General features: G+C 37.0%; 2 protein-coding genes, 1 non-coding gene and 1 pseudogene across 3 annotated transcripts; all 4 read left to right on the forward strand.

Annotated features, from left to right (window-relative positions):
• Positions 1-12,130: 12,130 nt before the first annotated feature.
• LOC118348364 lies at positions 12,131-12,236 on the forward strand. Its single transcript, XR_004801458.1, has one exon. It is a non-coding gene; the product is annotated as a small nucleolar RNA R71 (small nucleolar RNA).
• Positions 12,237-28,873: 16,637 nt separating this feature from the next.
• Positions 28,874-29,860, forward strand: LOC108997896. Its single transcript, XM_018974282.1, has one exon. It carries the CDS (start codon positions 28,874-28,876, stop codon positions 29,858-29,860), a length of 987 nt encoding a protein of 328 aa, XP_018829827.1.
• A 31,705-nt stretch (positions 29,861-61,565) lies between these two features.
• On the forward strand, positions 61,566-67,857 carry LOC108997930 (5-methyltetrahydropteroyltriglutamate--homocysteine methyltransferase). The gene is made up of 12 exons (XM_018974308.2): positions 61,566-61,683; positions 62,794-63,147; positions 63,251-63,338; positions 64,049-64,176; positions 64,275-64,666; positions 64,758-64,921; positions 65,458-65,538; positions 65,628-65,794; positions 65,882-65,987; positions 66,530-66,780; positions 66,918-67,119; positions 67,214-67,857. Exons 2-12 carry the CDS (start codon positions 62,798-62,800, stop codon positions 67,580-67,582), a joined length of 2,298 nt encoding a protein of 765 aa, XP_018829853.1. The 5' UTR covers positions 61,566-61,683; positions 62,794-62,797; the 3' UTR covers positions 67,583-67,857.
• Positions 67,858-103,261: 35,404 nt separating this feature from the next.
• LOC108997898 lies at positions 103,262-112,270 on the forward strand (annotated as a pseudogene).
• Positions 112,271-143,749: the final 31,479 nt, after the last annotated feature.

The following is a 143,749-nucleotide window of genomic DNA, read 5'->3' on the forward strand; positions in this document are numbered from 1 at the left end:
CTCCAGTCAATCATCTTCTGAAGCGCCTCTTGATCTTGGCACACGATCTACCATTCCAGGGGGAATGGTAGTTAGGACTACCACGGTGAGATTTGATTACAAATCTTAGCAAGTTAACATATAACTTAACATATAGTTTACAAATGCAGGCATGGCAATAAAGGCATGAATGCATAATCATAATTATAAATAAGCATGACGTGACTTGACATATAACATGGCATGAACTGACATGACTTGAACTTGAGCATAGACTGAACTAAAACTAAACTTGACATGACATGAACTTAACTGAGACTTGACTTGACATGACATGAACTTGAACGTGAACTGACTTGGTCATGAACGTGAACACAAACTGAACTTGAGCTGAAACTGAATATGAACTTAACGTGAATTAAAACTTGAACTAAGCATGCACTTAAAACATGAACTGAATGTGTACTTGAAACATGACCTAAACGTGAACTTGAAACATGAACTGAACGTGTACTTGAGCTTGAAATGTATTCTTGTCTCATGGAGTTACCATAATGATATTCTTGTCTCATAGGTTTACCATAATGATAGAGTAATCTTGTCTCATGGGGTTACCATAATAAAGTAATCATGTCTCATGAGGTTATCATAATAAAGTAATCTTGTATCATGGGGTTAGCACAATATTTAACAGCATTACAGTCTCGTAGTACAAGACTTTAGATTCTATTTTGGGATGTCTTTCAGTTAAGGATCTTCTTGAGAAATGGAGGCAAAGCGGATGTACACCTAATTTCACAGCAATGCCACAAGCCAATTCTACCCTTATAACTATATTAGTTAGACTTGACTTTATGTGTTCCCCTGGTCTTTCAGAATAACAATGAAATGAACAATAACTTAATTGTACATGGACGTAACACGACTAGACTTGAAAAATACTGTTTTGGAGACATATTTCATACTCAAGACATGACGTGACATGAAACGAAAGGACAGATAGGTTGGCGTAACGTAACATGACATGTACATGAGATGAATGAGTTGGCATAACATGAAACAGACAGACAAACAATACCTAACATGAAACAGACAACATTATGTGACATGGCCGAACATGTAAAAGATAACACTACGAGACATAGCATAACGTGTAACAGACAATATCGCCATAACATGTTCATAACACAAACCTAAGAACTAACATGTTTTGAATCAACACATACAAGTCACCAAAAATCACAAAATAGCACATGAAGCACTCAACACCTACCTTTCGCTAAAAATAGAAATTCTTTCGCAACTAGTTTTGATCAAACCCTTTCGCTAAAAATAGAAATTCTTTCGCAACTAGTTTTGATCAAACACTTAATCTAAGGCATTCTATGGTGAGATCTTCAAATCAAAACATCACATGGTTTAAAAATGTGTCTTAAAGTTCATCCAAGCATTAAATTTAAAATCACATGGCTAAAAATAACTCAAAACATGGATCTAACTAAAAACATCAAACTTTTGACCTAACCGTAATAATCTCTTGCTTTAAAATTCACATATTTGAAACCACCATAAAAAAGCATCAAACTAACATCCTAACATGTTGATAAAATTCTTAGGGTCATCAAATAAAAATATCAAAGACATTGGAGTAAGATTAAACCACAAAAGACTCAAACTTTATTAATCCTTTTCCTATTTCTAAGTTTCTAGATCTGAGAAAAGTTTTCAAAAAAAGCTTTAATCATGTAACTAGTCTCTAATAAACATTCATATATACATGTCAACAATACTCCATAAAAATTTCGGACCAAGTTTTGTCTATTTGTTTGGTCCAAAACACAACACACTATCCAGATTGTCGCCCAGATTGACCTTTCCACAGTTATAACAACTTTTGACCAATCAAAAGACCATGAAATCAAAGGAAAAATAACTTTCATGAAAGAATCATTGTGAGACGATACTTAAAAAGATTCCAAAAATGGAATGCAAAACGACACTGGAATCTACTTGAGAGAGCTTCTAAAGGGTTTCCAAGAATGAGTGAAAAGTGGTGAAGTGAGGGAAGTAGTCACCTACATGCCTCAAGTACTTCTAAAAAGGGAGGTATGACCTTGTATGAGACATTGAGGTTTGGTGGTTATGTCACAAAAAGGCAAGAATAGTGAGTGGTTTTTAGCCAAAGAAATATCCAAGAGAAGGGTGGTGGTGAGGTGGCCTCTGGCCTTCACATCATGCACGACTTTGGGCTTGTTTTGGTCAGAGGTTGGTCTGCCATGGGTGGTGGAAGATTTTCTCAAGAATCTTTGCCAAGTTGCCAAAATTCGTGGGCCTTAATGGGCTATAAACAAGTGGGCTTCATTTGGGGTTTAAAGAGGGTTTGGTTAGGGTTTGAGATGCTAACAAGGCCAAATCCAATTTTTTTTGGCCCAATCAAATTTCCAAGGTTTAAAGAGGTGGATAATGATTTCATAACATTAATTTGAAGAATTAATAGCATGTAAAACTGATTTAATCAAGTGACTAAACACAATACTAGAAATCGGATCGAATAGGGTTTGGCTTAGGTTAGATGGCATGATCTCGCACCTTGATTTTCTTCATAATCTGTCTCATGGTTCCTCTTGGTGACAAGTGTCCAATACTATTCACCAATTGTGTCTAAGATCTTGCCAAGTGTTCAAATAAAACTTCTTTAACCTAATTTGGACGTTCCACACAATGATTCTAAAAACACTGTGCTAGGTGCTACTATTGAGGTTACTATTCACTCTAGGAAAGTGAAGAATAAATTTTTCACTACAAAATCCTAAATATACATACTAAACTAACGGTGTAATTCATTTTTCAAAATTCACCTTGAAGTGCCTCGAAATAAACAAAACACATTTTCGAACAAGCGTTTCGTCTGAAAATTGAAAATGAGATTATTACACCATAAAATCCTAAATAACCAACTGAGTCTAATGGCGCAGACCATATCACATTCTAACACTTCTAACTATCTCAAATAAATAAAATTACGCTTCTGGTACCAAAGTGGGTGGCAACATTGACTATTCCGACAGGGTAAAACCTACGTGATTGGTCAATTCGTAAAAACTTACGGGATTTTCACGAGAGTCCTAAAGTCTAAAGAAATTTCACCATTGAATTTCTAGCCGACTGTTACATCCTTCCCTCCTAAAAAAAAAGATTTCGTCCTCGAAATCGACATAAGTACTAACCATCAATAATACTAAGGAGAAGATGATGCTTCAAACCTAATGTTCATCACAGGACATATCGCCGTTGGTCGGTGCCGGTGGTGGTGCGTTGATATCAATTGGCATGATGTGCTAGGGTTAGCAGTAGAATGTGTTGTTGTCCGAATCATACACCACTTTATGATGTGGGTCGGGGTTGCTACTCGACCTCTTCGTCTTCGCTATCTGGTACTTGACCCACTGCTAGCAAACGTCTATGGTGAGTTGACGATATAGATGATCCTAACGTTATGGGTTTAGGGTTGTCGGCTACGATGCGCTCCTCTGCTGCTCGGCTAGATTCAATTTCATCTCGTGCCATCCTAGCCTTGAAACTATTTATCCATCCACGTAGTCGGGTGAAGAGGCGGGTAACATTCTTCATGAGGCAAAGCCTTCTTCTCGTAGCCTACACAATTCCTATCTATATCCATAACATTGGTTCATATAATAACTAGCACCATTTAAGAGAAGAATATAACACTCACAAAAGGTTACTGCCTAAAATGAACAAGTTCTTGGCTAACCATCTAAGTCACTGAATCCTTGCTTAAGCGAAGTTACTACTTTCCTTGCTGCTCAAAGAGTTATTCACCACATATATTTCTACCACTGAGATTCTGCCAGTCCTTAACTCTCTCTCTTTCCAATCAAGAATTAGCATCGGAATCCTTCTGCAAAGTAGGTTGAGTTGTACCGGCATACTCTCTAAACCTAAAACTTCAAGTGTTTAAGCAATTCAATTTGGAAGAATTTAAACCATACAGAAGTAGGACAGAGTAATACCTTTGGTGATTTCCCATGGCTAGGCAAAGGTGGCGTAGGGTGGCTTTGTGGAGGATCTTGAAGTTGTACGGTGGAGGCGACTGCTACGTGGCGGTTGTTGCCGTGGGACGTGCGTGGAGAGTGACTGGTTCACAGAAATTGTGGGATGTGGAGGTATGTTTTTGCGGTGGCTTATGGTGGTGAGAGATGGCTGGGTAACATTGCATTTGGCAGTTTGTACATGGAGGAGGTTCTTCACTGAAGCTTTGCAGCTTGGAGTGGTGCTTGAAGAGGAGAGCAGCGTGCATGGAAGGGAAGGCATCAAAAGAGGTTTGCAGCTTGGAGTTTTCTTTTCATGCAAGAGGGATAAGCGTATCTATACATATAGGTTATTGAGAACCAAAAGAAAACCCTAGAGATGAGGGAAAGAGAGACGTGTATCGAGTAAGAAGGCTAGGCGTGATCTGCAAAATGAAACTTATGAATATTCATATGGTGTTGTTGATAACCTAGCAAGACAAATGTGCATGCAGAGGAAGCGGACTCGATGAAGCCTTGCTTGCAGTGACAAACAGACGTGAATCGTGATCAAAACTGTGCATGAAGAGAAGTCTGGCATGGTTCTCAAGGCTTGGGGTTTTTGGCCCATTTCATGTATTTGGGCTCACATCTGGTAGTGTATAAAGGAACTAAATAGGCTTTTTTTCCCAAGTTTTGGCCCTCGACTCAACCTGTACAAAAAAATAATCCAACTTGTCCAAAAAATTTCTCAGCCCACAAAAAGCTTTTTAACATAATTATCAACCCAAAGAGAAAAAAAAAATCATATTCCGCCAAAACAAAGATTTTAGGCCTAGAGTCTATACAAGAAAAAGTAATTGCTAACTCAATTAAACTTTTGATACGTATAATTGAAAAAATTTTAGAAAGCGGGCTTGGTGCTGGATCCGGGTGTTACATCCTCCCCCCTTAAAAATTTCTTCCTTGAAATTTGTGGCATCTAAAGTAAAGCCTAAAATACTTATCCCTCATAATCCATACCTATTTTAAACTTCAATTTTCATACACAACCCTGAGTTCAAATCCTAAATTTATGAACCTCAACAATGAAATTACAGACCAAATAATTCCTCTAATTTTTTTTTTTAACTAAACCTCACATATAATCATAAGGACTCTCAATATAACATTTTAACCTCCCTCCTAATAATAGTAAGACAAAACGCTCAATGGTTAAGTCCTAAGTGATCTCAATTCACTAATTCTTGAATCCTCATAAGGTCTACTATCAACCATCATATTTCCAAAATTCACGCTTCGATTATACACATTGACCACCCAAACACCTAAGGCTAGAGTCTCATGGATATGAATTATTGGATCTAATCCCTATTGACGCTTATAATTCTTACCAGGCTTGTAATTTTAGACTACGCACCCTTGTACATTCCTATGTGTTCTATGTCATCCTTTGCACTTGGTAAAATTCTATTAAAATGCAAAAATGATTTATCCCACTAAACTAAAACAATTGCTTTCCAGTAGAAATGGAATAGAGTAACTGTGACCACATCATTGTTGTCCTCAGCATCTCCAGTTGTCAGTGCAAACACTCGAGCCGGTCCCATTCTACGCTAATTACTTTCCTGTATCGTCTGTTGGGGATCTGGAGGTGGGTTGGGCTTCTTGTTGTCTCCCAATAGTAATGGGCTTCCCTGATGAGGTGCTCAGTCTTACCAAATAAAAATACAACCCCACCTCCCTTCTGCACTCTCTTGTATGTACATGATTACAAAACTTACAGAGGTCATTTGGTTGATTTCCTTGTGCTTGCCTTTGACCTAAGCTACTCCCTTCGTTTCTCTTCTTCCACGGCCTTTGATCCATACTAGAGGAAGATCCTTGATGGGTAGTTCTCTTCCTCTGATCTTGAAGTTTTGCACTTTTCTTGAGACTTCGTTCCAATATTGTTACCTTATTCACTAACTCTGAGCCTCGTACTGGTGTACCGTCATAGTTCCCTGCACCAAACTGGCAAACTCCATGGCCCTATCTTCTCTAACTGAGCTTGGAAAGAATCGATCAAGAAAAATCTGCTTGAAATTGGGCCAGTTGACTACTTCTGTGCCTTCAGATTCCCAAATGGTTCTCTCAGAAATTCCCATATTTTTGCCTCTCCTATCAGCTTGAAGGCAGAGTACAGTACTTTATGTTCATCAGTACAATTCAAGACATGAAGTACCCCCTCAAAATCCCAGATCCAATCCTCAGCCAAGGTTGGGTCTCCACGCCCATCAAAAGTGGGAGGGTGCATCCGTTTGAACTACTTTACGGTGCATCCATCCTCATCATTTCTCACGTTCAAGTCCCCAAGATTTCGAACACGACGACGAGCTACCATCCTGGAAGACTGATACTTGGTTAAATGCTTCAAAGGGAATATTAAAAAGTATAAACTAAGCGTAAATGTAACTACCAATTAATCTATATATCATGAAGCAACAATTTATTGTCTTACTCATTCTTTCTCTTATACTAAATTGGCTTAAAGTAAACATACTCAATAGTTATTCCATTTACACCAAACCATTTTGATTAAAGCCTATGTGCAAAATTTTACCTCAATTACTCTTCAACTTGACCTCAAGGAAAACTTTCCTACTAGATCGGAAGTTAATCGCTAAATCAGACCAGTTCTTAAAATCCACAAAATCTAAGACCTCAAATTTGTAAGAACATATTCCCAAAAGCCTGTCGGATTCTAAAACCTTAAATACCAATAGAATCATCTCTCACAATCCACAAATGTCTACACCTCAAAACTGAAAATTATTTCCTCAAACCCACATATATCAAAAACCTCCAATATTATAGTCTGCAGAATCTCAAACCTGGCTTTGATACTAACTTTAATGCCCTGTTTCCAGAGGTACGGAAAGTGAGCTCTTGTAACCTAAATCCATCTCCCACAACATATTTATATACTCCAAATTTTCCATAAAATATAAACACATTTATTCAAAACCAAAAATATATGTTCCTCCACCACGACACCAAAGAAATACCACAATGAAATAAATTAAGAATCTCCATAAAGACTCAGAAATATCCATGACTCAAGATACTAAAGCAACATAAAATAATAACACTACCAAATAAGACTCTCCAATAAGTCCTTGTACCCTATGACACTTATTCTTCTATGATCATCAAAACTCGCTAGTATTCCCTATTCTTGACTTCCAGTTGATGCATTAAAATTATCTAAAAAATATTGTGGAGATAAGGGATGAGTTATCAACAACTCAGTAAGCAAAGAAACCCTAATGTCTTCGTGATTCCCGCATTAAAACTTGCCTAAATTTTAGGATTTAGCTTGGCAGCCACATATGTGCTTCAAGAATTTGAATTTAGAAATTCTCATTCCAAACAAGTTTGTAGCCCTTTAAGATGGCTTTCCAACGCATTAAGAATCGCATCAATCATATGTGTGAGTAGAAAGTTAATTTCAAAATACCAAAGTATGTCCAAGCTATCTTCTAGCGAGTTTCGGACTTGGACTTATTGTGGTTTCCTTTTGCGATTTGTTTCTTTATCCAAATGGCTCTCAAACCCCATCATTATCCTTAGTTGAAAAGTCCTACATTCTTTGAAAGTTCTTAACTTGTTCCAACGTCTTGCCCACTTGAAAGTCCTCCTTTGAATTTGGCTGGATTTTAACTTGCTCTTTTATAAATTCTGAAATTAAACATAAAAATCTGCTTAGGAGTATCCCAAAGTAAATAGAAACTAAATTCAAGAATACACATTAATTTCTATTCACATTTTAGCATTTTAGTCCAATAATAAGGTATTTAGAGTGCACTTTCGTACACTTATCACACCCCCCAACTTGCTTATTGCTAGTCCCTAGCAATTTCAATGCTAAAGAGATGAGTATTACTAAAATAGGTCAACAATTCACATTTTCCAGATTCACATATCAAAACAAACTAACGAATCTAATAACCCCTCAAGATCAATCCACTTGTATCAATTGACAGAGTATAAGTGTGTTTTCCAAGCCATAACCATCTTACCACTAATCTTGACACATGCAACATCAAGAACATCTTAAGCAAAAGGTTCAATTCCATAACTCACAGGTATAATAGTATTTCGTGTAAGGGCTCTCTCTATAGAGTTGACAAGTGGTGTACACACATTCACATGAAGATTTAGGTAATTATGAACAAGCAACAAGCAAGCATTGATCTTATGATAGGAACACTAACAAATGAGATTTCAACCATTCTTTTCATAGGCTTACTTGCGATCAGAATGGTCAAAACAAAAGGTTGCAATATGTCTTAGGTTAGGCTATATGAAAAAAAAAAGGAATGAAAAAAAAGGATTCAAAAACTTCCAAGTACATACCTAAGGAATCTTATTGAACATATCAATAAACCATATTTCTCACTTGATGTACTCTTCAACCTTTCAAATCACCGAATAACGCCTTTTGTTTTCATTTGTTACTTTTTTATTTTCAGCTCAACAATTTGGTGAACAAGTATATGTCACCCTGATATTCAGCTATTTCTACCTAGCCTTGGTATTTTTACCTTTGAAGCTCACTCACTTGAACACCTTGTAACTCGTGTTCTTCCCTTTTTTTCTCTTTTTTTTTATTTCTTGCAAAAAAAAGAATTATGCATCTAGTACACACTTGAAAGTAACAAGGGTAGGGAGAATTAGTGTATAGGTTATACTCCAATGTGGAGAGGTATGGATAATGTAGGTATATGAAGACAAAAGGCTATATGTGTTTCTTGGCTCAAAGTTGGCTACTAGGGATTTATAATTTAAAGGGTTGGCTTGAAAGGCTCAAAAGTTAATCCTAAATTGACCTTCATCATATCCCAAGTATATCCGCCATCATACCACAAACTATATAATGATATTCTCACAAGAAGTGCCCAATTCAAAAAAATCAATAAACGCTTATCACAATTTTCAGCATTTGTTGGCTCTCAATCCTCTCCAAAACTCACAAATAAAGACTTAAGCAAAAGAGTTCTCTAGATACATATGTTAAACCACCATCTTACCACAAAACTTGATGAGTGCATTAGATATCTTGTGAATATTTCAGCATAACGATCAAGATGGATTTGTTGAATTCACTAAGATGGCTATGTATGAGAATGAGTACACATGTGAAAGGATATACATGTGATGCTCAAAAACCAATTCTGACACATGTAAACGTGCCACAGAGTTCCAACAAGCATTTGTGAATGCATAATTTGCACCACACCCCCAAAATTAAACAAAACATTGTCCTCAATGTTTAAGAATCAAAGCTGAATGGTTAGTAACTGAAGATGGTAGAATACACCTGATGTGTGACATGGGCAGCCAGGTAAGCATAAGAGATGGCAAACTAAAATGGTGAAATGACACTATCCTGCAAACAGAAAACAAACAAAACATCAACAAACAAAAAGAAAGAAAAGAAAAGAAAACAAATAATAATAGGAAAAACATACCTGCATGGTGTTGTTAAGGTTGATAGACCGGGTCTGCAAGTGGAATGTCTTCCACTTCAGGCACTTGCCTATCAATAAGGATTTTGAGGCGTTGACCATTTACTTTAAAGACCCGGCCATTCCTAGGGTCCTCTATTTCTACCACCCCATTTTCAAAAACATGCTTCACTATAAAGGGGCCGGTCCACCTAGACCGAAGTTTTCCTAGGTGCTTGTGAAGTCTAGAATCATATATGTATACTTGGTCATTAGGTTTAAACGTATTCCTAACAATATTTTTATCATGCAATGCTTTCATTTTAGCCTTATAGATTGTAGAGCTCTCGTAAGCATCATTTCTCAACTCCTCTAACTCACTCAACTGAAATTTCTTAAGCTTACCTGCATTCAAATTCGAAGAAATACTAACAGGAGAAGTGTCACCTAGGCCGAAAAATGCATGCCTTAAACATGAGATGAATCACTAATAGTATCAAACTCAGAATTAAAAAGGAAATATTCAAGGGGATCAGAATCATTAGTTGTATGAACTCCCTTGTCTATGAGTGCGTTAATCATGTATGTTTGGTAGCACTCATCAACCTCCCTAGGCTGCCTACAAATGTGGAATATGTTGACATCTATGGTCATATTTCCAAAATATAGTTTCATCAGTCCATTCCTGCAGTTTATAAGTGCATTAGCCATAGCAAGGAAAGGTATACCTAATATGAGAGGAATCATAGAGTCAGACTCAACAATCGACTGAGTATCCAAAATTAAAAAATCAATAGGGTAGTAAAACTTGTCAATTTAGATAAAAACATCATCAACTATCCCTCTCAATTTCTTAACTAAACGGTCAGCCAATTGAAGCACAATAAAAGTGGTCTTAATTTCAACTAAACCAAGCTGCAAATAAATGGAATAAGATATCAAATTTACACTAGCTCCTAAATCTAGCGAGGCTTGCCCAAACTCATGATTCTCAATATTACATGCAATGGTTGGACAAATAGGATCCTTGTACTTAGGAGAAATTCACTACTCAATTAAAGCACTAACTTGCTCTGCTAGAAATGTTGTATTCTAAATATGGTGCTTCCTTTTAATTGTACACAAATCTTTGAGAACTTTTGCATAAGTATGAACTTGTTTAATAACATGCAAAGGAGGAAGATTGATCTTTTTCTGCCTAAGGCAATATTTTGAATACCGCACCAGACGTCATACCGGTCAAGGCACTGGAACAAAATATTTTGGTACCAATACCATTTCATATACCGTTTTGAGATAGTCGATATATGAATAAATTATATATATATATATAAATATATATAAAAATAATATTCCAAAATACTAGTAAATATATGAATAAATTATATATAAATACATATATATATTATAAATAGTCTAGTTTGAATTGGGGGTCAAAAAATGAGTTTGTAGTTTGAAAAAATGAAAAAAAAAATTAAAGGCCAAAATATCGGCCGGTACAAGCCAAAATATAGGCCGGTACGACTGCTATTTGGGCCGGTATGAAATATATGCAATACCTGTACGAGACCAGTGGCCGATATGGCATATTTCGACCAGTACGGTACGGTACGGTATTTGAAACAATGGCCTAAGGTTCTCCAATATTTCATTGCTGTAATTCAAAGTTCGCGTACCAAATTTTAAAGCTTGAGGAAATTGTACCTCAATTAGGCTCTTGATTACCTTGGCTTCCTTGGGCAACTCGGCACTATTATTGCTTTGTTTCTCTTCAACATCCTATGGCTTATGAGTTGTTAGGATGTGTAAAGACTTACCACTTCATGTCACAATGGCATTGACCTCCTTCAAATTTTCTTGAGCTATATGTTGACCTTGGGGTATGGATTGAGCTTTAGAAGAGAACTTACCACGCTCATTCACACTCAATGAGCTCATCAACTTGGATACATGGCTCTTTATCACTTTGTTTCCTTCAACAACCTGCATAATCAAATATTCAAACTTTTGATTAGTTTTACCCTGTGCCTCAATAAAAGCATATAAAATATTTTCTAAAGGGTTCCTAGAAGAGGATGATGCATGATATGGTGCAGGGTAAGCTCTAGGTGGCTGCGCAGGTTGTTGGTTTTCAGATTTCTAGCTAAAATTGGGGTGATTACGCCACCCCAGATTGTAGGTATCAGAGAAAGGTGCAAAAAGCTTCGTGTACATACCTAAGGCATTAGATTGTTCCTCATACATTCCTCTCATGTCAGCAAATGTGGCGCTCTTGAGCTAGGTGATCTACACCACCACACACAAAACGCGGTCCAAAGGATTCAACACGAGTAGCCATGTGTGTTGGATTTAAATCTTTAGTTTTTAACACCTCTAACTCCCCAGTAAGCATCTCTACCTTAGCTTTTAGGTTATCCTCTTCCCTAAGATGGTAAATTCTACCACTATTTGGATTTCCAACAGGCTGTGACCTATTTGTACTCTCAATAGCACTAGGTCCGGTCCAAGTGTGAACTTTTTCACCAAGCTAATTGAGATATTCTATAGCCTCATCTAGATTTTTCTGCAAAAATTCACCATTACACATCATATGCATGAATTGATACTCTCTTGGTGTAACTCGCTCATAGAAATAACTAAGGTGAGGACACATACTCAACAGCTCCTTAAACCTCTCCCAAGCCTAATACAAAGTCTCACTATCCTTTTGTGCAAAGGTGGAGATCTGTCTCTTCAAAATATTGGTCTTATGTTGGAGAAAGTATTTGTTAAAGATGACATGTGTCATCTCATTCCATGATCCTATTGATCGTGGTCTTAGTGAGTACAACTAGCTCTATAATCTATCCTTCAAAGAAAAATGAAAGAACTTAAGTCTCACAACATCATCTGTAGCATTATGACTATGAAAAGTTGCAACTACTTCCTCAAACTCCCTCATGTGCAAATAAGGATTTTCATTCTCTAAACCATAAAAGGTGGGAAGTAGCTGTATCATCTCTGTTTTAAAATTAAGTTGACAAGTGTTGGTTGGAAATATGATGCATGATAGTGTGGTTGTGCGTGTAGGGTGGAGGTAATCTTGAAGAGTTCTAGTGGGTTCATTTTCATGTTCACTCATTTCTTTGGGACTACATGGATTGTCAAATAAATAATTTAAAAATTTTGATTCTGACTCTAGCACATGCCTACAAGCAAATCTACCCAAGGCATCTTTATATCTATGCATGCAAGGTAACAAAATACTAAAAACTAAAAATAATACGAAAGGAAAGAAAGAAAAAATGTAGCAGGTTAAAAGAGGGAACAAAGTTACCGCCTTTACAAACTACTGAAATAAATTATTTGTATCATTTCTTCCACCGTCTCCCCAGCAATGGTGCCAAAATTTGATTATGCCCAAACTAGTTCAAGGTGTCGATCCACAGGTAGTCGGAAGAAACACAACAAGACGCAACGTTAAAAGAACAGATCAAATTATAATATGACAAGAATCTGAAAATTCTACCTAAAGCACGTAATTAAAATGAGATTAGGGCATAGATAAGAAGGCAAGTAAAGCTTTGGGCTTCCATTATTCGGATCCAATACTCTAACTTTTACAATCCAAACTATATACACAATTAATAATTATAGCACCAAATTCCTAATTGGAATATATGACATTATATTCATTTACATTCTCAAATTTAATTCTAAAATCTATTCTCTCTTTACAAACCATAGTTTTCATATATAAAAATGAATATCAGATCTAAAGACGACACTATGTTCATAAACAATAATGCAGCAAAAGATCACATCAATGGCATGAAAAGCCTGTTTAAGTCACAATCATATATTCATAATTCTAGCTCAACAAAATCAAACCATAGCAAGATTTAATATAATTGTCTCAAACTTATAATATCCAAAACAAATAGAGAATTGAATCCTAGAATGTTAAACAATAAAGTTTAATCTATGAATTGAAATATAGTTAAAATATTTTCACCAATCAATTAACGCTCTAAGCTTTACCCAAGATTTTATTCTCCATAGAAGAACTAAAACAATAAAAATAGCATTTTTATCCTATCTTCAGAACTAAGCCATCTCTCCTCCAAAACTCCTCAATTTTCATGCTAATGATATGCTTATATAGGGTAGGAAAGAAACCCTAATGTCTTCATGATTCCTACATAAAAAATGGCCTAAATTTTAGGACTTAGCTTGATAGCCACGTACGAGCTTCAGGAATTCGAATGTGAAAATCCTTATTCAAAAAACTTTGTAGCCCTTTAAGATAGCTTTGCAACGCATCAAGAATCGCATCAAGCGGATGTGTGAGTGGAAAGTTACGTTCAAAATACCAAAGTATGTCCAGGTTATCTTCTAGCGAATTTCGGACTTGACTTCTTGCGGTTTCATTTTGTGATATTTTTCTTTTTTTTTTCTTTATCCAAATTGCTCTCAAACCCCATCATTATCCTTGGTTGAAGAGTCTTACACTTTTTGAAAGTTCTTAACTTGTTCCAACGTCTTGCCCACTTGAAAGTCTTCCTTTAAATTTGACAAGGGTTTTGACTTGCACTTTTATAGACTCTGAAATTAAACATAAAAATCTACTTAGGAGTATCCTAAAGTAAATAGAAACTCAATTCAAGAATACATATTAATTCCTATAATTTCTATTCACATTTTACCATTTTGTCCAATAATAGGGTATTTAGAGTGCACTTTCGTACACTCATCACGTCTCACAATGATTCCTTCATGAAAGTTGTTATTCTTTGAGTCTAGTTTTCTTGGGTATCTTGTTTATTTAATTTCATGGAATTTTGGTTGGTCAAAAGTTGTTGTAACCATGGAAAGGCCAATCTGGGTGACAATTTGGATAATGTATTGTGTTTTGGAGTTTTTGACCAAGCTAATGGACAAATCTTGGTCCAAAATATTTATGGAGTGTTGTTGACATGTATATATGAATGTTTGTAAGAGATTAGTTGCATGATTAAAGCTTTTGAGGAAAGCTTTTCCCAGATCTAAGACCTTAAAAATTAGAAGAGGAAAAATAGTTTCTGTTTTAAGAAAGTTTAAGTCTTTTGTGGTCTAGGCTTACTCTAATGGTTTTGATATTTATATTTGATGACCCTAAACCTTTTATCTACATGTTAGAATGTTAGTTTGAAGCTATTTGACATTGGTTGCAAAGATATGAATTTTATGCAAGAGATTATTACTGTTGGGGCAAAAGTTTGATTTTTTAGTTAGATACATGTTTTGAGTTATTTCTAGCCATGTGATTTTACTTTTAATGCTTGGTTCTACTTTAGGACACATTTTTAAACCATGTGATGTTTTGGTTTGAAGATCACACCATAGAATGCCTTCAATTGTTTGATCAAAGCTAGTTGAGAAAGAAATTCAATTTTTGGCTAAGGGTAGGAGCCGAGTGCTTCATGTGCTATTATGTGATTTTTGCTGACTTGTATGTGTTGATTCAAAGCATGTTAGTTCTTAGGTTCATGTTATGAGCATGTTTGAAGAAAGTTTAGATTTTTGGAGTTCTTGGAAATGTTTTTGAAATAGGTCAAACCTTGAGATTCAGTAGTTGTATTTTAGTTAAAAAGTTTGGATCATTTTACTAAAGAGTTTTGTGATTATGTGAAGTATAATCTTGTTGGGTGTTTTAAGCATGTTTTTAAACTTAGGATATGAGGATTTTTGTTGCAATATTTCAGTTTGATCATGAGTTTTGGAGTTGGATAAAATTGCAACAAAAATCAAAGAGAAAAAGCCGTTTATAGTTTCGGCCCTATAGTGGTTCTCATAGTTGTGTTTGAATTTTAAATTTTTCTAAGTTGATATTTGAGTTTAGGACAAAATTTACATGATGAATGTAAATTATGGTAATTTTTGGAGTTAGGATGTAAAATACTTAAAACAGGGATAATGTGATGCCCCCAGATTCTACTTGAGATCGGACGGACATCTGAAGCGTCGGGACATGCAACACAAGGTTACTTGCCCCCGTTCATACATATAAGATGCAATATTCCTAACATACATCTAGCATTATGCAATATTCGCAGCAGATAATAAATTTCTTTCTTTCTTTAGCAATACTATGCACCAAATTGAAATATCCCAAATACTTAAAATATACTTCATACTTAATGACATGTTAAATAACTAAGATCACAACAATAGTCCATATGGTTGTGATCAAAAGAGTGCTGGAGATTGAACTCCACAAATACAAGTAGTAATTTGAGGTAATTACTGTACTACCATCTACGTCGCACTGTCGCTTAGTCGACCGTTTCCAGTTGGTCGATTCCTGGTTCTCCTTCAGATCCTATAACAAAATCTACCATTCGGGAGGAATAGTAGTTGGGACTACCACAGTGAGATTTGATTACAAATCTCAGCAAATTAATAGAAAACTTCCACACAAGTTAATGATGCATGCATGGCAGTAAAAGCATGAATGCATAATCAAATCATAAGTAATCATAGCATAACTTGACATACAACATAACATAACTGGCATAACTTAAACTGAAACTGAAGCTTAGCATGTACGTGACTTGAAACATAACATGGACTTGAAACATAGCATGAACGTGAACTTAAAATATAACATGGATTTGAAACATAACATGAACGTGAACAAGCATAATTTGAACATGACCTTGAGCATGACATAATATAAATGTGAACTTGGAACATAACGTAAACATGAACATAACATAACATGAACTTGAAACATATTCTTGTATCATGGGATTACCATGATTACGTGAACGTAAACTTGAACATAACATAACGTGAACTTGAAACATGGCTTGAACGTAAAATACATGAACTTGAAATCTTATTCAATAGACTTAATCATTAAAGTGACCATATGGGTGCTACACAGGTCCCCTTGAGCCGTGTGTCCCTGCCGATTATCGCATCACATCACAGGTTTCTATACCAGCTGTGAGTGCGTTAATATGTACTCCACAGTTGTTGTGGCCCCACGTATTCTACGTATCGCAATTGTTGTGTCTCACGTAGTGTATGCTCGACAGTTGTTGTGGCTCCATACTTCATGCTCCACAGTTGTTGTGGCCCCATGACTTATTTGTTTGTGCCACACTTGCTGTGGACACACGTAACATAATGTGTGGCACCATCGGCGTTAGTGCCTGGCGCGCTCCGGTGACCAGCTAATTACGCCCCATTTGCAACCTATTGAATGTACTTCGTCAACCCAGGAAATTTCACACCTATTTAGACATTCCAGCGTGAACAAAGGAGTTCCACTAGGATATTACCCCATCCTAGCGCTTAGGGTCGTGATTGACATGAATAACTTAACTGGCATACATGAAATTTCATAACGTGACGTAACATGAACGTGACATAAAAGACAAAAGTCCTGACGTAGCATAACGTGACATGAACGTAAGATGACAGACATGACATACTTCAAGACATAAATGTAACAGAGTACATTTCATAACATGGCATACATGTAACATGCAACATTTCGTAACATGGCATACCATATAACAGACAACATTTCTTAACATGGTGTAACATCTGACAGTGAATATTAAGTGACATGAAATACATGTAACAGATGGTATACTTAACTTAACATGACATACTTGCAATGTATAGGAATACATGACAGAATATCTTTTGTAACAGATGAATAATTCATGACAGAATAAATTCCATGTAACAGATAAATATGTAATGACTTGGCATGGCACATATGATAACATGCATACATACAATTTAGTTCCTTTATTTATCACTCATACACATTAAACTGATAGTAAGTTAAAAGCTAACTTACCTCAATCGTCGCATTCTACTAGAATAAAGTGCGAAACACGAGGAACTGTAAGAGGGTATTCTAAAAGTTAGAAATTAATTACTAACAATTAGAAATGTGAAAAGAGTCAACTTAGAGTAAAATTACCATTTTACCCTCTACATGTGGGCAAATTATCATTTTACCTCTAACTTAAGGATTTGACATCCTAATTCCAAAATTTACCAAAATTTACATTCCTCATGTAAATTTTGTCCCAAACTCAAATATCAATTCAGAAAAATTTAAAACCAATCACAATTATGAAAAACTCACTATGGCCGAAACTTACATAGACCATTTCTCTTGATTTTGGTTGCAATTTCTTCCATATTCAAAAATCACAAAACAACACTTGGAGTTTTTGGTTTTAAACTTAGTCCAAAACAGAAACTGTTTTTCACAACTAACTTTGATCAATCTCTTGATCCATGGCTTAAAGACATGTGATCTTCAAACTAACACATCACATGGTTTAAAAATGTGTCCTAAAGAAGATCCAAACATCAAACTTAAAATCACATGGCTAAAATTTAATAAAACACGGATCTAACTTAAAAACATCAAATTTTAGGCCTAACCGCAATCCTTTTGCATAGAAAATCATATATTTAAAACTAATACTAAATATCTTTGAAATAACATCCTAACATGTATATAAGAGGCTTGGGATCATCATATAAAAATATCAAAACTTTTGGAATAAGATCAAACCACGAAATACTCCAACTTTCACAAAACAGAAACTGTTTTTCCACTTCCAGTTTTCAAGTTTCTAGCTCTAAGAAAATCTAACATCAAAATCTTTATTCATGCAACAAAACCTCAATGAAAATTCATAAACACATGTTAAAAACACTCCATAAAATTTTCGGACCAAGATAAGTCCATTAGCTTGGTCAAAAATTCCAAAACATATCATACTCTCCAGTTTCACGCCAAGAATGACCTTCCCATGGTTAAAAATACATTTGACCAACCAAATGATCATGTAATGAAACTAATAAGATATCCACAGAAACTAGACTCAAATATGAACAACTTATGTGAAGGAATTATCATGCGAAAATACTTACAAAGGGTCGTAAATGGATACCAAAAAAGAACCAGAAATCTACCTAAGAGAGCTCTTTTGGGTTTCTCTCTAAGAACGGGGGAAAGAAGTGATAAATGGAAAGAAGTGTGTCTTGCACGACTTTAGACTTCTGGAGGGGGAAGTTATGGGCTTGAATGACCCTTGATTGGAGGTGGCTATGTGACATAAAGTGGAGAATAGAGAGAGGCAAGGACTGCCTGCAGCAGCTGTGAGAGATGGAGGTTGATGGAGTGGACTTCTCTTCACATCAAGGCACTAATGGGTTCCAGCCAATGGCAGTGGATGGCCTGCCATGTGGGGGAGGAAACTTCTCCAAGAAGCTTTGCCAAGGTGGCCAATTTCGTGGGCCTTGGTGGGCCCCAATCAAGTGGGCTTCAATTTGGAGTTTAAATGGGGTTTGGTTAGGGTTTGAGATGCTATCAAGCCCAAAACTAATTTTTCTTGGCTCAATCAAATTTTCAAGGTTTAAAAGGTTGAATAATGATGTCATAACAAGGATTTGATTAATTATAGCAAGTGGAAGTGATTTAATCAAGTGATTAAACACAATACTAGAAATCGGATTAAAAAAGGTTTGGAGGCCAACTTTAGGGTTTGGGAAAACCGTTAAGGGTATTGGTTTCAACCAAGCTTTTGGGGTTTCAATTGGATTCCAATCATTTAGGGTTTTGCTAAGGTTGAAACCCTCTTTGGTCTGGCACAATTTGGTTGACCAGATGAAACAAAGATTTGCTTAGGTGACATGATCTCACACCTTGACTTCCTTCACAAATCCATCTAATGGTTCCTCTTTGTACCAAGTCTCTAATATTATTCACTATGTGTGGCTAAGATATTGCCAAGTATCCAAATAAAACTCCTCTAACCTAATTTGGACATTTCACACTGTGATTTTGAAAACACTGCACTGGGTGCGCTTATCGAGGTTACTATTCACTCCAAAAAAATGCATAACAAACTTAGTACTGAAAAATTCTAAATATTCATATTAACCTATAGTGAAAATTGTTTACCGAAATTCAACCCCGAAGTGCCTCTAAAAATAATTTCACAATTTCCAACAGACGTTTCATCCGGAATTATGAAAAATGGTTATTGCGCCATAAAATCCTAAATAATCCACTGAGTCTAATGGTGCAGACCATAATGCATTCTGACACTTCTAACTATCTCAAATAATTAAACTCACAAATCTAGCACCATAGTGAGTGATAACACTGATTATGACGACAAGCTAAAACCCGAGCGATTGGTCGATTCGTAAAAACTTATGGGTTTTTCAAAAGATTCCTAAAGTCAATAGAAATTCCACCAATGAATTTCTAGCGGGCTGTTACAGGTAAGATTATCATTTTCTCACATGTAGATGGTAAAATGATAATTTTACTCAAAGTTAGCATTTCTTCATGTTTATAATTTGTTAGTGATTAAGTTTCAAATATTTAGAACTCCTACTTATAGTTTCTCGTGTTTCGTGCTTTGTCTTGTAAAACGTGATGATCACTGTAGGTTAGCTCTTAACTTACTATCAGCTTACTGCGTATGCGTGATGGGTAATGAAACTACAGTTTATGTATGTATGTTATCATATATGCCATACTAGGCCATGTCACTTCATGATTATCTGTTATACAATTTATTCTGTCACGTATTTCTATATGTTATAAGTATATCATGTTATGTAATGCTATCTATTACACGTATGTCATGTTACGTAATATTTTCTATCACATGTTGTGCAATGTTATAAAATGTTGTATGTTACATGTTATGGCATGTTATGAAATGTTATCTGTTACATGTTATGCCATGTCACGTAGTGTTATCTGTTACATATTCGGCCATGTCATGTAATGTTGTCTTTTTCATGTTATGTTGTGTTATGTATTGTTTGTCTTTTTCATTTTATGCCAACTCATTCATCTCACATACATGTCCTTAGGAAATGTACCAAATATTAGGCTTGAATTTCTTGAAGTATAAGAGTTAGTACATGTATCTGATACGTGTACACATGTGTTTTAGGAAGTAGCACATGACAAGTGGTAGATTACCTAGGAACTCTCGTGGAGATAACAACCATGAAGATCATAATCCTCCAATGGACGGCAAGGATTCATTGAAGCAATACATCTACTGACTGACATGCTTAGACATTAGCAACAGTAGCAAGTGCACGCACATAGACCCAAAGTTAGGAGTTGTTCGTATGGGAAGTTCCTGATCCACTGTTACCTGAACTTTTCTGGTAATGAAGGACATCTGAAAGCAGAAAAATGGATTATCAATCTCGAAATGACATATGAGATCGGGGGATGCATGGAGGAACATAAGGTACTATATGCTGGGTATCTTTTCAAGGAGAAGCTAGCATTTGGTGGGATACTTGGAGACAACTTCTAGTGAGGTAGCTAGGAACTCTAGCCGCTTTGACTTGGGGAAGATTCAAGGGGGAATTTGACAACCGATTCTTCCTAGATTCAGTTAAACAACAGAAGGCGCAAGAGTTTGCATCTCTATCCCAAGGTAGTTTAACTATGGAAGAGTACGCTGCCAAGTTTATGGCATTAAGAAGGTTTGCTCCTCACCTAAGGTAGTTTAATTGTGGAAGAGTACGCTGCCAAGTCTACGTAGAAGATGCAAGCACAAAAGTTCCAGGGAGGACTTCAGTCAAAAATCCACAACTAAGTGGCTTGTCAAAGGATTGATAACTATCAGGAGTTGGTAAATGTCGCTACCATAGCAAAGGCAGAACATAAGGGTGTTAACTGCCCAGATCATTTCGGAAAGAAAGAGGACTTCACCGTATGCTACTGAAGATAGTTCGAAAAGGAAGCAGATGTTTAATGGACCCGATAATGGAAAAGACATCGAGACTGGGAGCTCAATGCCGATCATATTTTCACTTTGTGGAGAGTGCGCTAAACACCATGGAGGCAAGTGCAGAATCGCATTGGGGACTTGTTTCAGGTGTGGCCGACAAGGGCATATGATCAAAGACTGCCCCAGTATTTCTTTGAGGAAGGAAGGAAAGGGGGTTTCCCTCAACGGTGACTACAAACCAAAGCCAAGGCAACACGTACCCGTTAGAGTGTAAGCTGTCACTCAAGGAGACGCATATGCTAACGCCACATGAATTGAAGAAGCTGACTTCGTCACTGGTATTTTTCTAAGACCTATGTATTGTTAAGCTTAGTTAAGATTGATTTGATTGCAATTGATGTTATTATTGCATTATTGTTATTTTGGGTAATGTCAAGTCATTGAGGTTTGTAACTTGTACGTTGTATGATTCAAGCGAGCCCTTGTTTTTAGTGATTGTGGTACTGCACAAAAGTTCAGTTCATACTCCGAATTGTTACCAAGTGATAAGAGTAACAACTCTCATTAGGAGTATTACTATTCATACCAATGTAGATATAGAATGCCTTTTAGTAATACAAGGAAGGATATTGAAGGTTGACAAATTAGTATTCTGCGTATTTGGAGTTTGTTTTTATTTTGAGGATTCCATGGAATTTTTGTTCAAAAGAGTAAAGTGTGTGGGAGAAGCTTTGAGTAGGATTCACTTATGATAGTAGTTTTATCCAGCTGCCATTAAATGGCTTTTGGTGAAGCATTGTGTTTGTGGAAAACGTAGATCACCCTTCTATTGGAGACAAATATGTGGGGAGTAAAATTTTGGTCTTAAGGATTTAAGTGAACAGTATAAATAGATCCTTTTTATTAGAGTCAGAATAAGAGACAACTCCTGAAGGATAGAAGAGCTATGTCAATCATAAGAGATAAAGTCTTGAGATTAAATTAATACCCGAACGATTATCTAGGTACTACCTAGGAGGAGGAGCGATTCGTTTTGATTATGAAGGAGTAAGCTAGCCCTAGGTGGATAGGATTCCTTGAGGAAATAAATCAAGCGAATTCAGTTTTGAACACAGAGTACCCCACAACTGGAACCCGCCACCACTACATCTCGGGAAAGCCATCGTACGTCGCCAGCTCCCACACCTACGCTGCCACCTGCATAGAAAGTGTTGTTGGGCACCTTACGCCACCCCAAGCCACTGCTATCTCTCGATAACATCCCACTCCTCCCTCACGCCGTGATCACCCTCTCTCTCTGTTCTCTCCCTCTCGCTCATCTCTATTTCTCTCTTAGTGTTCCATCGTCGGGTCAGCCATCTCCCACTCGCTCTACTCCGTCGCAACTCATTCTCTCACAATGAGTCTCCGTCGCACAACCCCTATTTTTTTTTCTCAATGAATGTTTATCAGTTACAAATCCAAAGAGCTGGCTTTTGCGTAAAGCACATGCATGCCGTTAAGTTGTTATGATAAAAACAAAATGTCCTTAGTTACGTTTATATCCTTAGTGTTATCCATGGCAAAGATCATATTTTGAACTTACAAAGTTTATCCTCTGCCATAGTATTGGACTTGATTTTAATAGGCTTGGTTGTACCTTATTGCAAAAACTATTGGATCATTTTAAGTGGGCTCCGGCTTACTTTAAATTAGCCAAAAATTTGTCTAGCAGAAAATGTTTAAGGTTTTAAATTATATTAGTTGGTAACAAATTTCAAAGAATTTAGAGTTTATATCTTGGTCAGAGAAATTAAGTAGATATTAATGAATTTGAGAAATAATAATGTTTGAGGATTACGTGAATATTAGATTTTTAGGGGAAAAAAATAGGTTATTTTAGTATTTTAGGTTTAAGTATCGAAATACGTGTTTAATTAAAAATTTATTGAAGTTACGTGACTATTTTATAGGTGACGGTTAATATTCGTTTAACACTGTTGTGGGGAAACTCTGAAAAGCTAAAAAGTCAAGGTAAGCGGGGTTCCTATGCTAGATTTTGCATAAAATAAAATGAACCGAGTGACTATTTTACGGTTAATATTCGTTCAGCACTGTTGTAGGAAAACTCTAAAAATCTAAAAAGGCCAAGTAAGCGCGGTTCATATGCTGGACTTTGCATAAAACAAAATCAATTGAGATCGATTTTGGAAAAATATGCATGTTTTGTTATGAAAAGAAATTTTAAACAATCTCAGTTATTTGTTTGGAATTATTCATGAAAATTTGTATAAGAATAAAGTATTTTATGTCATGACTGGTGTAGACAATAGCTATTTTGACATTTTTTTGAACTGTGCAAAAGAAAGCGAATATGAAAATTTGTGCATAAATCATATTTTTGTGATCTTATTCTGTTCTATTCTGAAAATGTTATATACTCTGATATGATATGATGTGATTTCTAAAACCTCTGACATAACATTCTGTTTCTGTTTTGTTCTAACCTTACCACAGGTGTAAAATTGTGGCCTCTATTTGGGTTGGTACCAACTTTTCTGTTTCCAGTGCACCCATTTTGATAGCCAAAGTGATTTTCTGCATGATTTTTTCTGTGTGCACACTCAGAGCTCCAAGAATAATAAGGGAAAGATTTCACATTCTGTTTCTACTCGATTGGCTGTCGGTGCCCTACCACAGGGGTTAAATATAAAATTATGTTCTGATGTGATGTTTCAGTTATGATATGCCAAAGGAAATTATAATAAGAATATTTTTGAATTTTCGCTTTGATATTTTGTATAATATGTTCTGGCTCTGCATTTTGTAAGTATAATATTTTGTTTAGCATTCTTAACTCTGTAAATGCTCATGTTTATATACTAGTATATGTTCTTTGCTTATTGAGTTGTTGATAACTCATCCCTTATCTCCACAATATTTTTTAGATAATTTTGATGCATTAGCTGGAAGTCAAGAATAGGGACTACTAGCAAGTTTTGATGATCGTAGAAGAATAAGTGCCACATGATACAAGGGCTTATTGGAGAGTCTTATTTGGTAGTGTTATTATTTTATGTTGCTTTAGTATTTTGAGTCATGGATATTTCTGAGTCTTTGTGGAGATTTTTAATTTATTTTGTTGAGATATTTCTTTGGTATCGTGGTGGAGGAACATATATTTTTAGTTTTGAATAAATGAGTTTATATGTTATGGGTAAACTTGAAGTATATAAATATGATATGATACGATACGATACGATATGATACAATAAGAAGAAGATGTTCAGTTATGTTATGCCAAAGCGTTTTCTTATTATGAGCTGTTGATTTTTGAAATATGAAAAAGACTGAAATATCGCTCTGAAATGTTTATTATGTTTTGAGATCTGCATATGAAAATTAAATGTTTTTGTTTCCTGCATATTGAACTTTATGAAAAAGGCTCATGTTGTACACACTAGTATATGTGTTTTGCTATTGTGATGCCCCATATGATAAGGATAAGGGTAGGTGGTGAATGAGATCTCACATTGTAAGATTCTAATGGGGCTCTAATTGTATCATTGACTATTCCTTTTGGAGTATAAGCCATGTGATTTGGGCCTTCCATTGGGGCATTATAAATGGTATCAAAGCCTATCCCAACCAAAAATGTGGGACTTGAGCCTTGCCACCTACAACGGACAAGCTCGACGAGGATGTAGAAAATTTAAGAGGGGGAGATTGTGATACCCCATATGATAAGGATAAGGATAGGTGGTGAATGGGATCCCCCATTGATTGGGAAGAAAAAATTATTATTTTTTATAAGGTTCCAATGGGGCTCCAACTGTATCATTGACTAGTCCTTCTAGAGTATAGGCCACGTGGTTTGGGCCTTCTAATAGGGCGTTACATTATCACTTAAGCCAATCCCTGGAGGCTAAATTCTTGGGAAGATTGATTTGGGATTTTGGCCTTCAATCATGCATGTCCTCCCTTCTAAAAAACACAACAAAAAGTTCTCTCTTATTCTGCCTCTCTGCAGCAATTGCATTTACCCTATGATCCTAAACTGCAACTAAAGTTTAGGTGGTCTCGAATCCATGCCATGAGTTACGGTTTACTTGGGATGCATAGGACTATTTGAGAATTAATGTTAGTACCTGTAAGAAAGGGGCACCCATAGTGGGCACCCCTTTCTTGGAGGGTATGAAGTAGTTCTTAAACCACTTCATGAGGCTTGATGGCTGGTCATTAAGGGCCAGCCTGGGGGTTACGCTTAGAGGGACTTACTTGCATCAAAAACAAAAAATATCTCCCTCAAATGGTTCTCTCTAGTCCCGACATTTAGGCTGTGAAATTTGTGAGTGTTGCTCTGGTTTTACACGTAGCACACTCCACCATCGATGTGAAGATCATGGACAAACAACGACGCTGGAGAACCCGTGGAACAACCGCACTAGATCTATAATTTACCAACGAGGTAATATCACTTCCACTACATATTCTAATCTAGTATTTCTAACATTGGTATCAGAGCCCAATCAGTTGTTCTCGATTTGTTTTTTGACGTGCATGTTGTATTTCATTTATGTGAAAAGCTTTTTTTTCATGCACAATGTTATGTAACATGGCCAACGAGATGGCTACCGTTATGGTGGTAGCGCTACTATGAAATGGCTGCAACCACCCACTCGCCCCAAAGCTACGCACTATGGAAGATTTGGAAGTCAGATGGAAACAACTATGCCTCTCTTCGGAGGAGGAGGTAGTTCTCGAGTTTCCTGTTGAGGAAGAAGAGGAAGTACAACGTAAAGGTGAACGTAGTCTCATTGGGAAAGTATGCAGCGATCATGTCATTGGGAAAGATCTTATTTCAAATACGATGGCTAAAATTTGGAGGATTAGCAAAAGAGTTGTGTTCCAAGAGGTGGAGAAGAATATCTTCGTAGTAATTTTTGAAACACATGCAGATAAGAACAGAATTTTAGAAGGAAGGCCATGGATTTTTGATAATATGTTGTTTCCCCTTCGTCCTTGCGATGGTAAGCTGCAACCTACTCAGATTAAGTTCGAATCTGAGATATTCTGGTTACAATTGCATAACCTACCTTTAGGGAAGATGACAAAGGAATATGGAGAGTAGATAGGTGCCTCTGTTGGCAAGGTTTTAGAGGTGGATGCAGCGGATGATGGTGTAGGGTGGGGAAGATTTCTTCGAGTGAAAATTGATATGCCTCTTTTTAAACCTATTGCTCGTGGGAGATTTATTCACTTGACCGATGGGAAGCTATGGGTGCCTTTTCAATGAGAAACTTCCAAAGATATGTTTCAGGTGTGGTGGCTGGTTCATGATGATGCTGGTTGTTCTAAAAATGGACCAGGGTTTGTAATGGATGATAACTCATCCATGCAGTTTGGTGCATGGCTTCGTGCGGAGGGGGGTACTCGTCGTAAATTAACTCCCTTATCTCTTGTTAACAGTTCTACTGCTAAGGAGGGCAATAAGGAGGGAGATGGTGGTGTGGTGACGGAGGAGTCTGGTCATCCGCCTACGGGGGTGGAGGAGGTGTAGTTGTGCAGGATGAGGGGGAAGGTGGTCATGGAAGTGGCAATTTTCCAAGCATGAGTCTCGGAGAGGGGTCAATTGCCGTTCAGCAATTGGCTAGTGGGGGAAAGGATGAGCAGGTGCTCAAAGAACGTGGATTCTGTTTTGGTAGTAGCAAGTTTTTAGGAATGAAATTCGGGAAAGGGCCAACTTTACCTCAGGCACCTGAAAGTGAGGGTATTTCAAAACAGCTGATAAATGAGATTAATAGCAATGTGAATGCCACTCCTTTTAATCCTCAAAATTCTATTGATGACATGACACAAAAGAAAGGCCTTGATGGGCTTTCGAGCCTTGTCAAACTAGCTTCATTGGATTTGGTTAAGAAGCCCAACAGGTTACAACAAAAAGGAGTCTCAAAGGACTTAACGGCTTCTCTGTTAGCTACCTCAACCAATTTGCAGGTGGTACAGGTGGATGAAAGTGATTATATTCAGTGCTTACAAACTAGGGGAGGTAAGTTGAAGAGACGAGCCCGTCTCCAAGGCAAGTCTACTTCACTACCTACTTCTCAATTTGGTAGGAAAAGATTGGTTGATGAAGATGAAGACCTGTTCCCAGTCACAGTATGTTCGAAGAAAGGGAGAATTGAGGGGGTTTCACAAAATGATTTGGCGGAGGTTGTGTGTCAACCTCGCCAAGCATTATGAAAATACTAAGTTGGAACTGTCTGGGGCTTGGGAAACCCCGAACAGTTCAAAGCCTTTGCTCCATAATGAAGGCTAAAGTGCCCGAGGTGGTATTTGTTATGGAGACTAAGCTATCAGTTCAGCGTGCAAGATTAATAGCAACAAAAGCAAGGTATGACAATTGCGTGGGGGTGGATGCTATTGGCAGGAGTGGCGGTCTTATACTTATGTGGAAACATGATCAAAATATTGAATTGCTTAATTACTCTAGTAGGCATATTAATGTTGTTGTCTCAGATGCTTGTGGTGAGAATAAATGGCTACTTACTTGTTTTTATGGTCACCCAGAAGTTAGTCAGAGGAGAAGATCTTGGGATTTATTAAAATCCTTTAAACTTGTTCTATCAAGCTGGTGTGTCATTGGAGATTTCAATGAGATTCTCTCCAATGATGAGAGGGTGGGAGGCAATGTGCGCAGTGAGAGTCAAATGGAGTTGTTTAGACAAGTCTTAGGGCAGGGACAATTATATGATTTGGGCTGGAGAGGGGAGAAGTATACGTGGAGTAATCGTCATGAAGATGCCACCTACACCAAAGAGAGACTCGATAGAGTTCTGGCTACTCAGAATTGGATAGACAGTAATAGCCAGTATAAGGTTGAATCTATGGCAGCTATTTGTTCTGATCATCGCCCTATTCTACTTGAATGGGGTTCAAGTAGTGAAGTTCAGAGATGGGGTTCTAGCAGTTTCAAGTATGAACATAATTGGGGCAGAGAAGCTGGTTGTAGTGCTTTAGTTGCATCAGAATGGCAAAATGGAACTGTGGGGACCAATTTGTTAGAAACTGTGCAGTCCAAGCTAAAGTATTGCAGTAAAGGCCTCAAGAAATGGAGCAAGAACTTGGATGGTGAGAGAACTAAAGTCATAAAGGAAAAATCAAACTTTGTTGGATCAGCTTCAACTTAATGAAGACCCGTGTTCTATGACTACTTAGAAACAGTTGCAGAAGGATATAGACTTTCTTCTGGATCAAGAGGATATCAAATGGAAGCAAAGGGCAAAGAAACATTGGCTAGAAAAGGGGGATCGTAACACTAAGTTTTATCATGCATGTGTCAATTAGAGGAGGAAGAAAAATTCAATCAAAAAAGTTGTTAATGCTGAGAGGGGTGCTTTTGACAGAACCTGGAGAAATTATGCATGGCTTTTGGCAGCACTTTTCTCAGGTATTTCTTTCTACTCATCCTACTAGAGATAGCATTTTGCAGTGTTTAGCAGGAGTGGATATGGGTCAGAAATGCAAAGGGTGTTTTCTCTGTGAAGAGTGCTTATTTTCTGGATTACCTTATGAAAAAATAGTCTATTGGTGAAGCTTCGAATGGAGTGGCTGTAGAAGAGCTATGGAGGAATCTATGGCAGTTACATGTTCCAGGGAAGATCAAACACTTTCTATGGAGGCACTTATTGACATTCTACCTACAAAACATGTGTTACTGAAAAAACAAATTGTGGAAGATGGCTTGTGTCCTATCTGTCAAGGAAATGAGGAGAATGTTATTCATGTTCTTTGGAATTGTTTTGCTACTATGGATGTTTGGGGAGAGAGAGATAGCCCTCTCAACAAATGGAGTTCTAATTATAAGGATTTCATATTGTTATGGTTGGACATGGTTAACAGGTTGGATGTTGTACAGCTAGATCAAGTGGCTATTATTCTTTACAAGATCTGGGCTAGAAGGACTTGTTTTGTCTTTAAAAACATTTTTAATAGTCCACTTGTTTTAGTTAAATCAGCATTGAATGATGTAGAAGTTTTTCATGAATCTCATTTGAGATTAACTTATGATGCAGCCAGCCTACCTCAACAGATCACTAAAGTGGAATGGAGGCCACCAACAAATCCCTTCTATAAGTTAAATTTTGATGCGGCCTTTGACTCTGAGAAGAGGCTGATGGGTATTGGCATAGTGGTAAGGAACAGCAGAGGTGAGGTGCTAGCTGTGGTTTCTGCTCCCAAAAGTCATATTTGTTCTGCTTTTTCTGCAGAATGCTATGCACTTCTAAGAAGCATCAAGTTGTGCCAAGCGTTGTGTTTATACCAGGTGGTGTTCGAGGTAGATGCTAAGGCAGTAGTGAATAGTATTAATAGTTATAACAACAGCCATTCCTGGCAAGGGCTTTTGATTGATGACATACAATTCTTAATAAAAGGACATGCAAATTGGAACCTGATTTTTACTAAGAGAACTGGAAATAAAGCTACTCATATTGCAGCAAAGTTAGGCATGTATTTAGATAGTGAATCAGTGTGGATAGAAGAGGGTCCCCCGGAATTTTTGTCCGTAACTTTACTTGAAAGTCATGTACTTGCACAAAAGAGCATTTAAAGTAATTCTAATAAGCACGGTCCGAAATATCTCTTGGCCCATCAACCTCCTGTCACTTGAAGCTCGTACCCTTTATTTCCTTAAGGCCCATCTGAGCCCACTCTCCATAATTAGTCTTCAAGGTTTTCATCTCTTTGCCATCAACACTTTCACTTTCACAAAGCACTGAACGCCTTCACTGCCCTTCACCTCCAGATGTTCCGTCACGTCGGCGTGTAACAGTATATATCCTTCCCAAGATCTTCCAAGTTCTCTTCTCGCTTCTCAACTTTAGATAAAGCAATTAAATGTGGCGACTGCTCACGTTTGAGGATCTCTGCATTTCAGCCAGAGCTTGCCCCAGTTCTTCATACTTCATAGACCAGTCGCAATTCTCAATCAAGAGAAGCCCAATGTTGTACTGGTAGTCATAAAGCTTGTTCTGAAGCTTCTTCATCTTATCCAAAAGCGCCTCAAGTAATTCCTTCTCCTTCATCTCAAGGAAGCTTCTCAGAGAGTTGGCCTTTTTCTCATTTACCATTACGTCTTCCAGTCTGATATCATCCTCCTCTTTTAATGTTGAGTTGCATAAATCCATCTTCTTTTGAGCCTCTTCGAGGTCCCTCTCTTTCTGTTAAAAGAGTTGCATCAAGTTCATTCGTTGTCTGCTCTCTTTCATTAAAGATTCTCCTACTACTCTTGAGTAGCCTCTCCTCCCCTTCCTGCAGTTTCCTACTCTTGACGATGGCTGGGAGATTTCGATTCGAAAGGTGGGGCTGCCCGGGTGGGTGCGTGGGGGGCGGAGTAGAGATGGGTACCTCGGGAACTAGGGTCGCTTGGGGGTAGAGGGATAGCTCGGGGACAATGATGATTTCCTTTCAGGGCCATTGGAATTTTTGAACACGCGTCCACCACGTATCCTATGCCACATCAAGCGGTAAGAAGAGCGTTAGTATTAAGCGCGGCCGAGTAGCATTCTCGTTATCTTTAATGCACAAAATCTGGCCAGTTCACCTAACTCATCCAAAACCAACCACCACCAGTCATATTGGCACGAATGAAAGGGTATTTTAGGCAGTTACTTAAAATTAAATAAACGGGATATAGTCGTGCAAAAATTAGTGCGTCTCCACCACCAATCCCCCTCCCACCAACTTCGGCCACCAACTTTCTACTTTAGAATTTGACTCTTCGAAACAATATCTCAAAATGCATCGGAATCTGGCTCAGTTTTTGCATTTTCAATAATATCATGCCCAAGCGTTTCCAGAACGCGTGAGTATCACGCGGTAGTATCCCACAGTGTCAAATCATACTGCACCGTCCATTCCTAGTGTTCTGATCACGTGAATTAATGGAAAATTTATAAATAATAATAAGATAATTTAAGAGTAAAAGTAAAATAAGTTTTTAATAAATTAAAACCTTCCCTTTCTTTAAAATTATCTTATTAGATATGGCTACACCTGGTACCCATTTTTGTTTTTTTTTTAATGTTTTGATGTTTCTTTTTTTTTTTATTTCTTTCTAACAACGAAATGGACAGAAACTCAAATATGTCCAATGAATCATCAATTTTATATTTTTTTTACTCTCTAAATAGAGTTTAAATGTTGCATCAACATTTTTTTTATAAAAAAGATTCATAACATGTAGGTTTTGATTATAAAAAAAAAATAGTTGCAATCCAGATTCCAGGTTTTTAAAAACAAGTTTCAATTCGGGTTTCGATCTGGATTTGATCCTGGCTAACCTGGTCTGAGCTCCTGCCCGATTTTAAAATTCAAATTTGGATCTGGATATACCTGGATTACTTGGATGGAACCTGAATAAACAGTACTAGTTGAATCCTCCAAATCCATATTTGGACAATAGATCTTAATTACTAATTGCTAAAAAAGAAATTAGAGGAATGTTCCGACTCATAAAAGAAACTATAATAATTCTAGTTCTCACTGAGGTAAGCTCGTTTGTTTTGCTTGGTAAAAGAATCTTAAAATGTTTTCTATATCATGGCTTTCTGGTGAGCACGATTAATTTTTTAAAAACAGGGACAAAAGATAAGCAATTTTTAAAATCACGTGTAGGCCTCAACCACAGAAATCAGTTTTTTAATAAGATCCGGATGGCTCACTGGCCTCTCAAAAATTGTTTTAAAAACTTTAGTATAAAATTCTTGGCATAGCTAGTCAACTCTAATTATAGCCATTCTGGATTGTAAATTTTTCTGGTTACACAGACATGCATGCAATTTTCTATTGGTCAATGGTCATGACCCTATTATTCTATTCAGAATTACAGTTCATAAGATGGAAGTGTCTTGTGAATCTGTGATGAATAATTACATCTAAGAGTTTTTAAACATAAAAGATTCATTTTATTAGTATTTTTAGTTCAATTTTAAATTTCAAATTTTATAATTTTCAGCATATCAATATCTGACACATCAACACGTATTATTATATAAGTAAGAATTATAAATACAAGTAACATTTTCATTTTAAAACAATTTCTTAATCTAGTTTAGTGAGAATATGTGCTATATAGTTCAAATTATCAACTTTGTCCAATTCCATTCTAAAAACTAGATTAATACTGTAGTGATTATGTGCTTATATTTCCTACTGAGAAGTGAGATAGAGATAAATAGATTAATACAAAAATAAATTTATAAATTGACGTAGATTCATGTAATTTATTAAATTTATTTTATAATAAAAATAATTTTACAAGCTGATGTAATATATAAAATCACGTTATTTTATAGATTTACTTTTGTGTAATTTTTTTATGACGAAAATATTTATTTTACTTGTTTATTTATTTAATCTTTTGTTTTTCATCATTTACAATGTGGTAGGGGAAAAAACGAATAGGGTGGTTCTTTGCATACTTTGCTAAACCAAATATGAAAGGAGACAAAAAGACCTGGGATAATGTAATTTCCTTGAACCGACATGTCCAAACAAGTAAATAGACTATAAAAGGACGGTTTGTGAAAAAAAAAAAAAAGGTGTTCAGAAATATCACTTACTGTAATACCATCAAATATGCGTGAAGAGTCCTTTTTAGTATAGGTTTGTATGATAAATTGGGATGAAGTTGAAATTTAAATAAATTATTATTTTTTAATATTATTATTTTAAGATCAGAAAAAATTAAATTATTTATTATATTTTATATAAAGATTTAAAAAAATTATAATAATTAAACTACTTCTCCTAATTCCAAAGTTCTAAAGTTTTTAATATTCACTCAAAGCGAGAGTCCCGGATAATCTAGTCGGACTACTTGGCCAATTGTCGATTCCTACTACAAGCTCATATGAAAGAGTAACATCCACGCATTTCATAATATGTCACTAGTTTAAAATATCATTATATAAAGTATTATAATCATAAAAAATATTACGTCTAAATTATTTTTTAAACGCAAGTAAAATACATTCATCCCAAAGTTTCTAAGTTTTTATTCTTAAGAAAAAAAAAGAAATAATACAACAAAAAACTCTACAATTTTTCCATAATTTTTAAATAAAATAATATTTTATGAAAAATTTATTTTGATTTTGATTTTGATTTTGATTTTGATTTGATGTCTTTGAATTTTAAAATATTATTATTTTATTCGTAAGTGTAACTTTGTCATGCTGTCGTTGCTCTTAAAAAAAATTCATAGTGGCCGCCGAATTCCATTCCATTACCACCACTTAGTGCTATGCATAATGGGAAGTATATAACATCTCGTATTTTAATGTATTTTTAATTAAAAAATTATTTATTATTAATTTAAAAATTAATTCTCTTGTTTTAAATTTTTATATTTTAGGAGGTTTATTTTTATGATTTTAATTTGTGAAAATTAAATTTGATATGTTTCTTTAATATTAATAATTGTTATACATTTAAATTTTTCTTCATTTTAAATTAGTTTATTGTTAGGTTTAATTATTTTATTTTCATTTAATCACTACGTTTGAATTATTTTATTTTACTTGTTGTTTTGAAACAGTTTCCGATGGATCATTTTTGTGACCCAAGATGTGAAGATTGGACCTCATTTCTTTCCCTCACTTTTTTTTTCTTTTATTTTCCTCTTTTTATTTTCTTCCTTCTTTTCTTTTCTCCTCATTTGTTTTTCTTCTCTCCTCTCTCCCGCGCGAGCGACGTCGTCTCTCTCTCTCACCGTGTGAATTATTCTCCTCCACCCAGCCACTACAGCTCGCCGCCGTGTGCCTTACCTGCCGGCGACCCCTCCCCTCCGATCTCAGCTCCTCCCGCGCCGCCGTCGCGCCACCTCGGGCCATCATTTCTTCACCACTTCATCATCGACCTCCTAGAAACCCAATGCACCCAACCCCAGCTCCGATCCGCCTCTGGTGAAGTACATCCAACTCCATTTTCGTTTTGGATATTCTACACTTCAAACACCCTCTACGCCGCCACCCACGGCCAACCACCACCACCACTAGCTTCACCAACATCCCTAAACCCTTCCTTATCAATCTCGGGTCTTGGTTTGTCCCAGTTCAAAAGTGGATTTTTGAGACATACGACCACAGTGCATTTTGCACTATTCCGTTGTTGTGCCGCCACTTCTAGCACCTCCTGATCTTTCAAAAATTATACTATAGCATTGTAAGTATTTTCCTAAAGAACTTTTGAGATTTAAATGTATTTTCGCACTAACTCATATTTACTGTTAATTGGTTGGTTGTGTCAGACTGAGTCCGAGAAGTAATGGGGTCGGTTGGATTGGATGATGGAGTTGTTTGTGTGATTGGTTTATGCTATGAGATTTGTTGGTTGTTTCGGGTTTAAATATTGATGTTTTGAGTTTGACGTTGATCATGGTGGATAGTGGTGATTTTTAGGAAGTGATGATATATTTTGAGACTATGAGGGTTTTAAGTTTTGAGGAATTAAAATAGATTATTTTAGACGCTTAGGCTTAAATATCGAAATCCGTGATTGATTGAAAACTTACGGAAATTATGTGATTATTTTCATAGGTGACAATTTATAATCGACTCGACATTTTTTAGGAAAATTTTGAAAAGCTAAGTTGTCCAGGTAAGTGGGGTTCGTATGCTAGATTTGCATAAAAATAAAATGGGTTGAGGTTGATTTTTGAAAATATGCATGTTTTGTTATGAAAAGATATTTGAACTACCTCAGTTATTTGTTCTGCATTACTCATGAGATTCTGTTTAAGAATAAAGTATTTTCTGTCATGACTGGTGTAGACATGAGGTACTTTGCATTTTGCTTCTGAACTATGCAAAAGAGAGCGAATATGAAAGTTTGTGCATAAAATTATATTTTGTGATTTTTGAAAACTTTGTTCTGTTCTGAAGATGTTCTGTACTCTGATATGATGTGATTTCTGAAAACTCTATTCTGTTCTGAAGATGTTCTGTACTCTGATATGATGTAATTTCTGAAAACGTTTGGCATAACATGATGAATCGGGATGTGGTTTGTGGATGGTGACCTATTTGACCTACCACGGGTGCTAATAGTGGCTTCTGTTTGGCTTGGTACCAACTGTTCTGCTTCTGGTGCACCCACTTTGGAAACAAAATGGTTTTTCTGGTGATCTTTCCTGTGTGCACACATGGGGCTCCGAGAATAAATAAGGAAAAAATTCACATTCTGTTTTTGCTCAGTTAGCTACCGAGATTTGCACAACTTTACCATGGGGGTTAAACATGGCCTCTGATGTGATATGATGCTCTGGTACGATGGTAGTCAGTTATGCTATGCTAAAAGAATTTGAATAAGAATACTTTTGAATTTTCGCTCTGATATTTTAGATAACATGTTCTGACTCTGCATTCTGAAAATAAAGTGTTTTGTTCTGCATTCTAAGATCTGTAAATGCTCATGTTTGCATATTAGTATATGTTCTCTGCTTACTGAGTTGTTGATAACTCACCCCCTCTTATCTCCAATATTTTCAGATGATTTTTAAATATTTCAGCTGATGATCAAGACTATGAAGAATTGGATGAGATGAGTTAAGAATAGTGGATTAAGAATAGAAAGTTTTCAATGAGTATTGGTAATTTGTGATAATTATATTGTTGAAATATGAGTTTAAGTGACATGTAGAGAAGTTAGTAATTTTTGGGGTTACTATATTGAGGATTTTATATACGAATATGTGTGGTTAATTAAATTTAAAGTGTTTACGTTTGATTTGAAACTTTTGGAAGAGTATTAGCAATGTTGGAGTTAATTATCAGGTAATATGAGTTAACTTTCCGAACCCTCGGGGACGGAGCGTTACACCGTAAGCCCGATCCGTCCGAAATAACCGATAGTCTCAACCCGTGAAAGACGGGTTCATCAGGTGAAAGGTATGATTTTGGGTTTTAGAAATTCAACCCGTCAAATTTGTCGAAACCGAAAAACACTACTAAAGACGAAAACCCTATGAAGTTTGAACTGAATACGAAAACACTTTCTCTTGACTGCAGAAACCCTAGTCACTGTCGCTGTTCTCCGTCGTCGTTCGTCGTCACCGGTCGCAGAGGTCATCGTAGAGGTGTGTTCTCTCTCTCTCTCTGTGTGTAATATTTAAGTTTTCTGCTTGGGTCTGTTGTGGGATGAAGAGTTTATAATTGATGAAGATGTTTCTTTGGTAGTTTATATAAATTGATGAAGGGATTGTTTGGAGTCGTGGAGATAATCTTTGCTTGCACTTGTTTCTGTCGTCCCTTAACACCATCTAATATTTTATATTTGCTTTTCACTTCCTGAGGTCATGTGAATTGGGTGTAATAGCAATAAGAATGAAGATATTCTTTGAGGTTAGATCAATAGGGATTTATATGTTTTAATTTAACAGTAGCTTACATTAATTATCCCCCAAAAGTTATGGGAAATAAGATCATTTTCGCCCATTTAATCTTTTGTTTTTCTTCTTCCTTTTTTGTGCATCTTTATTTGCAACATTTAATATAATTAGAGGGGAAAAAACAAGTTTGGTGGTGGAACATTTCCTTCCCATACTCACGTACATGTAAATTGAGTAGGTCTAAGGGGTACATAGAAGAGAGAGATATTAGAGATTTGAAAAAGAAATTGAATAATTAATGTAGATGACAGAGATTTGGTTAGTCATTAGTGGAGTTTTAGGTTCTTTTATTTCCACCGACCCGGATGATAAAGAAAGGATTAGAGATCATGAGGGTGGCAGCCAGGAAACATAACAACTGAAAATAAACTATTTGTTGCTAAATGTGTTGTGGTTTTGTTGGAGACTGTATGTAACCCAGAACATGATCAAGGACAGATCTAAGCTATGTTGTCTAGCTCTGCCTGCCCCCCTCCCCACACACCCAAAAGAAAAAAAAAAAATGTATCTGGAGAAGGGGGAAAACATTAATGGCTAAAAAATTGAATTCTCCTTTTTAATTTAGTGTGGATCAGTTTATTGTACATCTCAATGGAGAGCTTATAATGTATCAATAAAACAGGTCATGATTGAAGTTTTTTGTATGGATCAGTTTATTGATACATTATAATGTATCAATGATATAATTCATGTATATATATATATATATATATGTGTGTGTGTGTGCGCATTTTAATTCATTTTTGTTAAAATTAAATTATTAAAGACGTATAATGCATTTTAATTGATCATTTCTTTCTAAATGAAACTTAATTGGAAAATGATTTGTATAGTCTAATTCGAGTGCGTAAACCTTATACACTATCCCCATTTTCCCTTGCTTGATATCACAAGCTGCATCCCAGTTAGCTTTGAAACCATTTTCACGTGGTGGCGTCCATTTCTGAAGCATCTCTATACGACTGCTAGGATTTCTTGACTCATCTGTCCGAACCTCAACTGAATGGAATTCCTCTAGATTTTCTTTGGCTATTCTAATGACACTACTCGAGTTAAGGAATTTGTTTTAAAAAATATAACTCTTTCTTCTAATCCACAAACCCCTCATGATGACTGCAACATCTTCTAGCTCACGGCCCTTATTAAGCTTCCCTGACAAAACCTGTGATTGGATATTTTTTAAATCCATACCAATCGTGCAGCCTAGCTATAAATTTCAGTTACATAGGCCATTGTTGAATACAATATTGTTTTTTTTTTAATTTTCTTTTTTCTTTGAAGCATATGAATCTCATGCATGCAGAACGTCATGCGCAAGTTTATTGCCCTTTATTCTCAGCTTGGGTCATCCATCAATTATTTTTCTTATATTATATAATTTGTTCAATAAAATACAACCATGAAATAGTTTAATTGAATTCTACTGTTGTTGAATAGCAGATGATAGGTGAAAAGTGTGACCAAAAAGAATCACAACTTATTTATTTTTGAAAATTTTAATTGTTATTTAATCAATATTAATATAATGAAAAACATACGTGGGTGACAATAATTTTTCTTTCTTTTGAGTTTCTTTAAATCATAAAAATAGAGTAATTTTTAGTTCATATCTTAATATCTTAATTTATATATGTTATATTATATCTCAGCTCATATATGGATTGTTTCGAAAGTGACACTCGTACAAATTTAAGAGACAATGAGACTGCTACTCCTTTGGAAAGCCGATTACAAATGGTTTCAAATATTAACTTGTCTAGTGACACAAGTCTCTCAGTCCCTCATTGTAAAAGGAGGGCAAATAAAGACCCCTCAGCAGTGTGGGACCATTTTACTAAAATAGATGGATGCCCTTTAAATGACCCAAAAGTAAAGTGTAATTATTGTTACAAGATTTACTCTTGTCATCCCAAAATCAGACTTATGGATCAACAAACTATGAGTCATGAGGGGGCTCTTGAGATAATTGGAGATAGTAATGTCAATAACTCGGCAAATGCATATAAGTTTGATTCAGAAAATGTACGAATGATAATTGTTGAAATGATAATTTGTGATGAGCTTCCATTTAGGATAGTAGAAGCCCAGGGATTTAGAAAAGTATGTAGATCACTTGAACCAAGGTTTCAAGTGCCATCTCGAACTACTGCAGCGAGAGACTGTATTAAACTATTTAAAATGGAGAATGAGAAGTTTAGGAAAATATTTAAGACGGTTGGGCGGATTAGTTTAACCACTGACACATGGACGTCGATTCAAAACTTAAATTATGTCTTATTGCACACTTTATTGACTGTGAATGGAAACTACACAAAAGAATTCTAAACTTATGCATGATCCCTAATCACAAAGGAGAAACTATTGGAAAGTATGTAGATTCATGTCTACAAGATTGGGGTATTGACAAGATCTTTAATGTTACAGTTAACAATGCTTCCTCAAACGATGTTGCCATTGAGTATTTGAGGAAGTTCGTAGGAGGTCATTTGTTAGAAGGGAAGTATATTCATTATTCACATTAGGTGTTGTGCTCATATTATGAACCTGCCAGCGTATAGTCGCCGAATTCTGACTAGGCCACTGGATTCCGGCTGCTAGTGGCAGCCACCGATTTCTCATCCAATTCATTATAAAATAGAAAATATATATACATACAATCTTTTTACAATTTTTTATATAATTATATTTTAAATTAGGAACATTTTTGTAAATTAAATTAAAAAGTAACATGATTACTTTACAGAAATATCTTTATTTTAAAATATAGTTATATAAAAAAATTATAAAAAATATTGTACACGTATTATTACTCTTATAAAATAGCCCTAAGACCTACTACAAAAGTGAATGATATTTGTAGATATGGAAAATGATAGGGAGCCCGTTTTGGGCTCCCGTTAAGTTTTCCCGATTATTGTTTTTATTTTATTTTTAGTTTTTTTTTTAATTTAGTGATTAAGAAAATATTATTTAATAATATTGTGAATTTTTTTTTTAAAAATATTAGTGTTAAAAAAATGTGAAAAAAAAATTTAAATTTTTTTTTTAAAAATTTGTCTAACAATATTATTAAAAAATATTTTCTTAATCACTAAATAAGAAAAACTTAAAAAAAAAAAAGACGCCTTTGGGAAAACTTAACGAGAGCCCAAAACGGGCTCCCTAGCATTTCCCTTATAGATATTTGTATCAGTCTTGATAAAATATAATTCAAGGCTGACCAACAGCCTCAAGGGTACAAATCTAAAGAGCACAATCGTCACACCCCCAAATTCTCTAGAAGAGCCTAAATCCCTTATCTAATACGACGGGTCCAATTACATTAGAACTAGGCCTAGGAAGACAGACCCTTGTCGAACAACCCAATATGGGTCATGGACTGTGGTAACAACCCACGCCGCCCATGGGATAAAGTCTTATCAAACTCATATCAGCTAAGAAAATCCAACAACCCTCAAGCATCATATAAGATTTAGATAGCAAGGAAAATTCATATAAGAGATCATGCTGTTACGAGGTTCAAAGGAACCTCCTCCTCACTCTATATATATCTATCAATGTCCAACCGTTAAGTACACAAACATTACTTCTGTCTTCAGTAGTAAAGATTGAGTGATATATCTAACTTAAGCATCGGAAGCATTTTTGAACCCTTCAGGCCTTCTCATTTCTTCGATTACATGTCTAAGTAGGCGGGAGTGCGAAACACGTCCATAACATTCCTGATCCTAGTTATCGATATCATGATGTTGGACATACAATCCATAGTTGTATTGTTGGAGTATAGCTTCACACATTGAGAATATAGAATTAAAGTCAAAGAAAAAAAGTCAAAGAAGAGAAGAAGAAATAAGTTTCTGTTATTTCTGTTAACTCAGTTATTGAAGTTGATGAATTAGTATAAATACACTTGTATATTTACGTATTATTCATTCAATGCAATTCAGTCGATTTCACATACTCATTCTCTCTCCTCTATTTCCTTCATTTTCTGCCTTCATCAAGTTCCCAATTCATTCTTCATTGAGTTCTTGACATGGTATCAGATTGATAATTGCTTCCACATAACAAAGTTCTTTCATTCATTTGTTTCTCTGTTCTTTCTTGAACGTCTTCTACAATTTTTCCTCTGCACTACAATTTTTCATTTCAGATTTTGTAGCGATCCTCAACAAAGATTTCTTGTATTTATATCTATACATTCTTGGTATGAATTCTACCAGTGTTACTCCTGTAATTCCTTCAGATGATTCTTGAAGCCCGTATTATCTTCATCCTAGTCATAATTCTGGCGCCCTCTTAGTCTCAGAAATATTTACTAGAGACAACTATGTAGCTTGGAGTCGCTGGATCACAATAGCCTTGAATGTCAAGAACAAGGTTGCCTTCATTGATGGTTCGATTTCTTCTCCTCCAACTGATCAACTTGTTGCTCATACAACTTGGTTGCATGCCAATAATCTTGTACTTTCTTGGTTGATGAATTCTACTTATAAAGAAATAAGAAACAATCTGTTATATGTTGCCTCGGTTGTTGATCTCTGGAATGAATTAAAGACCAGATATTTAAGAAATGATGGACCAAGAATTTTTCATCTTGAAAATTCTCTAAGCTACATAAGTCAAGGGTCTTTATCTGTCACTAAATATTTCAATGCTTTTAAAAAACTCTTTGGGATGAGTATGTTAGCAATAGGCCATTTCCAACATGCACTTTTGGAAAGATGTCAACATGTATCTGTGATCTCTTCAATTTCTTGCTACTTCGACAACGGTCTGATTATGTGTTGAAGTTTCTTGTTGGATTAAATAATTCTTATGCCTCTGTTAGAAGTCAACTACTCCTTGTTGTTCCATTGCTTAGTATGGCTAAAGTCTTTTCATTATTGCTGCAAGAAGAGAGTCAAAGACAACTTACCAATTCTGCATGTAATGAGACACATGCATTAATGGCCAAGTAGTTCCCTCAGCCAACTACTCAATCCAAGTTCTTGAAAGAGAAGCCAAAGAATTCCTTGCATTGTACTCACAGTGGATACAATAGACATACAGTTGATAAGTGTTTTCAGCTCAATGGGCACCCTCTTGGATGGACTGTACCAAAAGGAAAGTGAAACATGCCTTCTGCATATGCTCTCATTTCTACTGGAGAGGTCTATATTCAAAATAGTAATGAGCAACAAATGTTTTCTTTAACTTTTGAAGAATTCAATAAACTTCTTGCACTTGCCGATTCCTCTCAACCCTCTCAGAATACCACCTCAACAGCAACAATAAATCTAGTCACTTCTTCTCAATTCTCGGGTAAAGAACACCCTTTTATTTATTGCAATTCTGTCTCTTCTACTCTAAAATCCAATTTTTCTTAGATTCTTGATACTGGTGGAATAGATCATATGATCTGTTTACCACTCTTATATTATTCTCCACCCTAAACAAATAATTTCTTCTATTAACATTCCTAATGTACATACTGTTCTAGCAACATACGTTGGTACCATATGCCTTTCTAACACACTATTTTTACATAATGTTTTGTGTTCCTACATTTTCCTTCAACCTATTATCTACTTCCAAACTAACAAAAGAATCTAACTTTTGCCTATCGTTTTATGGCTCTTACTGTCTTTTACAGGACCACTCAATGAAGAAGATGACTAGGATTGCATTTGAGAAACAAGGACTCTACTATTTGTCTCAAGCTTCTTCAAAAGCTTATTCATGCATGATAAGTGTGATTTTTATGTGATTTTTATTACTCTTTTATTTATGAAACGTGTCATTTTTCCTTCAATATTATTGATTTTATTTTATTTCTATATATTTTCTTTATTTTCTTGGATTTGAAGGAATGAAAAGATTTAGTGCGAAATGAGAGCATTTTGGTACAAAAAAAGAGACTACGGATCCAGACCGATGAGAGACATTGAGATCTGAAGAGAACTGAGGAGATTTAGGCAAGGAGACTCGCGACCAGAATTGACGACCATAATTGACAACAAGAGTTAGGCGATAAGTGAGATATTTTACCTTTTGGGCGAGAAGACTTGATGCAAGGCTCCGAGCGACTAAATTGGGCGACTAGTCTAAACAACCAACTTAAAAAACCAACCTAAACGACATCTTGGGCAACAACTAGTAAAGGCGAGCAGTTTTACGGCTCGGTAGTTTGGCGAGAGGGTTCTATCATCCCGATCGGGAGTCTTTCCTCTCGGTAGGCCAGTTATATTCAACGCACACGGCATCTACTAGGTGGGACCCTTCAGAGTTCTACAATCAATCTTTTAACCACCAAATCCTCCCAAATTTCGTAAATCAAGCCGCCTATTAGTGAATCTTTCATTTTAGATAATTCCATTATTCTTAGGATAATTTCTTTTATGTTAACATTTATCTTTAGAAAATATTTTCCAGATCTTTAGGTTAGATTGTAGCCGCAATTATCTTGTTTCTGTATTTGAATTTTGACATTTATTTGATCCCATCTTATGGGATGAATAGAGTGGAAGAGGAGAGTTCGAGCTTTAGAGCAAAAATATTACAGAGTTTATTCTTTAAGTTTCTTTCAAGGAGGTAGATCTGGAGGGCAGAGGCGAGTGCCGCATACTTTATCAACCGACTCCAATGAAAAATACTAGTTTTATTATTTTTCTTTTCAATTTCTTTATGAACTAATTTTATTTTCTAGACCTTTGATGTAGTCTAGCATTGAACACACAATTTATATTCGAAGTTATTTTATTTTCAATATTCTCATAATTGAGTGTTTATTCATTGTTCTTAATGCTTGTAATTTTCTAGCTAATTATTGTTCGATCTATTGAATCGTAATGAGACGAAGATGTGATTTGCAATTAAAGTTCTAGGATTAAGCATCATTAGTTGAGCGAAAGTAGATATACTTTACCATGATTAGTGTGATTTTCAAGAAAAATCCAAATAACTTAATGAGTCTCCAATTAGTTAAATTCACGTAGATATATTGAGTTATTAATTTGAGATATTTTTGGTATTGTTAGAGAGAAAATATTGAATAGTTAAGGGATTTTTATCTTCAACTTTGGATAATTGGAATTCTATAACAAGGAAGAATAAATTGTATAGGATTTGCTAGGTAAAATCAAACCCTCTAGATCTATTCTTATTATCTTAAAATCTAAATTTTAATGCTATTTTCTTTAGTTTAATTTAGATAATCTATTCTTCAAATTTTAGTTTCTAAATAGTAATTAATTTAGTAAATTTCAATACTCAATAGCATAATTATTCCCTGTGGGTTTGACATCCGTTTTCTTTAAAAGACTTTACTACTTGTTACGATTCTGTGCACTTGCAGATATTTTCAGCCGAACAGGACACAAGATGTGGGGCCGGTGCACAACCTCGCATACAGGAGTTAAGTGTGTTGGCCAGTAAAATAAATATAATAAGTCAAATAATTTAAGATAAGTCATGCGTGACATGAACATATGAATGAATGATCATGAATTTAAATTCTCAATATGAAATATTTTATGAAAAATCTTATATTTATTACGTTTATGTTGTCATGAGAATGATGAACACGAGCAAGCAGGCCGTGATTAGATGGAGTAGTCAATTAAGTCCCAGACTTCTTAGAATCAATTATTTTTCATGACATGGATTTTATTCAGTTTATTTCATTTAATATTATCCGAAAACATATTTTTTATTAAATAATTCTTTTATGCCATAAATTTTTATTTATTAAATATGAGATATCTTGTCGGGTTATTTTTATGAAAAGCACGTGACACTCCTAGCTTACTAGGAAGGAGGCATTACATGTAGCACAGCTAGCTTCATACTTAAAAAGAAAACTTCTCTTCTCTGTTGGAAAAGTACCCATTGCCATGGATTATAAAAGAGATTTATGATCAAAACATCTTGCTATTAGTCCCACCACACTAAGCCCCTTGAAGGTAGAAATCTATTGACCATCAGCAACTGCCCTATCCATTCTTTCCTTTGTGAAAGTGTCATCAGAGTGCTTATTGCTCTAAGTAAACATATCCCCTTGATTCTATGATTGGAAAATAATCTCATTAAAATGTCCAACTGCACATCATGTAGTTTGATCATTGGGTTTTAATCTAGCAAGTAGGTTTGAGGAGTCTGTTCTTTTCCCAGTTTTTGGGTAGCCGAAAAACCCTATTAATAACCATTTCCATTTCTTCCTCTTCATAAGTCCATGCATTGATATGCAACTGTGAATAATTATGAATCTCTACATCATTTTCATTCTTCCATAATAAGGCCAACCCCATTTCTTCCCTATCACATCCACCACAAGACACCCAGCAAAACCAATCCTCCTTTTAATAGCTTCTATCATATTTGAATTTGTCTTAGTTTCAATAAGGAACACAACTTTGGGTCTCTTCTCCCCCACTAAAAAGTAGAGGTCTTGAATTGTCCGAAAGTTTCCAAACCCTCGGTAGTTCTAACTCAACAAATTCATTATGTCTGGCAAGGCTACCTGGGAGCCTCCGCCTCTACAATTCCTTTGTCATAAGCAACTTCACTATTCCCTTTCCTCACTTTATTTGCTCTTTTCCCCAAATCTCCCTCCACAACATCTGCATCACCCCTTCTTTTGTTTCCAACAGATAAAATAGAAGACACCTAGATTATTTTTTGCACGTGCTCTCCTCTTACATTGTCCTCAATTTTGACCATTCATTGCCTTCCTGCAATTATAATTTTTCTTATCTTCAACAACTCCTCCACTGAAATTGTATCCCAAATTCTGATGACATTGGCCATTTACAACATTTGGCCCTAGTACCTCACATGGCCCCTGGAGGAGTTTTTTCCCCTTGGCCCACCCCACTCTCTCCCAATGTTTTTGAGACCACGACATGCTCCATAAACCCCTATAAGCCAACTGCAATTTTCGTGACCTCAATTGGACACTCCAGCACAATCTGCTCATTCTGTTTAATACACATATCCCAGTTCACCTCCATACATTGTTTCACTTGGCATAATCTCCCTTCACATCGATCACTTCCCCTTCCATATTTACTTGAAGAGTAGGCTGTTATACCTTCTCACCACCACCCCCTTGTAGATCTTCATTCTCTTCATTAAGACACACCTTCTCGAAACCCTTCTTCCCAACTTTAGCTGACAGATCAATCAAGGTGCGGAGGGGTATTGTTGAGAATGTATTGGTCCAGGTGGACAAATTTTACTACCCAGTGGATTTTGTAGTTCTTGATATGCAACAGCCAACCACTACTATTTACCAGGCATCTATCATCCTTGGGCGTCCATTCCTTGCTACCTCCAATGCATCGATAAATTGTCGAAATGGAGTGCTGAAACTCACATTTGGGAATATGACATTGGAAATGAATGTGTTCAATACTTGCAAGATACCTGGTGATTGCGACGAGTCAGAGGTGCATGCTATTCAAGTGATTTCAGAGCTTGAAGAAATAAAGAGAGAGGCCTACGATAATTCCTGCTTGGCGAAGGAGCGAATGAAGGCCTTGCATGACAAGAAGATCCATGACAAACATCTTGTCCCTGATCAGAAAGTGTTCCTCTACAATTCAAGACTGCATCTTTTTCCCAGGAAGCCGAAATCTCGATGGAAGAGGCCGTACATTGTAAAGAAACTTCATCCTCACGAGGCGGTAGACATTGTCAATCCTAAGAATGGAAATAGTTTCATTGTCAATGGACAAAGTCTAAAGCCGTTTCTGAAGGTCTTTGATCCATACGAAGAGATCTTACTTGTGTAAGATTCCAATGAAGTGTTTTGATCTTTTCACCCTTTACAACTTTCTTTACTTGCATTTTATTTATTTTTATTTGTTGTTTTGCTTTAATTTTATATTTCATGTTGATTTTTTTTGTTTTGCTTGCTTATTTTTGTGCACATTATTTTCTTTCATTCGATTCATTGAGGACATCGATTCATTGAGGACCATGTCTCTCACTAGTTGGGGGGTAGCGTGTGTGCACAGATTTAAAAAAAATTAAAAAAAAAATTAATATGATGTGCATTGATACATATATGATTGACACACACTCCATTTCTGATATTTTGTGAAATCTTAGCATTTTGGTGGAGTAGTTGAACGGAATCATTTTATGAAGATTTATTTTCAAGCTTAAGCATAGAGCATGATTTTTGATGCATCATATTTTATTGATGTGTAGTTTGAAACGCTGGGATGCTATACTTATTGAGATGAGACTTGATAAGATTTTTGTAGAACGAAGGGTAAATTTTGAAGGACATTTTGCACATACTTACACTTGTAGTGTTCCTTATTACCTGTTCACTGATTTAACAAAGGAGAAGTAAACTGCAGGAGTACTGAGCCATGCTTCAAAAAAATGAAAAGAAAAAAAAGAGAGATTTGAAAAGATTAGAAAAAAAAAAGGAATAAAGACGACTTAGTGAGATTTCCTGAGTAAAGGGCTAGAAACAGTTACCCAAGACTTTGGGGGTTGAGTGTTCAACTTTTAAAAACAGAGCTGGCGTGAAAACTGCTAATCCTTTGGCCTTTGAGGTAGTTAGAATTAGCAATGATTAATCTTAAGGTTGAAAAATCCTATGACAAATCATGGCTAGTAATGAGGAACACACAACCAGTTTAGCTTCACACACACATTTGAGTTCTGATACATTTGCCTCAATTCTATATGAAAGATTGTTGAGATAGTCTAGGTGGATATAGCCCCTGGGGGTTGAGTAGTAACGTGTCACTTTTGTGAGAATTCAGAATTGTGTTTGATTGTTTCTGTTTGGATTTCGATTTTTATGCAATATTCATCTCAATTAATTTTTACTATTTTGCTCAAAGATTAGCAAAAAGCTAGTTGGGGAGTGTGATTGAGCAGAATTATTGCATATTTTATACATTTACAACCAATATATTTTATTTATTTCAATACATTATAATTGGTTTTAGATGAAAAAAATGGTTAAGATTAATAAATCTGAGTTGTGATTTAAATTGATTAATAGCATGATTTATGCTTAATTTTATAACTTGCGATTTAATTGGACAATGTACATTCACATGCCCAACATATTTTTGATATTCTATTATTCTTATTTTATTTTATTTCTAATTTCTATTATTTTATTTCTAATTTCAAATTCAAAGTACTTTCAAGTGGGCAAGACGTTGGAACAACTTAAGAACTTTTAACGAGTGTAGGACTCTTCAAATAATGATAATGATGGGGTTTGAGAGTAATTCGAATCATAATCCAAAATGCGTTAGGAGATAAAATGGACACACTTTAGTATTTTAATTATAACGTTTTGCTCAAATATCAGATTGATACGATTCTTAATGCGTTGGAACGCTATCTTAAAGGGCTACAAAGTTGTTTCTAATAAGGATTTTCAAATTCGAACTCCTGAAGCGCATACATGGCTGCCAAGTTGAGTCCTAAAACTTAAGCGATTTTGTGTGCGAGAATATGAAGACATTAGGGTTTCTTTCCTGCCATATTTAAGCATATCATTAGCACGAAATTGGAGACTTTTTTAGATCAGTGCCGCACATTTGAAGAACTCTTTCAGGATCTAATTGCCGCTCCAGCCGCCTCCTCCATTGCCTACCACCTCCATCTCCATTTATTTAGCTTGCTCTTTTCACTCTCTACTATTTATTTAATTTTAGTTTAAAGTTTATGGAGTAATTTTGAGATTTTTGGCTTAGACTTTTGGGCATTTTATTTGTTATTTATTTACTTCGTGTTATTTATTTTTCTCGCTTCTTTAACATTTCATTGAACAGTGATTACAATTGCTATGGATTAATTTGGAGAATTTGTGATTTGAATACAAGGATGAACCCTAGAATCTTGATTTTGGGGCTTTTCAATTTTTAGTTCGTATTTTGTCAATTACTTTCTAATCTAGTTTAATTCTTAACTTAATTTTATTAATCTCTTAGTTCCATTGTATATTAGATTGATTAAAATTTAATTAGGACTTAAATAATTTAAGTTTTATTGTTTAATTTTTAGATTAATTAAGATTGTTCAGTTTAGTTGATTCTTTGATTGTTAATTTCAATTTGTTAGTCTTTTACATTTCATTTCGACACTAAAAAATTCAAAAATATGAATCTAGTCAATGACTAGTGCACTTTTCATTCTTGTTGCACTATTCCATCCATTGCACATACCATTATTTTTATTTTCTCTTTGTGAATATTTTCATCATTTTAAACGAGTTTAATTTTAAGTAACTTTCTTTGAGGAGACGATCTAGGAATTTATTCTTAATTATTACGCGACATCCTCCTGTACTTGAGATAGCTTTTGTGCTACTCATTTTTTATGAGTCAACCTTTGGTATTCATGTTCATCCCACTTAACCGCTAGATATTGTTAAGCATATCGAATTATCAATGATACTTGGAGCTTGTTTGAGAAGTGAGATAAACTCATTTATCTCATAATTTCTCATAATTTTATTCTTAAACATCACTTAAATGCAAACACTTTTTCAATTTCAAATCTTCAATTTTCTCATATAATCATTACCTAATTTTACAACTTTTCTAAACCTCCAAACAAAATACAAAAAAATACAACTTTTTCAAATTTTAAAACAAAAATAATATTAAAAAAAATTATTTTTTAACTATATTTTAATTTTATAATATTTGAATTTAACTTTTTCTCTATGGGGGCCTTAGCGACTGCTGGGCTTGTTGGTGCAGAGGGGCTTTGGGTGCCTCTTAAGGGTTGCGGCAGTCTTTGTTTGGATAATGAGTTAATCTCAACTCATCTTATTTTATCTCATCTAATCATTACATTTTTTTTCAAACTTTCAAATAAAATATAATAAACAATTTAACTTTTTCAAATCTCAAATAAAAATAATATTAAGAAAATATATTTTAATAATATTTTATTCAATTTTTAACTCTAATCTAATCATTACATAAGCTTGTTTCGTGATGTAGGAGATATGGCTTTGGGGGGAAAAAACAGAGAGCTAATGTGGTACTCTTCAATTTTTGTTTTCTCCGAAAAAGACTTTCATAAACAAGCAAATGTATCAAATATTACAAACAGATGGGTCTTTGCCACTATGAAACTCTAACGAACATTGTGGAACTCTAGTCAAATGGATGTTCCCAATAAGATTATTAGAAAATGTCCATTGCACAATGGAATGCGCGCATCGATTCTAAGATTGATATATATTTTTTGCTTCCAATTTCAAGAAATTGTTTAGAAGCAATCTTGCATCTCTTATGGTACCCTCTGTTATCTAGTCTTGAGTTTCTTCTAGCTCTGTCAATGCTGATCTTGTTCTTTGAGAACCCCTTTCAATTGTGATGTTCCATAACTGCCTGAAATGTGCTTCTTTAACTCCTAAGAAAGATGTCATCGCCTCCTCACCTAGATTTGGATTACAGCTTCCTATATGGTTTGCCACTATGAAAATTGTCTCCCCAGTGTGTGATCAACAAAATACTACTGGGGTGCTTCCTTTTGGTCTTACGACCACATCAAAAGAAATAGAGTACATATCTGAGTGGGGAGGGGTCCAAATTTTTTCTACCCCTTTTTTTTTTCTTTAAAATCCAATACAGTACAATAGTATTATAAGAATGCTTTACTTTAACAACAAATTGTTCTATAGAAAGATTTAGAGAATCATGCACAATCTGATTTATATAGAACCATATGTTATCCATAGCAATCACTGCAAAAATTTGAAACTTGTGAACTTAAGTATCTAGAACTTGAAGATTATGAACCGGGGCCAAAGTACATCTAATCCAATTGTGGAGATCTTGTCCTATAGCGGAGATGTTAATTGGCCAAGGAGATTGTCTCCCAAGGATTCTAGAAAATGAGCACTCTAAAAAAAGATGGTGAGCGGTTTCTTCAGCAGACTTACAAATAGGACAACGAGCCTGTTCTTCAGAAAGGGAAAGACATCTTTTCAGGAGCTTAAGTCTATCTTGGATTTTGAGGGATCACTTCTTTTTCCGAACGGTAGTATTTTGGTCAATGTTGTCGTTATCAATACTACTTTCAGAGGCCAAAGCGGAGTATGCAGACTTGACAAAGAATTTTCTAGAAGAATGGTGAATGCATTTCAGACTATCCCTAATTGTGAAGAAATTGATTTGGGCAAGAGGAATCTTTTCAATTTCATTGACCATTTCTTCAGAAAAAAAAGGTTTGTAGAAGAATGGTGTTCCATCTCCTAGGTTCTTCAATTATCAGCTCAGAAACTTGCATAAGGGGATCATGGATGATGGGAAGGATTGAAGGTATTGGCATCGGAGGAGATAAAATGGGAATCCAGGGATCCTACCAAACTTTTGTATTTGCCCATTGCTTATCTGCATGCAAAGGCTAGAGGCCAGAACCTTCCCTCTTGACTTCCTTCTCATTGTCATTTTTTTTTTTCAGAATTCCTCTGCTTGTGCCATTCCCAGCAGACTTGTTTCCTCATCCCTATTAGCAAATATGTCTTCTAAGCTATAGGTAGTATTTTTGTGGGGATTGAAAGCAAGTGAATTCACAACTCTCTTTTTTGGTGGTATCTCTACCTTAGAAAGTGTATTTTTCCTCTTTTTTGGGTTATCTCTAAGGGATGATGGAGAGGAAGTTTCTTTGATTTCACAGAGGATGTGAGGCTGTTGGCTGTGAGTGGCCCTTTTTTCATTGATTTTGCAGGGACCACGGGATTGCTAGATTGGAGGGTTACAAGATTGCTGCAAAGAGATGAGGTACACATCTGAGATGAGAGGTTAGAAATGATTGGAGTGGGTTTGAGGATATTGAGGACTTGAGGGGTTGAGGAACTCATGGTATAACTGATGTTGTCTTTTGTGAGTCCACCAAAGTTGGTTTTCAGATCTTGGAACATTACTGTTTTGTAGACAATGTGGGATGGGGAGCACCTGTGAGGTGGAAGATTAGGGATGACTACAGTGGCTGAGGAATATACATTGGGCTAGCTGAGTTTGGGCTTTTAGCCCACAGATTTATGGCTTTCGGTTTATAAAGAGTGGGCTCTAGATTAGGAGTTTCATTTGGGCCTGAGAGGTTAAAGAGTGGGCTCATTACCTGATCAGCAGATGGATTTAATATGATGGCTTGGTAGAGTGATGGGCCCGTGATGATGGATTTGAGGATAAATGGGTCTTTTGCTTTGAAGCTGTAGGGGACAAATGGATTATTCTGATCGAATCTGACTGTCGAGAATCGATCTACAAGGCTTAAATTAATATGGGAAAAGACAAGTGTGTGCTACAATGGGTGATAGACTTCAGACGGGTGAGGTGGGATGCTGGCTTTAAGATGGTTGGTTGCAATAAATGGGTCCACCAACTCTTTCATGGGCCAATATTCATCTTCAACTAGACCCTTTCCTGCATGTTTTCCTGTAGCATTTAAGTGCATCTCAGTGACAACTTTGTTGCCTTTCCATTGATCCAAACCTTTCATCCTTGCTTCAGTGAGATCTTCATCATTGTGGTGTTGTTCTTCAACATAATGGCCTGCACTTTTTTCTTCATACATCTTCCATTTTCCCTTGTGAAGATAAAAACCCGATGGAGCTTGATTTTTGGTAGACCGATTATTGGGCTATTTAGTGATTCAAACTGGTGGCAAAGGAATTCTACGTTGGATTTGCTCTACATTCTTTTTCATAAATGTGTTGTTCTCTACCCTCATCCATGACCCATATTGTGAAATTTTTGGTATTACCGAAAATTGGGGGCAAGCTTGAGCTAGATGACCCAGACATCCACATGCATAACAAAAATTAGAGAGTTTTTCATACTTGATTAGGATTTTTTCAAACCACTGTTGGGACTTGGTAAGTCGAAACCTTCTGGAAGAGGTTTGTCAGTGTTTATTTCAACCTTCATCCTAAGGTACCCTCTGAGAGCAACACCAAAAACCAATACTTTGTCTATCTCAATGAGATTTCCTAGTACTTGCCTTATTCTCTCAGCATTACGATTTGTAAGCATTTCCATGGGGAGACCTTGTATTTGCACCCAGAACATAGCATAGTTCAGAGAGACTTCATGAATGCTAAATCCAGGTGGGCAGTGTTTCAAAACCAAATGGTATCCCTTGAAATTCCATAGGCGATTTGCTAGGACTCTTTCTTTATCCTATTGATTAGGGAAGGTAAAAAGAAAGGTATTTATGTCTATGTCTTCAATAGTAAGGTGCACAATAAAGCTCCAAACCGCTCTAAAGGTTGCATGGAAGGTGTGTTTATTCAGTGGCCTTGAGGAAATCAGTTTTCCTACCAAAGTCAAATTTGAGAAGTGGTTAACGGGCCTACCTCTGGTATGAGTTGCAGATCATTCCAAGTAAGAGCTTCAGCTTGTCTTACCAATTTTGTCTATATCAGAGTGGTTTGAAGATGACATGTCTGAGGAATGGATGATTCCGAATGGTAAGTGAAGTTTCAGATGAGGTTCTAAGTGTTGAGTATTGATGGGAGTGTGGTGGAGATTATAATAGTTCTGGATGTTCGATGGAGGTGAGAAGAATAAGAAGGGAAATACTACTCAAATAGGGAATACCCATGTGAGAGGTAGAGAGAACTCACCTGGAGAGAGAGCTGGGTGTTGCTTTGGTACTCTTCAGTTGATCAATTTACGTAATTTTGCTCAATCCTAATGGGCTGAGTCTCAGGACTTTCATATTATTAAATCTCAAACATGTTTTATTAGGCTAATTATCTCTAAAGTTCTCTGAATCATAAGACTACGTTTGGTTCCTTGACCAAACTTAGATTTAGATCTCTTCTAACATCCAAACACCAAATTTTCAAATCACTAAATTCATCTCAACTAAAAACATCTTTACACGTGGGACCCACAGTATTTTTTAACTCAACACCTCTTTACACTCGAGACCCATAACCTTTTTCAACTTTCCATAAATATATCTAAACTTATTTTAACATCTAAATACATCTAAACTCATCTTAGGTGGGTCCCACAGAACTCACTCTATCATCTCAACTCACTGATATTCTTAGAGAACTCAACTCAGCTCAATATTCAAACGCAAATTTTTTGCTTAGGTATTACATCCAGTCACCTGCCTGAAGTGGCCTTAGTGTGGCCACCACCAGATCTAGGCCACTAAAATGAGACTCATCGTCCATTGTACCTTGAGGTGAGCCCACAAGCAGGCCACACATAGAGGTTTCCACCTTCATGAGTTGCCCCTTGTCAGGCCAACCTTTTGGAGGCTTAAATCCGAGAGGTGGCATCAACTACGTGGAGGAAAGCTTCTATTTCTTAATAAAAAAAAATTATTTAAATATTTCTTTTATCAAGTTTTATATTTTGATATTATTTATTTTTTAAAATTCTAACCTTGTATTTATGCATTTAATGACATAACATAATGCATTTCCACATCCAGTATTCCTTAATCATTCTTCCAATTCAATTTGAGTCTTTATTTTGCCTCTATTTTCCATTACAATTGTATTTATACTCTTTTTTCCTTTGTCTAAATTCAGTTTCACTTACAAATAAGAAAACCTTACTTTGGGCTAATTCCAGGTAATTCCTTAAATGGAAATTATTATTTTTGGAATTAAATAATTTAGATTTTATTGTTTCAATTTTGATCATTTTTAGAAGTTCTTTACATGTTTCTTGACTTAGAGCATTCTCATTGGGTTCCTCATTTCTCCCTCATCCCCATAATTTAGGAAACATTTTAGGGTTTTGGAAAAAAACCCTCTCTATCCCAATCCCTATTTTGCGGTTTGTGTTTACGGTGTGTACAGTCGTTCCCCATATATGGGGAGCGACTGTACATCCCATCGCATTCGGTTTGGCCTTCATCCCACGTCTTTTTCTCTCTTGGTTGGCCCCTTCCTCGCAACACCAATGATTGCAGTCCCTCTCTATCGGCAATTTTTGTAAGTTTGATTTCGGTTTCTTCAAAATCAAAACCGTTTCTCTCTTCCCTCATTTTCTTGTATTTTTCTTGGAATATCTCTCTCCTTCTCTATTTCTCTATTCCCCTTTTTCTTCCTCCCGACGCCATGATCAAGGTAAGTATGTGCAAGAAGGTCTTCAACTCTCTCTCTGCATCGACGATGTCTTCATTGTTTGGCTGCCAAGAAAGCTTGCAATGCTTTCACTGATTTGCATTTTTTTTTCACTTTTGTTTAGATTTATGATTTTGGATTTTGTTTGAGGGAACCGCTTCTCATTTTTATTCTTGCGTTGCCATTGATTTCTCTATATTATTTTGGCTGTCTTGAGTGTTTAGTTGCCAAGAAAGTGATGATGCATTATCTCTATTTTTTTTAATTACTCTGTTTCTCTCATTGCGAAACCAATTGTTTTTCTTAATCTAAACATTCATTTAGGCTTGGGATTGTGGATTTTTTAGGATGATCTGCATTGGGTTTTTGATTGTGTTCACTGTTTGGCTGTCGAGAAAGTGATGAGCAATTTCACACAGATTTTTTTTAAAAAAAAAAAAATGTTTCTCTCATTGCTGTCCAACCAATTTTGTTGATCAATTGGTTGTTGTTTGCGATTGTGGCTTTTTGAAGATACTCTATGGTGGGTTTCTGTCTGTGAATGTGGTTGGCTGTGTTGACTATTTGGCTGTAGAGAATTTGATAATTCTATCACACAAATTTATTTTTTTTAATCTGTTTCTCTAATTGCTTTTCAATCGTTTTGTTTTTGGTTTTAAGGAGAATTTGGTGGAGTTTGTATTTTGAGGAGAATTTGGTAGAGTTTGTAGTTATGGAATATGATTTATCATTGTTTGTGGTTATCCATTCATTAATTTGTTCTGTTTTGTTGGGTCCTTTGCAGTGTTTTGTATCTCTCGGGAGAGTGGACTGTTATTAGCCTATGATGATGGTGTTATAGTGCGGGTTAATTCACAAGTGTTAATATGGTCCTATCGATATGGCGGGGTACTCCTCACTCGGATTGTCATATTCCAGTTTGTGGTACTTTCCAGAAAAAAAGGCAATGGACGTTCGAGTGGGTTTTTGTAGCCATTCGATATGAATGGCCCCTTACTTACACATGCTGTCAATATTTCCACTATTCTGAACCTCATTTATTTATAAATTCGATATAAAGGAACCTAATGGGAATACTCTTATTTAGCATTATTGTGATTTGCATTGTTGTTTGGTTGTTGTTTTGTGTGAATGTGTGAATTGGTCAGTTATGTTACATTATTTTTTTGTTGTGTCATTGTTTGAGAAAGTTATGTTGTAATAAAAAAATAATGTGTAAATTAAACCCCCTCAGTTGTGATGATGACAAAGCCTGGTGGGGATACAAGAAATTTATGGTCATTTTCTCAATGGCTAGGTAACCAGGACGACCAACAAGTTGTGGCAACTGGTTGTTGTAGCCATGAGAAGGTGGCCAAATTCCGTAGATGTCACCATTTGGTTCTTGAGCCGGTAATTGAAAAAATCTCAAACTTCTTGCTTACGTGTCTAACATTTCAATGCATTTTTAGAGATGGATTCACCAGACCCTGGACATATGTACTTTACTAACCTCTTAAGTAAAGATCCTCAACTAGACCCCACTTACGGTGGATAAAGTGGAAACTCTCCTATGACTGTTAATGACTCTCCACCCCTACCCCATAACGATCTTATCAGCGTTAGGAAATCAGTCAGGAGTGTGAACTTCACCCCCGAAGAAGACAAGTTACTTGTCGTATGGCTTGATTGTAGCTTTGATGTCGTCCAGGGAACATACCAAAAACACTCCCAACTTTGGAAAATTTTTTTTGAATACTTCCATCAATTTAAAGAACCACCACAAATTATCGGACCATCAAGTCTTTAATACATCGGTGGTCGGTTATTCAAAAGGCGACAAACAAATTTTGTGCAAAACTAGCACATGTTGAATGGTTGAATCAAAGTAGTATGGCGGCGGTACAAGACAAGGTAGAACATCCATACTCTTACTTGTTTTATGAATAATTAATTTTTTTATACATTGGTTTAATATAAACTTTTTTGTTTACATGCAAGTTTGACAAGGTCAAGGTTATGTACGCATCGCTAGAGAAATGCTCCTTCCAGTTCGAGCATTGTTGGCACCTGTTAAAGGACCAATCTAAATGGATTTGGCATTCGACAAAGGAGGATCCAAAGCAAAGGAAGATGATGTCCCCAACCCCGACTCGATGTTCGCGCACAACGGTGGATTCAGTTTTTGATCTCGAGGGGGATAATGTGATAGATAATTACGTGATCAAATTGGACCGACCAATGGGAAGGAAAGCTGAGAAATGAAAATGAAATGTCCAAACCACATCAGCACAGGAGATTGTTGGGCTCAGCAAGCTGAAGTATATGCTTTTGGAGGAGTCACGTGCTTAGGAGAAAGAGTATTTTCGCCTTAAGGCCGAAAAGATGGAGTATGATAAGGAAAAATAGCTAAATTTCATCCGTCTCGAGGATGAAAGACTGATGTTGGACAATGAGAAGATGGAAAATGAGAAGGAAAAAGAGCTAAATAAAATCCGTCAAGAGGACGAAAGACTGAGGTTGGAGGTGGAGAAACTAGAGCTCGCCAAGAAGGAAGTGGATTAACGCATTATGATGATGGACGTGAGTGCTATGCCAGGACTGCAACGGTCATATTTACAGCAATTGCAGAGGGAAATCATGGTGAGACACAATGATGCAGGACATTTGGATTGATAAACTTTTTTTGTAAAAAGTTTATTTATCTATTTATTTTTTGTTTCAGACAATGATGAATGACAATATTATTGATACTAAGACAGTTTAATTTTTAATTTGAATTGTGTAAATTGATATTTTGAAACAAGAAAATTGGCTATTACAATTTCAGAAAATATTACAGATTATCTCAAATATAATCACCACTAACATGAAGGAAATACGAATGGAAATTTAATTAACTCAAATATAGTTTATACTAACATGAAGGAAATACGGATTGAAATTTAATTAACTCAAATATAGTCACTATAACATGAAAGAAATACTAATCAATTATGCAACATGTCTACTGTTGGGAATATAATAGTCATTGATGTTCAATTAGATCTACTTGGAGTTGATGATGTGCTGAAGTGTCTCTAATATGATGATGACGCTGGATGAAGTCCGTAAACTCAGTTGTATGATTGCGCGATAATCTGGGACTTCATCATCAAGTTGATCATACTCAATGTTCGGACCCTCACTATCATCACACTCGTCTTCAATGATCATATTATGTAGAATAATACATGTCTTCATTATATTTGTTAGTTCATTGAATTTGAACATTCGGGAAGGTCCATGAATGATTGCAAATCATTGTTGAAGTACCCCAAATGCACGCTCGACATCTTTTCTTGCGGATTCTTATGCTTTCACAAATTGTTTTTTCTTATTCCCTTGTGGTGATGAAATGGTCTTCACAAAAGTTTGCCACTTGGGATAAATATCATCCGCAAGGTAATACCTCATCTGGTAGTGGTTGCCATCGATTGTGTAATTGATTGTAGGAGCACACCTTTGGGCAAGTTCCGTGAAAATAGAAGATCTCTCTAGCACATTAATGTTGTTATGTGAACTGGACATACCAAAAAATGCATGTCATATCCAGAGATCATAAGAAGCAACTGCTTTTAAAATAATAGTTGGTTCATAAATGTGGACTAAGTATATACATTTCCAAGCTGCGGGACAATTTTTTCACTTCTAATGCATGCAGTCAATGCTTCCCAGCATTCCTGAAAATCCCATTGTTCACCAACCACAAGCAATTGAGCAATATCATTAGCATTTGTTGACTGCAAATATTCATCTGAAAAAACACTTACTATTGTCTTAGAGAATTTTTTAAGGCTCTCCATTGCGGTGCTTTTACCAATACGTATGTATTTATCCATAAAATCTCTAGTAACCCCATACGCCAGTAGTCTAAGTGTTGCGGTTATCTTTTCCATAGAAGATAACCTGAGTCTTCCAGCATTATATTTTCTTTGAAAAAAGTACGGCTCGTGAGACTCTACCCCATTTAGAATATGGAGAAATAGGGAACGACTCATCCGAAATCTTATTCGAAATAGATTCGAAGGATATACTAGATTTTCTGCGAAACAATCGCAAAATAGATGCTTGTGCCCTTGAATATGATCACGCCGAATAAACTTACATCGTTGGCGATTAACACGATGACTCGATGACTGTCCATCGACCTTGTCATTAAGAACAACATACAACTCATCTTCAGATGATAAGTATGTGAGCAATTTGCGAAAGAATGTATGAGCCATTTGATAATGGGAGTGAGAGATCAGGAGAGGCTGTCGAAATTCGGTTCTTTAAATGAAATGAGACTTGAAATAGTGAGAATGTAAATGAAGGCATAATGCGTATTTATAGAGATGAAAAAGTTATTGTTACATATATGACAAAAAATGTTACCGTTTGAGACTAGAGAAAAAAGTTATTATTAGAGAAAAGACAAATTCAGTTACCGTTAGAGGTAGGAGTTCAAATTGATATATTTTGAAAAAGTTTTCAAAATCTTACGATTAGAGAAAGGAGAAAAAATGTTACCGTTACAGAAATTAAAAAAAAATGCACACATTAATAAAAATTACTATTTTTATAATACGAATTTTGGTTTGAAAAATAATACGGTGTCCGGTAGTCAAAATCATATAAGTATTTAGTAGAATGTGATATTTGAAAAGAAGATAATAAGATAAAAGATTTAGGAGTTAAGATCAGTGTTTTAAATTTCGTACCGTACCGGCCGGTACGGCCGAAATTTTTCGTTTCGGCCATCCGGCCGGTACAGGTACTATATCTGTTCCGTACCGGCTAAAATACCGGCCGGTACTGGCCATACCGGACTAAATTTCGGCCGGTATCGGCCGAAATATAGGCCGGTACCGGCCGATATTTAGGCCTGGGTGTTTTTTTTTTTTCATTTTTTCAAACTACAAACTTATTTTTTAATCCCTAATTCTGACTAGACTATTTATAATTTTTATATATATGTATTTATATATAATTTATTTATATATAGACTATTATTTTAGAATATAATTTATATATATATTTATATATATAATTTATTTATATATCGATTATCCCGAAACGCTATCCTGAAACGGTACCGGTACCGAAATATTTCATTCCAGTGCCTTGACCGGTACGACGTCCGGTACGGTATTCAAAACATTGGTTAAGATTGTAAATTGAAGTGAGAGAAAAAAGTAATAAAAAAGAATAGAGAAATATTATTTAATAGAATAGAAATAGGGATGAAGAATGAGATGTAAAAGATTTTTAAAAGATGAATAAAATTTAAGAAAATTTTTTAAGAAATGTGATTTTTAGTTAAATTATAGAAAATTTATGAGAAATCCAATGAAAATACTCTTATAGTAATTTATTGAATTTCAAATTAATTTATTATTGTAGTGGATATATATAATTTTGATAAATATTTTACTTCTTTTAAATATAATCTTGAAAACTCAAGTCTGCAAAACATATGATTTTTAAGGTAATTAAATAATCTCAGTATGTACATAAAATATGCAGGGTTTTTTTACTGCGTCTGCGGCATAGGGCTCTTGACTCTTGAGTCTTGACTTCTGAGCCACCTCCCTCAAATGTATCATCACCTACTACCATGTCTTTTTCTATTCATCTATATCTCACCACGCGCCCACAAAGGCGCGTGGTAATATTATTATATTAACGAAAATGCGGTTTATTGATGCCGAGTAAAAATAAATAAAAAACTTGTACCAAAACATGGTATGTTTGGTCATATAAAATTTTCATTCCATATATTCTTATTTTATTATTATAATTTTTTAAAATTTTTATATAAAATATAATAAATAATTTAATATTTTTAAATCTCACTTCAATTTTTTAAATTTTAAAATAATAATAATATTTTAAACTTTCATCTCACCCTCTAAATTTACGTGTAAAATATCAACTTATATTAAATCAATAAAGATACATATTTAATTTTTTTTATATAATTATATTTTATAATAAAAATAAAAATCTTTATATAAAGTGATATTATTTTTGTATGTTATTTTATAAATATTTTCCTAATTTAAAATATAATTATATAAAAAGTTGTAAAATGAGTTGTATGTCTATTAATTTTCATATTAAATATCATTATTATTAAAAAAAAATGATTCGCTTACAATTATTTTGTAACTATTTTACAGCTCTACAAAAACTACTTTACAACTCTATAAAAATAAAGGATAATTTTGTAATATTAAATTGCACAAAAATTATTTTCACCTGATCTATTATCTGATATTAAATTGTATGATAAATAAATAAAAAATAATAATTTTGTTTTCTACTAATTTGATATCAAATCAGATGATGAAAGTATATTCATAAAAAGAAAAAGATGATGAAAGTATAATAATGACAAATACGATATATATTATTTTTCACAAGAATATAGGATCGTGACATGTAAAAAAATATTGATTTTTATTTAAATTTAGTCATCTTAATTGTCTGGAATCGAACAGTAAAATCAGATAAAATGAATTGAAATAATTTATAAATAAAAATAAAATTATTAATTAAAATTAAATAAAATAATCTCATTTCTATATCGAAATAGAGCTATTTCGAAATACATCATTCTACATTGAGTTCGTAATTATAAATAAAAATAATAAAATTGTTTAAAATGAAATAAGCGCATATTCGGAATACGTCACAATTTTCACCAACCATTGGAACATAGCCAGCACGGCCCCACTCCCACCAGATCTACGAAGCCATTTCCGCTATAAATTCTGACGGATGCATCTGCTTGGAACTCGCGCTGTTCTCTGCTCCAAGAGTACTCGGTCTCTCCCCTCACCTTTCGTTTTAACCGAGAACTAAGAGCCAGTCTCTCGCACTCAAACGATTCTTCTTCCGAGAGGTACGATGCTCCTCTCGTCGCTCGCAGTCTTTCATTACCCATGCAAGCATCTGCTTTTTTTGTTTTCACTGTAACCCTCTCATTCATATTTCATCCCGTTCTACTTCCTTAGTTCAATCTTTCTTTAGTATAAAGGTGACGTCGTAAGAACTCATCTAGGAGTTGTTCTTGGTCCTTCTCTTTGGTCTCTTTCAAAATCCCGTTTTCCTCACCGAGATCTGTTGGTGCGTCATTGATTTATTACAAAAACTGGTTACGTTCCATTTTGAACTTTTTGTTAAGAATGGTTCTGACGCCTTGAACGATAGAGAACGTGACGAATTGTGTCTTCTTTTATTCGTGGGTGAATAACTCTTGGATTCATTTTCATATCTTGCGTCAGTGGCTGTTTACTGTGCATGTTGGGTCACGGATCTAGTGCTCGCTGGTTGTGTTACTTGTAGATCTAATACCGGGCATTGCTTTTTACAATAGATCTGGTCGGGAATAGCTTCTGGGTGTTTAAGATTATTGAGTCATTTGCATTTTACGTGCTCTGGTTTCCAGTTTCAGAGTAGGTGCTCTGCTTCTGTCTTAGATCTGTGTTCTTTAACTTTACATGATTGCGTTGCCAACAATTCACATTCTGTACTTAGTTGAGCCTTAGATTCCAAATGCTTTGCATGCCTATCTGCAGTGCATTGAGTTAATTTTTCCCAAACAACTACTTTGTGAGCTTCCGAATTGCATATCTGATTTTGGTGAACACAATGCAAGTTATTTTGCGGAGGAAGCATATAGAATCTGTTGTGTAGCACACAAACTAGAAATTCCTGCATCTCCTCAAGGCCAATGCATCACAGATCTAAATTTAGATCTGACTTATAAAAAAAAAAAAAAACAGATCTAACTTTAAAATTATTGATCTATCACTTTTCTTTATTAAGTTATTTGATTTTGGAAGTTTTTATCTCTTTGAATTATAGTTCAAACCTTACCGTCTAATCTATAGTTTTAAGTTTCACTGGGGAATTTTATATTAATCTATCACATGTGCATGCATCTCATTATCTACCAGTAGTTTGGATCAATGGGACTGAAACTTCTTCGTGGTCTTGATTTATGATCTAGAGCAATGGCTTCACACATTGTTGGATACCCTCGCATGGGCCCCAAGAGAGAGCTAAAGTTTGCCTTGGAATCATTTTGGGATGGGAAAAGCAGTGCCGAGGATTTGAAAAAGGTTGCGGCTGATCTCAGATCGTCGATCTGGAAGCAGATGGCTGATGCTGGGATAAAGCACATCCCGAGCAACACTTTCTCGTACTACGATCAGTTGCTCGACACCACTGCAATGCTCGGTGCTGTTCCACCTAGGTACAATTGGAATGGAGGTGAGATTGGATTTGACATCTTTTTCTCTATGGCCAGAGGAAATGCATCTGTACCTGCTATGGAAATGACCAAGTGGTTTGACACCAACTAGTAAGTGTTGGCATTTTTTAGATGCCGTGTGAGGAAAATATTTAAAGTATTGTTATTGTTTGTTTTGTTTCTGTGTTGAACTATCGTTAATTTGTTGATGCAGCCATTTTATTGTCCCTGAATTGGGACCTGATGTGAAGTTCTCTTATGCTTCTCACAAGGCAGTGGAGGAATACAAGGAAGCCAAGGCTGTATGTTTATATTTTAGTTCTTTATTTAATTTGTAATAGTAGATGATTAATTAGTCATGTAAAATAAGTATTTTCTGGCACATAATTAAGATATCAGGACTGTAAATGTAGCAACCTTTTCTATGGAAAATTTAGCAACAGTAGTAGTCTTCTTTTGCAAATATGTTGACAGTGGGCTGATTGCTTCTTATAATTAGATGTATAAAATAGGTATTATTTCTTTTGCAAATATAAGAAGTAGGAGCTAGACCTAGTGATTTAGGCTCGCGATTGCTTCTTATAATTTATCCTCCTTAAATAGAAGGAACCCATGACAGCAATTAGAAGTTCATTTCTTGTTAATGTTCTCTCTTTTTTTCTCTTTCTTTTCTTGGGGTGGATGTAGGGAGGGGTTTTAGAAGGGGATTTATTAATTCTATTGGACCAAATGGACTATTGTATAACTTCATTCCTGCATAATGACTGTAAGCTATTGATTTATATATATATATATATGTAAGAATAAATAAGAAATAAGCTATTGAATCACTGATCAAAAGAATATATAACAAATATGCACTAGACCTAGCAATATAAGCTTGTGATTGCTTCTGATCATTTGTCCTCGGATAGTAGGAGTCCATGTTAGCAATTACAAGTTCCTTTGTTTTTAATGTTCCTTTTCTAATATATGTCAAAATTGAGTTTCTCTCTCTTTTATATCCATGTAGCTTGGTGTAGATACTGTTCCAGTTCTCATTGGGCCTGTGTCCTACTTGTTGCTGTCTAAGCCTGCAAAGGGTGTTGAGAAGACCTTCCCCCTTCTTTCCCTTCTTGGCAAAATCCTTCCTATTTACAAGTAGGATGTGAAAACAATAGTATTTTATTTTTTGGTTACTAGATCTAGATTGATTTAAATTTAAAAATTTTCTTTTGTATCAATGGATAAATCTCTAGGGAAGTGGTCTCTGAGCTTAAAGCAGCTGGTGCTTCCTGGATTCAGTTTGATGAACCCACCCTTGTGATGGATCTTGACTCTCACAAATTGCAAACATTCACTGATGCCTACGCTGAATTAGAATCATCTTTATCTGGCTTGAATGTGCTCATTGAGACCTACTTTGCTGATGTCCCCTCTGAGGCATACAAGACTCTCACTGCTTTGAAGGGTGTCTCTGCCTATGGATTTGATCTCATTCGTGGGGCTAATACTCTTGATTTGATCAGGGGTGGATTCCCCAAGGGTAAATACCTCTTTGCTGGAGTCGTTGATGGAAGGAACATCTGGGCTAATGATCTTGCTGCTTCTTTTGGTACATTGCAGGCTCTTGAGGGCATTGTAGGCAAAGGTACTAATCTTTTACTCAGTTTTTTTACCTATGGTAAAAAATGTTACCATTATATAAATTTATCATGTTCTTTTTTTTTTGGTTTGCGCAGATAAGCTTGTGGTTTCTACCTCGTGCTCGCTTCTCCACACTGCCGTTGATCTAGTTAATGAGACCAAGCTTGACAAAGAGATCAAATCATGGCTTGCTTTTGCAGCACAGAAAGTTGTTGAAGTGAATGCGTTGGCCAAGGCATTGGCTGGTCACAAGGATGAGGTAGCCTCCCTTTGTTTGTGCTTCCACTGAAAGTACAAAGTCCCATTGCGGTGATTTAGTCCATATTAATCATGTAGATACAACATAGTTTAATTAGCAGTGTTAAAAATCTTTTGAAGTTAGAAGAGACGGTTGGTTAAATAACAAATATATCTTTTGATAATTTAATGAAACTTATTGTTTGTAATTCTGAAAGAAATATCGAACATCAACCACATTAACGCATTGGCTGGTCACAAGGATGAGGTAGCCTCCCTTTGTTTGTGCTTCCACTGAAAGTACAAAGTCCCATTGCGGTGATTCAGTCCATATTAATCATGTAGATACAACATAGTTTAATTAGCAGTGTTAAAAATCTTTTGAAGTTAGAAGAGACGGTTGGTTAAATAACAAATATATCTTTTGATAATTTAATGAAACTTATTGTTTGTAATTCTGAAAGAAATATCGAACATCAACCACATTGAAGGCAACTTGGCTCTGAGTTTGTTAATTTTTGCTATTGTTGATAAGAATGTTTGTGGCTCTGTTTTCAGGCATTCTTCTCCTCTAATGCTGCAGCTCAAGCATCAAGAAAGTCCTCCCCTAGAGTGACTAATGAGGCTGTTCAGAAAGCTGTGAGTGCTTTGTTTTTGGTTTTTCTGCATTGTGAGTATATGTTGCATGTCTCTGCAATTAATGATGTCTTGATTCCTTGCTTTATCAGGCTGCTGCTTTGAAGGGTTCTGACCACCGCCGTGCTACAAATGTGAGTACCAGACTCGATGCCCAGCAGAAGAATCTCAACCTTCCAATTCTCCCAACCACCACAATTGGTTCCTTCCCTCAGACCATTGAACTCAGGAGGGTGCGCCGTGAGTTCAAGGCCAAGAAGTTAGTCAAGCTGGCATCTCCTTGTTTTAATTACAACATGAGGTTTTGATTGTTTAAATAATATATGTCCTGATCTATGTTCCTTAGGATCTCTGAGGACGAGTATGTTAAGGCCATTAAGGAGGAAATTAGCAAAGTTGTCAAGCTCCAAGAAGACCTTGACATTGATGTTCTGGTTCATGGAGAGCCTGAGGTGAGATTTCCTATAATAGCACAATCTATTTAAAGAAAAAAGTATGAAATATCTCATGCATTCTTATGAACTAAAGTGAGGAAATCACACCATAAATTGTAAATTGCTATCTTTTTTGCATTATGCACCTAAAACTTCGAAAAGTTTCAATTCACATCCTATGCTACCAAATCTTGACAATTTTCACATTCCGTCAAAACTTGACTCTAAAGATTGTGTCAGTGTTCTATTTTTCATCAATCTTAACTGTGGTCGAGCCCGAACCGAGACTGTACATTGTAAAAACTTGGTAGTTTAGGATGTCAATTGCTGGTTTTTGTAATTAGAGATGCAAATGAAAACACAATGGTAGTTCTAGGTGCTAAATGTAATATTTCTAATTAAAATTTTGAAGTGCAATGTGTATGACTAGGTTACGTTTTTGTTCTCCGTGGTTTCTTACCTATTAAATAATATAGAACAAAAATATATAGGATATCTAACGTGTTGCTCCTAATCATGGAGAATATTCTTAACTAATTGTGGAAAGAAACTCCTCACAGAGGAACGACATGGTTGAGTACTTCGGAGAGCAGTTGTCAGGTTTTGCCTTTACCGTCAATGGGTGGGTGCAATCTTATGGATCTCGTTGTGTGAAGCCACCCATCATCTATGGTGATGTGAGCCGCCCCAAGCCAATGACTGTCTTCTGGTCCTCTACAGCTCAGAGCATGACTGCTCGCCCAATGAAAGGAATGCTTACTGGACCAGTTACCATTCTTAACTGGTCCTTTGTTCGAAATGACCAGCCAAGGTATGAATGACCTTGATCCATTATTTGAAAGTGTAAAAGAACTAAACAGATAAGAAAGAAAAGAAAGAGTGGCAAATTATTCCTGTTGATGGCTTCTAGCCCCAATTTTCTAACATGATACGTATTCCTCTTCCCAGATATGAGACTTGCTATCAGATAGCTTTGGCCATAAAAAATGAAGTGGAGGATCTTGAGAAAGCTGGTATTAATGTTATCCAAATCGATGAGGCTGCTTTAAGAGAAGGGCTGCCCCTTAGGAAGTCTGAGCAAGCTTACTACTTGGAATGGGCTGTTCACTCTTTCAGGATCACTAACTGTGGTGTCAAGGATACTACCCAGGTTTATCTCTTTCTCCTTCGTTCAGACACTGTTTAGCTTTTTGTTTCATTATGATTGCTTCAATTATTATTTTTTAATCTTTCAACAACAACAGATTCACACCCACATGTGCTACTCTAACTTCAATGACATCATCCACTCAATTATTGACATGGATGCTGATGTGATCACCATTGAGAACTCCCGTTCTGATGAGAAGCTCCTGTCGGTCTTCCGTGAGGGAGTCAAGTATGGTGCTGGTATTGGCCCTGGTGTCTATGACATCCACTCCCCTAGAATACCATCGACTGAGGAGATTGCTGACCGTATTAACAAGATGCTTGCTGTGCTCGAGACAAACATCTTGTGGGTTAACCCTGACTGTGGACTAAAGACTCGCAAGTATTCTGAGGTTAAGCCTGCTCTCAAAAACATGGTTGCTGCTGCCAAGCTCCTCCGCACCCAGCTTGCCAGTGCTAAGTGAGTCATAAGAGATTTGGGAGGTTGAACCTCCAAATACATCACTTATTTACTTCAATTGGGCAAGAAAAGGAAAGAAATTCCTGCTTTGTTTGAATAACTGTGTGATGAAATATTTCTTAGGCCCAATATTCTCTTGGGAACAATTGATTTTTTTTTTATTTTTTAAAAAATGTTGTAATTTTGGGCTCTGCCTCCATATCTTTCAAAGGCACCAAACTGCTGTGTTTCAGGGAATGAGAATTGAAGAAACGTCATTTGACAGTTTGTGCATTTGAATATATGTATCCTTTCTATCTGTTCATTTTATTATACATCACTGCAATGGCGCCCAACTCTTTTGAAATATGATGTGCGTTTGGTAGACCGTAAAGCCCGACATGGATCAATCCATTTATACATAACCAATCTATTTATCTACTTCGTACTTACCTGAAGAACTACCGTGCCTTCCTACATCTTGTGTGAGCATTGTGGTAGACTCATATGGGCTAGTTTGGGCTTGTTAAAAGTTCAGGAATATAGGATTATATTTTAAGAGTTACTGAACCGTACCCTTGTTGAGAGAGGTGCACAAAAGCTTTAGATCACTTGTGGTACGAAGCAATCTAGACCAAAGTTTTAAAGAGTTTTGAATTTCGGTCACGCAATGAAATATTTCAATATCGGTGTATGAATTCGGAATAGTTGATAAATTATATATATAAATGATTATATATATAATTATATTCTAAAATAACAGTCATAAAACCATACTTGATTTTAGTAATAAACGTTAAGATGAGAAAGCATATAAACGTTAACCCCTTCAGACAAGAAGAAAAATAATAATTAAAAATAGAACTGGTAGAAAAACTTTGGGGGCTATCTGGGTCTCAAAGAAAAATCTTCATAGTCTGACTAGGAACGAGATCTTCGTTACATTCCAAACAAGAATCAACAGACAGACAGAAATGAGAAGAAACTTTAAACCGGATTCAAAAGTGGGGTCTAGGCCTCATTTCTTAAGCATTTAGCAGCACCTCTATTCACTCATCCTCCAAAAGATGCAATAGAGTAAGTCTTATGTCCCCCATTTTTATTTTTATTTATTTTTTTTATAGCAATCATTTTAGGAACCAGATGCAAAATGGTGTCGTGGAGCTTGCTAAGAAAACGGTGCCGTCTAATGATAAGAAGAATGAAATGTTGCATTACTAGTTAGTTAAGCCATGCGTTTTTCTTTAAGCTCTTAGTTTGTAGTCTATCATTTTATTACTGTTTCTTTTCCTGTCATTTTATCAGTCCTTATTTATGTTATGCATTATGCTGGACGAGCTAAAGAGAGAGGGTATATGGGAGCCGAGAGGGAAATGTGAGAGTTATCTGGAACATTATTGCAGAAACCATTTTCAGTTTTCTTGGAGGAATTGGGGACCTCGAATACCCCCAAGGCGTAGCCATTTGCATTTTCATTTCTCTTGTAGCTTACTTTCACATTTCAGCAAACACCTTCCGTGCACTCTATTAATCATCCCATGCATCATCATTTCCATTAAGACAAAAGCTTGGGGCCGGACGGGTGTTAAAGGTATTTTCGTACTAGTCAATGATAGGGTGCCACGTAGACACTCCAGGAAGACTAATTTTGAATCCACATACACCCGATCAATCTTTACATTTCTTGCTTTCCCCCTCCCCCATCCTTTGTTTCATTTCCTGCCGAAAAATGAAAGTGGGTGCCGAGGACGAACAAAAGCAACGCCCACGACGACTCACGTTGGACGCCTACAGGTATTTTCTTCTCTGCATTAGGCATTTATTCTCTTCATTCTTTCTCCTACTGGTTAGTGTTAGTAGCCATTGAATTCTTCAATGCAAGTCTTTCGAGCTTTTAGCTTTGCAGCTTGCAAAACTAGCACTGACTTCGACTTCTCGTTCGTAGTCCAATTTGTTACATTCTGTCTCTGTCTTTCTCTCTTTGAAGTTTTTGAGAGTTGGGTTTGTTTCAGAAGGAATGCAGGCAATCTGTTTGACAATGTTGTTTTTGGTAGTAATTGCATTTAGACATTTAGACATTGAAGCACTCTTGGAGCTCAAGAAGGGCTTTGTAAGTAACCCTTTTGGGCAAGTCCTTGTTTCATGGAATTCTAAATCCTTGGATTTTAATGGGTGCCTTCGGAATTGGTACGAGATTTCTTGTAATGGTGGTCGAGTGACGCAAGAAATGAAACAAGAGGATGGGGGGAGGGGGAAAGCAGGAAATAAAAAGACTAATCGGGAGTATGCAGATTCAAAATTAGGGCAGGTTTGGATGTTGAGATGATATGAGAATTTTGAGATTTTTGTGAATAGTATTAAGATGAAAAAGTTGAAATTTTTGAGATTTTTGGTTTTAGAAATGCAAGTGGGTCCCATTGAGATATGTTTGGATGTAAAGTGAGATGAGATTTTTGGAATTTTTTTATTGGGATTGTGGGTCCCACCGAATCATCCTCCCGAGGCCTCTGTTTTATGGGATATTTTGTTCTTTTCGTTGCCTGCCCTTTCACCAAAACTTGGCATGTTCGTTTCGACTACTCAGAACGCCCCTCCTCCCTCAGCAGAAGCACCCCAATCGTGCGGCACCCAGACAATGCAGCGACGAAATTTCCCGAAGAGAGTTTTCTCGAGAACCACTGCTCCACGACTTCGTCGAACCGTCGGTAAGTTTCGCAGGCCTTCCCGGGGGTAATGGTTTCAACATTTTCGTAGGTGGAGTTTAGGGTTTCAACATTTCCCTTCAAGCACTGCTGGTTTGGCCCCTCTGATGAACGAACCTAGATTTGCAGTGATTTGTGCAGGGTAGGTTTCGTATCTGTGTCTTCAGAAATGGGCTGGGTTCGTCAATTATTTTTTCCCCAGATTTGTCTATGCTTCTTTGTTGTTGATGTTTTGATCACTTCAGTCCTCTACGTGCAGTAATCCGGACCTGTTTTAGGGTGTAAATTTCTGGGGATTTTCATCCCCATTTCAGCAGCTCGATGGGTCGATGTAAACATAATAACATCGTATCCATCGAGGGTTCCTCTGTATCCATACGTTAGTATCATTGCCGATCCCAATATAGAAGGGATTTCTCACTATCCCCAGTATCTTTCCTCGGAGCCCGTCAGCCTTGAGAAATTGTGCATAGCCACAATTACCAAATGTATCGTGAAGGAGAAATTGTCGCCTTGTCATTGTAGTCAATGCCTGCGATGACATCAAGAACATAAACAGCATCTGACACTGTCCGTGCCTAATGGCCCTGCATTATCAAACACAAAACCAGTTCTCGTTATGAGTAATAATCAGAGCTGGGTTATGTTAATGGAATACAAACATAGAAGTGTGAAAGATGGGAGCGCTGAAATGTTCCTCACCTGTTATTCATACACATATGAATTAGTATAATGCCAGTTCATGTGTCAATGCATTTAGTTATAAGTACCCGCATACATTGGGAGAAATAATGTGAACCAGTTACAAGGATGGGCTTTGAGAGTTGAAGTACTTGTTCTTACAATAAAATGTGCATCCGTGTAGTTTAGAGAACTGGTTTTTATGGTTATTCACTCTACATTGTAGTTTAACGTATGAGGTGTTTTTATACCTGCCCTTTTCTGCTTTGTTTGCAAGAAATATGGAAAGTTGTAGTGGAGTGAGCAGTTCTAATAATCACCCTATGAGGCCAGAAGGTGGAGTGAGCCAGGGACGAATACCACTTTGTTATTGTGGCATTCCCTCCAAACTGCGGACGTCCGCTCAGCCCAACAGTTTTGGTCGGAGGTTTTCTAATTGTCGACATTATAAGGCTCAAAAGCAGTGTGGATTTTTCGAATGGCATGATCTTGCATGGAATCAACCGGATTGTTGTAAGCGCACCCTAGAGTTAGCAGAACGAAGGAACGAAAGGATCGCAGATGAACGTGCAAGAATGGAACATCAAAGATTCCAATCTATGAAGACCAAGTACAAATGTGCGTTGATAGGGTCTTGGGTTTTATTTATTGCTTTATTAGTTTGTTTTAAATTTTCCAAGGTTAATGATAATGTTAACCGTTTAATGTTGCACTAACGTCAAAACTTGTCCACTGACTATTGTAATTAATTTTTAGGATTACTTGCTTTGTTCGCATGAATGTAGTGGTTGTCATCCATTCTCATCATTACTTGTTTTGCACTAATGAAGAACATGCTCCATATTTACCACGTGATGTGCTCCCCTATAATAACCGAAGCAAACAACCAAATTTGTGTACAAATCACTTATAGACAATAACATAGTCAAATGCATTGTTTGCTTTTGGAATAAAATATTCGGATAATAAACGTGCATATATATATCAAAATCACGATCATCCATGATCGTATACATAGAACGCTAGACGAAATAAACACATAAATTTAGGTCCCCACGGTGATATTGACAGTACAATTAACAACAATTACAAGCATGGCGAAGCATTCATCCCCCATTCCGGTGAGCCCACATAGGAATCCCAATCCCATCCCTCTGTGCAGCCATCGCTCCGGCTGACTCATGAGACATGTCTACCACTTCTTCCGTCTCGTCCACATCCTCTCCCTCAGGCGTATTTCCTCCACTTAACTGAAGCCCCAATGCACGCTGAATGTATTCATCATTCGGCGTCACCGTCTTAATCAGGTTGTGCAGAGTACAACATGCGGTCACGATCATCCCTTGCCTACTTGGGCGATATCGAGGCATCGCTTCTAATATCTGAAATCGGTTCTTCAGAAGCGCGAATGTGCGCTCAATAACATTGCGCAGCGAGGAATGACGAAAGTTAAAATAATCTTTATAACCCCGGAACTGGCGGGCACCATAACGATCAGATCGATGATACCTCTCTCGTGGATATGGCGGCATAAACTTCTCAATACAAGGAAATGCCGAATCGACGAGATAATAATATCCTGCAACACATGTCGATATACCCATGAGTTACATCTATACGGTCTTGCAAATGTCAAGATGATGTATAATTGAATAAAGATATCTTACACTATAGAGCAATAGCAAGTGTAACAGATGAAGGTACCTGGATCTGGCCATGGGAATCCATTCCGAGCTCGACTAAGGGCATCCAGAAAAACTCGTGCATCATGGGCTGTGCCTTCCCATCCAGTATACACATACGTGAACTTCATATCAAAGTCACATAAGCATAACACATTTTGTGCAATCCGATTATAACGATTTCTATATGCGTTGGCCCTACGAGCTGGTGCAGAAGCTGATATCATTGTGCCGTCCAACGCACCAAGACATTTCTACATTCAATTATATCAAAAGACAACCATAATTATGTGTCTGTTAAATCACTATCAAAGATCAATATGCATTTCAAATAAAAAAAGTTTGAAATAAGCGGAATAATTCATTACCTCAAACCATGGATAATTATGATGGTTTCCTGCAATGTACGGATGGACCCCGTGAGTGTGTGTCGGCCTAATCACGGTCCGGCCTAGCTCATGTAGCGAGCGCATCACCGTCACAACGTGTCGGTTAATAGTTTCGCTAGAATGTTGGAAACGGTCCCCTACGATGCGTTGGCCCTGTGCATGGCCAACGAGTAGGCAAAAAATGCCTAATGATTCCTCCACTGAGACCCTCTCTGTAGGGTCCATAATTAATGACCCACGTAACAGGTCGCATACATACCGGAATGCAGGTACTTCCATTCGAAACATCTCTTTGCAACTCGCCGGGTTTCCATTCAACACCGCTTGAATATATTGGTCCCCCCGTAGACCTATATTGTGGTGGGGCATTGGAACCCGACGCCCCCAGCTCTGAGATGTTGAGTACATCACATTAATAAGGTTTACCTCCTGCATTGCCGCTTCATCTCCACTAGAGGGATATGTCCGCATAAACTCATCCGCCTCACTATTATGAGAGATACTTGATGAAGTATCGTCTATCTCGCTGTTGGTCTCAATCGATCGGGTTTCCGCAGAGCTGGTTTCATGGTCCATAATGGCGGGCACTATTATAAATGGTTTTTCCGTCTACCTGCTGTCATCCACTGCATAAAACATATTATGAAATATAGATGAGTTGCATAAACATATGTGGACATCCTATTGGGCTCGGGAATGGGTATAAAAAGATATCAAGCCCCAAATTCCCTACTCAGCCAACCAAATGTACTTGGAATTATTGGAGGAGTATCTGTTTTTTCAACTCTAATAAATTAAATGGAAAGCTCGGGAATGGGTATTAGACTTGCAGGTTTACTTTTCCTTGCAAGTAGTATAGTTTTCTTTTCTTTTTTAACTTCTGGGTTTTTTAAGCTTTTTTGAGAGATTTTCATGCACAGATATATATGTGATTGGCAGGAATCTTTCGAGCTGTTTGGAACTTGGATTCGATATTGAAAATTTATGCCCATTTCTTGTACCAAACCTCTGTAATTAAAGCACTATAGTCTTGTTTAATTTGCTGAATAACTACTTATTTCTACATGGACAAGCCTCTCATCTGTTGTCCATGTGTGATCCTCTGCCACGGTTCCTGGTATTATTGTCATCTTTCTTCGCTTGAGTCTGTTCTTATATTCATGAAATCTACTCCCAGCATTGAGCGTTAGCAAATCAAAATGTCTTTGAACAATACTTTTAAGAAGCACAGAAATCTTTGGCTGCCATATCCTAGATAAACTAAACACGCATGCATTGATGGCCAACCACTACATGAGTCTCTTCCAGAATTAAGAGGTGGATTGCATCATAAGCAAAGCATCCTCTTAGAGCTCTGTAGAAGCCAAAAAGAAGAGGCATCTTCTCGTTCTTTTTTAATGCTCCTGTCCCTCTTTAACAACTAAAAGTAATAAAAAGAAAAAGAAAAGTTGATGGCCATGTCGAATCTTTGTCGATAACCCTATTTTACTTGAAGAGGCTGTACTGTGTCACAGCATCATCTCAGACCGCTCTTGAAAGCAAATAGCAAGAATAGGCATTCACTCTCTAACTTATTTTTTTTTTCCAGTTTTTGGCTGTCTTTGTGGGAGTGTGTAGGGAACAATGTCATCCTCTGTGAGGGAAAACAGGAGAGCAGCAGAGGCTTTTTGCAATGAGATTGTACGCTGGATGGTAAGCCTTCCCAGGAACATTATAGGAGGTTTTTCAAGAGCAATGGTAGGTAGATGAAATCAACTTCTACCATTGAACCATCCAGCACAACATCCAGAGGAGCCCATCGTCGGTGCAGAAGAGTGGGAATTCCTAGCCAGTTTTGAGCAGCAATATGGATCCTACCATCCCTTTTTGCCTGTGTACCTTACGTTGTGTGCAACGATCCAGCATGTGTACCTTACGTTGTGTGCAACGACCCAGGATTAAGCAAAGCAGCTTCCTGTTCATTCATGGCCCAGCGACATGTCATTCATTATGGCCGAAACTCTCAAATCCAATTCATTCATGGCCCAATTGTCGGAAATGTGCAGCGGAAAAGGGTGTTTCTTTAGCAGTCAGGACCGTGAGTTGAAGCCACGGAGCTAAGCAATTTTCATTTATGAAGCCACTTGAAGCTGGGAGTAATGTTCGGATTGGGCAAGTTACAGATGCACTTCAGTCGCTGCTTTTTACCAGGAAAAACTGCAAACTCAGGTATCCCCATCCCAACTTAACTTTTCCATTCCAACCATTATAGCAAACAAATTATATGAGATTTGGACGTTGGTTATATAATGAGCACATGAACTTGCAAAAATGAAATGACCTAAATTAGTTGGTCCAGCTAATGTCAATTCAACCGGGTCTTATTGGGTCACGCGATTGCCCTGGTCCGTTATCCTTCCATCGACAAGAGCATGGGGTTGTCGCTGCTCTGTCAAAGCAGCCTGGCGCTATGCCCCCATCCTCGGGTAAGTACGTGACCAAGAGGCCTTAGCTCAATTTGTTTCTTAAATCCAGCAAAGAAATTGAAATGATATGTACGCACATCCAGTTGAGCATTATAATGACATACACAATAACCATTAATATACTGAACATACTCAATTACAACAATATCAAACAAGTTCATAAAGCCTAAAATCACCTCCTCAACAGTTTGTGAAATGTCAGAATGAAGACTGAAATAAATCAAAGACATGCATGATTAAATTGATAAGAGGGTTAATAAGATAGTTGCTAAACCAACATGGTTAATAGCTCGAAAACCATTGTAGGATCAGGAGTGGGAAATGACAATCGGCGTCACCATCAAATTAGACTCCAAGCCCACTGAGTTCTGCGTTCATCCGAGATTGAAACGAACGATCTCTGGACCCGAGTGCTCAATAAACGGTCAAAGGCCTTGTTAGATTGATCAGGAGGTAGGGTAGGTTGCACTTCTTCCAACAACCTCATACAATGCATCTGGAGATCAAACGCTCCATCCGACTCCATGCTAGTGCCAAAACCTTTACTTCGCTTCCTTGACCTGCTCGACTCCATAACCTCCTCAGCAGCCTTCCGTCTCGCTTCGTGACTACGTTTAATTTCATCAAGCGTTTCGCTCATTTGCTGATGAAGGCCATCGTTTTCAAATGGCAGCCCTCCCCTTTGTCGTCTGCGAGACCCGCTGGCATAGGAGGCGGAGAATGGTATGTGTGAATGCAAGGGTTCTTGATCATTCACTGGTTGCCCAGAATTTTGCATATCCCTCTCAAGCAACCGCTCATCGTCACTATCTAGGGCAGGATCGGTCGATGCTCGCCCCATTGTCCCAGTGGCAACTGAACAACTAAAAATTGCGCAAAGCAGTTCATACTTTGGACATCCATGGGTCTTATAATGTTTCCACGATGAACGAACCTAACATAATCAATTTGTCATTAATTAGAATCACAATATGTATTCCAAAAGGAAAATGAACACAGCACAGCAGATATAGATCGTACCCTTATAGCATTTGCCCAGTGTTCCTCACTAGCAACTGGTGCCTTCCTCTCTGGGTCCCACCCCAAACCGGTTTGTTTCATAAGATCAGTAAACTCGCGTTGTCTTCTCTTGAGCCTCCCAATTTTCCCTTTCACTTGGTCACAATTGAATTTTTTTGGGCCAATCGCAGACAGTCGTTCAGCAAGCCTCAGATTATCAGCGGTTGTAATCCTCCCTCCTCTCAATCTACCCATGAGGGTGTCTTCGTACAAGAGGTCAACGAGGACATCCTCAAACCCATCGCTCCATAAATCCCGATCACGTGGGGTTTCGATGGTATCATTGTCCATATGCTTCTAATATATTTTCAAATGAGGGCGTTTTATATTGAAACCAAATAGGGGGCGCTGAAATGGCTTAGAATGATCTAAGTTTAGGGCAGTTTTCATTTATGGACAGTTTTAAGTTTCGGGTGTTAGAATGATCTAACACCCGAAAATCAGTTAACATGGAAATAATAAAAACATTTCATACTGATGCATGGGAAGATGCTGTGCGAACTATTGGTATATAAAAAACACTGAACATGAGCACAGAAATCTGACAGTTTCATAAATTTTTAAACAAAAGTTGATCCCTCAAACTAATTTCATATATAAGGACACCAGGAATGTAGTTTATACATTGCAACCTATGTCTCATTTATACAGGCCAGATATGTTATTGTGTATAAAGCAGAAGGTCCAATACCTGTCTCGAGGATGAAGTCGTAGAACGCCTCAAGTAATAACGCTACAAGAAGAAAACGAGACGGGAACTAGCCATTAAACAAACAATGAACTAAATAACCAGGTACAAAAGATCAACAGGCCGTAAAACATATTATTCAAATGGTTATAAAAAAAATCAAACCAATTTGGACAGAGGATAGACTACTAACGACATGCAGTACAACTTTTACCATCTATTACTGCTCTTTTGTGTTTGCTTGCCCAGCTGTTAACGCCAGGAATGGGTACAAATAAAATAATGAAAAAGAAAAGCATGGATGAAAGATTGTTCATGCTGAATTAGATGTCCAGTCAGAATTTTTATCAATCCATGCCATGATATTAACCACTTCATATATATATTAATTCTGATATATTTTCTGCGAGGGAATGGCTGGCATGATTAGGTGTTTAAGCACAACATTAGACAAAAACATTTACCTTATAACAATAAAATATGGACAGTACGCATGACCTAAATTAGTATAACAGCTGGGAATGTCAATATTGTATACGTGCCTAGCAGCTAACAAGTGAAAGATACTTCCCTACCAGCTGTTGGATCAATGAGTGTTTTAAGTTCAATTTCTCAGAATTGAGCAAAATCAATTAAGCAAACGTGCATCCAGAAAAAACCCTCTATAAATTCAAAGCTCTCCACCTCTAACCACAGAACAAAGGCACCTCTATTAAAATTTAAAAAAGTAAAGACACAACCATTTGACCTAAAACTTTGTACTGAACCAGAACATCAACAGGTTCTGTTTTGCAGTGATGTATTCAGAGGGGGGTAGTTCCATTTGTTTACAACTACCAACCTATTTTGCCCCTGCAATGAATTCCTTTAAAACACATGAGCAGAAGCACAATGACAGAGGAAATTTCACCAAAACTGCAAAAGATTCCCGTTTAACCCATATCACAATGACTTCATCACAATCCCAGAATCCCAATCAGAGTACTGTTATCAATGGATAACATGGGTAACTCCAGGGTGTCTTTCTAAAGAAATCACAATCACACATTTACAATGAAAACAAAACCGAACTAGGAATGACCATACCCCACTACGATCTTAGCAGGTAGTATATATATGATAATACGCTAGAATTAATTCCAGTATTTCATTATGTACTTATAGAATGCATTCACCAAAACTTCTCAATATGGGTCGTTGCAGAGAAACTCACCTGGTATGACCGAGTCTTAGGACCCGTGGCGGTCCAGTTATGGAGGCAATGACGGGGAGATTTCTGGAATCTCCTGTGAGGGTTGATTCGCTTCATATGAGTGTCTTCCTCTCTATTTCCCGCTGCTCTTTTATACACCATTGTCCTCTATTCGATAAGACCCAACCGTATCATCCTCACGAGAAATCCTATTGCACCTGTTGCAATATTCGAAACGTCTATTTTTGAGCAGCAGCAGTCAGCTCAGTGACCATTCACTCTACAGAACAGCCTTTGTTTAGGGCTTTGAGATTCGACTTGGTCAATGTCAACAATAGCCTGCTTGATTGACAAGAAAATGTTCAGAGATTCGCACGGCCGTATGGGGCAGAGGGAAAGTAGGGGCTGTGAAGTTGCTTACCTCTGCAGAATCTGTGAGCTTCGTCGTAACCTCCTCCGCCAGAATGTGAGAAATCTCAGATCTTCGTGGGTCAGCACACTGGACGCCAATCGATTGGCATGATCCGATACAAGTATTTCTGGGGATTTTTCTTTAACGATGTCGTCGTTCCAAACGCATATGAGGAATGGATTTGAGATTTTGCGATTGGGGCATTTCTGGGCGATTTTTCGAGGGCATTCGCACGAGAGGGAGAAGTCTGTTTTACGGCGCTAGTTTGTTTGGGGGACGGCGCAAGCCTTTCGTGGAGAAAGGAGAAGGGCACGGATGAACGCTGGGGGGGGGGAGTAATGTGGGAGGGGACAGACGCTGCTTTTCAGGCCTAATGTCATGTCTATAAACAGTATTGAGATGTTTTAAACAGTGAGAGAGATTTCTGAGTATTTTTGAAAGTGATTGTTTGGGAAATGTGTCTCATCTCAGTTTGAGATTTGGGATGAGATATCTGAGCGCCCAAACCTGCCCTTAGTCTTCACGGAGTGTCTATGTGGCACCTTATCATTGGTTGGTACGAAAATACCTTTAACACCCGTCCGGCCCCAAGCTTTTCTCTTCCATTATATACCAGCCCATTTACAACACAAAGAAGGAATCACAAGGGTCATTACAATAAATAATAGGATTCATAACAAGTGGTATCAGTAGAGCCAACGATTCATGGAGGAAGACACACTATTCGAGCAGCAAGAAATTCTAAACTCTCAAGAGAAGAGTCTTCAGGAGCTTCATCACCGTTTGAACGAATTGACAAAAATGCTGCTTAACTGGTTGGCAAAGTAGCAAAATATTCCTAATCGGACTAATATGATTGAAAAGTTGATGAAACAAAAATCAGCAGATTTTTCGAGAAGAGGTAAAGAAAAGGCAGTAGAGGTGGAAGAGACTGTGGCGGTGTCCATGGATGCGTATTTTGAAGAAATTCATCTTCCCTCACTTCCCTTAAACCCCTCACCCTCACCACCAAAAACCAGTTTGACTATATTACAACCTGCAAATCTCCTCTTGGTCTGCGAAGACCAAACTGCTCAGGAGGAAGAAGAAAAGGTAGTAAAGGTGGAGGAGATAGTGGTAGTGCCCACGATAGTTGTTCCCAAAGAAATCCCCCTTCCCTCTGTTTTGAAAAATCTAGAATCGAAATTAATTTCTCCTCTCAAAAGATCAAGCATCACGGCTATGTCCTGATGGGGAAATTGGTGAGTGTGAAACCAACATTGTCCAGTTACGTATCAAAACTGGCATTTTCAAATCCAGAGGTGATGTTCATTGAGATGGAGAATACCATCGAGCTCTTCATGCTGGGATTTTTGCCAGAACTACTCAGGTTTCATATTCTGGGATGTGGATATTTGATCTTGGCAAGAAGGAGAAGAGGTTCAAGATCTTCAAGGACAGTATCTGGTTCATCGACGAACATGACACCGAGAAGAACCGGACCAACAAGCTCAGGTTGAACCGGTTTGCCGATCTGACCAAAGATCAAGTGAGCTGCAGAAGTTGCTGGGCATTCTCCACAATCGTTGTTGTGGAAGGGATAAACCAAAGACTAACAGGGGATTGGATCTCACTATTGGAGCAGGAATTGGTGGACGATGATGATCTATGAAATTGCACTCTAAATATCTTATTATTGGACTAAAATGCTAAAATGTGAATAAGAATCATAGGAATTAATGTGTATTCTTGAATTGAGTTTCTATTTACTTTGGAATACTCTTGAACAGATTTTTATGTTTAATTTTAAAGTCTATAAAGGAGCAAGTCTAAATCCAGTCAAATTTAAAGGACTTTCAAGTGGGCAAGACGTTAGAACAACCTAAAAACTTTCAATGAGTGTAGGACTCTTCAAATAAGGATAATGATGGGGTTTAAGAGTTATTCAAATCAAGAGAAAAAGTCAGTCTGAAATTCGCTAGAAGATAGCCTGTACATACTTTAGTATTTTGATAATAAATTTCCGCTCAAATATAGGATTGATGCGATTCTTGATGCGTTAGAGCATCCCCATCCCATTCCCTATACCACTATTATCCCTAAATTATAGGAAAAAATTTAGGGAAAAGCTCAAAAACCCCCTCCCATCCCATTCCCTATTTTAGGATTTTGATTTAGGAAATGAACTCCCCTAAATCATTTTTTATTAATATTTTATTCAAATAAATAAAATAAATTCTTTTTTCAATCAACTACATTTTCTCTTATACTCATATTTATTATACTTTTAAATAATATTTTTAAAAATAATTTAAAAAATTACTAAAATATAAAAATATTAATTTTAAAAATATTATTAAACCCTTAAAAAAATAATTTAAATTTTTGTTTAAAATATTCACTATAATAATAGTTCAAAACATAAGAAAAAATATTAAGTAGTTAAGTTTGAAAATGGAATTGAGAGAAAAAAGTAATAAAGAAATAATAGAAGAATATTATTTTAATAGAATAGAGAAATGATAGGGAATGGGATGTAGAAGGTTTTTTAAAAATGAGTAAAATTTAGGATAAAATTATAGGGAGTGTCCTTTTTAGCTAAAATTTAGGAAAAAATTTAGGGAATCGGATGTGAATGCTCTTAGAAAGCTATTTTAAAGGGATACAAAGTTGTTTCTAATAAGAATTTCTAAATTCGAACACCTGAAGTGCATACGTGGCTTCCAAGATGAGTCCTAAAATTTAGTCATTTTGTATACGGGAATATGAAGACATTATGATTTTTTCCTACCCTATATAAGCATTTCATTAGCACGAAACTAGGACTCTTCATGATTACCTCCACCCTATACGCACAACTACACCATCATGCATTATGTTTCCAGCTAATACTCACCAACTAGAATTTAAAATAGGGATGATACAGTTACTCCCTACTTTTCATGGCTTGGAAAATGAAAATCTATATGTGCACATTAGGGAGTTTGAGGAAGTAGTTGTAACTTTTCATAGTCAATATGCAACTGATAACGTTGTGAGACTTAAGTTCTTTCCTTTCTTTTTGAAGGATAGAGCTAAGAGTTGGCTATACTCGCTGAGACCACGATCTATTGGGTCATGGAATGAGATGACTCAGGTCTTCTTTAATAAGTATTTTCCCCAACATAAGACCAACACTTTAAAAATGTAAATCTCCACCTTTGCACAAAAGGACAGTAGACTTTGTATCAGTCTTAGGAGAGATTTAAGGAGTTGTTGAGTATGTGTTCTCACCATGGGTATGAGAATTGGCGCTTAGTGAGCTATTTTTATGAAGGACTTACACCTAGGGAGCGCCAATTTGTGGAGATGATGTGTAATGGTGAGTTCTTACATAAAGATTTTGATGAGGCCATAGAATACCTCAATGAGCTTGCTGAAAAAACTCATACTTGGATTGGACCTAGTGCTACTGAGAGCACAAATACGTCACGACCTGCAGGAAACCCAAATGGTGGTGGAATTTATCATCTCAGGGAAGATGATAGTCTAAAGGCTAAGGTTGAGATGCTCACTAGGGAGCTAGATATGTTAAAGTCTAAGAACTTAAAGCCAACACACTTGGCTAATCATGCAGAGTCGTTTAGACCATGTTTTGTGTGTGGCGGGGTAGATCACCTCGCCCAAGAGTTTCCCACATTTGCTGAGATGAGAGAGATGTATAAGGAACAATGTAATGCCTTAGGTATGTATAAGAAACATTTTTTACCTTTCTCCGATATCTATAATCTAGAGTGGCGCAATCACCCCAATTTTAGATGGAAGTCTGAAAACCAGCCGTCTGCACAACCCCCTAGATCATATCCTGCACCATATCATGCACCTTCATCTTCTAGGAGTCCTTTAGAAGACACTTTGCTTGCTTTTATTGTGGCACATGGTAAGACTAACCAAAATTTTGAATATTTGATTACGCAGGTTCTTGAAGAAAATAAGGAAATAAAGAGTCAAGTGTCCATATTGATGAGCTCCTTGAGTGTGAATGAGCGATGTAAGTAAGTCTCCCTTCTCAAGCTCAGTCCGCACCCCATGGTCAACACATGGCGCAACAGAATTTGAAGGATGTGAATGCCATTGTGACGAGAAGTAGTAAGTTATTACACATCCCAACAACGAACAAATCAGAGGATGTGGAAAATGATTAAGATAGTAGTGATGCCAAGCTACCCAAGGAACCTGAGATGACAAAGTATCTTGTTAAGGTACCATTCCCTCAAGTTTTAAAATCAACCAAGCGAACTTTAGATCCTAACAATGAAATCCTAGAAAATCTAAGGCAGGTAAAAATCAATCTTTCTCTTTTGCATGTGATTAAACAAGTTCCTACTTATGAAAAAGTTCTCAAGGATTTGTGTACAGTTAAGAGGAAGCACCATGTAAAGAAGACAACATTCCTAACAGAGCAAGTTAGTGCTCTAATTGAGCAGTGGATTCCTCCCAAGTATAAGCATCTTGGTTGTCCAACCATTGCATGCAGCATTGGAAATCATGAGTTTGGGCAAGCTTTACTAGATTTAGGAGCTAGCGTGAATCTAATGCCATATTCTATTTATTTGCAGTTGGGGTTGAGAGAAATCAAACCAACCACTGTGGTATTGCAATTGGCTGACCATTCAGTCAAAGTACCCCGGGGTGTGGCAGAGGATGTTCTAATTCAAATTGACAAATTTTATTATCTTGTTGATTTCCTAATCATTGACACTAGCTCTATTGTTGATACTACTTCTAAAATTCATTTGATTTTAGGTAGGTTTTTCCTTGCCACTGCTAATACTCTTATTAATTGCAGGAATGAGCTCATGAATGTAACAGCCGCTAGAAATTCATTGGTGGAATTTCTATTGACTTTAGAAATCTCGTAAAAACCCCATAAGTTTTTACCAATTGACCAATCCCATATGTTTTAGTCAGTTAACATAGTCAGTGTTATCACTCACTATGATGCTAGAAATATGAGTTTTATTTATTTGAGGTGGTTAGAAGTGTCAGAATGCATTATGGTCTATACCATTACACTCAGTGGATTATTTAGGATTTTATGGCGCAATAACCTATTTTCATAATTCCAGACGAAACGTCTGTTGAAAATTGTGAAATTATTTTTAGGGGCACTTCGAGATTGAATTTCGGTAAAATATTTTCACTGTAGGTTAATATGAATATTTAGGAATTTTTAGTGTTAAGTTTATGATTCACTTTTTCAGAGTGAATAGTAACCTCGATAAGCGCATCAATTGCAATGTTTCAAAATCACAGTGTGGAATGTCCAAATTAGATTAGAGAAATTTTATTTGGACATTTGGCAAGATCTTAGCCACACTTAGTGAATAATATTAGATACTTGGGACCATGAGGAGGGTTTGATGGATTTGAAGGAATCAAGGTGTGAGATCATGCCACTTAAGCAAAATTTTGTTTCATCTGCTCAACCAAGTTGTGCCAGATCAAAGAGGGCTTCAATCCTAGTAAAGCCCTAAATGGTGAGAATCCAATTGGAAGCCCAAAAACATTGTTGAAATCGGAACCCTAAACGGTTTCCCCAAACCCTAAAGTTGGCCTCTAAACCATTTCTAATCCGATTTCTGATATTGTGTTTAATCACTTGATTAAATTACTTCCACATGCTATTAATCCTTCAAATTTGTGTAAGAACATCATTATCCAACCTTGTTAACCTTGAAAAATTGATTGGGCCAAGTGATATTGGATTTGGGATTGATAGCAACCCAAACCCTCTTTAAATCCCAAAATTTAGGCCCATTCGGTTTAAGCCCATTAAGGCCCACGAAATTGGTCACCATTAGCATTGCTTCATGGCTAAGTTTTGTACCCCCACTTGGATGGCCAGATCTTTACAAGAAGGCCCTAGAAGGTTCTTGAAATACAAAGCTAAAGGGCCACCTCACTCTTTCACTCTTACACTCCACTTTGAGAAAAGATCTTGGACTGATTTTTATGAGAAGAAAAGGCCAACACTCAACCTTTCCTTCCATCCTATCTGTTTCCATAACTTGTGTAAGAGGCTCTCCAGTCCACTTCCCATGGAAAGCAAATCTCCTTTACACTTTTCCTTCATAGAACACAAAAGACACTCTCAGACAGTTTTTCGTACCTCTTTTGAACACCTGTTTCGAAGCTTTTTTAAGTGTTTTTTCGCAAAGTTTCCTTCATAAAATTTGTTTCTTTTGTAGTCTAGTTTACGTGGATATCTTATTCGTTCCATTTGGAGATAATTTATTTGGTAAAAAGTTATTTAGACCCCAGAAAGGTCATTCTAGGCGATAAACTGGAGAGTGTGTTATATTTTGGAGTTTTTGACCAAGCTAATGAATAGATCTTGGTCCGAACTTTTTATGGAGTACTGTTAACATGCGTATATGATTATTGGTTGAGGATTTGTTGAATGATTAAAAGTTTTGGTGAAATATTTTCTTAGGTCTAGAAACTTAGAAACTGGAAGAGGAAAAACAGTTTCTGTTTTTAGAAAGTTTAAATCTTTTATGGTTTAATCTTATTCTAGTGGCTTTGATATTTTTATTGGAAGATCCTAAGCATCTTATATACATGTTAGAATGTTATTTTGAAGATATTTGATGTTAGTTTCGAAGATATGAAATTTTATGCATTGAGATATTTGGTTTGGCCAAGGTGATGATGTTCTTGGCTAAATTTATGTTTTGGGTGATGTTTAAGCATGTGATCTTGAGTTTGATGCTTGGATCTGTTTTAGGACACCTTTCTAAACCATGTGATGATTTGGTTTGAAGATCACTTCTTATAAATGATGGATTAAGAGGTTGATCAAAACAAGTTAGAAACAAAAATCTGTTTTGAACTTAGAAGAGAAACCAAAATGTTCAAGTATGGTTTTAGTGATTTTGATGACTTTTGTTCATGATTCAAAAACATAATTATTCTTAGGAATATGTTATGAGTATAGGTAGACGAAAAATTTTGGTTTAATCATGAGTTTTGAGATTTGAAAGAATTACAACAAAAATCAAAGGAAATAGCCTTGTAAGTTTCGGCCCTATAGAGTTTTAATGGTTGTATTTAGTTTCAAATTTTTCTGAATTGATATTTGAGCTTAAGACAAAATTTACATAAGGTATGTAAATTTTGGTGATTTTTGGAGTTAGGATGCAAAATCCTTAAGTTAGGGGTAAAATGGTCATTTTCCCACATGTAGAGGGTAAAATGGTAATTTTACTCTAAGTTGATATTTTTCCATATTCCTAATTGTTAGTGATTAAGTTCTAATTTTTAGAAATCAATACTTTCAGTTTCTCGTGATCGCACTTGAGTTTTGTCTCGAAGCGCGAAGATCGAGGTAAGTTAGCTTTTAACTTACTATCAGTTTAATGTGTATGAGTGATCGCACTTGTTATCATATGTGCCATGCCAAGTTATTACATATTTATCTGTTACACATAATTTATTCTGTCTTGAATTATTCATCTGTTACACTAGATATTTTATCACGTATTGCTATACATTGCTATACATTGCAAGTATGTCATGTTAAGTTAAGTATGACATCTGTTATATGTATTTCATGTCACGTAATATTCACTGTCACATGTTACGCCATGTTAAGAAATGTTGTCTGTTATATGGTATGCCATGTTACGAAATGTTGCATGTTACATGTATGCCGTGTTATGAAATGTTCTCTGTTACATTTATGTCTTGAAGTATGTCATGTGTGTCGTCTTAGTTCATGTCACGTTATGCTACGTCAGGACTTCTGTATTTTATGTCACGTTCATGTTATGTCACGTTACGAAATATCATGTATGCCAGTTAAGTTATTCATGTCAATCACGACCCTAAGCGCTAGGATGGGGTAATATCCTAGTGGAACTCCTTTGTTCACGCTGGAGTGTCTAAATATGTGTGAAATTCCCTTGGTTGACGAAGTACAGTCAACAGGTTGTGAATGGGGTCTAATTAGCTAGTCATCGGAGCGCGCCAAGCACTAACGCCGATGGTGCCACACATTATGTTACGTGTGTCCACAATAAGTGTGGCACAAACAAATAAGTCATGGGGCCACAACAACTATGGAGCATACATTACGCGAGACACAGCAATTGTGACACGTAGAATACGTGGGGCCACAACAACTGTGGAGTACGTATTAACGCACTCACAGTTGGTATAGAAACCTGTGATGTGATGCGATGCGGTAATCGGCAGGGACACACGGCTCAAGGGGACCTGTGTAGCACCCATATGGTGACTTTAATGATTAAGTCTATTGAATAAGATTTCAAGTTCAAGTTATATTTCACGTTATGTTATATTCAAGTTTATGTTCACGCAAACATGGTAATCCCATGAGACAAAAATATGTTTCAAGTTCACGTTATGTTATGTTCATGTTTACATTATGTTCCAAGTTCACATTTATGTTATGTCATGCTCAGGTTCATGTTATGTTCAAAGTTCACGTTCATGTTATGTTTCAAGTCCATGTTATATTTCAAGTTTACGTTTATGCTATGTTTCAAGTCAATATTATGTTTCAAGTCACGTTCATGCTAAGCTTCAATTTCAGTTTAAGTTATGCCAGTTATGTTATGTTGTATGTCAAGTTATGCTATGATTACTTATGATTTGATTATGCATTTATGCTTTTACTGCCATTCATGCATCATTAACCTGTGTGGAAGTTTCCTATTAACTTTCTGAGATTTGTAATCAAATCTCACTGTGGTAGTCTCAACTACAATTCCCCCCAAATGGTAGATTTTTTTACAGGATCTGAAGGAGAATAAAGAATCGACTAACTGAAAATGATCAACTAAGCGATGGTGCGATGTAGATGGTAGTACAGTAGTTATCTTAGATTACTACTTTTATTTGTGGTGTTCAATCTCCAACATTGTTTTGATCACAACCATTTTGGACTAGTGTTGTGATCTCAGTTGTTTAGTACGTCATTATGTATGAAGTATGTTTTAGGTATTTGAGATATTTCAGTTTGGTGCATAGTATTGCTAAAGAAAAAAATTATCCGCTGTGAATATTGCATAATGCTAGATGCATGTTAGGAATATTGCATCTTATATGTCATGAACGGGGGCAGGTAACCTTGTGTTGCATGTCTCGACGCTTCAAATGTCCATCCGATCCCAAGAAGAATTTGGGAGCGTCACAATGAAGCTGTCTTTTGGAAACATAACTCTCGAGGTGAATATCTTTCATATTGCAAAACAGCCAGAAGATGATGACGAGTGCCACCAAACATACATGATTGACTCACTCATGGATATGAGAGTTTATAGCTCATGATTTTGATCCCCTTGAGTATTTTCTTCTTAATTCTGAGTTTGATTCTATCAGTGATCCATCAGATGTAGTTGATATTTGTGTTATTTTTTATAGAACTTAGGATTATGGCACTCGGACATGGCAACCGAAGTTTGAGGAGTTGCTTGAGAAATTTGAAAAATAAATTCCTTCAAGTGTGGAAGCACCCAAAGTTGAATTGAAGCCTCTACCTAAGGGATTTAAAGCATGTTTTCCTTGGTCTAGGTGATACTTTTCCTGTTATTATCTCATCTGAATTGTCTGAGTCTCAAGGTGAGAAATTAATTCGGACTCTAAGTGAGCATATGTCAGCCTTAGGTTGGAGCATTGCTGATATAAAATGTGTTAGTCCCTTGGTTTGTTCTCATAAAATTAATTTGGAGGAAGGAACTAGCCCTCGTAGGGACCTTTTGTGTAGGCTTAATCCCACTATGAAAGAAGTGGTGAAGAATGAAGTGTTGAAACTATTAGATGCATGAATGATATATCCTATTGCTGATAGTAAATGAGTAAGTCCTACAGAGGTTGTTCCTAAAAAGTCAGGTGTTATTGTGGTGAAGAATGATCTGGGAGAGTTAGTCCCAACAAAACTTGTGACTAGGTGAGGGATGTGCATTGATTATAGAAAATTGAATGCTGCCACCCGGAAAGACCATTTTCCTCTCCCTTTTATTGATCAAATTCTTAAGCGTGTGGTTGGTCATCCTTTTTATTGTTTCTTGGATGGTTATTCTGGTTATTATCAAATTGAAATTGCATTAGATGACAGGATAAAACCACTTTCACTTGTCCTTTTGGTACTTATGCTTTTCGTAGAATGCCATTTGGATTGTGTAATGCACTTGCTACTTTTCAACGTTGCATGATGAACTTTTTTAGTGATATTGTTGAAAATTGCATAGAAGTTTTTATGGATGACTTGACTATTTTTGGATTTTCTTTTGATGCATGCTTATTGAATTTAGAGAAAGTGTTGACTCGTTGTGAGGAGAAGAAATTTGTTTTGAATTGAGAAAAATGCCACTTTATGGTACATTCAGGTATTGTCTTAGGGCATATTATTTCTTCTAGGGGATAGAGGTTGATCAATCTAAGATTGAATTAATCTCTAAGTTGCCTACACCTAGGACAGTAATGGATGTGAGATCCTTTCTTAGTCATGCGGGTTTTTGTAGGAGGTTGATACAGAATTTTTCCACCATATCTAGACCACTATCTGACCTCCTAGCTAAAGATGCCACATTTGAGTGGACACAAGCATGTCAATAGGCCTTTAAAACGCTAATTGGCAAGCTTACCTCATTACCCATAATGCAGCCACCTGATTGGACTTTACCTTTTGAGATCATGTGTGATGCTAGTGACTTTACCGTAGGTGCTGTTCTTGGACAGCAACGGGAGGGGAAGCCTTTTGTCATTTACTATGCTAGTAGAACTCTAAATAGTGCTCAGATGAATTAGTCCACCACTGAAAAAGAGTTGCTAGCTGTAGTGTTTGCTTTGAATAAGTTTTGTGCTTACTTGATTGGTTCTCCTATTATTATTTTCATAGACCATGCAGCCCTTAAGTACCTCTGACAAAGAAGGATGCTAAGGCACAACTAATACAGTGGATTTTACTTTTGCAAGAATTTGACATCACCATCAAAGACAAGAAAGGAGTGGAGAACGTAGTGGCTAACCATCTCTCGAGGCTCACATTTGAGGACACCTCTGACCACCTGCCAATTAGGGATTATTTTCCCGATGAGCATTTACTTTCTATTACTTCTCTACATGATTTGCTCACATTGTGAATTATTTGGCTGCAGGTGAGATACTGGTGGATTTGAGCGCTTAGGACAAGAGGAAGTTCATAATTGAGGTATGTAATTTCTATTAGGATGACCATTTTCTTTTCAAATACTGCCCTGACCAAATTTTAAGGTTTTGCATCCCTGATGATGAGATTGCTAGCATACTGGGATTTTGTCACTCCCAAGCTTGTGAGGGCCACTTTTCAATGAAGAAAACCGCTATAAAAATTCTGCAATGTGGATTTTATGGGCCCACCTTGTTTAAGGATGCAAACATCTATTGTCACTCATGTGAAAACTATCAAAAGTTAGGAGTTATGTCCCATCATAATATGATGCCCTTAAACCCAATTGTAGTGATTGAAACTTTTGATTGTTGGGATATTGATTTTATGGGACCATTTACTCCTTTTTTTGGATATCAATATATTATTGTGACAGTAGGTTATGTGTCAAAATGGGTAGAGGCAGTAGCTTGCAAGAGTAATAATAATAGGACGGTAATTAAATTTCTCAAAGAGAATGTGTTATCTCGATTTGGTCACCACGTGCTATCATTTGTAACCGGGGCACAAATTTTTGCAACCGTTCTTTTGAGGTTTTGATGAAAATATGGGGTGGTACATAAGATCTCTACTGCCTACCACCCCCAGACAAGTGGACAGCTAGAACTTGCAAATAGGGAAATTAAGCAAAATTTAGAAAAAATGGTTAACCCGGATCGCAAAGATTGGTCTTTGAGACTAGTTGATGCGCTTTGGGCCTACCGTACAACTTTCAAAGCTCCCTTAGGCATGTCACCTTATAGGCTTGTTTTTGGAAAGCCTTGCCATTTACTTGTGGAGCTGGAGCATCGAGCTTATTGGGCCATCAAACATTTCAATTTTGACATGAGAGAAGCAGGTAAGGTTATAAAATTTTAGTTAATCGAGTTAGAGGAGTTGAGAAATTATGCTTATGAGAACTCTAGAATCTTTAAGGCTAAAATGAAAGCGTTTCATGATAAAAATATTTTGAGAAAAAGGTTTAAGCCTAATGATCAAGTGTTCTTATATGATTCTAGACTCCATAAGCACCTAGGAAAACTTAGGTCTAGGTGGATCGGCCCTTTTGTAGTGAAGAATATTTTTACAAATGGGGCGGTAGAAATAAAGAATCCTAAGGATGGTAGGATCTTTAAAGTAAATGGTCAACGCCTTATAGTATTAATTGATAGGCAAGTTCTGGAAGTAGAAGACATTCCACTTGTGGATCCAGTTTATCAACCTTGACCACACCACGCAGGTATGTTTTTCTTTATTTGTTTTGTTTGTTTTGTTTTATTTTTGTTTTAACTTATTTTCTTTTTTTCCCTTTTTGTTTGCTATTGTTTTCTTTGTTTTTGTTTACAGGTTAGTTTCATTTTATCATTTCAGGTTGCCATCTTTGGTGCTTAACAAGCTACCCACGTCACTCATCTAGTGTATTCTACCATTTTTAGTTACTCTACATTCAAATTTGATTTTTAAACATTGAGGATAATGTTTCATTTAAGTTGGGGTGGTGGTGCAAATTTAGTATTTAAAATGCTTGTTGAAACTTTGTGGCATATTTTCATGTGTCAAATTTTTTTAATTTGCATCAAACGTGCATCCTGTTCACATGTGTACTCATTCTCATTTATAGCCATCTTCGTGAATTCACCAAACCCACTATAATCATTTTTTGCTGAAGCATTCACAGAACCCCTAATGCACTCATCCAAGTTTTGTGGTAAGATGATGGTTTGACACAAGTAGCTAGAGAACTATTTTGCTTAAGTATTTATATAAGTTTTGGAGAGGATTGAGAACCTACAAATGCAGTAAATTGTGATAAGCGTTCATTGATTTGTTGAATTAGGGACTTTTTTTGAGAATATCATTACATGGTTAGTGGTAAGATGGTGGATATACTTGAGATATGACGAAGGTTAATTTAGGATCAACATTTGAGCCTTTCAAGATAACCCTTTCCATCATAGACCCCTAGTAGCCAACTTTGAGCCAATAAACACATGTAGCTTTTTATTTTCATGTGTCAACGTTATCCATACCTCTCAACATTGGAGTATAACCTATACACTGATTTTCCCTACCCTTGTTACTTCCAGGTGTAATTCTTATTTTTTTTGCACGGAATAAAAAAAAAAAAAAGAGAGAAAAGGGAATAAAATGAGTTACAAGGTATTCAAGTGAGTGAGCTTCAAGGTAAATATATTAAGGCTGGGTAGAAATAGCAAAATACCAGGGTGACATAATTGTTCACCAAATTATAAGAAAAACGAAAAAAAAAAAAGAAAAAAAGAAAAAGAGGCATTATTTGATGATTTAAAAGGTTGAAAAGTACATCAAATGAGAAATGTGGTTTATTGAGAGGTTTTATAAAATTTCTTTTGTATGTACTTGGAAGTTTTTGAATCCTTTGCATCTATTTTTTTCATGTAGCCTAACCTAAGCCACATTATAACCTTTTGATTTGATCGTTCTGATCCCAAGTAAGCATGTGGAAAGAATGGTTAAATATTCTTATTTGTTAGTTTTCCTATCATAAGATCAATGTTTGCTTGTTGCTTGTTCAGAATTACCTAAATCTCCATGTGATTGTGTGTACACCACTTGTCAACTCCATAGAGAGAGCTCTTACATGAAACACTATTATACCCGTGAGTTATGAAGTTAAACATTTTGTTTGAGATGTTCTTGATGTTGCATGTGTCAAGGTTAGTGGTAAGATGAATATGACTTTGAGAACACACACACACACTCTGTGAATTGCTATAAGTAGATTGATCTTGATGGGTTATTGGATTCCTTAGTTTGTTTTGATGTTTGAATATGGAAAATATGAATTGACGGCCTATTTTAGTGATTCTCATCTCTTTAGCATAGAAATTGCTAGGGACTAGCAATGAGCAAGTTGGGGGGTGTGATGAGTGTATGAAAGTGCACTCTAAATACTCTATAATTGGACTAAAAGGCTAAAATGTGAATAGAAATCATATGAATTAATGTGTATTCTTGAATTGAGTTTCTATTTATTTTGGAATACTTATGAGCATATTTTTATGTTTAATTTTAGAATCTATAAAAGAGCAAGTCCAAACCTAGAAAAATTCAAAGGACTTCCAAGTGGGCAAGACGTTGGAATAACGTAAGAACTTTCAACGAGTGTAGGACTCTTCAAATAAGGATAATGATGGGGTTTGAGAGTAATTCGGATCAAGAGAAAAAGTCAGTCCGAAATTTGCTAGAAGACAGCTTGTACATACTTTAGTATTTTGATGATACATTTCCGCTCAAATATCGGATTGATGCGATTCTTGATGCGTTGGAAAGCTATCATAAAGGTCTACATTTCTAAATTCGAACTCTTGAAATGCATATGTGGCTGCCAAGATGAGTCCTAAAATTTAGGCATTTTGTATGCGGGAAGATGAAAACATTAAGATTTTTTTTCTACCCTATATAAACATTTCATTAGCATGAATTTGAGAGTTAGGCTGTGTTTAGGTTACCAACACTTCCCAACACTTCTCAAATATTTTCCTACGAATGAGAAGACTCGACATGCCAAACACAATGAAACCATCTTCGTTCCAGACTTCTGTCAGACTGAGGGCATCTCATACTGTTTATGCACGGATAAGAATTATTTCTCCCACCAACCGTTTCTCTCTCTCCTTCCTCTCGGCTACCCTCCCCAATACCTCTCTTCTTCCTTTTCTCTTTCTTTGTTTCTTTCACCCATCACACTCCAAGCAATTCGAATCACCCCTGTGAAAGCTGAACCTCCAGCAATCGTACCTACGCCAAGCCGAGCCATCTCTCCTTTTCAATCGACAACTTCCCCCAGTCCCTTCCCCTTTTTCTCTCCATTACTTTCCCCCATCACAGTCGAAGCAGTGAAGAGCCCAGTGTGCAATCGAGGAGTCCATCCACAGTGAAAGCTGAACCCCTCTATCTAGCGATTGTACCTCCCTCTGTTGAACCCCTCTCTCTATCTTCAAGCATCTCCACTATGAAACCGTCTCTCCCTCTCTCTCGATTTCGGCATTGAAGTGAGTTGATATTCCCTCCTGAGGGCCGCGTCCAATCTCGGATAGAATTTCCAAGCTACTGGAGATTCCCAAACAAAGGACGAGCGCAACCCGCGTGTGAACTCGTGAGCTACGTTTTCCGTAAAATTCTTTATAAGCCAACCAAGGTCAAAGACACTTCCCGCACCTGCTCTTCCTGCATTACCCTTCGATCAAAACAACCCATAGGGTTTTCTAGCAGCTCCTTCATCATGGGGCCGAGAACACGGTCCTTCAAGGTAACATTAATCAACAACTCACATTTTGTGATTTTTTCTATTTATGAACATAGCAAACTACCTATTACAAAATAGGAGTGGGAACTGCTTGCTAAATATGTGTAGAGCCTATATTATTAAACAACACTTTATACATAGACTTGTATATTAGTTTTTATAACTGTTATGTGGCCAAACATTAAAGTCTGGTGTTTGAGATACTATGTTTTTTTTCATTCGTAGATTAGGTTGATTTGAATGAAATCACGCTGTCTTTTGTTGGACTGTCCATGATTACAGTGTGACTACCCAGGATTACACTATTTTCAATTTGGCCATGTATCCCCTGCACTGTGAACATTGGTAGAATTATTTGTTTGATTTGAATAAAATGAAGCTAATATTGGTCTGTTTTGTTTGAATGTAGCTTTATGACATTTTTTATTATTATTTCTATTTGGTAGCAGAAATTGTTGTCATTGATTGAAATTATTCAAGCATTAATATTAGTTTCTCTACCTGGTTGGCCTATCTGAAATCAGGACCTCCAAAACCTAATATAGGAAACTAGTGAAGATATTATATATATATATATACATATACTTATATATATACTTATAGCTTTCCTCAAGCTGCAAGAGCACTGAGGATAGATTCTCTTTTTAGTTTGAAAAGATTTGGTTGCATTGAAGAAATCATTTTTCTTTGTTTTTTGTCAAGTTTGACTACAATGATTTGAAGTTGTATTGTTGTTTTGTGCAAGTCTAGTTTGAAGGGTATTTCTGTTCAATTGGCTACTATGGCATACAATTTAATTCGTGTACCAATTTCAAGTAGTTGGAATCTCAATGTCCATAGGTACAAATTCATGTCTTTGGAGGTACAAATTCATATCTTTGCCTTGGCATTTTTTAGAGTCAAGTTTCTACTTTCTACATGAAGGATTTTAACCCTTTTTTCCTTTTTAGAAGAAGCTTTTGGTTGATTGTATCTTATATTTGACTCGAACCATAAACTTTGTATCACTTAATTCCCATCTTTCCAAATCAAAAACTAATAGCTACCCTGCATCTTCCTAATGAACTTGTATATATACTCAAAAGAAACAAGCTAGCTAGCTATAAGTGACCGCCTCTTCTGATGTTGCCATTTTTTGTCTGAAGACAAAACCGCTCACAGCCAAAAGCATTTCTTAAACAACATCTGGGAAATCATGCAACCATTAAATTCAACAAATAAATCTATACTTAAAAACAACCCCAAATTCTAAATGATAATTGTTTTCTCAAAGCATAAGTTTCCAACAAGTTTTCCACCAAAGATGAATGAGATATCAGAAACCTACGCATTCATTAACACACACTACTGTCACTACCAATAGAAACAAACCAAAAAGAGGAAAAAAAAACTAAAGACGACAAAAACTCTAACCAAAAGTCTCAATACAATAAAGAAGAAATTAATGCAAAACAAAATAGACGTTCTACTAAATGATAAAATTAATTAATATAATAAATATCCTAACCACCTCCATCCAACTAAGAGAAAAAGACAAACATATAACAAGCTAGGCATCAAAATCACAAACCATCTTGAAAACTAGGTAATGCAAGAGTATATGCAAACCACGAAACATCACGAAATGAAAATCAAGGTCCATGATACAATTAGATCGAGTCTTGAAAATTTTTGAAGGAAATTGCTTTAAAGAATGAAAGCATACAGGAAAATATTTGATAAGGTTTCTTTGCCAGTGGCCCAGTATCATTGTTTCTTAGATAAGAATTCAGAAAAATTGCAGATAAAACAAACATTTGAGTCTTGTAGAGAAATAAAACATTAGAGCGACTTCTAAAAAACAGCTTTAAAAAGCATGATAGAATAGATTTTCTGCATCATTTATAGTTTTCTCTTACTTTCCTGAATTTTGGAGACCACACCAAACACACATCAAGAAGAATGAGCAAGATCATTCACAACCAAATATAGAATCATCAATCGAGTGACATTGCCTAACTGATTGGACCCAAAACAAGAAATGAATCTTATATTCTAATGTCTTTTTGCTTTTGTATAAAAAAAACATTAGACTTATAGTTTTTTACCTCTTCTACTGATACTGCTCATCCTTTTTCCAAGTAATTACCCTTTTCAAACTTAAACATTGTAAACACTTGGGTAAGCAAGCATCAACTCACATGAGAAACAAACATTTTCAGATAAATTCTAGGGTCTTTACTTCATGTATTCCGTTTAGCTTTTGACTGTTTGAATTGACTAGTTCCTGGGTCTTTACTTCATGTATTCCATTACACAAAGTTCCAGTGTCTTTACTTTATGTTTCCATTAATTAATCTTTTTGTTTTTGGATTTCTGACGTTACCTAAGCTAAGCTTTAGGAAAACCATATCTTCTAAAAAAAAATTACTTTTTGACAATTGCTTCTTTCGTGCCTTACTTTTTTTGTGGTTGATCTATTACAGCGATACTACCTCAGATCTTCCATGCGTGTTTCGAGGGAGGTATGAATATTTGTTCTTTTTATCATGCTCATTGGGCTTTTTAGTTAAACTGCTATGATTTTTACAAAGCCATAGATCAGAAGGTTTTTTTTTTTAGCCTATTAATTGTACCCATGATTTTTACCATGTTAGTTAAACTTCTATGTGACTATTTTAATTAGTTTAACTTCTAATTGTACCTCAGCCTTTTACCATACTCATTGGGCTATTAAGTGATATTGATACCATGTTAGTGAAATCATGTTCATAAATATGAATAATAATTTGTGTGAATATATTAGTGAAACCATATTTATGATTATTACACAAGGAGGAAATATTATGAACATTCTTATAACATTACACTACTACCCCAAGAATGAAGATTTTTGGATTGCTCGCATACTTATGTTTGCAATGACCAGCATTTGATGGATGAGTCTGAGGTCCAACGTGATCACGAGCTGTGGACCAATGGAATGGAGGAGATGTTGGTAGACATCCTCTACCAAGAGACTATTGAAGGAAAATTGGTTGGGTCGCAGATCACCAACCGAGATCATCTTAGACTTGCAGAAAAATTGTCTCGAGTTGTGAGAAAGACAATTGATGCGTCACATATTAGGGGGAAAATCACTCGCCTGAGGCAGAGGCTACGTCTGTTCACAGATTTAATGGGCCAAACAAGAATGGGTTGGAACCCACAGACAAAAACAGTAATTGCCACGGAGGAACATTGGGCTAACGCAATAAAGGTAAACAAATTATTTCTATTGTATAATTTGTAATACATGTTCGAGTTATATGTTGGGATTGATTTCTTCTCATTCTCTAGTGTATATGGCAATTATAATATAAGTTTTTTCATTGGGCTAAGTGCGTAGGCAATTGAGGAAATTCAAGACTAATTGTTGTCGAGACTACGATCTCCTATGCACCATTTTTGGGCAGTTTGTGGCGACGGGTGTTTGCCATTTTGCGTCCACGCAGCAACCCCTACGAGTGAGGAGGAGGAGCGACTTGAGGAGGAGGTGAGGGCATGGGGCCTTCTACTGGGAACTGCCACGAACGTGCCAATAGACATAGATGGGCCAGACATTGATGGGCCAACTGGGAGATAGAGATAAGGTCGTCGTCGAAGAAGGGAGCCAGTCCGGGGTAGCATATCCCTAAAATTTAGCAAAACTTTGGAAGTTATGGCCGCCAGCACCGCAATGAGAAATGAGTTGGATAAGTAGTTTTTAGAAGAATGTAGTAGAAAGCGCAGCAAAGGCGACGCTACTAACTTTGGTTTAGATGCGTCATATAGCAAGTTGGGTGCCTGTATGAAGTTTTTGGATGAGATTACCCCGGCGCTCCCTGCATATCAATATAACAAAGCAGTAGAAAAGTTTATGCATGATAAGCAGTTGAAGCGTTCTTAATTATGCCCCCGAACCGCAAAATTGATTGGATTTGGGGGTTGTAGTGACTATTGCCTGTTACCTAACTGATTTTACGTTCATTATTGAGGATGTTGTTTTCATTTACATTGTTGTTTATGAGCTGTTTAGGATGTTAGTATTTATTGTGCTTATTGTGTGTTTGATTTTATGACAGTGTATTAGATGAACACGTTATAGACAATTTATGAATGCTGTGATTTTTATTAACTTGCATTATTTGGCAAGTGTTTTATTGTTATTCTATTAAAGAATTACTAGTTATTAGTATTGATCAAAGTGTTATTTTTTATAATGATTTTTCACACAACAAAATGGATGTTGGAAGTGGGTCAAATGATGAGCCGCAAGTAGAGGCAAACAACACTACCGAAGCTGGATCAAGTGGTAATCAGCCTCGAAGGTGGGACGATTACGAAGCTTGGAGGAGGCGTGATATATCTAGTAGTAACCAGCCTCCAATGTGGGACGAATACCTACTTTCGAGGATGCGTGATGATTCGATGTGGGAGAACATATTTATGCTTACAATAGCAGTAGCAGAGGAAAGCGCATTGCCAATGTTTGAGCGAATGCCAGAACATAATATCGGCTTACATGGACGAGACTATATAGTTGCAATTCTCAATGGACATCCGAATAACTGTTGGAACTTGTTTCGGATGGAAATATATGCATTTGAAGCGTTATGCAATACATTGCGGGCGAATGAATATCTGGCATCGACAAGAGAGGTTTCGGTGGAGGAAGCTTTGGCAATGTTTGCATACATAGTCACACATGCCCAAGTTTAACGAATCACAGGCGATCGGTTTCAACACTCTACTGAAATAGTTAATCGGCATGTCTATGCAGTGATGCTTGCCCTATGTAATCTTGCTCCTGATGTGATTGCACCTACACATACTACTTGGGTGGCACCTTATATTCAAGGCAATCCAACACATTATCCATGGTTCGAGGTAACAATTTCTTACTCTGGTTTAAAGACAATGAAATATACGGTTGAAAATTAAGAGACTATAGTCGGTCCGATTTTATTAAAAATGGGAGAACTCACAATTTTACAATATATGATTGCAGAAATGTTATGGTGCAATTGATGGGACTAATATTGATGCATGTGTGCCTGCAGAGGCAACTAACGCATATTTATCTCGTCATCAGTGAGTTAGCCAAAATATGTTGGCAGCTTGTGATTTTGACATGAAATTCACATTCATATACGCTGGCTGGGAAGGCACTGCCCATGATGCACGCCTATTTATGGATGCGTTGACTCGTCCAGGGATCAATTTCCCACTACCTCCTGAGGGTAAGAATTGTTTTTCATTAATTTATTGAGTTAAGATTTTTTGTCTTGACGTAATGTTTGAATCCCACATTATTTTTTTGTTATTTGGTTTTTAGGTTATTATTACTTGGTTGATTCCGCCTTTCCATGCACACTTGGATTTATGCCCCCGTATCCCAGGGTGCGGTATTATAGGTCTGACCGGCATAGCAATGACTCATTCTCTGGATATCAAGATTATTTTAATTATCGATATTCTTCCATCCGGAATGTGATTGAGCGTACATTCGGTGTGCTAAAAAAATGGTTTCAAATTTTGAAATCAAGGAACTCATACAGGATGACATGACAGCGGTATATTGTCATTACATGTTGTGTCATGCATAACATTATTCGATCAATTACACCGAATGATAAGATATGACGTAAATTTAACAATCCGAATCTTTATGAAGGACAGACTGTTGAGGATAACCCGGAACATTTGTTGCATATGCCTGACATGTCATTTGTCTCAGCACAAGCCATGGCTAGAACAAGGGACTCTATCGTAATAAATATGTGGGCACATAGGGAGACCCATTGACATTTGCTTTAATTTTATTGCGTTGTATGCTTTAATTTTTTTTGTACGTTTGCGGATGTTGGAATTTCTTATGTTTTGTATGTTTTGAGATTTTCGCATGTATGAACTAATTCTAATTTTTATTATAATTTTGACAGGGTTTAATTAAATAAATTTGGGAGTGAATAAAAATGCGAAATAGCGCAGCTGCGAGTTGTCATCATAACATAATATATAGCCAAAGATTGATTTTTACAAATTTTGATTACAATAAATTTTGGTAGAAAGAATCTTTTAAATCAAAATCCATCATTATCATACTTGTTAAATGAGAAATGCAAGTGATGTTGAAGTTGGGTAGGAATATATGTAGAAGATCGTATATTAGCTTTTATTGTGTTTATGAGCATATATACAAGAAAAAATTGATAATAGGGGGGAGCATGAGGACATCCCGGCAATTTCAAATGGGTTTAATTAAAAAAGTTTCGGAGTGAAACAAAAATTTCGAAATAGCGCACTGGAAACATATCATAATATATAACCAAATATTGATTTTTTATAAATTTTTATTTAAATAATTTCCTATAGTACAAAACAAATTATGAAATGCATAATAATTTTGAATACGTTATTGCCCCTGTCGTCCAATCAAATAATTTTGATTTAAGCTACATTATATATAAAATTTGTATTTCAATGTGTTATGAATTTTTAATTTGTAATAAAATCCAAAATTTGTATTTCAATATGTTACCGGAAAGCATGCATTTATAATTTGTAATAACATGTTATCGAAAACCATGAATTTATAATTTGTAATAATATACAAACTTTTTTATTTCACTACGTTACAGGAAATGTTTGCATTTTTTAATCAAATTTTGATTTTTAATTATTTTCTAATAATTATAATTAATTTGTAATAATATAATTAATTTGTATTTTTTATTCAAATTTCTATTTTTAATTTGTCTTGGGGATTATTTATTATGCCATTATATTTATCACTATAATATATAAATAAAATCATCATTTCATCATCATTATTAATAAAATCAATCATTGATGGGACTCACACATTTTTCAACTACCTATCCAAAAGTTAACAACTCAAAATACTTCATATATCCAAACAACTCAAAATACTCTCAATGAGACTCACAAACTCACTCTAATATCTACTCATAATTATTTACAAATATTCTCAACACTTTTCAGGTATTCTCACTACCCAAACGTAGTCTGGAGAGACGGCTCAGTTCTGAATAGGGGGAGACGAAATTACCATGGCCGCCGTTTGCTTTATTTTTCTCTTTAGATTTTTGTTGTCCATTATATTTATGGGTAACTAAGTTCTCAAGTAGGGTTAGGGATGAACTTACACATTAGATGATATTTTTAAATTATGTATTTGATTTTCAATTATTAAAACTGTTTTATTTTATCATTCTCAATTCATTGGTGATGTTTTCTTCTCCGAATAATCATAAAATTTATTCTGTTTATGGATTCAGTCATGCTTTTGAATGAATTAGTTCATTGATTATGTTTGGATCAATTATTTATTTATATTGATTTAATTCTTTACTACAATATTGCTCTCTAAGTATATTGTCATCGTTGGATTTTTTTCAATATTGATAATAATTTACGCATTTAAAAAATGGTGAATGAGTTTTTAAAGGGTTACATTTGGTTTAACATTGGTTTATAAATCTATACCTCTCGGTTGAGAATTTTGGGAATTGAGTTCCCAATTGAGTTATTCAATAAATTAAGAATAATTAAAATACCAAATTAGTATAAGGGATTCTTGATGCTTTACTGTTTGTTAAATTTGAGTAATTTTTCCCTTACACACTTTGCTTCACTTTAATTTGCATTTAAAAATTAATCTTTATTTTCCATTAATCATTTAATATATTTTTTTAGTTTATTTATTCTTTCTATTATTCTTTTAATCTGTCTCTCTGTAGAATCAATACTAGGGGTGTAAACTCAAACCGAAAAACCGGTCCGGACCGGACCGAACCGGGCCGGTTTTACCGGTTTTGAACCGGTCCGGTCCGGAACCGGTTTTTAATATGTAAAAACCGGCCAGTTTCGGTCAAGTTCCGGTTCTGGGATTTTTTAGCCTGGATCGAACCGGACCAGACCGGTTGATTAAAAAAAATAAAAAATAATATTTTTATATATAAGTTTTATACAAAATATTTTATATATATTAAATATTAATATATATAAGTTTTATATATAATGTATAATTATAAATTTTTATGTGAAATTTTATATATAACATATATATTCATATATGAAATAATTTCTTATTATAATTTATAAATTATTACATAAAATGTTAATACTAAATCACTAAAAGTTTATAACTAATACTAATATATAACTTATAACTATACCAATAGTCTAATATTAATACTATTATATAGTCTAATATATTAATAAAAATATAAAATAGTTTTTTTAAAATCAAATCTTTTTTTTTTTTATAAATAAATTTTTAATGACAAATTGTGAAATTACATGTTAAAAAAATCGAAAAACTGGACCGGATCGGAAACCGGTAAAACCGGAAGTACCGGTTTAGGAGGGTAACCGGTGCGTAATCGGTTTTGAAAAATACAAAACCGGTACATACCGGTTCGGTCCTAAATTTTATCTAAAACCGGACCGGACCGGTTACACCCCTAATCAATATCCTAAAATTAAATTGTACTACAACTACCGTGTTATTTTTTAGGCATAATCAGACGACGATACCTCTGATAATCAAGGATGCAACGGGGGTCTAATGGACTCTGCAGTGAAGTTTCCTTCGGTTATTCTTTCTGGTGAAATGGTCTGGTTTTCATGCAGTAACCTTGGGAAGGAAACACGATTATTCGATTCATTTGCTTTTTACTTATAAAAAAAAGGTTCATCATCAACAATGGTATTGTCATTGGCATTGAAGAAGATCATCCTTATCACGTTGCTATTGGGATATTCGACACTAACTGGAAGAATGCCAAGGTTGTTACCGGTGAGGATGATGAAGATGTCCCTGCAAACAACGAGAAGTCACTACAAAAGGCAGTTTCTAATTATCCTATGAATGTAGCCATCGAAACAAGGGGTAGGGACTTCTAGCCTTATGAGTTGGGTGTATTCACGGGGAAATGTGGAACGACAATGGACCATGGAGTTACTGCTATTGAGTGTGCTCGTGTGGCCTGGGAGTTGTTTGATGAAATGTCAGAAGAGACTTTTGCTAATTACTTCAACAAGTATGGTGTGGTGTTAGTGGGCCTTTCTGGTATGCAAGTGGAGCTGCCATCCAGATAAGTTCTCCCCCCTTGAGTGCATTTTCCGTTGGCCGAGCTGCATCATTCAAGATGTTTGAGACAGTCGAGAGGAAGCCAGAGATAAGTTCTTTTGACACAAGTGGAAAAGTATTGGATGATCTTCGGGGGGAGATTGAATTGAGGGATGTTTATTCCAGCTATCCAAGCCAACCTCATGAGAAAATATTCAATGGATTTTCTCTTTACGTCCCTTGTGGCTCGACTGCAGCTTTAGTTGGAGAAAGTGGAAGTGGGAAGTCAACAGTGATCAGTCTTGTAGAGAGATTCTACGATCCACAAGCTGGTGAAGTTTGTATAGATGACATTGACCTCAAAGAGTTTCAGCTCAAGTGGATTAAAGGGAAAATTGGTCTTGTTAGCCAGGATCCTGTGTTGTTTGCCTCCAGCATTAAAGATAACATTGCATATGGAAAAGATGGTGCAAGTATTGAAGAGATAAGAGTTGCAGCTGAACTTGCAAATGCTGCTAAATTAATTGATAAATTGCCACAGGGACTAAACACCACTGTTGGTGACCACAGAACACAGATGTCTGGTGGACAGAAGTAGAGGATTGCCATTGCAAGAGCAATTTTGAAAGACCCACGAATTCTACTTCTGAACGAAGCTACAAGTGCACTTTATGCAGAATCAGAGAAAATAGTGCAAGAGGCATCGAATAGGATCATGGTTAATTGAACAACTGTCATTGTCGCTCATCGTTTAAGCATAGTGAGGAATGCTGACAGTCATTCATTCACAGAGGAAAGATGGTTGAAAAAGGCTCGCACTCAGAACTACTCAATGATCTAGATGGAGCAAACTCTCAGCTTATACGTTTGCAAGAAGGAAAAAAGAAGTCATAGCATACATTAGGTGATCAAAACAGGCCTGAAATTACTGCAGAATCTTTTAGGAATTCAAGTTTTCGTCAGAAGAGTCAAAGAGCATCTCCTATGATCCATAAGTCAGGGATCATCTGGAGTGGGAAATAGCAGCCATCACTCGTTCTAATCTACATTTGGAGTGCTTGCAGGACTTGATGTAATTGATACTGTAGCATTAGTGTAAGAGTTCTATTTGAACTCTATGTCTCACTCACCCATATCTAATAGAGTTTTAAATAGTTGTTAGAGTTATAATGAGATTTAAACTCCTAAGAGATAAGATTAACTCTTATCTCTAATTATAGTCTGACTGAAAGACTTAGATTTTATGATGGCCATAAATCTATAAATAGGACTGAGGGGTTAAAGGGTTCTCACCTACAACATTAGAGTGCCTCTAGCCATCGGGAGACACTAGTGAGGCCAAGTTGCTAGGGTGATCCTTCTCTCATAGCCAGATTCATTTCTTCATCAAACAGATGGAGAAAGGTACGTCTTTTACTATTATTGTTTATTATTGTGGATCATACAAAATCAAAGATCCATTTATTAATGTTCATGTTAAAATATCTAACATGTGGTATCAGAGCTTGGTTGATAGATTTTTTATGATCTCGATAAAATATACAGTGAATATGTGTTTTCGTATATTGTGATTTTATCATATTGCGAAAAAATAAAAATATTAGTTTTACGATCTGGAAGAGAAATTTTATGATGATGTTCTCAACATTGATTCTGTGTTATATGCAATTACGATGCACTAATAACCATTAATGTATTTCGGTTTTGGTGTGCCATAATTTGTATATGCCTTTGTTGAGTGTATTTCATCTATTGTATACGTTGTTGCGTTTGAGGAATTGCACAAAACCAACTGTTGTGTTGTGTCAATGGAGGAAGAAGGTTGAGGAACTGCTGTGTGTGGGTTGAGTACCGTGTGTGGTGGCTAGTGCTACCGTGTCGACGGCTCAACGCATAAGGCGGCGTAAAGGGGAGGCACAAGGGGCTGTAAAGCCCGAATGGGTGCCGTCCCTGCCTGAGTAAAGTCCCGCCGATTAAGGAAGAACGACGCTACGAGGAGGCTGAGAACCTCCTCGTCGGCATCTCTGTAACGGCGGCAGAGGGCTCTCAAGCCCATTGCCAGCGGTGGTTTTGTGGAGAGATTCAGTAAAAAAAAAAAAAAAAAAAAAAACGATGGAAACCGTGACTTGGATGTCGGCGGCAGGAGGTGGACGGAGACCCTTGCCGAGCTCTTCCTCGCCGGCGACGTCCACCATTGCGGGATGAGGCTGCCTGCTGTATGGTGCTGCGGCGCTGGAAGGCTGGAAGAAGAAGAACCCGTAGGGTTTCTTCTTAATGTGATGCGGGTCTGGGCCGTGGGCCTTGGCCCAGCCCGAGAGTTTTTTATTTTTATTTTTTTGGTTTTTCTGTTTGTAAAGGGCCTGGGCTGTGGGCCTTGGCCCAGCCCGAGAGAAAGGCCCATCTCGAAAAAGAATAAAAAGAAAAGAAAAAAAAAACAGAATCGAATTGGGCCCTGTACAGTAGGCCCGAATTCTGGCCTACTGTGTTAACCAGCCTCAACATTGAACCGGGTTTCGGCCCAGGTTACTGTACCGGTCCAGTCCAGACCCGGACCGGCCAGATTATTATTATTATTTTTTTTTATATTATTTGTTAGAAAAAAAATCTGGAATTTATTTTCTGTTATATATACATGTTATTATTGTCAAAGACATGTATTATTTTTTATTAACATGTTATTGTTGGTATAAAATTGAATTTTATACATGTTATTTTTGTTAAGGACATGTATTAAATTTATTAACATGTTATTATTATATACATGTATTAATTAGATTTTATGCATATTATTAAATACGTGTATGAATTGTTTATTTTGGCTATTATTATGTCATGCATATTTTATCCAATATAGGGCAAATGATTTACTTCAAAAATTAAGAAAATATTGGTTGCCCAAAGGTACAAGATTTTCTTAATTTTTATGATAAATTATTAAACCCATAGTAAGGTGGATATGATGGAGTGAACAATTTGTGTGTCAAGATCTACTCCCAAAGGAGGGTCTTGATGACACTTATAGTTCATCCATCAAAAGTAAAGATTGGAGGGAACACTTTGTATATCAGAGTTTACTCCCAAAGGAGAATTCTGATGATATAACTAGTTCATCCACAAAATTTAATACTGGTGAGAACACTTTGTGTATTAAGATCTACTCTCAAAGGAGGATTTTGATGATACTATTAGTTTATTCATAATTGTTTAAATTCTGATTATTATTTATAAGTGTCTAACTCAAAGCATTATGTGATAAAATTTTCTTGCAGTAAGCGTATCTACATCACTACACTCACAAACTTCATCTGTTCCTGTTTTGACTGGCTCTAATTTTTCTGAATGGGTTGAGTGAGTTAGGTTCACCTTGGGAGTCCTTGACTTGGACTCATCACTTACGAGTCCAAAACCACCACCCATCACTGAGAATAGTGACAGAGATCAGAGAGAGTCATATAAACAATGTGAGAGATTAAATAGGCTGAGTTTGATGTTCATGAAAATGACCATAGCTGAAAATATAAAAAATTCACTTCCTAGTGCTGAGGAAGCCCAAATTTTTTTGAAAAATGCTGAGGAGAGGTTTAGGTCCGCAGATAAATCTTTAGCAGGAACACTTATGGCTAGACTTACCACCATGAAATATGATGGTGCTAAAGGAATGCAAGAGCATATCCTTGAAATGACCAATATTGCCGCTAGATTACAAACCCTTGGAATGAAAGTTGAGGAGTCCTTCATTGTTCAGTTTATTCTGAACTCATTGCCACCTCAGTATGGTCCATTCCAGATGCATTATAATTCTATTAAAGACAAATGGAATATGAATGAGTTAGCAAGTATGGTAGTTCAGAAAGAAGCGAGACTGAAACAACAAGGTCATTACTCTGTTAATTTTGTGACCAAAGAAGCCGGAAAGAAAAAGCACCAGTATGGCAAGATGAAACGAATTGGACCACCGAAAGGAAAGCAGCCTGAGAAAGTTAATCAGGTTCGACATAACAGTAGCAAATGCTACTTTTGTGGGAAGTATGGACACATGAAAGCTGAGTGTCTGAAACGTAAGGCTTGGTTTGAAAAGAAAGGTAAGTCACTTGCCTTTGTATGTTTTGAATCAAATCTTGTAAATGTTCTCACTAACTCTTGGTGGTTAGATTCAGGTGCTAATGTTCATGTTTCTATAACCATGCAGGGATACCTTACAAGCCAAACACCAAGCCCCAATGAACGATTTATCTTTATGGGAAACGATAATAAGGTTGAAGTTTTAGCCATAGGAACTTTTCGTTTAATTTTGAGTACCGGTCAATATTTAGACCTTCATAACACAATATATGTACCTTCTGTGAGGCGTAATTTGATTTCCTTATCCAGACTAGATACTGATGGTTATTCTTTTTCGTTCCATAATGGTAGTTTCAATTTGTTTCGAAATGATTTATCTATTGGTTCTGGGTTTCTTTCCGATGGTCTTTATCGACTTTGCCTCGATAATACATTTATTAAAAATACCTATACTCAGTACCATGAAACATGTATTGGAACTAAAAGAAACATTATGAATGAAAATTCTTATGACTTGTGGTATAAAAGATTGGGGCATATCTCCAAAGAACGGTTACAAAGATTAGTAAACGAAGGGATACTTCCGCATCTTGATTTTACTAATCTTGAAGTGTGTGTGAATTGTATTAAAGGAAAGCAAACCAAACATACTAAGAAATGTGCCACAAGAAGTAAAGGGCTTCTTGAAATAATTCACACTGATATATGTGGACTATTCTCCACTGAATGTTTTGGTGGAGAAAAATATTTTATCACCTTTATTGATAATTTTTCACGGTTTGGATATATCTACCTACTACATGAGAAATCTCAAGCTGTTTCAATACTTGAGGTATTTTTCATGGAGGTGGAAAGGCAGTTAGATAAAAAAGTGAAAATCATCAGGTCGGATCGAGGTGGAGAATATTATGGAAAGTATGATGAATCGGGCCGTAACCCTGGCCCATTCGCCAAACTTCTTGAACAGCGTGGCATTTTTGCACAATATACGATGCCTAGGACGCCACAGCAGAACGGTGTTGCTGAAAGGCGTAATCGGACCTTATTGGATATGGTCAGAAGTATGGTAAGCAATACTACCTTACCCAAATCACTGTGGGGTGAAGCTATTAAGACGACAATGTATATCTTAAACCGAGTTCCTAGTAAGTCAGTTCCAAAAACTCCTTTCGAGTTATGGACTGGTAGGACACCAAGTTTAAGGCACATGCATGTTTGGGGTTGCCCAGCTGAAGTAAGACTTTACAATCCACATTGAAGGAAATTGGATCCTAGAATTGTAAGCGGGTACTTTATTGGGTACCCAGAGAGATCCAAAGGGTATAGGTTTTACTGTCCTAATCACAGTCCGAGAATAGTGGAAACAGGGAATGCCAAATTCATTGAATTTGGTGATATCAGTGGGAGAATTGAACCTAGAGATGTGATAATTGAGGAAGTATGGATAGATGTCCTTATACCTACATCCTCAGAAAGGATAATAGTTCCTCTAATTGATCATCACGATGATACATTGGAACATGTAAATGATTATCCATCTCAGAATGATAATATCACTGATGAACCAAGTTCGGAGTCACCAGAACAGTTGTCTTACGCAAGTCTCAGAGAGATCGAAGACCTGCTATTTCAATAGACTATGTGGTGTATCTCCAGGAATCTGAATTTGACATTGGGACAAATAAAGATCCACTAACATTTTCACAAGCTATACAGGGAAATGATTCTAGTAAATGGATCGATGCCATGAAAGAAGAATTGAAATCCATGGATCAAAATCAAGTCTGGGATCTCGTTGAATTGCCTGAAGGGAGTAAAAGAGTCGGGTGTAAATGGGTCTTTAAGACCAAACGCGACTCAAAAGGCAATATTGAACGATATAAGGCCAGACTTGTTGCCAAGGGTTTCACTCAAAAAGAAGGCATTGATTACAAAGAGATATTTTCTCCAGTATCTAAAAAGGACTCTTTCAGGATCATTATGGCATTGGTGGCTCATTATGATTTAGAGTTACACCAGATGGATGTGAAAACGGCATTTTTAAATAGAAGTTTGGATGAAGAGGTCTACATGGAGCAGCTAGAAGGCTACTCAGAAAAGGGCAAAGATCACCTAGTATGTAAGCTTAAGAAATCAATATACGGGCTTAAGCAAGCTTCCCGACAATGGTACTTAAAGTTCAATGATACCATTACTGCCTTTGGATTTAAAGAAAACATTGTTGATCGATGTATATACCTAAAGGTTAGTGGAAGTAAGTTCATAATTTTGATTTTGTATGTTGATGATATCTTGTTAGCTAGCAGTGATCTTGGCTTACTTTATTAAACCAAGGTTTTCTTTTTAAGAACTTTGGAATGAAAGATATGGGTGAGGCATATTTTGTGATCGGAATCGAAATTTTTCGAGATAAAAAACAAGGACTGTTGGGATTGTCTCAGAAAAGTTACATAGAAAGAGTTCTTGAGAGATTTGGCATGAAAAGTTGTTCATCACTGGACACTCCAATATCAAAAGGTGATAAGTTTAGCCTATCTCAATGTCCTAAAAATGAGTGGGAGCGCAAAGAGATGGCAAAAATCCCCTATGCATCAGTCGTGGGGAACTTGATATATGCACAGATTTGCACGAGGCCAGATATTAGTTTTGCAGTTGGCATGCTTGGGCGCTACCAAAGTAACCCAGGGATGTCTCATTGGAAAGCATAAAAAAGGGTATTGTGATATTTGCAAGGAACTAATGATTACCAGCTTACCTTCAGAAGAACTGACATTTTGGAGGTAACTGGATACTCAGACTCTGATTTTGCTGGTTGCTCTGATAGCAGGAAATCCACTTCAGGTTATGTTTTCCTGCTGGCTGGTGGAGCGATCTCATGGAGAAGTATGAAGCAAACAATCACTGGTTCATCTACAATGGAGGCTGAGTTTGTGGCATGCTTTAAGGCCACAGTACATGGTTTATGGCTAAGGAACTTTATTTCAGGGCTTGGAGTTATCAACTCTATAGCCAGGCCGCTGAGAATTTATTGTGATAATTCCTCTGTAGTATTTTTTTCCAAGAACGATAGGTATTCTAAAGGTGCCAAGCACATGGAGCTCAAATACCTAAGCGTTAAGGAGGAAGTACAGAAACAAACAGTGTCCATAGAACATGTTAGTACTATGCTTATGATAGCAGACCCATTAACAAAGGGTCTAGTAGCAAAGCTATTTAAGGAACATGTTGATAGAATGGGTCTTATGATATGAACATGTTAATGAGCTTGTAAATGTTTTGAATTGTATTTTGACACTCAATGATATCTATTATGGTTATTTTGTTTCTATTTTCTTGTCTTTTCACTTTATATGTACATTAAATGATGTGGATGAATGATGAAAAGATAATGTCAACAATAGACATGAATTGGAACCCAAGGCATTATAGCATTAGCCTTAATTGTCCCAATCAAAGATCATGTACATGGAAGGGAATTTGTTGATTATATAATAGAGGACCGCCATGACTCGCATTAGTATCTAGTTTGACATTGATATTACGAAACTCATGAAATGTAAATTAAGCTATGAAAAATTTCAGGAAATGAATTTGCGCAGTATGGTTAATTTCCTGTAATAAACTCATGAACGGAAAATATCATTTATGGGCGTATGGGCCAAGTGGGAGAATGTAAGAGTTCTATTTGAACTCTATGTCCCACTCACCCATATCTGATAGAGTTTTAAATAGTTGTTAGAGTTATAATGAGATTTAAACTCCTAAGAGATAAAATTAACTCTTATCTCTAATTATAGTCTGACTGAAAGACTTAGATTTCATGATGGCCAGAAATCTATAAATAGGATTGAGGGGTTAAAGGGTTCTCACCTACAACATTAGAGTGCCTCTAGCCATCGGGAGACACTAGTGAGGCCAAGTTGTTAGGGTGATCCTTCTTTTATAGCCAGATTCATTTCTTCATCAAACAGATAGAGAAAGGTACGTCTTTTACTATTATTGTTTATTATTGTGGATCATACAAAATCAAAGATCCATTTATTAATGTTTATGTTAAAATATCTAACAATTAGAACTAGATAATGGTTTAGTAGCAGGAAAGCAATCTCAGAAGGTTCCGATTCGCTGCCTTGCCTATCTCAATAAGCCAGAGATTCCAGTCCTTCTAATCGGAACTGTAGCTGCAACCATTAATGGAGTAGTACATCCAATATTTGGTTTGGTATTGTCCAGATAATCAAAATATTCTTTGAACCACCTCACGAACTAAGAAAGGATTCGAAGTTTTGGGCAATAATGTCTATAGTCCTTGGCTTTGGTAGCATTTCTGGCATCTCCAGCAGAAAATTTTGGTGACAATTACACTCAACCACAACCTTCGTTTTATAATCAACAAGGGAATCGGGACATCACCGAGGTCCTTGTGAAATGGGTTGGTCTTTCGGTAGAAGAAAGTAGTTGGGTAGGTATGAGGACAAGTTCTTTAAGGGGAGGAGATTTTTAGGAACCTGATGCAAAACAGTGTCGTGGAGCTTGCTGAGAAAACAGTGCCGTCTAATGATGAGAAGAATGAAGTGTTGCATTGCTAGCTAGTAAAGCCATGCCTTTTTATTTAAGCTCTTCGTTTGTTGTCTGTCATTTTATTACTGTTACTTTTCCAGTCATTTTATCAGTCTTTATTTCTGTTATGTGTTATGCTGGACGAGCTGAAGAGGGTATATGGGAGCCGAAAGGGAAATGGAAGGGTTATCTGGAACATTATTGCAGAAACCATTTTCAGTTCTCTTGGAGGAATTGGGGACCTCGAATACCCCAAAGCGTAGCCATTTGCATTTTCATTTCTCCTGTAGCTTATTTTCACATTTCAGCAAACACCTTCCGTGCACTCTGTTAATCATCCCAAGCATCATCATTTCCATTATATACCAGCCCATTTACAACACATAGAAGGAATCACAAGGCTCGTTACAAGAAATAACATGATTCATAACAAATCCAAACAGAGCTAACTCAGATAACGGAATCAAGCTTCAAATCCAAACCAGAAAAAAGACAAAAAGAAAAAGAGCTTTCAAAAGAAATGCAGTGCTGGTGTGGGAACAAAGAAAGAGAGTTGGAGGACATGAGGCCGCGAAAGGTCAAAAACTGAATCTTCAGGTGGTCCTTGAGCAGGGCTGAGTTCGCAGATCCAAGAGATGAAGTCATGGCTGTTGAGTTCGAAAAGTAGTACTAGGGCTTGTGTGTGAGGGAATGAACGAAGAGTAAGGAGAAGAAGCACAGAGAAAGAAATGGTTGAGAACTTGTGAGAGAGAGAGAGAGAGAGCATGGGGGAGAGGGAGACGCTTGCTCTCTATGCAAACGTGAGTGTCTGATTGATCATTGAACTTTAATCTGCACTTATTCCAGACTGAAATAGAATTCGGCCGAAATGGACCAGAACGGTATGCAACGGCCGAAATTTGCTCCGAAACGGAACAACCTATTACACTGTATCAGTTACTGTTTCGGTATGGAAAATTCCGGCTATTTCGGCTAGAACGGAATGAAATTAAAAACCTTGAATTCTAAATTCTGTAGGTCTGGGAGTGAAAAAAGGTAATGTGGATCAAGAATAAATTTATTTAAAAAGCTTGCTTATAGACACACCAAATATTCTACTAATGTGGAGGGTGTCCCATCAACTTACGTAAAAAGAAACCAGTATTTCAACATTTTATACGATTATAATACATCTCACAGTAAGTAGTATTATACGTTGGTAGTATCATACGCTGGATTTGTAAATAAAATAACTTTTAGATATCAGTGGTGATCCATATTCCAAACTATTTGATGGATATGATCAAGACAAATCACATCCACAAGATGCTATTACTGATGATGATATTAGGCATCTCTTCAAAGTGTTACACAGTGAGAGGACAACTAGTTAATGAATTTTATGCCTAGAAAGAAGTCTTGAAGTTGGATATTGATTTACCTAACCTATAGAAAAGTTAGACATTCAAGAACTATTAGGCTCTAACAATACAAAGTGCTCAGCTGCTTTCTGGTTGCTGCTACTATAGAATTTGGATGTAACCTCCTTCGGTTTCTTGCTATAAACGGTTACGAACTTACGATTTACTCATTTTGGGTCTAAAATGGATGTATTCATTGTGATTCTTTAACTATTGTGACACTCTTCCGCTTGAAATTTGACGAAGATTGAAATGCAGAGACATGTGATTCAAGATTACATACCTCTCGTACATGATAGTTAATATGCAATGCATCTAACATGTTTATAACAATATGAATATATTGCAGTGGAAAATAAATAATGTCTTGAACAATAAAGTTGGTACCAAATTAAAACTTCTATTGTATCCCAAAATGTTAAGTTAAGACATCTTTACAAAAGTAGGTTCCCAACATTTGACCCTTATTCCTCAAAACTTTATCATATTGTCGCCAAACTACATAGTTAGGACATCATCCAATGCCCTGCTAGGATCGCATGAACTTTGGAGATTGATGTTAAAAAATCTCCAAGAATTGGTAAATTACGTCAAAACGGTTCTTGAAGGTGAAATAATTTCTTCCACTACGGACGACAAAAAGTGTTTACGCTCAAGGTCAAGGTCAAGGTCAAGAGTCAAGAAAATCAAGGAGGCAATGCAATAATTGGTACAATCTACTTGAGATGAAGTTAGCAAGACTCCAACACTCAAGATGGGCTTCAGAGAAGAAGATCTAATTTTGATCCACTTGATACAAGCTATGGAAGACATGAGCTAGAGTTATTATTTGGACCTTGTTTAATTTATTAAAAGGGTTTATTTTATTAGTTATAGGAATTAGTCTAGAATAATGGGGCTTGAGGATGTTTAACCCACATATGTTTTATGTTTATGAACTAGGGTTTCAAGAGAAGTTTTTAGGATAGTTTAGGGATTGTTTTAATTTGTAGCTAGAGTTTCTTTTGGGAAGGCGATGTATTTCACCCAAGGGTATTTTGGAAAATAATTTTATGTTAACTTAGGGTTTTTGGGGGATTGAGATATGTAAGTTACTGTAATCGAGTACTGTAGCCGCGACACTATTCACTCAGGGATATTTTTGGAAGATGGATATTTATTTTGGCTAAGGTTTTAATTAGGTTTTGGTTTAAATACTCTTTATAGTCTCATTTCATTAGTTTATGAAATTTGATGAATTTATTCATTGTGAGTTAAGTTTATCTCCTATTGTTCTTGAATGAATTTTTGAACTTATCAAAGGCAAATCACAACCTTTGTGGCGTTCTTCCTTCTAATTTAGGTTCTTGAGAAGGGTTATTCAACGGGACTAGATTTTCATATAATCTAGGTTCTTGAAATGAGTTTCTCAACGGGTCTAAATTTTCAATTGACTTGATTTTAGTTTTCTTGGATGAGTTTTCAAATTGATTGTGGGTTTAAGGAATTCCATTCTCACAGGTTCATATCATTTGGTATTCAGAGCAAGATTTCCAGTCGGGTCTGATTCTATCTTTTAATTCTTGCATCTTTAAATTTAATTCTAGGGCTTCATTGTTCTAGGGTTGCAAAAAAAAGAAAAAAAAAAACAAAAAGTAGGCTGCCGAAATTCTTAGGATTTTTGGTTTGGCTGAAATTTGCATCACCTAGGATTTCAAGATTCTAGAGTTTCTTGCATCTCCAAGTTTGTCAATTGCTTGGAGTGCCGTTCCATTGATTCTCTTCTACATCATTATCGATTCTTGTGTGTTTGAATTCAATTGCTTGATTTTCACAATTGAATATTGTTGTTTGTGATTGAATTAGAGAAAAGAAAAGAAAAGAAAAGAAAAGAAAGGAAAATAAAAGAATAGAAAAAAAAGGAAAGAAAAGAAAGGAAAAGAAAAAAAAAAGAAAAGAAAAGAAAATTTGAAGAAAAGAAGAAGAAGAAGAAAAGAAAATGTAGCATATTCAAAAGTTGCTACATAGTTACAAAAAAGAGAAAGAGATTGTTTTAATTTGCAGTTAGAGTTTCTTTTGGGAAGGCCATGTATTTCGCCTAAGAGTATTTTGGGAAATGATTTTATGTTAACTTAGGGTTTTTGGAGGATTGAGATATGTAAGTTACTGTAGTCGAGTACTGTAGCCGCGATACTATTCACTCAGGGGTATTTTTGGAAGATGGAGATTTATTTTGACTAGAGTTTTAATTAAGTTTTGGTTTAAATACTCTTTGTAGCCTCATTTCATTAGTTTATGAGATTTGATGAATTTATTCATTGTGAGTTAAGTTTATCTCCTATTATTCTTGAATGAACTTTTGAACTTATCAAAGGCAATTCACAACCTTTGTGGCGTTCTTCCTTATTAGTTAGGTTATTGAGACAGGTTATTCAACGGGTCTAAATTTTCATATAATCTAGTTTCTTGAAACGAGTTCCTCAACGGGTCTAAATTTTCCATTGGTTTGATTTTGGCTTTCTTGGGTGAGTTTTCAAATTTATTGTGGGTTCAAAGGATTCCATTCCCATGGATTCATATCAGTTTCGATATAAAAGTCAGCTAACTTAAAATAGGCCTCCACTGTATATTGGTCCTTAATCATATTGAGGTAGTCTTCCATCTTACTTTTAGTCTTTTAAACCTGCTACAACTTCTATCATTCTGGGAGAATGGTAATGGAAACTACCATAGTGAGATTTCGAGAAATCCGTACAAGTTATACAAAAAACATACATAAAGATAACATAAACATGCAAGGTAAACATGAACATGGATGCATGAGCATGAGCGTGCAATTTTGTGAACTATATTTTTCACTCATTCAGACTTCTTTTTAAAAAACACAACAATTTATAGGCACATAAAAACAGTGTAATAATTCATTTCCATACTTATTCATAGACTCTTATCTTATACACACTTATGGATACCTCATGGCCACCCCACAACCATGTGCACCTGCTAGTTACCGCATCACATCACAGGCTTTTCGACCAGTTGTGAGTACGTCATAACTAAGGCACTAGGCAGATTGAAAAGCCTTCACCATTAGCCCACTAATGCTCTTGGCAGATTGACCCGCCTCATCAAAAGAATAAATACAACAGATAGTATCGCCTTCTCCATACTTATCACATTTTGCACCCATTAGCATTAGGCGCTGTGATACCCCCAACCTCCACTTGGGATGGAATGGAGACTTGAAGTTTTGGGACATGCAACACAATGTCACATACCCCTGTACATGACAATTAATATGCAATGCAATCCTAATATGCAATTAGCAGTATGCAATAATTACAACGGAAATAAAAGATGTAAGTATAAAATACACTAGAATAACTAAAAACATCCCAATTTCATTTATAATCAATAAGTTCAAAATACCAATGCAGTATAGACTTAGTATAACTAAGAATTAAAGTCAAATCATTCTCTTCATGCGATCTAAAGCATGAAGGACTTGGGCTATAAATATCCGGATTAAATACAGTCTCTTCTCAAGGTCTGGCTCGTCCTCAATTAGTTGGATCCAACGCTCCATCTAGCTCAATTTTCTCAAGACCTATCACAACTTCTACCATTCCAAATGGAATGATAGTGGTCCCACAAGGGGTGAAATTTACTTGCAATCTCAGTAAGTTAAACAACCAACATGCACAAAGAAAAATTAAGCATGAAGAATGATAAATATGTAATACATGAAATACAGGAAGAAAATCAGTATGCATGTCTCCATCCAGATTCCTCAACATTTCAAAAAAAATGGAGACACAGGTTTTCCTTCAATAAACATTTTTGCCATCATTTTTGAAAACATAACTTCATTATCAATTTCATCATTGACCTTCATCATTATCAGCCATTCGTAATTATAACGTGTGGTAATGTCATAGTTCCCACATGCACTCTAAGTACCTGCCGGTGACCGTAGTACAACTCACGTTGAAACTACGTTGTCTATAGACTCATTCTCAATGCATTGGTAATATAACGTAACATCATAAAATTCATAATATGTACACCCACCAGTGTTAGGTGTCATAACATGTTGATTTCGCTCTAGTGTTCTTTAAAAAGAACCTATTCGAAGCCTGTTGACTATTCTTCGTCAACCCATGGGTTACCACTCCATTATTAAACACTCTAGAGTGGACAGAAGAGTTCCACTAGGATAATTCCCCATCCTGGCCTTTGGGGCCGTGACAAAAATAATTTTTATGCTATGCTTGAAAAATGTATTTCATGACATGTGCATATGTAGCAAGTTTTTATGTGAAAATGACATTTATATGCAATATGGTAAAAATGGTAAAAATCTCACATATCATGTAAGTATGCACCCAATACATCATATAAAATGATATTTTATGCTCAAAATGATAATTGAAATATGAATGAAAAATTTATCAATAATTCATAAATAATCTATCAAGATGTAAGTTAGAGCCAACTTACAAACTTTCAGAGAAATTTGAAAATAACGTCGTAGCTGCGTAAATCATGTGTATACTAAGTTAGGGTTAATATTCTATGGCTGAGGTTCAAAATGAAAGGTTTCAAAAATTGGATATTTACAAAAATACCCCTAACTTTCAAAAATTGCCATTTAGGCCCTAGATTTTCACTAATTGCAAATGAACTCCAAATTTAACCAAATTTTACAAACTTCATATTTTTGGAATTCTAAAACCATATATGCCCTTGGATTTTTAAAAATCAAAGTGAAACATGCCCAAACAGTCCTAACCCATGGCATGCATCCTAGTTGATGCCTAAGTGTATTCTTAACTATTGATCCCTATGAATGCATGCATATGTGATTTTCTTTAATCACAAATGGTTACTAAGATCTTTAATGACATAATGAAGGCTAATTCTTAGATAATCAAGTTCATTCTAGCACTTAATCATGGCTAAGAAATCCTTAATTACCAATATGTTCAAAACCGATACATGCTTGATAATCAAAACAAGATAGATTCAAAACCTACCATGACATGCTTCTAACCACAATTTAAACCTTCTATAATCATGCTAAGACAATGATAAATTATATGAAATCATGCTTAAGACATACCATAGCTAAGTTCCAACTTAAAATCATTTAATCATTCAAACCATCTCTTAATTGACCCGGTTTTGAACTAAGCACGATAATCTTCTCAAAACTCAACCAAGATTTGGGCTTGATAATTTACAAAACCGATTGATGCAAGGTTTGGGCTTGATATGTCATTTTTCCTAATGACATGTAGGGAGGTTTATCTAGGATATTAGTGAGGTCTAATTATGAGGTAATGAAGCATTAATTCAAGAAAATTTGAATTAAAAGGTTTAAGAAAAGATTACACACAATTAAGCTTCAAAGCATGGCTTAAATTTCACTAACCTCAAGTATGATGGTTAGCCAATTTTCAAAACTTAATTTGGGTACATAGGGTATGATGTGGGCTGAAGGAAGCCAATGGTATGGTGTATTGGGCTTTTGGTCTTGAATGGTGAAATAAACTCAAACATGATTTTGGGTCTTGTGGGCTTTAAAAGGGCCAAGTGTGTGGGTTCATGGCTTATGGGCTCTTGGGTTTGAATAAGAGGGGCCTCATTTCCAGATTGTTAGGGTTGAAAAGAAACCTCAAGATCCATTAAGATGAGCTTGAAAATGTTGGACTTGGCCTAATTGGGCCATGGGTCCATTCTACACCTAGTTTGGCCCAAAGGCCTTCCTTATACTTGGGCCAAAACTAGTCTTGATTTCCTAAGGCTTTGGTTCAAGTCTTCTTGGGCTAGGCCTATGAATGCTCTAAGGTCTTAAAAAGCCTTACTAAGATCACTATTGGGTTTGCCTCTCAAATCCTTAACTTAATGACAATAAGTACAAAGATTAAGGCTCACCTCACTATTAACCTTAATATAAGTAACTAACCCAAGATTAAATGCCTAATCTAAAATACTTAAGGATTAATCAAGCGGGGTGTTACAGGAGCTACGACTTGGCTTCGGAGACCTTTTGATTCCTTTCAAAGGCCGTTGATTGTACTTTGTCAACCTGAGGTCACAACTCGATTTTTACTCATTCCAAAGTAGACAGGAGAGTTTCACTAGAATATTTTATGGTCCAGGCATTGGGTTGTGTCAAGAATCTTCTAGATGCAAAAGCTTAACATGCGAACATGTGACATATTCATATGATCTTAGCATGGCAGGTGAATGGCATACAACATGGCACATATTCAATGGTTGTAACATATGGACAATTTGAAATAATTAGAACATATCATTTGAACATACTCACAATGATCATAGCACATATCATGAACGTGAAACTTTATTATCAAACAACATAGCATAGCACGGTTGAAATACAAATCATGTGAATCCTTCAATATTTCAAACAACAAATCATAGATGCAATGTTTACACAATAAACATGAACATATTATCAAAGATTAAGTTAGAGACTAACTTACAAAACTCCCGATTTAAAATAATAATGTTGATGAACAAGCAAGCTGAAACATATTTGTTCTAAACGTTAGAACTTGATTTGAAAGTGTGACGACCTGAATTTGTTCCAAAACCTCACTTGTTATTTTATTTATTTGATCTTAGCTTAGTTAGATTTTGGCCCAATATCTAAACAAGACAAGCACATGTTAGGGCCATGAAAATCAATTGGATCTGGTAGCCCAATAGAGGCCCAAAGGGGGCTAAGTGGCATTCGGCTACTAAGAAAACTAAGGGTTTTGAAAACCCTAATTAGGGTTTGGACTAAGAGGGGAGCTACCCTTGGAGGGAAAAAGAGCCTTTGGCTTCCCTAGAACCCCATCATTTTGAATCTAGGGAAGAAGCACTCCGGTAAGCACAATGTTATCACTTGGCAAGCATGCATGAAGGCTTCTAGAAGAAGCCAAACTTGATGAGAGAGGAAGCTAGGGTTCGGCACACCTAGGGCACATGCCCATCTCACCTACCCACATGCCACATGGCTCACATGCAAACCTACATCTAAGATACATTGAACCTGGACGTGAAAGTGGGAGAAGGGAGAGAGAGAAAAGGGGGTTTCAGAACCCTAAGAGTCACATGCCCACCCATGCAATTTTGGTGAGTTCCTAGAAGATATGCAATGATGAGGAATGAGAAGAGGCATATAGGGAAGCTTCGAAATCTGGAGCACAAGTCTCAAAGGAGATCTTAGGATTTTGGCCAAAGGATCCACATGCCTAGCCACCGAAGGCAACCGCCACTTTGCCACTTGTCACACATGTATGAGTCTCTAGAAGGGTGTAATCATGAGGAAGAGGAAGAGGTGCATGGGGAAGGGACACACACATTCTTCAAGATTCTAGAAGAATCTTTGTGTGAAGAAGGTAAGAGAGAGGGTTGGTGTAATGACCCAAGCTTGCCTAAGCATGACCCATAGAATTTATTCTTAGTTGCCATAGCATTTTAAGAGCTTTAGTTATTTTTGGAAGGCTTTAGAGTCTTTGAATTGGCAACTTGAGCCCATGAGGGGAGTAGTGCCAGAATGCCTTGTGATTTTCGGCCTTATTTAGAAACCCAAGCCCAATGGCTTTGGGTCCATGGCCCAAACCCTTGTCACTAGTGCCATGTGCCATGCATGTGTTGCACTATGAGTCTGGACTTGGTAGTGGGCTAAGGGGGAGAGAGAAGCGTAGGGAAACACCAAGAGGTGGCTTGCACGCCTACCCTAGAGGATTTTCCACTTGTCAACATGCTAGAAACCTTCTAGAAGAATCAAGAGGCAAAAGGAACCTAGGAAGACTAAAGGATTTTCGGCCAACCCATTTCCCACACACCTAGACCATTGTTTTGGCCTTATTTCGAGTTCCAAGATAGATTTTCTTGGAAAGAGAAGCCTAGGGAAGAGGAAGGAAGTTTTTCTAGAAAAGATGCATGGGAAACCGAAGGAGGCACATGGGATTGCGGATTTTTCAGACGTTTGCCAAGTGTCAAGCATGCATTAAGCTTCTAGAAGACTAGATGAAGGGACTCTTGTATCAAAGGACAAATATGCCCCTAGAATTTTGGCTACCACATTCCCAATGCACCTCTTCACTTGCCACTTGTCACTTAAGTTACCTTTAGACCAATGGCACATGAGGAATCATCTAGGGAAGTAACACAAGGAGATGAAGCATCAACTTGGGAAGTGGAAGAGAGATTGGACCGCTAGGGCATGGCAAACGCCTATGCGATGTGTCACTCATGCAAAATTTATCTCTTGGGAAAAGGAAGAGACTTGGAGTTGTTTTACCTTTTTGCCCTAATGTACAATGCACTTAGTTGACAATTGGAAGGGGTATAAATGGAATAGAAGGATTCGGCTAAGGGAAGGACCCGCATGCCACCCATAAGCCTTTTACCTTCCTAATGCAATCCAAAAGTGGGGAACACCAAGTGTCATTTTTGGCTAAAGAGAAGAGGGAAGAGGGAAAGGCCACTTGTCTTACATGCAATGGGCTGCAAGCAATCAATGAGGGATTGAGGAAAGTTCTATAAAAAGGGAAGAGAGTCACACGCCCAAGACTTTCTTCTTGGTCATTTTTGAGTTTTGCCTGTGTTGTCATCTTCTCCACATTCTTCTCACACCTTCACTTGAAGATTCTCATACTTTCTCACACTTTCTTTCCAACCAAACAAGGAGGATTCCTTTTCAAGAGAAGATTTCACCACCATAAAGAAAAGGCAACGTAGGGATTGCTTTTCTCTAGTCTTACACACACAAGTCATCTTCTCAACTCAAAATAAGGTTCAAATCTCATAAGGGTTTCGAGAATGGTGAAATACACACACACTTCTACCCATTTTTATGGAAAAAGGTTTAAGGATTTTCAAGGAACCCTTGAAGCTGAATGGTGGGGGATGTATACCCTCCATGTTTTCGATCACCACATGTGTATTTATCTTATTTCAAGTTTTGTTTTACAACATGAGTGAAATGAATGGGTTTTTGACCTAAAAACTCTAAAGGCCGAATGGTTCAAGATCAAGAGATGCCCTAGAAACCCTCGTACACTCAAGAACAAGAAATAGGATTTTTTAGACACTTTCTAATAAAGCACATTTGGATTTACAACTTGCTAGTATTTCCTTAAGAAGATTTTGGTATGTATACACTCAACTTACTCTTGGTTAATACTTTCATATATTTGTGTAAATCCTTTCATCAATATGTTTTTTGCTATCTCTTATTTGTTTGTTTGTTTGTTTGTTTGAATATGCTTATGTGATCTTGAAATATGAATATTACATGAATTGTATGATTTGGTTTAAGATGAAAATGGCAAGAATGTTCTTAGCATGTTTCGGTTCTAAGGAAAACATTGTGGTTGATTTGTGATACTTGATGATTCAGCTATACTATGTCTTAGAAGTTTAGGATCTTGGCCAAATACCATGATTTTATGTTTCATTTCGTTATGCTATGATTTCTAAGCAAATATGTTTGAAGAAGAAGCATGTTCAAGTGATGATTCTTCATGTTTTTACACCTACATGTTTCGGCCAAGGCCCTTTCTCATGGTTCCATGTATGTGTTTTGATACATCATGTGATTTGTGTTATCATACAATGAATTGAACATGTTATGCTTGGTTATTTCATGCACGACATTTCATGTGTCATATGTCAAGTGTAAGTACGTATGTCTTAAGTCTCATGTCACATGCATTTGGGGAAAAGTGTTTTCAAAGAAAAGAGTTTATAAGTTTTATCAAAACCCCAAGTGCTAGGGCAGAGGAATGTCTTAGTGGAACTCTTCTGTCCACTCTGGAGTGCTTAAGAATAGAGTGGTAACCCCTGCGTCGACAAAGTACTATCGACAAGCCTCGAATTGATTCTTTTCAAAGAATGCTAGAGCGAGGAAGCGCTTAACGCTAGTGGATGTATAAGGCATGTAACCCGACGAAGTAAGGTCGAGTTAATATGAGTCTCTATTTATGAGGTATTCATCATGGTGTACGGACCGTTGATGATGCGGTAACTAGCAGGAACACACGTGGTGCAAAGGTGAATCATGTTGTGTCCACCCTCTGAACAAGGATAAGAGCTCATAAGTTAAGAATCACTTGATGCAAATCTTGTGATATGTTCTAATAAGGCAAGTTTTTATTAAGATCACGTGAATAAGAAAGTTAAGAAGTTTTTCTGAAAAGCTAAGTCTTCGTTATAAGTCTTTTGAAAATGGTCAAGTCATATGTCAAGTACATGTCTATGCATGCATTTCATGATATCCCTCTTGTATGCTTATGCTAACTCTTGAATGTTGTGTGATTACTTGTTGAGATTTCTTGAAATCTCATTGTGGTAGTTTCCACTACCATTCTCCAACCGGGATGGTAGAAGTTGTTATAGGTACCCCGGACTCCCAAGAAACATGAACCGAGACTATTCCTTGATAGAAGAATAGTATACTGTTCAGGCTTGTCATGACTACTGAAGCATTAAAACACACAGCTAAGCTTCTCAGGGAGATCTTAACTAGTATTAGTGAGACCGAGATCGATGCTATGATCTATCAACCATCCAAGAATCCATCCAAGAATCTGAAATTTTGGTGGAACATGGACCAACTGTCTACTTATCTAGAGCGAGCCTCAAAGGCCTCTGCTGACGCAATGGCAACGGCAAAGGACTTAGGTTTGACACCGCCCGAGCCTCAGCGATCCCATGGGGTCTTCTGGTGTTTGTCTCCTGATGGGACAATAGTGATGAAGAAAACGGGAACCTAAGTTATTTTGTGAAAAAAGAAAGAACCTATGGTTTAGATCTCAAACTTTTGAGGAACAATGTTTTGAGGAGGTCTCGTGTTTTGGGAGATTTAAACTATAGTATATGCTTTTGCGATGCTATATCTTTATGATACATGTTTATGGTTTTGGACAATGTTGGGATATTTTGTTAGTACAGTGCCATGTGCTTTGCAATTGCTTATCGCATTGCTTAGAATACCCGACTTTTACTATTTTTCTGTTGCTATGTTATTGCATACTACTAGTGTACTTAGGTGCATAGCATATTATCTGTCATGTACGATGAGTGTGTAGCCCTGTGTTACATGTCTCAACGTTTCAGTCACCGTCCAAACCCAAGCGGGGGCTGAGTGTGCCACAGAGGGCTAGGGCACGAACACACACGACACTTGTCACATGACAAGCATGGACATGCTTAAATCCTAAGACTTGATTTAGAGTTTTGTTAAAAGACCCATACTCCATGAAGGGTCAATGAACCTAGACCACATGAGGATCACACCCAAGGGCATTTATGGTTTTGGTATTGGGCAAGGAGCTAGGCCATGTGTCGCTCATGCATGAAGACCTTAGGAGTTCCCGAAATTAGGGCAATGACTGGGGAAGAAAATGGGAGTTTTGGCCAAGGCAAGAAGCCTTGTGCCACTTGGTGCTCATGCATTCAAACCTTGGGATTTTCTATGTTAGGATTAATGATGAGAGAGGGGCTAGTGTGAGAAAAATGAGGGACAATAAAAGGGTCTTTTTGAGGCCGGCGCCCAACAGGGTACTCAAAAGTCATTTTTTCCATTTTCATTTTCAGATCACTCTCCTTCAATCTCTCTGTTTCTCTCTCTCTCTCTTTCTCTATCTGTCTCTCTCTCACATGACTACCTTAGGGAAAGACCAACTCCCTCACTTTCTCACCTACCAAACACACTCGCCTCATTCTCTTCAACCAAACACTCCATAATCCCATATTGTTCCCTACCATCTAAGCACATGGGTGAAAGGAAAAGCAAAGAGCCCACGCAAAGACAAAACTTGCACGGTGAGAACCACTAACTTCCATTATGAATCTTCTCACCTACATGTACATAGTCACACAAAGATTAGGATTTCTCCTCAAGATAAACACCGAACCATCACTAGAAAATATGAGTGAAAATGGCCACCATTAGAGTTCAACTAGGGCTTTCCCTTTTTTGTGAAGTTTCCACTATGAGAAATTATGATCACCATTCATGGCCACTCATGCACACACATCATGCACGTCACTAAGGCCAATCCATTGTTAGATGAGCATGAATGTCATTCTGCCTACGGCAACTCCTTGAGGCCGAACACATGAAGAGTTTCACTAGAAAAGGAAAGCGCTCTATCACTGAGAGGGATGAACCTTAAGCACGCCACACATGCACTCTAGAATGATGATTTCATTGTCTCACATGATCTAACGATTTATAAAATATGTTTAGCTTGCTTATTGTAGGTATTTCATTTGTTCAAATATATGTAAGTTAGCTTTTATCTACAATTGGATAATGTTTGTATGTATTGTGTGAACTTTGCATGTTATCAAACAATTTGGATTATGGAATTGTTGACTGTCGAATGCTTTATATGCGGTTTCTCATGTCTTTGCCATGTTTATATGTGTCGCCTATGGATATTGTGATGTTCGGCCATACCTAGTTTGCTATGATCAAAATGTCGTTGCTTAACATGCTTTGCACTGATTGTTGTTTTATGACAAGTGTATCATTTGTTCTAATATTCTCAAGCCGTAAATGTGATATGCTTAGATGAGTTGCATGAAAGTGTGTAATCCACGACCATGCATGATCAAGTCTCTCATAAAATAAAAAGAGTTTTCAAAGTAAATGTCACAGGTATTTTGGGTTGTGCATCATTTTTAAAAGAAAATGTCATTTAATGATTTGTTGTAACCCCAAATGCTAGGACGAGGGAATGTCCTAGTGGAACTCCTTTGTCCACTTTGGAGTGCATAAATTTTAGTGGTAAAAGCACAATCGTCGAACCTTGTATGGGTAATTTCTAAAGGATTCCAGAGTGAGGTAGCACCTAGTGCTAATGGGTGCCATAAGATGGATGCAGTGAAAGCAAAATGCGAATTGCCGCATAATAAGAACTCTTATGTAGTCACCACCTGTCAATGGGTCAGGAAGTGATACGATAACTTTGGCTATAAGGCTATAAGTAATGTGTCATATGAAAGAAGAAAAGCGTTTTCTCAAAAGTGAAACATGATTATTCTGTCCCCCGGTGTTCTGTTGGCCTATCGAGTCACAATAAAGACACCGACAGGGGAAACTCCTTTCACCCTCACTTATGGACATGAGGTGATGCCACCAGTGGAAATTGGAATCCCCACCTACAGAGTTTAACACTTTGAGCAAGGCTCCAATGACAGGCGGCTAGAAGAACAACTTGATTTGTTGGAAGAAGTGCGACCAAAGACAGAGGTAAGAACTGCCGCCAACAAAAGGAGGGTCAAATGATGTTTCAACAAATGAGTGTGTCAGAGAGCATTTAAAGTCAGAGACCTCGTACTCAAAGAAACAGGAATAACAATGCGAGACGAGGGAAAGCTGGGCCCCTGATGGGAAGGCCCCTATGTGGCGCCCCCAACCCCCGCTTGGACTGGACGATGACTGAAACGCTGAGACATGTAACAGAAGGTTACACAGTCCTTGTACATGATAGATAATATGTTATGCACTTAAGTACACTAGCAGTATGCAATAACATAGTAGCAAAACAATAGTAAAGGTTGGATAATCTAAGCAATGCAATAAGCAATTGCAAGCACATGGCACCATACTAATATCATATCCCAACATTGCCCAAAGCATAAACATGTATCATAAAGATATAGCATTCCAAAATCATAGAGTGTAGTTTAAATCTCCCAAAACATAAGACCTCCTCAAAACATAGTTTCACAAAATGGTGAGGTCTAAAACCATAAGTCCTATCTTCTTTTTTTTCTCACAAAATAACTTAGGTTCTCGTTCTCTTCAAGAGGGTTTGGGTTTCACACGCTTTTCCAATGTCTTATCTTTGTCCCGATTGTTACGTCGCCTGGATTTCGTAATGAACTCAAGTATTCCAGAGATCTCCCGGTCGATGGCCTCGAGTCACTCCAGGATGGAGGGCTTAGGCCGACTTGCAGCCATCTTAGGCACGATCCTCTCCAGAGGAGGAGGTACCATTCTCTTCCTCTTGGTCATGGGCATCATCTACTATACCTGTCACAACTTCTACCATTCAGGTTGGGGAATGGTAGTGAAAACTACCACAATAAGATTTCAAGAAATCTCAGCAAGTAATCACACAACATACCACAGTTAACATAAGCATACAAGAGGTATATCATGAAATGCGTGCATGAACATGTACTTGACATGTGACTTGACCATTCTCAAAAGACTTGTAACAAAATTTAAGTTTTCAGAAAAACTTCTAAACTTTTCTTATTCACGTGATCTTAATCAGAACTTGCCTTATCAGAACATATCACAAGATTTGCATTGAGTGATCCTGATCACATAAGCTCTTATTCTTGTTCAGAGGGTGGACACAACAAGGTTCCCCTTAGCACCATGTGCTCTTGCTAGTTACCGCACCATCCATGGTCCGTGCACCGTGATGAATACATCATAAACAAAGATTCATATTAAGTCGAGCTTACTTCGTCAGATTACATGCCTTATGCACCCACTAGCGTTAGGCACTTCCTCGCTCCGACATTCTTTGAAAGGAATCCATTCGAGACTCGTCGACGATGGGGTTACCACTCTATTCTTAAGTAGTCCAGAGTGGATAGAGGAGTTCCACTAGCACATTCTGCCACCCTAGCACTTGGGGCCGTGATAAAACTTTTAAACCCTTTTATTTGAAAACACCTTTTCCCCAAATGCATGTAACATGAGACATATAACATGCGTACTTACACTTGACATATGACATGTGAAATGCCGTGCATGAAATAACCAAGCATAACATGTTCATTTCATAGCATGATGACATAAACCATATGAGATATCAAAACATATACATGAACCCATGAAAAGGGCCTTGGCCGAAACATATAGATGCAAAACATGAAGATCCATCACTTAAACAAGCTTATTCTTCAAACATATTTGCTTAGAAATCACAACATAACGAAACAAATCATAAAATCATGGTGTTTGGCCAAAATCCGAAACTTCTAAGACATGGTATAGCCGAATCATCAAGTAACACAAATCAGCCACAATGTTTTCCTTAAAACTGAAACATGCATAGGACATTCTTGCCATTTTTATCTTAAAACTGAATCATAACATTCATGTAATATTCATATTCCAAGATCATATAAGTATATTCAAACCAAAAAACAATAAATAGCAAATAAAACAAACATAATAATGAAAGGATTTACACAATCATATACGAATATTAACCGAGAGTAAGTTGAGTGTACACTTACAAAAATTTGCGTAAAGAAATACTAGCAAGCTGTAAATTCGAATAAACTACATTAGAAAGAGTGTCTAAAAAAAAATCATATTTTGTGTTCTTGAGTGTGTGAGGGTTTTTCTAGGGCATCACTTGATTTTAAACCACTCAGCTTTTAGAGTTCTTAGGTCAAAAACCCCTTTATTCCATTCATGTAGTAAAACAAAACCTAAAGTAAAATAAAAATACATGTGGTGGTCAAAAACATGGAGGATGAACTCCCCCCCACTATCTAATTTCAAGGGTTTCTTAAAAACCCTACGAGTAGAAAAAGTGTGTGTCTCACCATTCTTATAGTCCTATGAGATTTGAATCTCATTTTTGGGTTGAGAAAGTGACATGTGTGTGCAAAACTAAGAGAAAACCGATCCTTACCATGTCTATCCTTGATGGTCCTGAAATCCTTTCAAGAAAGTGACATGTGTGTGCAAAACTAAGAGAAAACCGATCCTTACCATGTCTATCCTTGATGGTCCCGAAATCCTCTCTTAAAAGGAATCCTCTTCGTTTGGTTGGAAAGAAAATATGAGAAAGTGATAATCTTCAAGTGAACATGTGAGAATTGTGTGGAGAGAGTGAGAGTTCATGCAAATTCCAAAAAATGGCATGGGAAAAGCCCATAGGCATGTACTCCCTCCTTTTTATAGTAGTCTCCTCACTTCCCTCTTTGGTTGTTTCCAAAATCCTTGCAAGGATGAGAAGTGACAAGTGTTTTCTCTTTCCCTTTTCTCTTTTGCAAAAAGACTCTTAGAATCCCCACTTGGATTTGCATTGGGAAGGGACCACTTGGGGTGGCGTGTAGGGTTTCCTCTCCCTTGGCCAAAATCCCTTCTTTCCTCTTTATGCCATTCCTTTTCTTAAGCATGTGAATATGTCTTCAAGGGTACCTTTGTAAAACGTCTCATGCCTCTTCCTTTTCCCAACAAACAACCTTTGGCAAGGATGACAAGTGGCATGGGCGTGTGCCTTGCCCTAGCTGTCCATTCTCTCTTCCACTTCCCAAGTTGATGCTTCATCTTCTATTGCTCCTTCCCAAGATGACTCCTCATGTGCCATTGGTCTAAAAATAACCTAAGTGACAAGTGGAAAGTGAAGAGGTGCCTTGGAATTGTGGTAGCTGAAATCCTAGGGGCATATTTGTCCTTTGATACAAGAGTCCCTTCATCTAATCTTCTAGAAGCTTAACGCATGCTTGACACTTGGCAAATTCTAACAAAAATATGAAATCCCACGTGCCCCTTTCGGTTTCCCATGTATCTTTCCCAGAAAAAGCTCCTTCCTCTTCCCTAGGCTTCCCTTTCCAAGAAATCTACTTTGGAACTTGAAATCACACCAAACAAGGGTCTAGGCGTGTGGGAAAATGGCCTGGCTGAAAATCCTTTAGCCTTCTTGGGTCCCTTGATTCTTCTAGAAGGTTTCTAGCATGTTGACAAGTGGCAAGTCCTCTAGGGTAGGAGTGTAAGGCATCTCTTGGTGTTTCCCTACACTTCTCTCTCCCTCTTAACCCACTATCAAGTCTAGATTCATAGTGCAACATGCATGACACATGACAGTAGTACTAAGGTTTGGGCCATGGACCTAAAGCCATTGGGCCTGGGTTTCTAAATAAGGCTGAAAATTACAAGGCAATCTAGGGTCACTCCCCTCTTAGGCTCAAATCACTAAATCAAAGACTTTAAGGCCTTCCAAAATAACTATGGCTCTTAAAATGACATGGCAACCAAGAATGAATTCTATGGGCCATGTTTAGACAAACTCGAGTCATCACACCCTATGTGGTCACCGCCACCAATCAAGCTACCGCACCCCTAGAATGTCAAACACCTACAAAAATTTTATTACTAAAGCTAGCTTAATTATTGTGAATTTATGTTTTCATGCATGCACTACAAATCCTAATGGAAGAGGTGTTGTGTTTCAATGTTGAGTTTCAGGAATGTAACAGAATATCCATCAACGTAATCTCCATCAACAGAATCTCTATAAACATAATCTCCATCAACAAAGTCTTCATCGACTATTTACCTTCACACCAGAGGCTCCTCTATCCCTCCTGCGAAGACAAAAAACTTACCTTCATCATGAGCTTCAATAGGTGAGAGCGAGTCCAGTTACAGACTGCCCAAACAACGTACCTTGTCCCTCCCGCAACGGAGAGCGGGTCCAACCCAAGGCTATCCAAAAAAATTACCCCGACCTCCACTACGGCGAAGTGTGGGATCTGGGCCAGCCTAACCCAAACTTACCATTTCCTACAATGTTAAGAGGTGGGAGCGGGTCCAGTCCCAAACTGCCCGAACAGACTACCTCCACATGAAGGATGATAGGTGAGTAGGAGGCTCAACCTCCTCGTTTGGGAGAGCGGAACCAGCCCCCCTGATGGCCAAAAAAACTTATCCCGACCCCCATCGCGGTGAAGAAGCAGACTAGGGACATCACTGTCTGACTTACCTTCCCTTTAGGATACCAAAGGGAAAGGTAGGCAAAACGGTTGCCTTATCCCTCCGAAGGCAGAATGCGGGTCAGTCCTAAACTACTCGAAGGCAAAGACTTAGCGTCCTCGTAGGCATCAGTAGGCGAGAGCGAGTCAAGTAGGACACTACCTGAACAACCTACCTCCTCGTGGACCAAGGAGACAGGTTGAGCTAGAGGTCGCCTTGTCTCCTTGCGGATGAGAGCGGGACCAGCTCCACGGCTACGCGAATAACATACCCCAACCTCTACAGCGACGAAGAGTGGGTTCAGTGTCAACCTGACCCAAAACTTACCATTCCCTGCAGTGTGAACGGGGGAGAGCGGGTCCAATAGCACACTACCCGAACAACCTACCTCCTGCGAGGAACAAAGGGAGGGGTTGAGCCAGAGGCCACCTTGTCCCTCCCTCAATGGAGAGCAGGTCCAGCCCCGAGGTTGCCTGAAAACATACTCTGACCCCTATTGCATTGAAGGAGCAAACCAACCACATCACTGTCCGAATTACCTCCTTGGGGGGCAAAGGTGCGGTTTGTCCTGAGACATTCTGACCCCTCCTAGACGGAGTGCGAGTAGTCCTCGGCTACTCGAAGATGAAGACTTACCTTCCTCATAAGTGTAAATAGGTAGGAGTTGGTCTAGTAGCAGACTGGCTGAATGACTTACCTCCCCGTGGACCAAGGAGACGGGTCAAGCCAGAGGCCGCCTTGTCTCCATGCAGTAGAGAACGAGACCAGCCCCACGACTACCTGAATAACTTACCTCGACCTTTGCTAAGACAAAAAGTGGGTTCAGCGCCAGCCTGACCCAGAACTTACCCTTCCCTGCAGTGTCAACGGGTGGGAGCAGGTCCAATAGCAGACTGCCAGAACAATCTACCTCCAGTAGGGAACAAAAGGACGAGTTGAGCTAGAAACCACCTTGTCCCTCCCGCGACGGAGAGCAGGTCTAGCTCTATGGTTGCCTAAAATCTTATCTTGACCCCCATCACGTCGAAGGAGTGGACCAGCCCCATAGCTATCTGAATTACCTCCTCGGGGGGCAAAGAGGCTATTTGGTTTGAAGCATTTCGACCCCTCCTCGATGGAGTGTGGGCCGGGTCCTTCGGCAGCCCGATTTCTACGCCAAGGAATGTGGACATGAACAACATGGTAAAGGGCAGCAAGCACATTGCGTCATAGGCCAAAGGGCCCAAGTTTGCGATGTCTAACTCGTAAAATTATGATAACCTACGTATTTTTCACTCAAGAATTAAATACGCAATGTCAACGGGCAGGAGTAGGTCCAGTCCCAAGCTAGCCGAACAATATACCTCTTGAGGGGATGGACAAAAGGCTGCATTGTCCCTTCCATGATGGAGAGCGGGTATGGCCTCCCAGTCACCTGAATACTTACCCCGGCCCCCATTGCAGTAAAGAGCAGCCCAAATTATTTAATTCGACTCCACGACCACGGTGCTACTTGGAGGGACATAGAGGTGGGTTAGCAAAATGCTTCCCGGCCTCTCCTTGTCGAGAAGGCAACTAGAGTCTCCCTAACGTGGCTTAACTCACTACAAGGTTCAACAATTTTGCCAGCGATACATAATCGCTGGCAAAACACAACAAATCGCTAGCATATATCTACCCCAGCGATTATTTTTTAATCGCTGGAAATTCGCCGGTATTAACTCCCCACTTTAGATCTACTGCAACGGAAACCAAAACTCGCTGCCATATATTAATATCCCGGCGAATTTTTTTTCGCTGCTGATTACAAATTAATCGCCGCTAATTCAAAATAGGATTCTGTCGTTAAGCGCTGCGATAGATTATTAGCAGCGTTTACTACTCGCCGCTAAAAATGCCAAATATCGCTGCCAAATATATTTGCCAGCCACTCCACAAAATCGCCGCAATGGGAAAATCGCCGTATATTATCATGATGCAGCGATTAATTATCGCTGCTATATTATTATCCCGGCGAATTTTTTATCGCCGCCATATTATTCATAGTATTTTGCAGCGATATAATATTCGCTGCTAAATACTATTATACGGCGATATTTCACTCGCTACGAATTGGTTTTCAAATCGGTAATTATATGGCGGCGATTTAATATATCGCTGCAATATATCTAAAGGCAGCGAGTTTCCAAGATCGCCGTAATGTACATTCTGCGACATAAAGGTATTTGCGGCGAATATTTAGTCGCCGGTATTGAAATTTAGTAGCGATTTGTACATCGCTGGTTTAGGAGAATTTAAGAGTAGGTTTATAGCGGCGAGTAAAAATTCGCCGCAAAATGCACTTAATTCGCCGCTAAACCTTAATTCGTGTTTAAATTTCCTGAGCTTTATTTTCTTTCTAAGCCTGGTTTTTAGTTGTTCCTAAATGCACCATTCATAATCCAAACTCATTCATTCAAGTTGCTAATCAATATAACATGCAAAATAAATACATAAAGTTCCATCCAAGCCCATCAACAAAATCCAAACTCATATATATTACAATGGGGTGGTGTATTAATGTATTCTCATATACAAACTGAGCTTTTATCCTTAATAATAAATAAGCATCACAATCATCCAAAGGATTAGTACCAAATCATTGGTTGCAGGAAGAATTACACTTGATCAATCAGGCCGTTACATGGGCACCAGACACAGCACAACAGAAGACATTAGGAAACCTGGCCAAGGTCATAGCTCAAAGATATCCACCATAACTCCACCCATACAACCCAATATGGCCAACTTTAGCAAGCCCTCGTTTAAATGTGGGGTGCGGCTCCAGTCAGCTCATCATCAGCATAAATCTGGCCAGCCTTGTATTTTAAAGAGCCTTCATTAAGCCCACGTCGAGCAGTTCCTCTATTGTCCATCTGTACAAATGGTAAGAATATATAAAAAATCATGAGCATTACGCCTATCAATTTTTCAAAATAAGTAGTATGATGTTGGATAATCGCTGCTCGAGAAGCAGGTAGAAGATAGCTTTTATCAATATGTTCGACAAAATGAGTGGAGTATCCACTATCCACTCCAGACTTATGTTTGACACCTCAAAACATGTGGAGGATCAGGATCGAAAAAGGGGCTGGATTGGAGTATTTTTTTATAAGTGGGTTAGATTTACAATATCTAAGCAACACATCCAGTTTTGGACAGGGAAAGAAACCAGGAACAAAAAAACCTATATATCTATATATATATAGATATATGAAGTCTTTTATATATATATATATATATATATATGCTTTCGCCTTGATCTGCATATATATCTATATATCTATATATCTATATATATATATATATAATCACTCTCATTTCATTGTTACCCTGATCCTCTCCCTCCTTCTCCTTTCCAGCTTTCTCGTCCTTCAAATTCTTCCCTATATTTTAAACAACTTGAGTTTGATATCTCATTCTTGATTGAGAGATATGGGGGAAGAAGCTAAACAGGTGATATTTTTGTATTTTTCAAGTGTTTCTAATTCATTCCCATGCGTTTTGACTATTTTTGGGCTGCATTTAATTTGTTCTAATATTGGTTGATTGTTTTTTATTTGTATATGGTAGGAACAAGCTAAGGCAGAGGCTCAGCCATAGGAGAAGAAAGAAGAGAAAACAGAGGAGAAGAAGGATCAAGAGAAGCCAGAGGAGAAGGAAGAGCCAAAACCACCATCTAATTTTTTTGTCTTGTACGTGGACTGTGGACTATGTTGGATGTGCCAAGAAGATTGAGAAGACCATAATGGGAATTAGAGGTTCCTCTCTCTCTCTCTCTCTCTCTTTCTCCCCCCCCTCCCCCCAATTTTATTTGTATATTTAATCCTGTTTATGGATGGTATCAGGAGTGGAGGGGGTTGAGGTAGACATGGCTAAAAACGAAGTGACCATAAAGGGAATAGTGGAGCCTCAAGCTGTGTGCATGAAAATCATGAAACTCCCGAAAAGAAGAACCAAAGTCCTATCCCCATTGCCAGCATCTGAGGGTGAACCCATCCCAGAAGTTGGAGCTTCCCAGGTCTAATGTAGTATCTTTACTTAGAACTGAAGAAAAAAGTTAAAAAAAAAAACAATGGAAGTTCTCACTTTTTTTACCAATATTCTTAACTCGCATGCATGTATGTGGTTTTGTGCTCTAGGTTTCTGGATTAATAACAGTGGAACTCATTGTTATTAATGCACTGTGAGGCCTGTGCTGAACAACTTAAGAGGAAGATACTCAATACATGAAAAAAGTACTATATATATACGTCGTTGATCATGAGGAGGGTATGAAGAGAATGATGTACTATTACGAGCCAGTCTATGTGATGGAACGAATCCCACCCCCTCAGCTCTTCAGCGATGAGAATCCCAATGCATGTTGCATTTCATAATTAATTAATTAATTATATCATCATTTTGTTCATTTTTATTATAATATCAAAATATGCTGTGAGCCTGTGATCATATATATGATAATGTAAAGTGTTCGACATGGGCACCAGACACAGCACCAGTACCAGTACTACTACTACTACTCGTGATGAGAGTTTTAGGGAAGTTCGGGGTAGTACTGTATGCATGTGAGGTCTCAAATCAATGTAATTAGATGCAAAATGATTAATAATATATATCATTCTGTATATCTTTATATGATATTATAGATCATACCTGCTAGCTTATATATATATATATATATGATATTGACCATGCATTCAATCAATCTGATAATTAAGAATATTAATTAGTCCTTAAACACCTTATTTTGTGGTAGTTGAAGGAAAAGATACATGTGCAGACACCTACTTAAGCCTAAAAGTTCAAGTATATAGATTAAACCTGATCATGTATCAACCCTTTTACTTTAAAATTGTGCAACTCAACACTCACATATGTACCATAACAAGGTCAATAGACCTGGAAAGAAAAACAACTTAAACCAGAAAATCTATGGAAAATCTAGCTAATACTACCGCTCTTTATTATATGATAGATAAAGCCGAAGGAAACTTTTAGAACTGAGCATTACAACAAAAATCTTAAAATTGACTGAAAAAACTAAAATCAAATATCAATCAACAAAATGACATATTCATCACGTCGATTCAACATTTGCAGTAGTTTTCCAGCCCAACTTTCTGCATCCGATGCTAAGCATGCAGAACACAATAATATATCACTACAAGAAAGGAAGTAGAACCCAACATACCTCATCAAATTCCATCTGAAAGGGTTGATAGTGCCCTGCTGCAGCAATGCCTCCAATCTTTCTTGACAGAAATCTGAAAGTCCAGCTCCTATGCTGTTGCTAAATAAAGAGCGGTAGTATACTTCATAGGCTCAACTGATCCATTCCCTACGACCTCCTCACATTTTCTTCCAAAATAGTTGGATGTTTGGGAAGCAGAAGGGAGAAAATCATCATCAGACAATAAAAGCTTCATTACTTGTTGTGTATAGAAACCAAAGTACATATTAATACCTGCATGGTGTTCAGCTCTAGCAACCATCCCCTTTGAAGCTTTTGACATAACAAGGAAAGCCACTGCTACACATGACAACTGAAGTTTAATCAGAATATAGATGATAATTTGTCAAGGAAGAGGCCCAATGGCACCCCCTTCCTCTTAAAAATGAAAAATAGTAGAATATGCATTAATGTGAGAAATATTAAAGGGAAATTGCAACGCCTTACAAATTACGTCACAGTAACAGTCCTACTTAGCAAACCATAACAAATTGTACATAAAATTATAGATTACCATGATTGCTATTCCAATCAACTTTATTATAATCCAATAATTCTCTATACACCCAAACCATAGCATCAATACACCACAATATGGTCCAACCCTCAAAGCCTTTTAAGCTATACAGATTCCATTATGTTATTACACAAATGGTCAGCTCAATGAGAGAGAGAGAGAGATCAGTGCAAAAGTAGTCATATTTACTAGAATTTCCAAAGCGACAAAGCTAGTTAAACTACATACATAACTGTTGAGGATCAATGTCATTTTACAATGGAAAAAAATAAAACACAAGTTGTAAGTAAACTTTTACAGAGCAGGGAAAAGGTGTCGGAACTTACTCTCTCTCTCTAGCCTTAAGCTTCTCTTCCAACACAAGTAATTCCTTCTCCTTCATCCCAAGGAAGCTTCTCAGAATGTCAGCCTTCTGTGATTCAAATTATCAAAAAAAAAAAAGGAATTATGTATAAAACCATCAATGAATTATTCATCGGGTTTGGGAAACAAAGTTGCTAGAAATATATTTAACACTTCACTTGTACAAGTACATTTTATGGTGGATAACTCCAAATGATACTAACCTCATTTGCAGACCATGAGAGATCCAAGAGATCCCCGGTGTAGACATAGATCCAAGATTTATATAAATATATATAATACTATATATATATTTATATATATAGCCCAGTGTCGTATAGAGTAAGTACAAAAACCACCCAAAGGCACAACACGTCGACACCCTTGAGAAGCCCCTTTGTGCCCTTTTATAGAGTAAGTACAAAAACCTCATGCCTCCCCGGTGTCACAAAAAACCACCCAAAAAATGTGCCCTTTTATGAGAAGCCCCTTATGGGCCGGGGGAATCGTTACACTGAGTCTGTCGAACTGACTCAGTGAACGACGGGAAAGCCCTAAAGAAAGACTGCATCACTTTGTCATTTTCTATCTGATGCTCCCTCAGCTCCCGCATCTCTGTCCTCATTGCATCCAGCTGACTCTTGTAAGTTTCAGCATCCTTCTTATATTGCTCAGCATCCTTCTTATATTGTTCAACATCTTTCTTGTGCTTTTCAGCCTCAGACATGTATTGTTGCATTTCAACTTTGTCACGTTGTCTACTTGACTCGGGGATGACCATTTCCCCAAGTCCCTGTGCATATCCAGGTCGATGGCCAAGAACCTCCCTAAAGACAGTCGCTGCTGCCTCATCACTACGTTGCTCTGGTCCTAGGCCATCCAACCTACCTTGCATCTCCTTCTGCACATTGAGAAAGCAACGATTATTAACAAATAATCAGCTAGTGCTATATTAATGATTTTACTACCGTATAGAAAGAAACATAGATCCCAACGGCTGATTCTGCACTACTCACATAAGTACTTTCTGTAGCATCGGTGACAAATGCATTCTTATTCTTTGACCAACGCGTCTCTTTGTAGAAGTCGACCAAATTTCCATTCTCATTGTGCTGTCATTTGTATGAACCATGTGACATTTGAACAACAAAGCTATGAGTAACCACCTTTAGTGATAGTAAAGTAATATTGTCACTAAAATCTCCAAGTAAAGTGCATTTTCACTATTCTATTGAAATTAAAAGATTGTTTTCCCTTAGACATACCTTTTGCTCAAGTAATCGGACGAATGATTTACGTCCTGATGTGTGATTAATGGCCTGCTTGTTTCGGTTCTCCCAATTTTGAGCTGAAATTTTCTGTCATACACAATAGGGAACAATTACTTATAATAGACAAACAGATTTTCCACCACAATATTTAGACATATTAAATATATACATATTATATGGTTGTATGTGAGAAAGACTATCTGTACCTTGAAGGCATCGCTGCCCCACCTTTCACACAACTTCACCCATACAATGGGGTCCACCAGACTAGTTCCATTAGCTAACGCTTCTGCGTGGCTTCCATAGGATTCATAAATCTTGTGCAAGTCATGGTGGAAGGAGTTGAAGCGCTTACGTAAGGCCTTTGTCACCATCAATCGGTGGTTTTCGCGATCCCAGTCCAACACAAAGTCACTCTACATAAGGCAGCATGCAAACAATCAATGTGTCATCTCGTTATTTAGGCGATGATTATACTACATAAACAACACCCCAAACAAGGACAATTAAATTTTTTACTTACCCGAACACGGTCAATGAGCTCCTCTTTAATCGTTGGTTGCACATCCGACCAACGCTTGTAACTCATGTCACAGTATTGTTTCACAATCCACGATACTCGTGTTGTGAACATAGAAGCGTGTTCACAACATGGGGCTGTCTCACCATCGTTTATCTTCAACTGCACTTTCCCGTTCTTCCTTAGCTTGTCAAAGAAAATGCATCTAGATGGCCCACGAGTTCGTCTCCTCTGTTCTTGCGTTCCTTCGGTCTCCACTGGGGCATCTGCAGCTGTATTTTAAGGTACAATATATTAGTATTTTAAAGTGTAAAGTGGAATATTCACACTTAATGACACATTCAAACATGCTAATGCTTTCAAAATTAAAGTATTGGAAAAACATGCACCAGTTTGTTCTCCGGTAGGTGATTGTTCCCCAGCAGTATTTGGTTGGGGTTCTTGAATAGGTTGGGGCGCGTGAGTTGCCACAACGCATGGTGGGGGACTTGGGGGCTGTGTTGAGTCATCCGAGGAGGATTGATTACACTCCTCCGTGCTATGATATGAAGATAATTTCGCACCGCGTGGTCGGCAGTGACGACCTGAGTATGGGATATAACGCCTTCCACCTCGAAGGCCTCGAAGTCTGCCTCCACCTCTTGAACTGGTCCCGGCTGATTACCTGCACGAGTACAAGTTAATAACATAGTGGGATAAAATTGATGCCCTAATTGATACAAAATAATCTCAATATGCGCAGACAGGTTCGTAAACAAGCAAATTTATCTACCATTTTCAGTTACTTTTAGGTAGACTAACCCTTACACTATGAAACTTTAAATAGACAAACGAATAACTGAGAGTCGGCCGTATATATACCTTGATATGGCATAGTGCATCCCAGTTCACATAGCCTCCCAATACTGAACGTAACCTGAAGCAAATTAAATCACATGTTAGATACTATTTAATTTAGGTATAGATGTTGTAAAACTTGAATACTACTGATAAGATTGTTTGCTACTTGCATAATAAGAAAATATGAGTTTTCATAATAAGTAGTTCGAGCCAGGTAAAATGATTTTCTTCATGGTAGTAAGAAAATAAATCAAAACATATATTTCACCCAAACTCATATTGAACTGTCTATATACACATACCAATTTCAAAGTCAATCTCATATTGTCAGATGTCTATATACACATGGAAATTTCGAACAAGAATTCTAATATCTCAACCTTAAATGAACGAAGTTCCTGGGTTATATTTATAGGTCGCCAGACTCATCAGATGTTGTGTGCCCATCCTCATCTGAATGTTCCCCCTCATTTGTTAATAGGTCCTCTTCATCTGAATATTCCCCCTCACTGGCCGCATTTCCAGACTCAGAAGTGATCATGTCATCATTAATAAAGCCTGTTGAATCTATGCGTTGACCAACCGGATCCATGATTTCTCGTGCATCTACATGGCTAGGTAGTATATCAGGCCTATTCAGTTGAGTTGCCACTTGATCTGTGTTATCACACTGCACTGGTTCATAATAATATGATGGCTCATCTTCTTGATCGGCATCAGGAGTACTTGATTCCCCATCAAGTACTTCAAGAACTCTCGGCAGTGGCGGAATGTTATATACATTCCTATTTGCATTGTTCTGCACAACACCCCAATTCCCTTTCGCCCTTAAATCTCTTATGTAGAAACATTGATCAGCTTGACTCCCCAACACGAATGGTTCATCCTTATACCAAGTCTTGTTCATGTTGACACTAATCATATGGTCATCCACCCGCACCCCTCGTTTTCGATCACCAACATCAAACCAATCGCATTCAAACAGGTACACCCGACGCCACTCCATGTAGCGTAACTCTACAATATTATTAATAACTCCATAGAAGTCCAAATTATTTGTGGCCTCATCACCAGTTACCACCACTCCAGAATTTTGTGTACGACGGCGAAGTTCACGCTGTTTCGTATGAAACCTTTTTCCATTTATTATGCAAGCAGCATATGTTGCAACCCAACGGTCAGGCCCGCAAGCTAACGCGTACAGATCAGCGGACACATCAAGTGTATGTGAGGTACGATGTTCCTGGATCTATATATTTAAAAAAGCAAATTTCATAACGTTTATTTTCGATTAGATCCAAATCATATAAAATGAAAGCTATAGCAACACAGTTTAGGTATAGGAATGGATAAGAACTTACACGTTGCTTAAACCAAGTTGGGAACTCAGTTTGGTGCGTGCGCTCGATGCAATCTGGGTGTTGCACCTTACATTTCTCGTAGTGTTCCCTGCATTTGGTGCATCGAGGCGAAGCAACATATTGAAGTTAGATGGTATTGGGTTCATAACAAATTGTATAGAATGAAAGATGATTTTTAAGTAGACTTGTTAATTCTTACTCTATATAAGGTCCAATCTCCGCACAATTATTGAGCACGTACCAGATGGCTGCCCTAAATAGTTTATCTTCTAATTGCACGTTCGAAGGCATGCCCAAGGGACAAACTTTCTGGTTGAAAATTTTGAACCCATCTAACGTTTCCTCTTCGTCAGCATCAATGTTGTGGTCCGGTCGACTAAACCTCGTCTCAATATCTTTGAGATACATGGAGCAGAATGTCAAGCATTCGGTGTGAATGTAAGCCTCGGCTATTGAACCTTCTGGGCGGGCTTTATTCTTAACATACCACTTGAATTTGCCGAGATACCACTCAAATGGGTACATCCACCTATATTGTACTGGACCCCCAAGTCTGGCCTCACGGGGTAAATGGACAGCTAGGTGGACCATAACATCGAAAAAGGAAGGAGGGAATATCATCTCCAGTTTGCATAGAATGGTGACAACATCAGTTTGGAGTTGGGCCAGGCGGTTGACATCGAGTGTTCGAGCGCACAACTCTTTGAAGAAAGTACCAAGTTCAGTCAAAGCCAAGCCAATGTCACTTCTTAAATACCCCCCAGCAGCAATAGGGAGTAGTCTTTGAATGAAAACGTGACAGTCATGGCTTTTCAACCCTGAGATTTTGCAGTCACGTCGAGATACACAGTTCGAGATATTGGAAGCGAACCCATCTGGAAATTTGATATCAGACAACCACTCACAAAATTTATTCCTTTGCTCGACGTTTAATGTGTACTGTGCATGTGGCATTGTTACACGATCACCATGCCATATCAAGTGTAATTCTTTTCTATAGCCCAAAAGCTCTAAGTCACGCCTTGAATTGATGTTATCCTTACTTTTCCTTGGACTGTTCATTAAAGTGAACAAGATGTTGTCGGCAATATTCTTCTCAATATGCATAACATCTAAATTATGCCGAAGTCGAACTGTTGACCAATAAGGTAACACGAAAAATATGCTACACTTTGTCCAGTTCAGCTCTTCAGCAGTGCGTTTTTTCTTCCTATGAGATTTGCCAAACTGAACATCCCCAATCATCTGCAATTGATTTTGAATCTCTTCAGGACCAAATTCCCTTGGTGGCATGCGATGATCTTCTCTACTTTTGAACAACCATTTCCTCCTTCTCCATATGTGATCTGGGGGTAAGAAACGACGATGTCCCATGTAACAATGTTTTCGGCCATATTTCAACCAATTAGAGTCTGTGTCTGCATTGCAAGACGGACAAGCCAATTTTCCCTTTGTTGACCAGCCAGACAGATTCCCGTAGGCAGGAAAATCATTAATTGTCCACAATAAGGCAGCATGCAACATAAACGTCTCCTTAGTTGAGGCATCATATGTAGGTACCCCATCTTCCCAAAATTCAAGCAGTTCATCGATCAACGGCTGCAAGTATACATCAATATCATTCCCTGGTGACCTTGGACCAGGAATAATCAGAGATGTCATGAAGAATTGGTCTTTCATGCATGACCACGGCGGCAAGTTATAGGGGACAAGGATCACTGGCCAAATGCTATGAGGTTTAGCCAAGTTGTTGAATGGAGTAAAGCCATCACTTGCCAGACCGAGCCTAACATTGCGAGGATCCGAAGCGAACCAGCCATGATCTTCATCAAATTTTTTCCAGCACTCAGAGTCGGCCGGATGTCTCATACAAGTATCTTCTTTCGTCTGTTGCTCTTTGTGCCATCGCATATCACCTGCTATCTTTGCAGACATGAAGAGACGCTGCAATCTCGGTTTCAATGGAAAGTGACGCAACACTTTTTGAGGTACCGCGCGATGTCCGCGTGTATTTGGTATCCACCTCGAAGCCTTACATACAGGGCATTCATGAAGAGCTGCATTTTCCTTCCAGAATAAGATGCAGTCGTTGGGGCATGCATGGATTTTGTGGTATTTGAAGCCCAAACCGCGCTCCAACGACCTTGACTCCTCATATGATTGTGGCAATAGGGCATCAGGAAAGGCAGACCTCAACAAATCAAGTAGCATGTCAAATGACTTAATTGACCACCCACCGATTGATTTGATGTGTAACAACTTCACAACGAATGACAGTTTTGAAAATTTTGTACACCCATCGAACAACGGACGTCGGGCATCCTCTAGTAGCTGCTCGAAAGATGGTGAATCTACCGTCTCTCGTGGCCTGTTTGCCGCAGGAGTGCTAGCTTGGGGCGCATCATCGAAGGTGCCTGCCCGGATGTCATCCAACATATCCTGCATGTCATCTATGTAATCGTCTTCTTGGTTGATATCATCATCAATATCTTCA

Source organism: Juglans regia, chromosome 4 (genome assembly GCF_001411555.2).
Source record: "Juglans regia cultivar Chandler chromosome 4, Walnut 2.0, whole genome shotgun sequence".
Classification (NCBI taxonomy): Eukaryota; Viridiplantae; Streptophyta; class Magnoliopsida; order Fagales; family Juglandaceae; genus Juglans; species Juglans regia.

Coding starts and splice junctions, on each gene's coding strand:
- LOC108997896 (XM_018974282.1), top strand. CDS start 28,874: ATGGAGGAATCTATGGCAGTTACATGTTCCAGGGAAGATCAAACACTT.
- LOC108997930 (XM_018974308.2), top strand. CDS start 62,798: ATGGCTTCACACATTGTTGGATACCCTCGCATGGGCCCCAAGAGAGAG. Junction 63,148..63,250: donor AAGTGGTTTGACACCAACTA/GTAAGTGTTGGC, acceptor TTGTTGATGCAG/CCATTTTATTGTCCCTGAAT. Junction 64,667..64,757: donor TGAGGGCATTGTAGGCAAAG/GTACTAATCTTT, acceptor TGGTTTGCGCAG/ATAAGCTTGTGGTTTCTACC.